Source organism: Pseudorasbora parva, chromosome 10, assembly GCF_024679245.1.
Source record: "Pseudorasbora parva isolate DD20220531a chromosome 10, ASM2467924v1, whole genome shotgun sequence".
NCBI classification, from domain to species: Eukaryota; Metazoa; Chordata; class Actinopteri; order Cypriniformes; family Gobionidae; genus Pseudorasbora; species Pseudorasbora parva.
In genome coordinates, this window is record NC_090181.1 from 24,732,069 (window position 1) to 24,853,964 (window position 121,896).

Sequence of the window (121,896 nt, forward strand, 5' to 3'; positions counted from 1 at the left end):
GATTGGATTAAAGTCCCATATACGCATTATCTATCGTTAATATACACACACAGATCAAGCTATTACTGAAGAAAATTTCAATTTACAACTTATATCTTTATGCCTGAAGCGCAAATGCTTGTCCGCAGTGACCAGAAGCTTATGATGAGCTGGAGATGTACAGTAAAACATCTGCTGGTTTCACATTCCTGACGGACAGAGTTAACTCCTGCATGGATCATAGCTCAGGAAAACACTGCAACATTACAATCATAGAAACGAGAACATTTGTCTCAACCTTTGAGGATGTGCTACCTCAGTTTTCCTAATATTAAAAATAATAACCCTAAAAAGTAGTTTGCCACACAAAACCCAGTTGACTTGTTAGCCGAGACTGTGAAGTCAAGTTTTTCATGGACTAATCATGGCTAGACTTCATGGCTAATATATATTAATGTTACAAAAGTACATTAAGGTTGTTTAGTTTAGAATTTTTTATGTTTTTTTAATGTCATATTTTACGTCAAAATAAAAGTGAAACTTCCTTGTAATATATGGTAGGTTATACAATGCTTTAAAGTTATAGTATATTCTATTACAATTTAAAAACAAACTTGTTTTATTACAAATCTGACATTATTAAGTAGGGCAAAGGAGCAATTGAAACAGTACCTTCATCTGTGCCATCCATGATTGACACACTGTCAGGTCTATAGAAGAACAAGGATTCGCTAAACACCTCCCTCACCTGCAGAAGAGAGGTTTTAGACGTAACATGACAAGACATGGTTAGGAAATACTGAGACTACATGCTGAACAAAAAATGCCTGAAGAAACAGCTCTAATCTATTAAAATTGTGTTGTAGTATTCCTTATTTGTAAGCAGCTTTGCCAAAAAAATCTGCTTAATTACTATGTTTGAAATTTTTATGATATAGTAACCGTATACATTTAGTTAACTTAAAGCACTAGCCACGAATACTAGCTGTAAGAGGGTATGGAGATTTTTCTAAGGGTTCAATTTAATAAAAACTGTTCAATTTATGAGTAAAATAAGATCCGATAGTTAAATGTTTTAACACTTCAAGTATACTAAGGCCTTGTCTAAACTAATATTTTATAAACCAAATTTTTTTGTAATCTTTGTCCTCCCGCCCACACTGAGACCGCTTTTTTAAATTTAAAAGAAAACAGAGCTTTTTAAAAAAGCTTTCCAAAGTGGATACATTTGCATGTATTTGAAATCGATAGCGCATGTTTAGTCAGGTGATAGATAGTGTATCGATAGATATTCATGTTTACTAGAGGTTTGGTATTGTGGTTTAGTATTGTGCCTTTATTGTGCTATACACTTTTACACAGTTGCTAAATTGTGTTACTTTGAGAGATGACAGAAAATGTACTCGCATTTGCTGTCCTGCAGCAAAACATAAGACCAGTTGTTGGCGCCAATACGATTCCCTAGGGGCTCAAGGTCCTTTGCCGATCCCGTACCCCTCTCTCTCCACCCCACTCTTTCCTGTCAAATTCTCTACTGATCTTTCCAATAAAAGCACGAAAAGGCAAAAAAAGAAGAAAAAAAGAAAGAGAGCAGCTGCGTTTTAGACCAAATATAATGGTGAGTGAGTGCGACCTTGACGCATCATTGAATGGTGATAAAATGATCCTGCCAGAACAAAATTGCATGATAACTTTATGACTTGTTGGTATCATCTAAGAGAGATTTTATGAGGGTTTACGCATGTGCAGTAAGGTCAATTTTGTCTTTTCCGGCATTTCAGTGTGGATGAGAAACTTTTGGAAAATACTAGTGTGAACGAGAGCATTCTGAAATGAAAACACAGTTTTCAAATGTATCCGGATTAATGTAGACGTAGCCTTATCTAGTGACTTATTAAAAACATGCCCACACTTATGAAACAGTATGTTTGTTTAAAAAAAAAAAACAGCTTCAAAATTCACGATATGGATGTGTGTAATTTACATTAGAGAGCAAAACATTCAAGTATCGTCATGTTATGTTTACCAAAGGCCTTAATATACTCATAAATTGAAAATCTTGAGGTAACCACTGGTGAATTAGGTCTTCTGGGTTTTGACATCATCCCTGCACCCCTCTATACAGGGAAAGTTTATTTGATGAATGTTGGTTCTCTGACCTTGTCCAGCAGGATGTTGGCCTTCTCACCAGGCAGCAGCCTGAGCCCTGCCGTGGCTCTGAGCATGAGAGGAGAAGAACCCCATAAGGTTTCAGGAACCGTGTCTTTAGCAGCCTTTAACAATTCCAAAAGTCCCTCCTTACTCTATAAAACAACAGCATCAGCTACATTAATATGACCATCAAACTGCAGATGGGAAAAATAAGACAACAAACCTTTTAAAACGGCATTCACAAAGGGTTTAAAATTATAAAACTTGATCACATTTCCTGGTTACCTTTTCTGGGTCATCAGCATATGCAGACAGTCCAGGTTTTATAGCTCTAAATGTCTCGTGAGCTAATTTTGGAGCTTCTGTTAACACATAAATGATATATAATTTAAACAATATCATAAAAACTGTTAAATATCATAAAATCAATTCATAAAAATATATTTACACACCTCCATTTTTGTTTTTTTTGTAAAGAATTTTACATTGTTACAAAAAATGTCAAGCTTTCTATTCAAAGAAGCCTGAAAAAAAAATCTATCACAATTTTTTATCTAAAATACTAATTCATAAGTGTTTCTTGAGGACCAAATCATCATATTAGAAGGATTTCTGAAGGATCATGTGACACTGATGATTGAAGTAATGATGCTGAAAATTCAGCTTTGCATTACAGGAATAAATTACATTTCAGAATATACCAAATACTCTATATATATACTCATATATAATAATATATACTCTTCTAATTGTTTTTACTGTATTTTTTTTATCAAATAAATGTAGTCTCTGCGAGCATTTCACCAACCCCAAACTTTTGAAGTATATGGAATAACATTCATTAAAGGCTATGTGTAACATTGATTAACTGCAGTATTAGGGTTCTACATGGCTTATATCAAAGTTTGCATAATAAACGACATAAACAAATGTTTCAGCCACTGATAATATCTAACCATAAGGTGCGACCTTTGACCCATCAGGCTTAGCTATGTACGTGCATGTGTGTGCGTGCCTGATAGCATAGACTACTTGATGTCCATTATAATATGACAATCATAGGTTTAACAATAAAGGCTAAAGCAGCACTTAACTGATTTAGCTCAGAATTGGGATGCAATAACTAAGCCATTGGGCGATCAGCGCTACGCTAGGCAGTAAACCTAATATCTATGGATAACACCCACACAGTCAACATGGTATTTTGGCAGTAAGTTTGTAGATTTAAAGTAAATAAATAATTAAGTAAGTGTGCAATACAGTGCACTAGTCAGGTAATAGTTTTCAAATATCACAATTTGTTTAATATAAATAGATAATTTGATCTTAAAAGATATTTCAACAAAACACCATAGCCATAATTATTGGTACTAATACAAAAATCATAATAATTTATTTAATCTGAATTAATATTTATGACTGTAATATATTTGAAATGTACATTTTACTTATAACCTTCTTAACTATGTTATTATCATGTGTGAAATATGTTCACCAATGTATTTTTAGTATTATAAACTATTTTAGTATTTAATTAGCTTTTATTTTTTAGCATCTTAATTGAGCTGTAATTTATTTTATTTCAGCTTTGTATTAATAGACGAAAACAACACTGCTTGCTATTGTACATAAAGATTTTAAGACTACATTTACAGAAAACATTTCTGAAGTCATTGTTATGAAAAAACATTTGTTATGTTGAATAGGCCGGAAATGTGGTCTTATTTGCAGTTTTATTTGTAGTCTTATTTGTTGCATTGACTCTTTTAGATACCCTTTATTTCCCTAATTTGAACGTTTTGATTATTAGTCTTTGAGTAGATTCAAATACCTCTTAAATTTTAACATACCATTTGGCTCCATCTGAAATTTGAAGATGTGAATCCTGGTTCCAGTGCTTCCAGCATCAAACATAATACCATACTGGAAATTTTCACTGACCACCTGGGCTGAGGTTGGATGTTTATGGGTATAAATCCTAAATTGGGGCAGTTGCTCAGATACCGGTGGCTTGGAGTCATCATAATGATGTTTGACGTAGGTGAGGTAGAGCACCAGGCATCCCACAAACATAAAGATGAAAGCTAGCTTTGGGAACTTCATAATGGCAGCCAGAGGTACATGATGTGGAGTCAATTTCCCAATGCAGCAGGCTCAACAGTTCTCTCCACTACCTACAGAAAAACACAAAAAACATAATATAAAAGGTTTTAATTTGCTATGAGATAAAGAAAAATATCACCAACCCCAAACTAATAAAACACTAACGAAGATTTACAAATTTAACAAAACCGAAAGATACAGTATTTATAATATGCCTGTTTTCACAACAAAAAATGTAATAAAATACAACAAATGTCCTATATTTCCTGCCACAGCTATGACGTCACACAATTACTACTAGCACTTAGTAACACCAACAACAACAAACAGCTGCAATTTTGTCAATATTGTAAGAATTCACTGACTGTGTAGCTAACAGTTATTCATTAAGTGAATTATTTTATTTGTCAGTATTAATAACAAATATTGACACATTATGTTTTGTATCTGTCATGTTGAACCCATAGGTTGAACCATGATTGGTGATAGGCAAAAATACACAATTTGGAAGAGCACATTCATCTAAAATAATAACTTTATATAAACACTTGTACTTTATTTTAATTGTGTGTTATGGCTCAAGAAAAACGTCAGAATAGAAAAATAAATCGTATTGTTATGACTCAACAATGTCATTTTCGGTGTTTATAATATTTAAGATCGTAATACCTAGTTCCCTGTAGCAAGATCATATTCCTTCAGATGCGAGTCGTGTTTTATTTATCGACGAATAGCCATGGTGAGGTGTTGACCTTATTCCTTTTGGAAAAATTCTCAAAACTCTTCTGGTCTCCTTTTGATTACGTCAGTAACGTGCAACGTGGAGATGACGTAGGCGAACAAGTACGTCACGCGGTCGAAACGGAAACTTTTACTGTCTATGGTCGAAAACACAGCTTCCTCGCACAACTCTACTTGCAGCAATTTTATAATAATAGATGCTACTGCTTAATAAAAAGGTAATAAATATTCCTCAGATATTTTTGTTGTTGTTATGTTCAAATCCTTTTGTTAGAGAAATCCATAATTAAATATTTTTGTTACTTTGCTTCATTTTCTATATTCATGATGACACGCATTAAACGAACACCGTTTAATCCCACCGGTCACAATTGTGACCGTAAATTTTCCACGCATATTTTAGTGTAGTTTTAAAAAGCAACTTCTATTATGAAGCAAATTTTCATTATAATGAATAATATAATAATCAATAATACACATTTAAGATGTCTACATGAATACTGGGCAGGTCTAACATTGTTGTGTAGTTTGGTCGTGTGACCACACTCACTTATTTCTTGGTACTGCCATCTTAACACAATGACAACGTGAAAGCACAGAAATGACTGGACAATTTAAATCATTAATCAAAGTTAATTTTTGAATAGCTCATTAATTTTGTTGCACACATCATCATGAAAGGGTTATCTATACATACATATTGAAATTATATTAATACCTAATATTAGTCAGGATCCAGATAAATGAAGACGGTCACAATTGTGACAGGTAGTATAACCATCCCTCCCTCCCTCCCTCCCTCCCTCCATCCATCGTACTTATGTCTGTACTTCTGTCTGTCTATACCTTTGTCTAGCTATACTTCTTTCTGTCTGTCTGTCTGTCTATCTATACTTCTGTCTGTCTGTCTAACTATACTTCTGTCTGTCTAACTATACTTCTGTCTGTCTAACTATACTTCTGTCTGTCTGTCTATCTATACTTCTGTCTGTATAACTATACTTCTGTCTGTCTGTCTAACTATACTCCTGTCTGTCTGTCTAACTATACTTCTGTCTGTCTGTCTAACTATACTTCTGTCTGTCTGTCTAACTATACTTCTGTCTGTCTGTCTAACTATACTTCTGTCTGTCTGTCTATCTATACTTATGTCTGTCTAACTATACTTCTGTCTGTCTGTCTAACTATACTCCTGTCTGTCTAACTATACTTCTGTCTGTCTGTCTAACTATACTTCTGTCTGTCTGTCTAACTATACTTCTGTCTGTCTGTCTATCTATACTTATGTCTGTCTAACTATACTTCTGTCTGTCTGTATAACTATACTTCTGTCTGTCTGTCTAACTATACTCCTGTCTGTCTGTCTAACTACACTTCTGTCTGTCTGTCTAACTATACTTCTGTCTGTCTGTCTAACTATACTTCTGTCTGTCTGTCTATCTATACTTATGTCTGTCTGTCTAACTATACTTCTGTCTGTCTGTCTAACTATACTTCTGTCTAACTATACTTCTGTCTGTCTGTCTAACTATACTTCTGTCTGTCTGTCTATCTATACTTATGTCTGTCTAACTATACTTCTGTCTGTCTGTCTAACTATACGTCTGTCTATCTATACTTCTGTCTCTCTGTCTATACTTCTCTCTGTCTGTCTATCTATCTATACTTCTGTCTGTCTGTCTATCAGTCTATACTTCTGTCTGTCAATCAATCTGTCTATCTATATCTATGAGATATACCTTATAAACCTTATAAGATATACCTTATAAACTTCCCAATTTCTGATTTACCAATTGGTGCTTCAATGTTTAAAGTAGCTCTTCCTAATATTTAGGAGTAATAACTCATGTAAGTGCCTAGATCTTTTCAAGGTTTGTTGGTCACCTCTTCCCCTCTCTTTGGCCAAACACATTAGTTCAGTGAAGATGAACTAGATTTTTGTATTTATTTCAATGGGTTGCGATTTTCATACCCCCTTTTTTTTTATTGTGTATCATGAACAATAGAAATAGTTTTGAAGTAAATTCTAATCATATCTCATTCTTATATGTTGGATATGTTCTTGTTATTTTAAGTTTTAAACATGTAAATAGGTCTAATTGAAGAATTTGTATGAATTCTGTCTATACTGTTTCCCACAGTAAAACCTAATATTGTGAGTATAAAACCTAATATTTCACTAACTTAACCAACATAAAATCAAAGAAGGCATAATGTTTGTGTGTTAGGGAGGTCTAAGGAGTAAATTGCATGTACTCACATTGCAGGAAAAAAATTGGGATTAAACAGGTTAATAGGCTCATGTTGGTTGTGATGATTTAGATTAAATTGTAAGCAAATAAATTGTTTACTTTTTTCTTTTTGATTCCCATTTGAGCCCATTTGTTTTATTTAAGGGAATTACATGATGGAATTTACTGAAATTAAATCCCAAGGAAAGTAATTGGTTCTGAAATGCAGTATCCCCAAATTTTCCACTCACATATAGTGGTTTTGCCTAAAATTTTAATCCTTTGATTCATTTCATTTAAACTGATTCCATCTGAATCAAGTTAAGTAGACATAGGGTGGGCCAACCCACTTAATAAGCTTTAATTAATAAGCAAATAAGCTTTTGGGCACTTAAGACACATTTAAAGTGTATGAATTTTCATTGCATTAGAAAACAAAATATCAAACCAAGTGGGCATCATAACTGCAAAAAATGTATGCCATTAAATACATATCCAGTCTAATCCTCATTTTGTACAGTATACATTGTTTTGTGATTGACAACCAATCAATCTTCTATATGAAATGTGTGCTTGTTTTTTGTGTTTGTGTGTTTATAAGAGCAACAGTTTCAGCACAAGTTCTACTGTTTAATGCTTCTCTCTTAACCTCCTTAGACCCAGAGAGCCAATTACACTTTCATTGTGCTGTTTTCAATATGGCACCAGCTGGTCTCTCTACGAGGCCCTGTGAGTTTTGTTAAAATTTACCAGGCTGTGGCAGCAATACATGACCTGTGGCACATCTCCATTCATTACCTTAATTAACCATCATTAGGCTTGCTATATGGGCCAATCTGTGGCTCCCTCCTACACTTTCACATGCAACATGCGACACCCCCATCTGAGCGTGAATTTCAGCCAATGAGTGACCTATAATGAGAGGTCCCTCTGAGGGGGATGGAGATGATTTTGATGATATTCATTTGACGCTTTCCATTGAGTGTGTCTGCGAGCACAGTGCGTGCTTGAAAGGACCATATGCTCTCATTTTACATGCGTGTATGTGTGTGAGCGCATCTATCTAGGACACAAGGTCCAGCAGGGGGTGAGGGGCAACGGACCGCCTAATATAAGACCATTCTCACTTATCAAAAATCAATGAGGGCGGACTTCTTGAGGGGGAAGGGGACGGTGGCCATCCCTCCAAACTGTTGCACTCTGACCGCCCCCTTAAAGAGCAATGCATACATGACTTCCCCCATTATATTTTAAGCAGTCATTACAGACGTACCTCAACAGCAGAAAGCAAAACGCCCCCTCCTCGCCCTCCCTCAGCCCTTAATAAATGACCCAATCTCTGTCTTTTTACTCACCAATAATGGGCTGAATGGCAGTTTGCATACTTCACAGGGATTGTGAAGAGAAATGAGAGGGTAGATCAACAAATGTATTAGTAATAAAAGGTGTTTTCCCAGAGCTCCCGCTGTTCATTTTCTTCATTTAGCTAAAGAGCAATTTAGCTGCATATTCTCCACCACAAGATTTATTAATTAATCTTTTAATAACAGTGTTTGTTAAGCCTGTTAAATGTCAGTGTCCTGGTATAGCAACTTAAATTTGGAACACAACTTGGTTAGACATTTGACTTTGAAATTATATGGCTGTTTATAGTAGGCCTACTTATAAAAGCACATATTAATGCTGTATTATGCATGACCATATTCTATATCCCTTAATTCATACCCAATATCTAAACTTAATAACTACATTAGTAACTATTAATAAGCCAACACGATCTCATGGTAATGCATATCAATAGTACGAGTGTGAAATCTCGTGGAATGTATACGCCAAAATGAGTTTTCGCGTGCATGCTACGCAGTTTTTCACGTGCATATGATACGCACTTTATGGCGTGCATATGACACGCTCTTGGGTAGGATTAGGGTGGTGAGGTGGGGGGTTCGTACATATAATAGACGATAAAAGGCATATCATATCATATGCACACGAAAAAACGCATACCATATGCATCCCAAAACTAATTTTGGCGTATACATTCCATGAGATCGGTAATTAGGTGTTTACTGAGTCAAAAGTCAGTTAATTGTGAGAATTTGACCCTTACTGTGACCAATATATATATATATATATATATATATATATATATATATATATATATATATATATATATATATATATATATATATATATATATATATATATATATATATTGTATAATTATAAATGTTAATTCAGTACATTTGCTTTACAGTTAACTTTTATAACTTTTTTACACTTTCATTTTTGCTTCCATTTCTTTAAACCTTACACTCTTAGAACCTTAAATGGTTTTAGCCACATCATTGACCTTTTAAAGGTTTCCATGATGGGATCTTTTTATGTATTTAGTTTAAAATATGTTTTATTTTAGTTCAGTTTAATGAATTAAACAGCTTGTAAACAGGTAAACGTGTTATGCAATCATTTAAGATGTTTCTCTTTATGTTTGGTATAAATGACTCTTTATTGAGTCAAGAGCAATGGGTTCTATTATAGAACCCAATTAAACTTTTCTTCTGAGAGTAGATCTGTATTTCAAAGCATTTATTTCCAACCCCAAATCAAAAAAAGTTGGGACAGTTTGGAAAACGCAAATAAAAAAAGAAAGTAGTGATTTCTAAATTTACTTTGACTTGTATTTCATTGCAGACAATGTTTATGAACACAAAATATTTCATGTTTTGTCTGGTCAACTTCATTTCATTTGTAAATATGCATCCTTTCCTGTCATTCAGACCTGCAACACATTTAAAAAAAAGTTGGGACAGGAGCAATTTAGGGCTAGTAGTAATGAGGTAAAATGGTTAAATAATGATGTGATTTTTTTGAAACAGGTGATGTCAACAGGTAATTATGATTTGGTACAAAAGCAGCATCCAAGAAAGGTCTAATCCGTTAGGAGCAAAGATGGGCCGAGGATCGCCAGTTTGCCAACAAATACGTGAGAAAATTATTGAAATGTTTAAAAACAATGTTCCTCAAAGAAAGCTAGGAAGAGATTTGGATATTTCACATTCAACAGTGCATAACATAATTAAAAGATTCAAGGAATCTGGAGGAATTTAGTGCATAAAGGACAAGGCCACAAGCCTAAGCTGAACAACCGTGATCTCCGATCCCTCAGGCGGCACTGCATCAAGAATCGTCATTCATCTATAAGCGATATCACCACATGGGCTCAGGACTAGTAGTGGGAAGTTCCGATCATTTTACTGACTCGGATCTTTGAGTCTCGTTCAGCAAAATGAACGAATCTTTTTTCGAGTCATTTCGTTCATTTCACCAAAATGACATGTTAAATAGCCCAACACATCTAGTACTTATGAAAATGTTGATTACATTTTAAAACTACATAAAAATAAACTATAGGGTACTGCAACCAAAGCCAAATTATAAGAAACTGAAATGTTTAATTAATTGATTAGTTGTTGGATCAGGCTATTGCAGTCTCTCTGTTTGTTCACCTCACCTCCTGATCCAAAACATTCTTTCTCTTGCAACTTCATATTTATCACGTTTGTTCTCCGCCTCTCGTGTCTTTGAGCTCCTCGAGACGTTAGCTGTGGACTCGTCTGTGTCTGACTCTGATCAGATCTGAGGGCTGGGTAGCCCGGACCGTGCGTGACAGGTCCGGAAACAAAAATGATTAGTTCTTACGAGTCTTTCGGGTTTGAGTCTTTCGTTCTTCCTGTTAGTCCCATAGAGTCTATGCTTTCAATAACGGAAACAGAAAAGATTAGTTCTTACGAGTCTTTCGGGTTTGAGTCTTTCGTTCTTCCTGTTAGTCCCATAGAGTCTATGCTTTTAATAACGGAAACAGAAAAGATTAGTTCTTACGAGTCTTTCGGGTTTGAGTCTTTCGTTCTTCCTGTTAGTCCCATAGAGTCCATGCTGTCAATAAAGGAAACAGAAAAGATTAGTTCTTTTGATCGAGTCTCGGGTTTGAGTCGTTCGTTCTTTTGTCACGTGACTTGTCGCCGTATAGAACACTAGTTCACAACCTTTTTAGTAAAAAGCACGTAGTTATTATTTTATTTTATTTTATACTATTCTCAGTTAATATCAGACATACAAATATGGGAAATATATTGACTATTCAAGTCTAACATCACAAATTCAATTAGACTAATTTTGAATCAACTGTGTATATATATATATATATACACACACACAGCATGGGACTGACAGCAAGAACGAAAGACTCAAACTCGAGACTCAAAAGAACTAATCTTTTCTGTTTCCGTTACTGACAGCATAGACTCTGGGACTAACAGGAAGAACAAAAGACTCAAACTCGAGACTCAAAAGAACTAATCTTTTCTGTTTCCGTTACTGACAGCATAGACTCCACTGGACTAACAGGAAGAACAAAAGACTCAAACTCGAGACTCAAAAGAACTAATCTTTTCTGTTTCCGTTACTGACAGCATAGACTCTACGGGACTAACAGGAAGAACGAAAGACTCAAACCCGAGACTCAAAAGAACTAATCATTCGGAGATTCAGAGCTGATTCAGAGGCCATATGTTTCGTAATGCGCATGCGCGGTCAACACAAAATGACAACAACAACGTTCAAAATGAACGAATCGTTCATGAACGACACATCAGGACTACTTTGGCACACCTTTGTCAAGTACCACAATACGTAGTTACATCCACGAATGCCAGTTACGTAAAACTGTATTGTGCCAAAAGGAAGCCCTATGTTAACAGTGTCCAGAAGCGCCATCAACTTTTCTGGGCTCGGAGGCATCTGGGATGGACCATCACACAGTGGAAATGTGTACTGTGGTCAGATGAATCAGTATTTCAGGTATTTTTTTGGGAGGAATGGACGCTGTGTTCTCCGGACCCAAGAAGAGAAGGATCATCCAGACTGTTACCAGCAACAAGTCCAAAAGCCAGGGTCTGTCTGTCATGGTATGGGGTTGTGTCAGTGCCCTTGGCAAAGGTAACTTGCACTTCTGTGAAGGCACCATTAATGCCTTCAAGAAGAGATCTTTTCCAGGGACGTCCATGCATATTTCAATAAGTCAATGCAAAACCACATTCTGCACACATTACAAAGTCCTGTCTGCGGAGGAAGAGGGTACGGGTACTTGACTGGCCTGCCTGCAGTCCCGACCTGTCTCCAATAGAGAATGTGTGGCGCATTTTGAAGCGCAAAATGCGACAACAAAGACCCCGTACTGTTGCCCACCTTAAGACTTGTTTGCAGGAAGAATGGGACAAATTTACACCAGAAACGCTTCATCACTATTAAGTGCTGTGAAAAAGAATGGCAACATTACAAAGTGGTAAATGCTTTACTTTACCAACTTTTTTTGAAATGTGTTGCAGGTCTAAATGACAGGAAATGATGCATTTTTACAAATGACATGAAGTTGACCAGACAAAACATGAAATATTTTGTGTTCAAATTGTCTGCAATGAAATACAAGTCAAAGTAAATTTAGAAACCACTTCTTTTTTTCTTTTTCTTTTTTGCATTTTCCATACTGTCTTTTTCTGATTTGGTTAACCAGGGGGTGACAGTTAACAGGTTAAACAAACTACTCTTGCACACATACTCCAAAATTCCTCTATACAGCATTAGAGTGTATGTAATTTAACATGGCAGCTCTTAATAGCTTTCAGCAATTTAATGTTTAATGGTCCCTTAATCTCTCACTCAAATTTTTAACAATAATGATTAGACCATTAGCGATGTGGTCTGCCATTCAAAGTCAACTCATAGCAATTCCGTCACCATATTAAGTCACCATACCCGTCACCTTATTATAGTAAGACCACTAGTTCACTTGGACCCAACTGACATAAAATGAGTGGAATACACAGACATTCACTGATATACCGGCATACATTAATTTGCCTATAGCGAAAAGTTATTGAAAGTGAAACAGTGACTCTAACTATGAAGCTGTTTTATAATTTTAAAACAAGTAAACAAGTTCCCATAGATCATTTTCCACAAAAGTCTAAATTTGTTTAACAATTTAAATCAATTATTGCGCATGCTGCATATTTAAACGATGCTAAATTATTTTTCTCTTAATTAAATGGCAGTCAATATCATGTATGTAATGTGATCACCTCTGTGTAAACCTGTACTTTATCCTGATGTTTAAACCCCTTGTCCGTGTACAATCCTTTTGAATGCATTTCTATATTACAGGCTGTTTTGTTTTGTAATAGCTTAGATTACTTTTTTTCACAGCTTTAATGCACAAACACAAAGAATAAGACATTATCTAAGATCTTCCTAGAATGAAACTGTAGTCTAATCCTGCAGTCATTGGGTAATCTGTGAATACAAGACTCTGATGCCTCAGTGTGTGCCTGTTTGGAGGGGGGGCGGAATAACATTAGATCTGCTGTAACAGAATTAGTTATTGTTCCTTATTATCAGTGGGGTTTTTTCAAGCAATGTTTCTGGAAATTCCCAGAAAATCCCATTGAACACACATTTTAATTTCATTTTTGTAGTTTAATCGTGTAGAAGGCAGCGTAAATAATCCAATGGGATTAGGTCATTTTTTTGTTGTCTTTTCAAATACTTTCATTTTAGGCTCTTAAGAAACCGTCTAACACTGTTGGTCTCTATGTAACAGAACGAGCAGAGACGAATGACACACAAGCAATTACAACCAAACTGTACCACCACATATCTGAACATGAGAAACAGGCTTAGTCACATTTAATAATACTCTGTATGTGTCCTGCATGGTAAATGGACAACATATATAGAATAACTGGAGGATAAATTGAAGAAAATACAAATTTCTCGCTGTCCAGATGTTCTCCGGCTGAGGATTTAAAATATGTATAATAGGAATCATCGATTAACCATTATTCTACTTATTGTGAATGAAATCCTGCTCTAAATCCTTCCTAATAATCCTCCTTACAGCACCACGTGTATTACATGTACGTGAAAGAGTATACATGAAGAGAGTGTGTGTGTGTGTGTGTGTGGGGGGGGGGGGGGGGGTCTCACATGGTAAAGCCAGTCTTCCAGTATTTTCTGATTAAGGAAAAGTATTTATAGATGTATTTAAAGCAGCAGAGAGCTTTTTAGAGCGCATTCTGAAAGCATTTCAAAGGTTTCAACCACCATTAACCGTTATAACGTTAGATCATCCAAGCACCTATAATTCAAAGAAGGCTTGTAACATTTTTCGAAGGACCTTACAGAAGTCATACACTTGACCTTTAAAAATAAATGCAACAGTTTTCAGGGCTTTTTAAAATGTAACAGTGCTTGAAGTTGTCCGAAACTGAATTTAAAATATATAGCATTGATTTAAAATTTGTGAATAATAACATTACCAGTAAATAATACAAAATTGAAAACCATACATTTATCCAACCTTGCTTTGCATGTTAGAACTTTGCAGTAATCCAAACCCCAATAAGCAAGCACATTTTTATTTGCATTATTTACTTGACCAAATTATAATTTTTGGAGTATACCACCATGATATAGTTTTTGATCTAAAAAAACAAAACAAAAAAGATTTGTCCTGAAGGTAACAGCCCTGTGATTTCCCATGATGCTCTGCTGTATGTTAAAACCTCATCCAGACTCTCATTTGTTAAGGATGGCATTAGCCTGTTCAAATCCAATTCTCATCCACCAACATACTACCTTTTATAGATGGAAAATAAAAGGATAAAGCAGCTAATGCCTTTTTGATTCATTATATAATGTTTTTCTGAGGGCAGACAAGGGAAATTATAATAATAATAATGGAATAATTTAAATAAATTTACTTTAGTTAATGTGCTCTGCGTGGGCTGGCTAATCTGAAGGAAACGTTCCGTAAATCAAAAAAACAGGGAGAATCCCAACTAAAAGCAAATCCTCTCTGACTCTCTTTCCACCAATCACTTTAGTTCATTTGGACAAGACAAAACAACAACAACAACATCACCGAAACACAAAAGCCTGAAACACTGAAAGATGTGTTAAGTTTAGCGTGATAACACCGAAGAAACCAAAAATGAAGAATAGACTGAATTGTGCAGAGGTCAAAGGTGAATTTAGCCCACATTGGGTGCAATAGATCTTATGCCAACCATTGATAGGATCAAACAAAAACAGTATTCTTATTGGCAATGGAGTTTTTTATATACTTGGCAAATTTAAATAAAACAGAAATAGTATAATTAAAATGACTGTATTAGCTTTTGCCATAATTAATAAATATTTTATTTTTAATAGCATGTTGCTATGTAACAGGTAGTTATAAAGTATATATGATGGTCTGACCAATTGAACACCTCTTTCCCTACCAATTCCATGCTTTACAGGGGGGGGGGGGGGGGGGGGGGGGTCAATGCTTCGGTATTAGCAATAAAATGCACCAGGAAGCCAGCGGCAGACAAAGATAAGCGCTAATGCAGCAATCATATGACCTCAACTTTTTTGTAGGCCTGAAGAGTTAGTTTCTAACATTAATTAATCACCCTAATGTCATTCCCAACCCGTAAGACCTTTGTTCATCTTTGGAACACAAATTAAGATTTTTTTTTTTTAAATCTGAGAGCTCTTTGACCCCTCCACACTAAAAAACAACAACAAAAAAACAAAAAAAGTAGAGAAAACTTACAGGTTGCAAGGCAACCAGCTGCAGAACCTTCTCAACTTAGGGTCAATACTCTATCAATACTCAATAGTTGTACAAACTTTGTTTAAATTATCTCAACTTTTTTCATGTTAAATAATTGTATAAACTTTAAAAGCTGAATTTGTCATACAAAACATAAGTTGGATTTTTTACAGTGCATAGACAGCTATTTAATTAATACTTTCAGGTCCAGAAAGGTAAAGACATTTTTTAATAGTCCATGTGACTCCAGTGGTTCAACCTTAATTTTATGAAGCGACAAACACTTTATTCAGCAATCTCTTCTTGCCTGTGCCCGTCTCCTACGCTGTTAAATAATGCAGCACTTCCGAGTTCTACGGCAGAACAGCGACTCACCATTGGCTATGGCTAGCTCCTGAGTCGTGCTCATGTGAATAGTGTCAACAAATGGTAAGCCAGCGTTGACGAAGTGCTTCAAACATGCTGCTCTGTATTTACTACATCAACAGCGTAGGAGACTAGAAGAGATTGTTGAATAAAGGCTTTTTTAGTCTCATCACTTCATAAAATTGAGGTTGAACCACTGGAGTCACATGGACTACTTTAACAATGTCTTTTCTACCTTTTTGGGCCTTAAAAGTCAGAGAGCTGTCGGATTTCATCAAAAATATCTTAATTTGTGTTCCGAATATGAACAAAGTTCGTATGGGTTTGGAACTTCCTGAAGTGGGAGTAATTAAAGGGTTACTTCAGCGATTAAGCTAGGCTTTGTATCAAGAAACCCTGGGGTATATTCAAATGATCGTGCTTCACTCCCCCCATATCCCGCTGAGACGAGAGATTTATGTATTTTATTTCTGGGAAAAATCCTCCGATGAGGCAAATATTGCCATTTTGTGTCATCGGAGGATTTTTGGGGCCAGAGGCTAAATAGAGAGGTTAAAGACTAGCTAAAGGCTGTTTCTGCATGTTTTCAACTCGGCTCGGGCAGCTGCAGGGATTCATGTAAGCGGAGCAAAGTGAGCATTTCAACTTTTCTAATTAATTCCTATGAAAGTTAAGCTTATACTTTGGGAGTGGCCTTGTAGGCAGTGAAGCAAATGCATTGTGGGAGTTGGTGTCTTTCATCCACACGAGCCAAAAATACTATTCGAGCCAAAGTCTAGAATAGCCTGGATGCCAGCCGAATTTAGCCCGGCCCACAACATTTTTAGGTCGGGCAGTTCGGTCTGGCCTCGATCCATAGAGGAGTAATTATCTCCTCACAGAAACTGTTCGGACCAATGAAATCATCAGGGCGGGCTTTAGACGATGATAGACAGATGATCAACAGAAACCATGCACATCATCAAAGGGGCTTGGATTATATTTGTTTGAATCCTAAACGGAGAGCTTGTTTGTATATGCATTCACCTTCACCATTTCTCTCAAAAATGATGATCATGTTGGGTAAGTACTTCTGTGTATCATTAAATTATTTATTTATTTTTTAACACCGGCAAAGATCGTTTATTCCAGCGTGCGTGCAGACAGGGTTGCCAGGTTTTTACGACAAACCCCGCCAACTACTAGTCCAAAACAATAGCTTAAAAAAAAGGTGTTTGGGGGGTAAAATGTGTGTTATTTTGGCAAGGTTGCCTGCTAAAATTCGCACTCATGGGTCTATATATCACATAATAGTCGCTTCAACCCGCGGACATAGAAAACAACTCGCGGGAAAAAACAAGGACTTGGCAACACGGTGCAGTTGAGCTCTGTTGACATTTTGACAATGCGTCGCTTCGTTGCTCTGATTGGTTGTATGTCTATCCAATTGATGTCTTTCCTGGTTCGGTTGAAACACGCCTCATAATCACAGCCCAATGGACAGTTTCAGACTCATATTCTGACTAGAATTGAGTATGACCACGTCAGGCTAAGTCTAGAAGGACCCCGTTTAAAAACAAAGCTTAATGCTAAATCACTGAAGTAACCCTTTAATGACAGAATTTTCTTTTTTGGGTGAACTAACCCTTTAAATAAGGATACCTAACCATATAGCCTGTCACAATGGGTTTTTTTTTTTATATTAAGAGCAACAGGAGGAGATTTCACTGGAAAAGCTGTTTCAATCAGATTTTAGATAAATTCTATTTAGAGCTTGTTAAAGACATTAGTTTAACTGACATTTCCTGCAGTGGAATGAGACCTTCTGTTTTGAATGAAGTTTGCTCTTCCCTGCCAGCCCCCCGCCTTTTTTTTCTCCCAAATCTTTTAAAATAAATTGTATTGCTATTCAAAGTCAATAAATATGAAATAATATCAAGCAGCTCAAAGAGTACTCAACCTCTAAATCTTATAGCCCTCTACCTAAGTCTTTATTCTTTTGTTCAGATGGCTTTGCAACCCTATTGTCATTAACCCTGATTGAGCTCTGAACAGGAACAGTTTAACATCCGGATAACCTTGTCATTTCATTGTTAAGTCCTAACAGGGCTTTATTACAGTAATGAGAGCAAAATCAAATCACTTAATGCGTTACAGAGTGGGGCAGGCTCTCAGCAAGCCAGCCAAATCACTCTTCACATTTGCTTTTAATTTAAGCAATCCAGTAGAAGACTCATTAGTGGGTGAGAAGATTAACTCATAGAGATGTCTGCCTCCTGATGTCTTTCCTGTGACATTTTAATCCGTGTTAACTTGGATTTCTGGCCTGCAATGAGATATAAAAATTAAGTGATATTCCATCAATAAGATACTCTTTATCGTTGCCATTAAATTATATAAATATCTCTGGCATTTCAGCTTTTCGAGCATCTGATGCACCCAGTGAAAGAATATGCTGAGGCACAAGCTTTAGTCTATCAAATGGAAGTGCTCATTTATAGTCAGTTGAAAACATTTTTTTTGAACAAAACTGGCATATTACAGATTGCTGGTGCGTCAGTGTCACATGATCTTTTAAAAATCATAATCAATGTTAAGACAGTTGTACAATGTTCTGAACATTTTTTTGTTTTTGGTGGAAACGATACTTTTTTCCCAGAATGCTTAGATGAACAGAAAGTTGAATGAATAAGCATTTATTTGAAATAACAGTGTAACATTCTTTACTGTCACTTCTGTTCAATTGAGTCCACGTTAAACAAAAAAAAGGTAATTTCTAATTTCAAGGGCTGCAACAACTAGGCCTATTGATCAAATCGAAAATTATTGATTAATAATCAAACGAATTCTATGATCGATTAGTCGTGTCTGCGCGTCGCAGGTTGTCAGGAACCATCATCATTTTCTATAGACAAAAGGCAAATGGAAAATAGTGGAGAGTGAGCTGCTGCGGTAAAGGTAGCCTACATGATCCAAGTTGACCGAAATATGAGAATGTGTTATATTTATAAGCGCTCTTCAAACAAAAGCATAAGCTTTTACTGCGTCGTGCCCGCTTTGACAGATTGACAGAACATGTGCTGTATGCCTCTGCGCCGACACGTGATTTTTTTTCCAAGTGCATAGCTTACATTTTATGGTTGTAGCCTTTTCTGTAAATGTTAGAAAGTTAGAAATGTTAGAAGGAATATTTCCATTTTTGCATATTCTGACACCAAGCAAAGTCTTGCTAAACTTCACAGACTTAATTGAGCGCATCCATGTTAACAGGGACGCTGTAAAATGCAAATAATTCTGACTAAAATGCTCAAATATTTGTTGGAAATTAAGTATAGGTTTAAAAATACACGTTACACAAGTACCGTAATCATATTTATGAGAGCAGTAACTTAGTCGTGTGCTCCTCAAATTGCTTGTGTTAACATTTTGAGCTGTTGTTTATGTTTATCATTCATTCAGTCGTTTTGTATGCCTTAAAATAGTAATCAATTAGTGATTTTTAGGTGTAGAATGTAATATTTGCATCTTAACTCTTTTTTGCTTAATGTACAGCATAGCCTTCATACATTCACTATAGGCCTGGTTTTTTTCATAGGCTTGATATTATACATTGTTTGGAGTACAGAATTAGGCGGGATGTGAAATAACATGATATACAATAATGGATTTAAATAAATTTTTAATGAAAAAAAAAATGTTCATCCAAATAATTTATTAATCAGAAAAACAGATTAATCAATTATCAAAATAAGCATTAGTTGCATTCCTACTAATATCTTTCAAAAACGTTTGAATGGTAGCACAAGAAAACGTTTTGTAAACCACCTAGCCTAAGTGTGCTTCTTTTGTTTTGAAGCCATCTTGCATGGCCTATTTCAGATCAATTATATTTACAGCATAATAAGAATAATTACAGCAGAATGTCCTTCAAGAAAAAAAAAGAAGTCATAAATTGCCTGATCAACATCTCTCTATCCTGGCAGCTGCATAGGATGCCGGCTGCTTGTCATCGAGCATATGTGCAAAATTAGCCACAGAGTGCCTATCTTACCCCAGGGAGGGTGACAGACGGGTCTCTAACGCTGCCATAACTGCATGCCCCACTGCATCCTCATGGCAACCCTGCAGACCGCACTACAGACATGCAGTCTGACCAGTGTCACAACTAGTGCTGCCTCACTGGAAACATGAAGAGGAACCAGATCTATTCTCCCTTCACTTTTACTTCAGATTTTTTCCCCTTAATATTTTAATTAGAGCAGTCACAATTTGGGCACTGACACAAGTGATTAATTTTATGTGTATATTGATTGACTTTGATGCATTTAGCAATTTTGATATTAAATTAATTTTATTCATCAGTGTTATTTCTAAACACTGGTTGTCGGAACTTGAGCTGTGTCCAGAATCGCATACTCTCTTGAGTAGGTATTCATTTTGAATAAGTAATTACTTCATAACCACTAAAAAAAAGTATGTTCTAAATAGTGTGAATATAATCTGGATGTCCATTCACCATATTGTCATTATCATGTGACCTACTAGCGTCAGTTACATCGCTTCTCTGTCATTCACAAATCCACTTCTGTGGCCTCTTGGGATAGTCAAGTGTCCACTGTATCTCGCTTCTCTGAAGTAGTAGGTTTTTGCTTTTTACCTACTGTTTGATGAGTACTTAGAATTCAGACACACTTCTTTTGTAACATAATGTTTTTCGCCTACTAGTAGTGATGCAATTTTGGATGCAGCCATGGTTCATAATGATATACACACTACATAAACACATACACATATAAGCACCTCAAACACACGACAACAGCAACGATTTCGAGTCAGTGATTGAGTGACGGGAGAAGGACCATTTAATGCTAGATTTTTTTTATAACTAATAAAATACTTTGCAGTCTTTATAAGAAAAATATAATATATTTTCACCACAAAAGCAAAATCAGAATATTCTAATTGAATATTAAAATCTTTTATTTGTAAACAGTATATAAAACTATTTTAAGATGTAATTTTTCAACTCTGATCATAAATATAGCAGGAAATAGAGCAACTTTTCCTGCTTCTCCTTGTAATGTTTTCTGCAGACTTCATTTGACCTTGACAAAACAACTTTAAGCCTTCTTGTACAAATTAAGCTAAACAACTAAATGTAGTTTGAAGTCTGTTGAATAAGCAATATGTCTTAATTTTCACCTAAACTTGTGTTTGTTTATTGTACGCTGAACTTTTGATCACTAAATAATTCACTCGTCATCCATTGTGAATCAGTGTTTGCATTTTTAAAACCGATTTTCTTCTTATTTTCCTTTTCCTCCTTTTTTTCAATCTGTTCTTAGCCTCATTTGGCCTAATCCTGCCACCACAGAGGGTGGGGTGGCTGCAACGGGTGAGTGGATGGTGGTAAAGCAGGGTGAGATGGACTCAGAGGGCCGTGGCGACAGGCGCTCTCCAGTGCTTATGGTGGATTATGGGTAATGGCACTTAGCTGAAAAAATGAGCTGAATGTATCATACATGCCCTCATACGTAGAGGTTGTAGTTGGTTTAAATGCAATAATTCACTTGCAACTCACCTTCAGATGAGGTGACCCATAGTTAGATAATATCTATTTTAAAAGTATCATTGCTCTAAGGCCCTTCCATATTCATTCAATGATTTTGGCCTGGATTGAGGTTCTACACCCTCAAAATTCACTTAAGATGCTTAAGTGAATTGAGGGTTTAGAGCCTCAGTCCAGAGTCCAAAATCATTTATTTACCGGTATTTATTTTGTCATTCTTAGAGAAAAGATGCTTTTGTATGAGAATGAGGTGGATGGGATGGCCTTGGGGAAAGGGAAGCCTGTGCACTCATGGAAGCCCACTGTGACAGATTGGAGCCAGATTGGGAGATGTTCTGACAAGGGATAGGAACTTGCAAGGCTGTCTCACTCCTCAAGGTTAGTTATTGAATGTTAGCACATGACATCTGCCACTCAGCACCAAACGCCAGAGGGTTTAGGGCACTTCATCAAGTGCCATGTTCCCCTGATGAATGGAGTTAATGTGAATGTGTTTAATTTAACTCTACTTTCATTTTATTTTATTATTTGAAAAAATATATTATCTATTTATAAATATAAATAGGAAAATATATTTCTTCATTCTCCGTATGAGATTAAAATATTTACATAGTTTGTGGATGTTGGAAATATAATCACATTGTTGCGAGAAAAGATACTTGCAGATATAAGTTTGTAATCCATGTTCTAGATTGCTCTTTCCTTTCCCCTTCACCCAGATATGAACCATATGCCTCATAACATATGTGATTATTTTTTTAAGATGGACGACATAAAAAAGGACAATAGTCGCTCTTTTAATAATCCCTTCGTCCAATTTAATATCACAACTATTATTCAAATCAAAGGCAGATTTTGTTTTCATTGTTCTTTTATAATACTCTTATGATTTCTCCGTATCACTTTCAGAAAAGTCCTCTGCCAGTTAAAGCTAAACCCCTCCTCTCCTCCCAATCGAGGACAGGGGTGCGCTGGGTCAGATTAAGTTCAGCTTTTCAAAATTTCTAATATGCCAAAAAAGTGTACCCGTACTATTTCAGTCTACATCTATCTTCGCTATCTTTAGTTCATCTGGTCTTGCATTGCAAAATGTGAAGCCATATACCAAAAGTCTTTTTGTTTCAAGTTTATGCCTCTAAAATATACAAAATACTGTTACTCTTGAAGAGCAAAAGTATGTTTATTTGAGAAATGTATAAAGTTTATGTGTATATTAAGTATATATGCAAGTACCTTTGAATAATTACTCAAAATTGTCCACTGTACCACTCAAAAGTTTGCATTTATTTGTTACAAATATACAGTAAAAAGCAAAACTATTGTGAAATATTATTACAAATTTAAATAACTATATTCTATTCTAATATATTTTTAAAATGTAATTTATGATGGCAAAGCAGAATTTTCAGCATCAATACTCCAGTCTTCAGTCACATGATCATTCAGAAATCATGATGATGATTTGGTGCCAAAGTTTTTTTATTATAATCTATTGAGAACAGTTGTGCTGCTTAATATTTATATGAAACACAATAATTTTTTTCAGGATTCATTGATGAATACAAAGTTTAAAAAAAAGCATTTATTTGAAATGGAAATATTATTTTGTAACATTATAAATCTACTCTCTCTCTTTTGTGTCTTTCTTGAATAAAAGTTTTTTTTTCTTCTAGCATATGAATGAAAGATTTGTCTTCACTTGGTGTAAGGATACGTAAGGAATACTGTTGATATTAAATACTGTTGAATACTGAGTTGATATACATTTTTTTTTGAGTTGATGTTATGATTTTAGAGATAGTTGACACAGAAGCTCTTTTTATGCCTCATTTAGAGTGCATTGGCTCTTTTTCTCCATGGTGCGGCACAGTGACGGTTGGTTGTCTGGACAGCACAATGTGTCCCTCATCACGGCCTCATGATGAGTCCCTAGCTTATAATTGACCTGATTCCTTCTAATTAGCACACTTTAAGGAAGTGGGGAAAGAAAAGAGAAAGAAAAGAAAGAGAGAGCGAGATAGAAGTGGGGGGAGAGGGAAGGAGTGTGTGAAAGAAAAAGAGAGTGATCACTGTCTAATAGGTTAAGTGAGTCAGACAGGCCTGTGATGGCGTGTGAATAGTGTCTTTGTTAGCATGGCTAACTGAACAGGACGTACAAAGGTCATTAGTAGACTGGCTTACTCGTTGCACAAACCAGTGCTCAACTGGTAGTTATGACATCCTAATTCCTACTGTTTCCATTATCTCTTCCCTGCTGTCGTACCTTTTCTTGTTTTCCTCCCATACACATCCAGCTTTTTCTACTTTTTTCTGTCTTGGACTTGCATTCTTGTGCATTTTAATTGTTATTAACTTAAAATATTTAAGTAGGCTAACTCAAGTCTAATACATTTCACTTAAAATTATCATGTAATATCAACTTATATTTTTAGCAGTGGAAAAGTGGCTAGCTTTATTCAATAAATGCTAACTTACCAATTGGTAACAATGCTTTGATAGCATCAGCAGAGCATAACAGTTGTTGAATGAGTACTGCATTCATTGTACAGCAGAACATTTGACATACCTGTTATCAAATTAAGCTCATGCTCAACTTGTTACCATGATTGGTTACCATCATCCACTTCATCCGCAATCAATCAACCCATCTGACCTGGGTAAGTATCAAACTCTGCTCTCCTCCTTCTCAAATGATGTCCATGCGGCTAGATCCTCATATTTCCACAAGTTTTCACCTCCACACACATGATTTCAGATCAGCCACATCCACAGCCAAACATATTCTCACCTCCCTCTACATTCACTGAGGCAGAATAATCTAAACTTCTCCTCTCCAGCCATCCCACTACCTGCCCTCTTGATCCCCCTCACACTTTCTACAAGCATCTCCCATACACACCTACCAACACTCACACACACCATCAGCACATCTCTGCACCAGCATCTTCCCTACCACATTTAAGGGACGGGTAACCCCACTACCTAAAAAAACCCCAAATTAGACACATCCCTGTAGATAACTACAGACCTGTTTCTCTCCTGCCATACATAGCGAAAACACTCAAACTTAGCTGTTTTCCACCAGGTTTCCTCTCACAGTTTAATCAGGACGTTAACCAGTCAGGTTTTTAAAAAGGGCCACTCAACAGAGACTGCATTATTGTCGGACACTGAAGCTCTGCGGGTGGCAAAAACTGCTTCCAAATCATCAGTCCTCATCCTCCTCAATCTATCTGCTGCTTTTGACACTGTGAATCATCAGATTCTTCTGCCCACCTCCTTAACACTGGGCATCACAGAGTCCTATCTCACAGGTAGGTATTTTAAGGTTGCCTGGAGAGGGGAGGTATCCAAAGCACATCAACTGACCACGGGCGTTCCTCAGGGCTCATTGCTTGGACCTCCTCTTCTCTATTTACACTACATCAATGGGATCCATCATACAGGCACATGGCCTCTCATACCATTGCTATGCTGATGACACACAGCTCTACCTCTCATTTAAACCAGATGATCCCATAGTACATGCACAAATCTCAAGCTGTCTGGCGGATATCTCGGCATGGATGAAAGAACATCACCTGCAGATCAACTTGGCAAAGACTGATTTTCTCGTCTTCCCTGCTAATCCAACCCTACAACACGATTTTACCATCCAGTTAGGTTCATCTTTGATTACCAATTCAGGGTCGGTCAGAAATATTGGAGTAATCTTTGATGGCCAGCTGTCCTTTAAAGACCACATTTCTTGTTCAAGCCTTGGTCATTTCTAGGCTTGACTACTGCAATGCGCTTCTGGCTGGACTTCCATTGTGTGCAATCAAAATGCTTCAAATGATTCAGAACGCTGCGGCACGTCTTGTCTTCAACAAGCCCAAAAGGGCACATGTCACACCCCTCTTCATCTCTGCACTGGCTACCACTCATTGCCCGCATCAAATTCAAAGCTTTGACTCTTGCTTATGGATCCACCACAAGCTCAGCCGCATACTTTGACTCGTTCCTATGAGTCTACATCCCTGCCAGAAGCCTTCGCTCAGCTAAGGAGCGGAGGCTTGTGGTACCATCACAGAGAGGAATGAAATCCCTCTCCAGAACTTTTTCATTCACTGTTCCCGGTTGGTGGAATGATCTTTCTACCTCCATCTGCATGGCAGAATCATTGACTTCATTCAAAAGGCAGGTAAAAATTCAACACAACAACAACAACAAAACATTTTAGCATTTAATCTCCCTTTCAAGTGCCATGGCAAAGCATGGTGGCAAATAGAAATCCCAGCCCAGTTTCAGATAAATTTAAGTTTGTCTAAATGAAAAGAAACTCAAAACAATGAAACAATGCAGATTACTTCAGGTGTGTAATTTTTGTTTTATTTAAGTTTACCCTACTCAAACCAATGAATTATTTTGAACATTAGGGTTAACAGGGAATTAACAACTAAACTTTGACTTTTATCTTTATATTTTCCAATAACAATTTTTTTCCCTGCAAATACTGATTATTGCAAACAGCCTATCATCCCTAAATACACTACAGTTCAAAATGTTCTGGTCAGCATTATCAAAAGTTCCATAGCCTTATATCGTTGCCTTATAATGACTTTGCAGGCAGCGTTTGCGCAGGAAGGTACCTCACAGACTTCTGAGGATCATTTATGATCTACAGCAAAATAGAGAGAGAGAGCTTTGGTGAGAACTAAACAAATATTTAATTGCTAAAGTAGTAATTTCTTGCATAAAATTACATCAGAAGGGGAAAACTTTGGTCAAAAACGTACATTTACACAAACTGACCACCATCCACAACTTTCAGATGGCATTTTTCTTTTTCTAGCTTATCTGTCACCAAATGGAGCAGATAGAATTATGGGATATAAAATGTATCGAATGATACATCTATGCTGCCTTCAAAAATGGATCCGGTGAAGGTATCTCAGGAGACGGTATCATAAGTGAAGATGACTGGATTTGGATGTGCCTTGTTCTCCGCAGGCATAATTTTGGTTTTCAGATGCAAACTCAGTGTTGTTAGGTCCTTTTTGTTTGTAGTTTCTTCAGTAAATAAATAAATTCTTCAATAGGGTATAGTTAAACTGCAATGAACCATTTTCAATTAAGATTAGTTTGTAGCTTAATTAAAGGCTAAAGCAAGTTGCAATACTTACTATAAAAAATGCAGACATTGGCCCTCATTTATCAAAAGTGCGTACACCAAATTTCCAGCGTACACCTTGCGTACACCCAAACCCACGGTGACTTTGAGATTTATTAATATGGACGTTGGCGTACGGCACGCTCAAATCCTACGCCAGCTCAGGAGGTGGTGTACGCACGTTTGAGTTAGTGGGAAAATGCGCAGAAAAGCAATTCCTAACACCACAAAACGCACTGACAAGATATGCTATATTATGACCCACTGTTAAAAACCACAACAACAACATTTAGTGTTTATTTTTGTGCAACATGAACGTCAATGTTTCATTTGTGTGACTTTACCAAGTGTTTGATCTGTAGGCATATGTATTCCTCCAGTCGCGAGCCTGTGCGCTTTATCTGACGGTTCAGGCCCGCCTGGCCCGACAGCTGCGCACGGACTTTGACTAAAATAATTCAGACTGACAAAATAATAAAAATGGCCTTCTTCTTTTAAATAATAATAAAATCAATAAAAACGGCATTCTTCTTCTAAATAACAAGCGTCATTAAGAATAATAATCATAATAAGAAGAAGAATCTTACAAATGGTCATGTAATTATTAATGTGAATGAATGGTAGGCTACTCCACATCACATCATCATCACTATTGTACACCCCAATACATGTGCCGTGATACGAAATTAAATGCTAATTGTTTCAAAACGTGCTGTAAAATAATGCATTGTGATGGTAATTTATCATCCAAACAGCCATTTAAACTGCTGGAGTGCGCTTCTCAACCTCCACACTAACAGTAGCTACTCGTAATTTGGTCCATATTTTGTTTTTGTGAGCGCCTTTAATCCCACTCTTTAAACTCCCAAATAAAACAATTTCGGGTTTTTTTCCACTTCCCTGGTGATGGTCTCGATGGGCGCGTCTCAATCATCTCAATAGTTCAGTAGTCAGAGCACTGATCAGGGAGTCAGCCCGTTGACTTATGTCCTAATCAGTGCCCTGACTAGTGGACTAGTCAGATGATTGAGCGCGCCCGATCTCCACGTCGGAGAAGTTTCGTTTCTTTGCCGTCTTCTGTTTGTCCATGGCGTAAAATGAGGGCGTGCGGGAGGCAGAGACTTGAATATATAGGGGCGTGTTATTCTAATGACGATCGTTTTCAGCCGCGGGATTTATCAAGGGCAAGTATTGCGTACACCTGAATTGCAGAGGTGCGCACAGTTTCATAAATCAGGCGGTGAGAGGAGTGTAAGCATAATCTTACGCCAACATATACACCCGTTTCTACGCAAGATTGATAAATGAGGGCCATTGTGTCAAACCACTAGCCTGACAAGCCAGACCCACATCAAGATGTTTGGTCTGGAAACTCACCATTGACAGGGCTCAATCCCAGGGGCGGGATAAACGGTTGTCTTTCAAACTCCCTCTGCATGCGATAGGATAGTGCTACAACCAACCAGAGCAACGAAGGTGAAGCAGAGCTCGTTGATAGATTAAACATTTGCTGTATCCGGTCTGCCAAACTCTGAACACATCTTTCCTTTTTAAGAATGACTTCAGTGCCGTTCTTTGTTCTTTTCTAAGCGAAAAGCTTAACTCCATGTCTTCCAGAGTCGCGGTCAAAGCTGATTCGAATGACCGCCATTCGCCAGCTTCTGTGTTGACTAGAAGCACACAAGCGTAACTCAGCGTCATTATGTTAAGCCCCGTCCACCGACTCTATACGCGATGTGATTGGCCCGTCAAGAGCTTTGTGTTTACAGCTCAGAAGGGTATTGAGAGTTGCTAGACGACACTCGCGGGAAGATTAGATTCGCTGCCGCTAGGGTGCGTCTAGATTTCTAGGCTATCAAACCACTATTTCAGCCTTTATTTGGTGAATATAAATATTTGCAGAAAACAAGCTTCCCATTATTGATTGTGTGCATTCATTATATCAGGTCACAAAGCTTTGCTAATCATGTGTGACTCAGGATGACCCAGGCTGTGATGGGCAAAAGTGTTGAAGACGGGTTACTTAAGCAATGCACCACAGGATCAAAGATGCAATCAGAACTACTCCTTGATCAACCCTTGAGTCTGACTTATCATGTTTTAATATGCTGCAAAAAATGTATATATTTGTCATATACTGATAATTCAAATATTATATATATACAGGTCCTTCTAAAAAAAATAGCATATGTGATAAAAGTTCATTATTTTCCATAATGTAATGATAAAAATTAAACTTTCATATATTTTAGATTCATTGCACACCAACTGAAATATTTCAGGTCTTTTATTGTTTTAATACTGATGATTTTGGCATACAGCTCATGAAAACCCAAAATTCCTAACTCAAAAAATTAGCATGTTTCATCCGACCAATAAAAGAAAAGTGTTTTTAATGCAAAAAAAAGTCAACCTTCAAATAATTATGTTCAGTTATGCACTCAATACTTGGTCGGGAATCCTTTTGCAGAAATGACTGCTTCAGTGCGGCGTGGCATGAGGGAATCAGCCTGTGGCACTGCTGAGGTGTTATGGAGGCCCAGGATGCTTCGATAGCGGCCATAAGCTCATCCAGAGTGTTGGGTCTTGCGTCTCTCAACTTTCTCTTCACAATATCCCACAGATTCTCTATGGGGTTCAGGTCAGGAGAGTTGGCAGGCCAATTGAGCAAAGTTATACCATGGTCAGTAAACCATTTACCAGTGGTTTTGGCACAGTGGCACTGTGAGCAGGTGCCAGGTCGTGCTGAAAAATGAAATCTTCATCTCCATAAAGCTTTTCAGCAGATGGAAGCATGAAGTGCTCCAAAATCTCCTGATAGCTAGCTGCATTGACCTTGCCCTTGATAAAACACAGTGGACCAACACCAGCACCAGACCATCACTGACTGTGGGTACTTGACACTGGACTTCAGGCATTTTGGCATTTCCTTCTCCCCAGTCTTCCTCCAGACTCTGGCACCTTGATATTCCCGAATGACATGCAAAATTTGCTTTCATCCGAAAAAAGTACTTTGAACCACTGAGCAACAGTCCAGTGCTGCTTCTCTGTAGCCCTAAGTGGCTTGACCTGGGGAATGCGGCACCTGTAGCCCATTTCCTGCACACGCCTGTGCACGGTGGCTCTGGATGTTTCTACTCCAGACTCAGTCCACTGCTTCCGCAGGTCCCCCAAGGTCTGGAATCGGTCCTTCTCCACAATCTTCCTCAGGGTCCGGTCACCTCTTCTCATTGTGCAGCGTTTTTTGTCACACTTTTTCCTTCCCACAGACTTCCCACTGAGGTGCCTTGATACAGCACTCTGGGAACAGCCTATTCATTCATAAATGTCTTTCTGTGTCTTACCCTCTCGCTTGAGGGTGTCAATGATGGCCTTCTGGACAGGGTTGGGTCGGCAGTCTTACCCATAATTTCGGTTTTGAGTAATGAACCAGGCTGGGAGTTTTTAAAAGCCTCAGGAATCTTTTGCAGGTGTTTAGAGTTAATTAGTTGATACAGATGATTAGGTTAATAGCTCGTTTAGAGAACCTTTTCATGATATGCTAATTTTTTGAGATAGGAATTTTGGGTTTTCATGAGCTGTATGCCAAAATCATCAGTATTAAAACAAAAGACCTGAAATATTTCAGTTGGTGTGCAATGAATCTAAAATATATGAAAGTTTAATTTTTATCATTACATTATGGAAAATAATGAACTTTATCACATATGCAGATTTTTTTGAGAAGGACCTGTATATGTATATGTATATATATATATATATATATATATATATATATATATATATATATATATATATATATATATATATATATATATATATATAATATATACACACAGAAGAAAAGTTACAGGTCATACACGTTTGGAACAATATCATAAGATAATGATGCGCCTTGTTTGAATCTAGCTTTGTTCAGATGGCACGTGGCTTATTTGCATATTGCACATAATTACAATGGAAGGCTAATAGAGGACTAACAATGTTTATAAAATGTCCCTGACCCTATGCATCCTTCAGTAATCTTTAATCCTGAACTGTTACGCATAACGGCAAGTGCATTTACATTGTTTATGTTTGTGACAGATTTATAACGTGTCTTGCGTGCTGTGTGGCGTGGCCTCACTTTGGATGTGAGATTACCACAAGACTATAAAGCTCTAAGAAGACCAAAACCCCAGACTCACAGACATCAGAGATCATTAGTGGCCTTGACTAATTTACACAACTTTAATCCCACGACTACCCGTTGTTTACATCACTGAATTAGGTTAATCTACAAGGAGGGCTATTTGCATAAATGTGCATTTTTGAATAATTAGTGGGCCAGAGGCAGTGAATGGGGTGTGATCGGCAGGGGGGTGACGCGTGGCCAGACTATTGTTGCCCCTTTATCAAGCATAAACAATGGACCAGCTAAACAATTAAAAAACAAACTCAATCGGGTCTGGTGTTTATAGGGCATTGTTGAAGATGACCCAGGACATAATCACTGTCTGGATATAGAATTATAGCAATTACTGCTATCGTTTACAATGTGCCACACAAACATGCAAGATCCAAATTATGAAACAGTTCCTTTTCCATCTGCTAAATTGCCTAAAAGCTTTTGTTGATGCTGTTGATGGATATTTTAATAAATGTAATTATAAATTATCTTGCTAGTCCAAACAGAAATTTAAATTCTGTCATTATTTGCTCACCCTTGAGTCGTTCCAAACCTGTATGATTTTCTTTCTTCTGTCCAACATACTTTTAAAAAAACATGCTTGTCCATGTGTCCAAGGAACAGGGACCTGTGAAGAATGAAACATAAAATAATAAAAAAGGACGGGGAACAAAACCTCAGTAGTCCTCAGATGGCATGTTCGTTACATGTTAGAAAAATTATGTTGTAGACAAAACTTCTGACTGAATGAACTGCATTCATATGGGAGTAAAGTGCAGGGGATCTGTTACTACAACTTAAATGGTAAGTTCACACAAAAATGAGTTTTATGTCATTAATGACTCACCCTAATGTCGTTCCACACCCGTAAGACCTCTGTTCATCTTCGGAATTCAATTTAAGATATTTTATATTTAGTCTGAGGGCGGATGCAAGTGTATGTACACTATACTGTCCATGTCCATGAAAGGGAATAAAAACATAATCAAAGTAGTCCATATGTGACATCAGTGGGTTAATTAGAATCTCTTGAAGCATCGAATACATTTTGGTCCAAAAATCACAAAAACTGCAACTTTGTTCAGCATTGTCTTCCCTGTTTGTTTTCAATCCTCAAATAAAGATTAGAACAGTTATGACTCAGATTCTAATTAACCAACTGATACCACATATGGACTACTTTGATGATGTTTTTTATTCCCTTTCTGGACATCGACAGAATAGTGTGCATACACTCTCGGACTAAATATAAAATATCTTAAACTTTGTTCCGGAGATGAACGGAGGTCTTACAGGTGTGGAACGACATTAGGGTGAGTCATTAATTACATAAATGTCATTTTTGGGTGAACTAACCCTTTAAATAAATGCATAGTTGCAAGTTAAAAATTCCAATTTATTGTTTTAATTAATCCTTTTAAGTTACAAACATTAGTTTGTAGAGTTCTGTTGACATAATGTTGATTGTTACATCAACTTAATATTGTCTGTAATTTAAACTCAAATTTCTGTGTTAAATGGCTTTTTTATAGCCTTGATGCCAGCCGAACTTAGCCCCGCCCACAACATTTTTAGGTCCGGCTGTTCGGTCTGGCCTCGATCCATAGAGGAGTGATTATGCCCGAACAGAAACTGTTTGAACCAATGAAATCACCAGGGATGGCTTTAGACGATGACGGACAAGATGATTAACAGTAACGTAATCATGCACGTCATTGATTATATTTGTTCGAATCCTAAACGGAGAGCTTGTTTGTATATGCATTCACCTTCACCATTTCTCTCAAAAATGATGATCATGTTGGGTAAGTACTCTGCGTATCATTCAATTATTTTATTTTTTTACAATACCAGCAAAGACCGTTTATTCCAGTGCGCGTGCAGACAGGGTTGCCAAGTTTTTACAACAAAACCCACCAACTACTAGCCCAAAACAATAGCTTAAAAAAAAGGTGTTTGGGGGGTAAAATGTGTGTTATTTTGGATAGGTTGCCTTGCTAAATTCTCATTCATGGGTCTATATATCACATAATAGTCGCTTCAACCCGCGAACATAGAAAATAACCAGCAGGAAAAACGAGGACTTGGCAACACGGTTAGCTCTGTTGACATTTGACAATGCGTCGCTTCGTTGCTCTGATTGGTTGTATGTCTATCCAATTGAGGTCTTTCCTGGTTTCGGTTGAAACACACCCCATAATCACAGCCCAATGGAGCAGTTTCAGACTCATATTCTGACTAGAACTGAGTATGACCACATCAGGCTAGCTTTTTTAATTAGGTCATAGTAACTTCATGAAATTGTCTTGATAACTTCTGAAATCATGCAGTGGATTTCTAGTTTCCAGCATGCTTTGCATAGGACTTGATAAGGAGAATAAATGTTTACATTAAGGGCCCTATCATACACCTAGTGCAATGCAAAGACAGGTGCGATGCAAGTGTTTTTTGCTAGTTTTAGCCCGACACAGTTCTTTTCACGTTAGCACGTTAACTAGCAAATGCGTTTACTAGCAAATGCACTCATGCCCATCTGTTCGCTCATGGGCGTGCTGGTCTTAAAATGAGGTGTTCAGGCATATTGTTGGCACATTGCTATTTTGAGGCAACTGAAAACGAGTATTTTTTTGTGTTATTTAAAGGGCTCTTTAGTAATATGCCAGGTTCACACTCTGCTTATTACACACACAGTGATGCACAACAGCACACAAACATTTTTAAATGTTAAAAATAAAACAATTCCTCTATAAGGAAACGTTCAGTCTTTCCGTTCGTAAATTCCATGATGTAAATAGCGAATCTGCCATAGTGTTTAAAAGCAACTGGCTTTTAAAGGGAATGGGAGATGAGAGACTGATTGGTTAATGGTAGACCCTTGACTCATGACATTTAGACCATGATCCTGGCACGCTGATCGATTTTTCGGAGGATTCGGGGACACCCCACTAGTATTTTTTAGTGAAGGGAAAGACCTGTTAGTGCTGTTATGTTTGACATTTAACATTTTTGTGGTTAGCACTGTGCTGAAGAGCAGATACACACTACATTGACTATAAGCAATCATTGTGCTAATGCCAGTGACAAGTAATATCCTGCTTATTAATTATACATGTTAAATAAGTTATGTTAGCAAGTGCTATGGTAGCTGTTCATTTGAACTGAAATAGATAAGATTGATTGGTTCCAGGGCTACAACTCTTGTTGGACCAACTTTTTTTTTGTAACTGATGCACTGTTGTGTAAAAAAAAAAATGTGTTGCTTGTATAGCGGTAAGCCAAATACTGAATGTTAACATGATTAAAAAGACAGTTTTTAATGATATCAAATCTATTAATTAGCATGAGTTATTTTTACGCCTCCACCTGCAGTCCCATTGTTGAACTAGCGTGGATCAAGTGACAGGGGTATGACTGATTTCGGGAAACAATTGTGACTAGCTAGTTAATTTCTACAACAATGCATGATGGTTAAACAATGAGTTATGTTGTTGTACAGAAGGATAGTTTTAAAAGGATAGTTCACCAAAAATAATAATTTGCTCACCCTTGTGTTGTTCCAACCATGTACGCATTTCTTTCTTCTGTGGAACAAACTAAACAGGCACTTAATAGTTTATAAAACAGTTTACTAAAACCCTAAAGTCTGCAGCTTGCTCTAAAACAAGTTCCAAGACATTACTAACCCACGTTGTATTATTCTCCGTGCAGCATGGGTGCACAAAAATCCATTTTAAAGCAGCATCTCAGCTTAATTTGGAGTGTCTTCCCAAGGGGCAGATTCACAACATAAGTGATTCACAGCTCTAACTGACTGGCCAATTTCTCTTTGCTTTTGTGTGTAACTGATCAGATGACCTCTGATATCCTTCTGTCCGCATGTGAATATGAGTGTGTGGGTGCGGAAGGTTTTTAATTAACCCGGCTCTCTTAGTCCCAGGTGGGCTCTTCCGCCCTTTTGTACTTATTCCCCAGAGATGGAGAAAACCGCGTCCCAACGCCTCACACGCTCTCAGCACACGTCCTCACACAATGTGTCTATTTGAGAGTGTGGGTGTGCTCTTTTTTTGGTGCCCTTTTTTTGCTCTCAGTGGTTGGTAACAGATTGTAAATGTGTTTGTCTAACACATTTAACAGTGATCAACAAGTCATCAAGTATTCAGTACCCCACAACCCGGTCTCATGTATTAACATGTAGGCTAATACAGATCTAAAGTGAGATCACCTAAAAATTCTGTCATCATTTACTAACCCTCATGTTGTTCTAAACCTGTATGACAGCTTTTATTCCTGTGGAATTAAAATAAATATTTTGAAAATATAAATATTTCGTTTTTTGGTGATTAGTGTTCAATGATGTTTAAATATCTTTTGGGTTCTGCAGGGTGGAAAGTCAACACGAAGGTAAGTCAATTAATGATGGCTGAATGTTTTAATTAAACCTGGACTTTTGTGGACTTTTTTCACCTGTATAGAGATTTTATATTTCTGAACTTTCGAAAGATCCAATGGAAATAAACGTCAGAGTAAATGTAGGGATAGTGAGGCAACAAAAGGCAAACCAATTTTGAAAACAGAGAAAATGAATTACTAAACCTCATAGATTTGTGTGTCAACAGATAAGCTGCCGCCAGAGCTAAGAATGCAAAAACCTAATCTCAACATAAATTATTTACCACTCGAGGATGAATACTTCACTGGTGTGATTACAATTCACGGCATTAATGTGGCATACGTTCCAAAAAAGCTTACAAAATATTACCCCGTCAAAAAGCAAATCGGTTGCGCTCAGCAAGTTCGAAATTTTGTGCACAAATGCTGTTAAGCCTGTTTTCCTCTAATACAGCAAAATGATTATCTGGCTGGTCTCCCTTTGCATGTTTGAAAGCAGCCGAATGGACATCTGCATCGGTTTTTCATTATTGTTATATAAAAGATTATATAGGGTTGGGATGAGGGCATTTCATTTTGCTTACAATTAATATACGCTTTATTTTGTCCTGATTTGGGACAAATAGGATGCAGGGATGCTTGTTTGCTATTTCAGGATGAAGCTTATGTTCAACAGACAGCAGCTGACCTTGACGGTGCAGCTTTCTTCTGACTGAATTTCTTAGACTACCAAGTTATCCTCGCGACGCATTTGTGGAACATTAAACGTTATCTGGGGGGATCATCCAGTGTTGTTGAAAAGCAGTGAGCGATGGGAAGTCGCTGTGATGTGCTCAGTTTAAATGGTGGTGTGTTGTGATGATTACAAATCAGCTGGGATCTTAATAGATAGTGAAACATCTGGAGATCTAAGGGCCCAGATGTTTGCACAACAAACGCATAAGGCCTCCGACCCTTAAGCACAGACACGCACAGCTACCCGGATTGAGGTTTAGATTTGAACATCTGCCCGATGTTGTAAAGTGACAAAAGCGACCAGGGGAATCCATGATTACGTTTTTGAGGGATCTCGTTCCCTCAAAGCCATTAAAGATACGTTTGACGGTTGTGTGGTTTCTTATTATAAGCTAAAACATTTGTTCTCCAACCTTTTTGACTTATAAAATCTAAAAGTTGCCCGTCATATATCACATTTAAAGTCTGCATGAAGTCCATGCTGGCAGCCAGTGGACAGTTTCTCGGAGGTGGGTGATGCTTGCGCGTGCGGGGCTCCAGTGGCGGGATCCTGCTCAGAATTAGGGCACGTGGCATGTCTATTAGTCAAACGACCTCCATGTGCCGTGCGCCACGGCCAGAGGAAATTAGAGCAAAGAGCGATTTTTTGATGTTACGCTCTTTAAGAGATTAATAATCTTGGCGGTGGAGAATCGGTTGGAAATCTTCTCTGGAAAATAATGAGCGGAGAAACATTTACTGATTAGTTTAATCCAGGATTATCCTATCTGATGACACCATGAAACCCAGCCTTGTAATCTGGCCCTTAAAATAACATAATTTATTTCCTCGCTTTACAGCGAGCGCAGTTTAAGCGTGTTGTTCGATTCAGTTATTTAGCGCCATTAATTGTAAGGGTTTGTTTTATCTGTCCGTTTCCATTGAGTTGTTTGTTTCAGATTGCTTAGAAACAAACAACAGAAGGACCAAAAATCAACGGTCAGGTTTTGGGTTTAGCGTGTTCTCTGAAGTGAATTGTTCTCAGAATTATTTAACGAAAAGTGTTAATTGACTATTTTGCTTGACAATTTCAAACGCTGTTTATGCAATGTTAAAATGCAAAAATGTTTGTAGGGTATTGTAGGCTATTAGTAATGTAACGTTAGGCTATTACTGATATAACCAACAGGCTAAATAAATAAATGAAAAAGATTTGCGAAATCATCCTTGAATTGTCGTGATGGCAATTTTCGTTATTTTATAATGTGTGAAATAATTTCTACAAACAAACTAACATTTTGGAATGTTGTTGATCTAAGAAATAATAAGATTAAATAATAAATTATTCGTCATGTGTTCGTAATTCCTTGTAGCCAGTTCTTATAAAGTTAAAGGCTAGGCTACAACACGGCTAGCCTATATAGCATATATTAATAATAGCCTAATTATTTAATAATATTATGATATGCTAAATTATTTTTCTTTGATAGGCTATTGTTGCTGTTGCACTATAGTCTATTAAATAATAATAATAATAATAATAATAATAATAATAATAATAATAATAATAATAACAATGTAGGCTAATAGCCAGAGATTATTCTCCAGCATGATCACTAATGATCTCTCGTATGATCGCATTGAGTTTTAGTTAACGTTGTTTTATGAGGATTACTGCAGCAGCTCTCTTAAATGCCAGTTAAAATACTGGAGGTCGTCCTGGTGGAAACGGGCCCTAAAAGCAGATTTTGCAGAGTCGAGCTCTTTATATGACAGATTAATGTTGTAAACGAATTTAATGGACTTCATTTAATTATCTTGTGTAAGACGATTTCTCTAATTGCTTCTTTTTGAAACAGACTGGCTGAGATGTTGCATGCTGTTATTGAAACATCTGGGATGGCCTGTGCTGCATCAGCTCGACCTGACAGCAGCATTACCGTAACTTTGACCCCATTCCCCAAAAATCTCACCTAGCCTACTGACAGGGAGCTTCGTTTTTCTTCATTGCTGACGCAATAATTCAATGAACGAAATAAAGCAGATTCTGTGATCACACATAGCCTAATTACTTTTAAATAAAATATATAAATGCACATTAGAACTTGTTTTTAGATGTTGTTTTAATCTTGTATAACTAAATATAATTAAAATTGATCCATTAATATTGATTCACTGATTCATATTGGCCTAGTTTAATTGAATAATGATCAAAATAGTAATAATAATGCTTTATTATTATTAGGCTATTATTCAACAAAAAATCTTGGTAATGTTGCCATTTTTGTTATTGTTAGTCTGAGGCATATTCTTTTGGAAAGTATGATTCCTTGGATTCGTTGCATATGGCGAATGCAGTGTGGGGACAAATAGGATGAGAACATTTTATTTCAACAAAAAAAAATACTTAACATGGTTTAAACTTAAAAAGTTTTAAGACAGTTATATGCTAGGCTACTAGCTACTATTATAAGAGAGAGTTATAAGATATTAAATAGTCAAATAAGTATGGTTAGGCTTTCTGAGTAATATTAATTAACAACTTAGCTTATAGGCTATAGTTAGATACCATTAGGTTTTGGTTTACGTTTAGAATTTGTAATTATGCATAGGTTACTTTAGGCTTTATATTAATAGGCTATGTAATATGTTATTAGCCTATTAATAGGCCTATGTGCAACTAGTCACCTTAAAATAAAATGTTGCCTTTTTTATTTATTAGCATAGGTTTTTTTCTGTCACCAAAGTAATTTAGCAATTATTAGCAATTATTTGAAATTAGATAACGATTATCGAACGATAAATAAACCACTAGACTGGCTATAACATCTCTAAATTTTACTAAATTGTAGGCTATAGTTCTACTAAAATTATGAATATTGTTCTAGTTTCTCATTTTTTTTTATAATTTTACTTTCTGATTCCATCTGAAATGCCATATATTTAACAGTCAAATTCAATAACAAGAGGCTGCGCACATGAGTGAAATCTTCCATTTAAAGGGAAAAACTACTTAGGACCAATTCAGAGAGCGGAGGAAAATCCTTATCGGATTAAAGGGAAAATTGGTGGCAATTAATCCTTTGTGATTGAAAAAGGGAAACGCCTCCTCGTGGAAGACATATCTGACGTTGGATCTGATTGGACAGTGCGATGATCTGCTGGATTGCACAGAAGGATAAATTGTCCCGCCAGAGCGCTTAACTGTCCCACTAGCCTGACCTCCGCAGAGAGAAAGTGAGTTAAACAAACTGCCACCATGACAGGAAGAGAAGACGCTATAGACGAAAAACCTAAGGTTAAACTGTATCCCTCATTCGGAATCGACAAATCACGCCTCAATGGTTCTGGATTTAGGTCCAAAGGTTTCGCAATCACAGACCTGCTCGGTCTGGAGTCGGAGCTTCAGCCGCATCAGTCCGGTCCTGGCGCAGGGGTGAATGGAGAGGGACAGAGCGCGGCGGTCGGAGGATTTGCCTTCCCGGGAGGCTCTTTGCCGCTCGGCTTGGGTTTTCTCTGTAGTTTGGCAGCACAACAACCTCCCGGGGCTCCGTGTTTTCTCCCGAGCCACATCCCGCTCCTGCAGTCACGGACAGAGAACCACTTTATGCAGAATATGGAACAGCAACGGGACGCCTATTCCGGTACAAATCACTTTATTTGTTTATGAATGAGCCGAAGAGCTGTTCACAGAAGCTGGTGCTGAAACCAGCATTTTTTTTTCTGGCAATGGAAACTTCTTGATTAACAAATAATTTTGTTTACTAATTTGATAAAATAAATAAATGTATAATTTATATATATATATATATATATATATATATATATATATATATATATATATATATATATATATTGAAAACTAAACCTTTAACAGAATTCTGCTTGATATAACTCTTTAAAACTTATTTTGTTGATACATTTAGTCAGCTTGATTCAATCATATATATTTTTTTTATTTGAATAAAACCTATTAAAACACATTTGAACTTTTTAAAATGTATTTATTTGATGCATCTTTGTCTGCACTTTGCCCAACACATGTTTCTATGTTTATTTATTTTAATAACAAAAAGCTGATTTATTTACAGATGATGATTGTCTTTCTGGAGATCACAATGATGGAAAAAACTCAGGGAATTCTCAAAAGAGGAAGAAGCGAAGGCACAGGTATGTAATGAAATGAAATGTTACATTGATTAAACATTAATTCTGTAAGGATCTGGTGTTTCAGTGTTTCAACCACACATTTTTGTTTTGATTTTTTTAGGACAGTTTTCACCTCACATCAGCTTGAGGAGCTGGAGAAAGCCTTCCATGAAGCGCACTATCCAGATGTTTATGCAAGAGAAATGCTGGCCATGAAGACTGAGCTACCAGAGGACAGGATACAGGTAGATGATTTTCACAATTTTTAACAGTCATTCTCTCTCTCTCTCTCTCTCTCTCTCTCTCTCTCTCTCTCTCTCTCTCTCTCTCTCTCTCTCTCTCTCTCTCTCTCTCTCTCTCTCTCTCCCTCTCCCTCTCTCTCCCTCTCCCTCTCCCTCTCCCTCTCTCTCTATAATAGCTAATGCCCTAATTTGTTTTTACCCAGGTATGGTTTCAAAACCGCCGTGCTAAGTGGAGGAAAAGGGAGAAGTGCTGGGGCCGCAGCAGTGTCATGGCGGAATACGGGCTGTACGGTGCCATGGTCCGACACTCCATCCCACTTCCAGAATCCATCATCAACTCCGCCAAGAATGGAATGATGGGCTCATGCGCTCCCTGGCTTCTAGGTGAGCCAGCAGGTGGTTTTCCTATTTAGTACTCAAAGACTCAAATATGTATTTGATCACTTGAATACATAGCTGAGGTGTCTTGTGAATGTCTGTCTGATGTTGTATTTACTTGAATGTATAGACTTAAATACATAGACAGGCCCTTGGCCTGACCTCTTGTAATTGTAATTTAACTAAGCGCTATAAATAAGATACATTTTTAATTGTTTCTGCATTTTATTCTTTTAGGAATGCATAAAAAGTCTCTGGAAATAGCGAAAAAACCTCCCGGCACACCTGAATCGACACACTCAGATTCGTACTCAGAAGAACACAAGGGGAAAGACAGCGACATGACATGGTCAAGCGGAGGCAATGGAGCGGACGACTCAGAGGACATGGCAATAGACTTGTCCAGCACTTCCAAACAAGAAAGTAAAAGCACTTTGAAAAGATCACCGCCTCGCACAGAAGACAGCAGCGATTCTGAAAACGAGAGTTAAATATGCAAATGAATATGGACAATTTTGAAGAGCACAGACAAGGACTATCAGTTTACAATATTTCACCTTTTGGCAATGGTTTTGTTTGTCAGCATTCCTGTATTTTTTTTGTTTTTGTTTGTTTGTTTATCAAATATTTGATTACTAGAGACTGTTTTATTCTGAATAATTTTATCTTTGATGTGTAAAAATGATTAATGTAAAAAGTGTTAAATTACATGTGTATGTTACGTTCAAGGGCATTATTCATAACTTCATTACGTTTATTTCTTTTTCTGTAAAAAAAAACTCAGTCGCCTCAGGGTGACCACTTGTTCAGCATTACTATTGTGAATGTCATAATATTTCCCTGTTGTAATATGGCATGTGTCCGGGGAACAGAAAGTTCCCAGAAAGGATTCTAAAGCACTTTACCTGCTGTGATGATGAATGTTTTGCATCGATCAGTGTCATCAACAGAGCAATACCAGCAAAAACAAATCCACACCACGACAAAAAAATTAAACATTTTATGCTTTTGATTCCTGCTTTCTGTTTCTTTAATGGTTTGGTAGACCAAAAATAAAAAATGTTACACTGAATTACCTTGATTTGCCATTGGAAGGTATAAAGAAGGCTTCCAGTATGGACGCTGCTGACCCATTAGATGGTCTGTTAAACCCCTACCATCTGGGGGGAAAAATATGAAGGTACATTTAAGCCAAACAACAACTAGGTTAAGCAGTTTGTTTCCCAGAAACTGTCAGACTATTCAACCACACAATCATCTTTAATTTCTTTCAGCCTGCTTTTATGAGCTTTGTCCAGTTTTATTTAAACACACACATAAGGCTCTACACCACTACAGATGTGTTAAATGCACCTGTGCAAGAACATCACCTTGCAACAGAAGTGCAAATCCACTTCAATAAAATCATGTTAATTTTTTTAAAATATTTTTTTTTAATAATCTCTGAGGACCGATTTCACAGACATGGAAACTGATAAACACATTTTGTTATATTATCAAATGTAGTTTATCATTCATTACAAATATCATGTCATTATCCAATTGTTTAATGTAAAGGCTTAGCTCTATCATAATCATCATAATTCATATACTCAGATCACTCAAATACTTAAATGTATGTGCTTAAAAACAATTCATTTAATAGTCTTCAATATAAACAAAAATAATAACATTCTTAATAATGATTATTAGCATTATTTTAACTGCCATGTTAGTAAAGTTTATATGAAATTTACTATAATTTATAATGGCTACATAAACAATTTGTTAGTATCTAATCTCAATAACGTGACATTATCAAAGTAATTGTTTTGTTAGGGCTTTGAAGAGAATAATAGAAAAACAGATTAACAGAGGAGAGGGCATGAAAACAGAGATTAAAAACACTTCAGCCTGAGACAAGCTCAGGACCTAGCTAGGAATTAAATCTATTAAAATATTATCAATCACTGCTGATCCCAATAATCTTCCGTGCCAACTGCCCTTAACAAAATAACAATTATAGATGATGGGTCCTTTTTAAACTATTATGTGCAGGGTTAGACAGGAAGATAATCCTGCCTATTGTTGGAAATGGCCATTAATGTAAAACAAAATTAAATAACCTGATTTTAGAGCGTAGCTACCAAAGACAAATTACATAAACACCTGTAAGCACAGTGTGACTTATAGCAAGGTTATTGTTTTCGTTTTCTGACCGTAGACCTGAAATTTCAGGCAGATGAATGTCGTGATTCAACAATCAGAATCAAGCAGGCCTATTCCAGAGAGCCGCGTGACTAAAAACATTCACGTTCTATAGTCCTAGCCAACAGTAAAAGATCCACACAAAACAAAATAATAACAATAAAAATATCCCAATAACATCTGTTCTGGTAATAGGCTTAACTTTAACCACAAACAGGAGATTTTCAGATGCCTCAGAGCCAAGCTAGTTGTAAAAATTAGCCATGCGTGTTGGAGGCTACTTTCTGTATGTGTGCGTGTGTGAGAGGGAGAGAGAACGCTGAAGGGATTGGCAGAGATCAAAGCTGGGATGTTTATGATAATGATGAATAGAAAATATTATGTTCACTGCTAATTTGTAAGTAGCTTAGTAGCGAAAAAAGCTCTGAACATACAGATGCGCATTTGGCACACAGCAGTCCTTTGGCAAGCCATGTGGAATCACATATCTGAACAAAGCTGATTTGGTTCAGCGTTTTCATGATAAAGTTGAAGAGGTTGTCTAAAGCGAGACCATTTGGCATTTTAATGCATAACTAAAGCACAGGCGTTAGCCATGTTTACATTTTTGCAGTTTAACCGCTAAACAGACACAATTTATATTTGTAAAATGTTTCACTTACTGTACAATATTTCAATGTCCAGATCAAAGCCAATGAGATGCATAATAATGCAATAACAGTGTTGTTTTGATCGTGTCATCGTTCACTGTCAGAAAAAAAGGTACATTTCTGTCACTGGGGCGGTACCCAAAGGTACAAAACCGAAAAGGTACTAATATGTGCCTGTAAAGTTCTACTATGTACCTTTAAAGTACTAATTTGCACTCTTAAAGTACTGATATGTACCTTTTAAGGTACTAATATGTACCTTTTAGGGGTATGTAAGGTACAAAGATGTACCTTTTCACTTTTGTACCTTAGGGTACCACCCCAGTGACAGCACTGTACCTTTTTTTCTGAGAGTGTTCTATCGTGGTCATATGAAAGAAGGCCACAAGTCTATCTGCAATAAATCAAATAAATCCGAGTTAAACCTTTTGCTTTATAATTGGACAATGTGTTAATATAGCCTACATTATAATATAATAATAACTTTATTACTGAGCCTATATTAATATACAATTTTAAAATTCTGGTTAAAATTCAAAAGAAAATATTTACTCCAAGGGAACAATGATCCTGTTTTAGTAACACATTGTACATGAAGTAGCTGAACAGTCATCACAAGCGTAATATAAAAGATATAGACACAAAACCACACAAACAAAAGCAGATTATTTTTGACCAGTAAACATGTAACTCACACACCACAGTGAAGCGGAGTCCACAGCAGAAGATGCAGGCAGTAATTCTGTCTGATATGTTGTTTATTGGGATTAGCTCTAATTTGCGATTAGCATACAGAACATCTGCATCCGGCATCAAAACTGAATTAGGCCTACAGTAATCCCATACCACCCATCCACTAAACACTCTGCCCTTCCTGTTCCCTTTCCTTCCCTTTTAGGCTTCACTTGGGGCTGCATCTATTATGCCAGATGATTTTACCTGAATCACGCTATAGCGTATTCAAGGTAGGCTACACAATTTATCATTACCTGCAAACACCCCTTTAAAAACACATGTAAAGATAAACCAGCATAAAGCATATATGTTCGCAAACCACTGTTACTTGTAACAGAAAAGCAAGCATATAGGCCAACTGTATGCAGGATTTGGCATGGCAGAAAATGTGCAAAGAGTAGGCTACTCCCTTTATAGCCACTGAAAAGCTGTCACTCATCTCACAAAGTTTATATTATAATCAATGAAGCGGAATGCACAACAAATCTCTTATTTACACAATTGTTATAATGAGAAGATTTGTGAGCATGCTGAAGTCAGAATCCAATCATCGCTCAAAACACTCACTCAAGTGCTTACTTTAAGGGATAGTTGACCCCAAAAAGAAAGTCTCTAGCCTTTACTCACCCTCTAGTTGTTCCAAACCTGTATACATTTCTTTATTCTGCTTAACACAAAATAAGAATAATGTAATTAACCTAACAATTGACCCTATTTGAATTACATAATATTTTTTCCCCCCAATACTATAGAAGTCAATGTCTGGTCCCATATTCTTCAAAATATCAGCAGAAGATAAACATTCATAGCCTGGATGCCAGCCGAACTTAAAGCTACACTGTGTAACTTTTTTTGTTTATTCTTAGCTAAAAACACTTAGTTTTTTCAAAAATATATGTGCTCATTAATGTATATTTACTTCTTTCAAGTAATAAAGTATTCTCGTAAGTTTATAATATGCCATTGACAGGGTTGCCAACTTTTAAGTTCAGGTTGGAGTGAGATTTTTTGGGGGCCGGGGGCCGGGGGGGGGGGGGGGATGCTTTTGATCTTGATTCAGTATCAGTTTATATCTAGTATATATACTGTACATAATAATATGTTTGTTTTGGCACTAGTTTAAAGATTTCTTGGGTCAAATTATATGTGCCATTCCTTAATATTCACTTGTGACTGCTTATATAAGTATCATTATTCATTAAAAAGATTAGGATGCAAGTTATTTAAGTTTTGAAATTTCACATTTAAAGAAATCTAGTGTTTGATCATCATATCTAAATATTTATTAGAATGCAAAGACTGCAATATATTTTTGAGCAACTAGATTAGATAGATGTATATTTATTAAAGAGCCATAAGGCACCTAATGGCGTTACAAATAAACATTAATATTTTTTAGCCACAAAATGACTCTAATTTGCCTCTTTGAATTGGAATTCTCTATTTTAATATTAATTACTACACTAATTGTAATATACATTTTAGAAGAAATACAAATATTAGAAGAAAAATATTTTAAGTGGTCATTTATTGAAAATAATTGTTGCACAAATAGTATTTAGTACCTAAAGATCTCCTCAAAATATTCCATAAATATAATTTAATGAGTATGAGTGTGACCTATTAGTAAGGAATACCTGAGGGCTAAATACAAGAATAACATTAATGTTAACAATGTTGAATCTCTATCACTCTCCATAATAAAACGATCCTGTAAATGTGGCTGACTTAATAATCAATACACACTAACACTATGCTGTACTGTTTACCAAAACTTGCAGCAAACATCTATATGGTGAAACTGTTGTGTATCCGCTTAAGCCATTTTAATGCATTGGCACAGCGCTAGAAGTATTGAGCGCTCATGGGCCACGTGACCAGCGCGCGCCGCAGGGAGAGGAGAGCATGCAACTCCGCTTTTCAACGCCTCTGGCTTTAACATTATGCCACATTAGCGCCAAAACGCTATTTATTGTTTGAATTTCATAAAAACACATTTAAAAAAATTAAAGCTTATAGCTTTGTTTAATATCAAAAGCAGGTTTGGCAATTTGGCGTGAGATTGAGTTGGGCGGAGTGAGAGCGTGAGACAGAGCCTGAAAGCGTGAGTATCACGCCAGATGCGTGAGAGTTGGCAACCCTGCATTGAAAATACATACGGGTCAGGGGTTCGAATGCGGGTGGCCATGTTGCCCCTCCATCTTGAAAGTACATTAGCCAAAGAGGGACACACCCATAAGTTCAAGCTTCGCCTTTCGCATTTTAACACTCGATGGCACCGTGTCGAATGTGAAGAGGGGGATTGCCATGTTAATCTTGGACTAAGTAGGCCACTGTATGAGTTAAAACTAAATCAGAATTGAGAGGAACAGAAACTATTATTCACTGGATGGTCATATACCTTTTCAACCGCTAGATGGGGGAAAATATCACACAGTAGCTTTAACCCAACATTTGAGGTCGGGAAGTTCTGTCTGGACTTGATCTGTTTTGGAGCAACTATGCTTGGAACCAAAATTGTTAGGACCAATCAAATTGTTAGGGCGGGTTTTATACTATGATGGACAGATGATTAACAGTAACATTATCATTGCCGTCACCAAATAGCATTTAGGTTGAACTCGTTCTAATCCTAAACGGAGAACATGTTCGTACATTCATTCACCTTTACCATTTCTCTCAAAAATGATGATTGTGTTGGTACATGTATCCTTAAATAATTTTACAACACCGGCAAAGATCATTTACGCCACTGGTCATCAGTATGAAACTAGTAAATGACATGCTAGTTTCAAGTCTGTGGCCTGAAGGAAGCCTCAGCCTTACAGACGCTCCACCTAATTTCTGAAGATAAATGGTGCTTCTCAATAGTGCTCGCTTCCTCGCTCCTCTGTTCTCTAGCTTGTGACCTGGAAACAGCGAGGAAGCTTTTTAGGAAGTCATGAGGTGTATCCTTCTCTTGCATTTTAAGAGAGTGAGCAAAGATGTGAAGAACAAAAGAAATTGCTCTCAATATTAAGTTTGCTAAATGACCATTGTAGGGTTAAAGCAGTCATATAGCAAAGTATTGTACAGTGTTAAGAGTGTTAACAATACAGTTTTATAACAATACAATTGTTATCATGGGACAGCTAATTTTTTTTTCTTCCAATGTTCAGGTGTGTACTACCCAAAATTACCACTAGCACTGCAGATAACCATCGTCATTGGCTTTATGAGACACCTGTTTGGCTCTAGAAAATGTTGTACAATGGTTGTCCTGTCTTGGTTAAGGGCTTTATATTTGAGATCAGGGAGGCTTTAGGCTGTGTTCACACTTGACTTCTTTTTTGACAAGAAAAAGTTGACAAGAGTGCTCTTTTAGTAAAAAAAAAAAACAGAAAAAAACAAAAGAACAGCTGGCAGCGTTTGGTTCCAAATAGCACCCGAGGCCATCTTCTGTTGCTATAACAACAGCTGCAACAAGAGTGCTGTGTGGTGCAGATACAAAATGTCAAGAAATATGGCTCTTGTGTTGGCTTTTGACGTTAACTGGGAGGTGAATGTCAGTTCACAACAACGTTTGTGGGTGCACAACATTATACGGGGGGAAACCAGTAAAGGAGCTTCGGTCAAATGATCAAGGTTTGTTTCTAGTCGGTTTTTTTTAAGGCCTCGATCGGTTTTGCCAAGAGTTTTTTAGGGAGCCATTTGTTAAACCTTTCAGTTCTCAGGCCACTGCCGCCTGCACTTTTGGATTTCTTCTTTGACTGTTGGCTGATTTGCACTTTCATATGGCTGTAAGAGTAATTTCCCAATGTAATCATACATGCTCTTAGGCAAAACTAAAAAAAAGTACCACAACTATCAGTGTAACAGGCCTCTTAATTGCACCAGCTTCTACCTGAACAGTACTTTGCCCATACAGGTCCTTGATAGATAGATAGAGGTCCTTCTCAAAAAAATAGCATATTGTGATAAAGTTCATTATTTTCCATAATGTAATGATAAAAATTAAACTTTAATGTATTTTAAATTCATTACACACTAACTGAAATATTTCAGGTCTTTTGTTTTAATACTGATGATTTTGGCATACAGCTCATGAAAACCCAAAATTCATATCTCAAAAAATTAGCATATCATGAAAAGGTTCTCTAAACGAGCTATTAACCTAATCATCTGAATCAACTAATTTACTCTAAACACCTGCAAAAGATTCCTGAGGCTTTTAAAAACTCCCAGAAAGACCGACTCCAGACCTTGGGGGACCTGCGGAAGCAGTGGACTGAGTCTGGAGTAGAAACATCCAGAGCCACCATGCCCAGGCGTGTGCAGGAAATGGGCTACAGGTGCCGCATTCCCCAGGTCAAGCCACTTTGGGCTACAGAGAAGCAGCACTGGACTGCTGCTCAGTGGTCCAAAGTACTTTTTTCAGATGAAAGCAAATTTTGTCATTCGGAAATCAAGGTGCCAGAGTCTGGAGGAAGACTGAGAGAAGGAAATGCCAAAATGCCTGAAGTCCAGTGTCAAGTACCCACAGTCAGGGATGGTCTGGGGTGCCATGTCAGCTGCTGGTGTTGGTCCACTGTGTTTTATCAAGGGCAGGGTCAATGCAGCTAGCTATCAGGAGATTTTGGAGCACTTCATGCTTCCATCTGCTGAAAAGCTTTATGGAGATGAAGATTTCGTTTTTTTAACACGACCTGGCACCTGCTCACAGTGCCACTGTGCCAAAACCACTGGTAAATGGTTTACTGACCATGGTATTACTGTGCTCAATTGGCCTGCCAACTCTCCTGACCTGAACCCCAATAGAGAATCTGTGGGATATTGTGAAGAGAAAGTTGAGAGACGCAAGACCCAACACTCTGGATGAGCTTAATGCCGCTATCGAAGCATCCTGGGCCTCCATAACACCTCAGCAGTGCCACAGGCTGATCGCCTCCATGCCACGCCGCATTGAAGCAGTCATTTCTGCAAAAGGATTCCCGACCAAGTATTGAGTGCCTAACTGAACATAATTATTTGAAGGTTGACTTTTTTGTATTAAAAATACTTTTATTTTATTGGTCGGATGAAATATGCTAATTTTTTGAGATTTAAATTTTGGGTTTTCATGAGCTGTATCCCAAAATCATCAGTATTTAAACAATAAAAGACCTGAAATATTTCAGTTAGTGTGCAATGAATCTAAAATATATGAACGTTTAATTTTTATCATTACATTATGGAAAATACTATCACAATATGCTATTTTTTTGAGAAGGACATATATGTCATATATGTTTCGTATAAGGCAATACATTATTAGCACATATATACAGTCTCACGATTTATGAAGATATAGGTTTATACCATGTAGGAAATACCCATAGAAGCATTATTATATATACATATATTAAAATTATTTATATGATGACTTTTTTATATGGTACTGTATGTTAATGCCATATATGTAAACAATGTCGAATTTATATATGTAAGTTTATTTAAACATAATATATGCAAACATTCAGTAGGCCTATGCTTGTATAGGATTTTATATGGAATTATATAGCAGTGTTTTAATCCTGGTGTAACGATGTTCGTGGATGGAAGGAAGGAGGCGGGAACCGGCGAACGTTTAACAACTTTTAATGTAAAAATAAATAAACAAAACGAAAGTAAAACCGCAGGCAGCCCCTCACGGACGACTGCCCCCAAACACATAATAAAACGTGGGCAGCCCCTCACGGACGGTTGTTTGTTTAGCATGAGGCTTGTGCTCATCATTAGCCATGGCGTGTACTTTCATGTTTTGTTCTGTGTAGCATGTAACGGTTACCCTGGTAAATGGGTGACATTTTTCATCCTGTCCTCTAGAGGGCAACAAAGGGAGGAAGTTGTTTAAGGTTATGAGTAGCATAGAGGAGCGGCATGGCAATGGAGCATGGGTGAAAATGCCTGGAATCACATTGTGTTTGAGAATTAAGTGAATTGTACATTCTAATGCTTCACAATCTTATTCAAATGCAAATTTTTATGTACCCATAAAAATGTTAATTCATAGTGTTTGGAAGTTTGCAGAGAAGCTCGCAGAGGACTCTGTTATGGGGCTTGAGTGCACTGATACCTACTTACCTGTGTTGGATTGTGCCAGTGCCTAATCTAGGATTTAGGATTGTATATCTTCATTACCTGCTGGGACTGGGACTTCTACAACAATCATATAAGAGACTTGCATTGCAGACTGTATCCTTTTCCCTCTACAGAATTTTTAATTGTTTGGTAACTGTTTTTTGTTTGTGTATCACTAGTATTTTGGGTTTGGAATTGATTTACTGTTTATTTGTTAACTTATAGTGTTGAGCTTTGATATTCACAATTCTGTCTTGGATTTCCATCTATGTGCTAATTGTTACTGTTATCTAATTCAGTGGTTAAATAGATACAATTTATTTTCACTCCCTCATTGAGAATCTTACAGTTAGTTTGAACACAAACTTTTTGAGGCTTTCTTATTGTATAAAAACTAAGGCGAGCCAGTTACAAGCATGAAGGGGTTTGTTTGTTTCGATTGTTTATTTTTGAAGTCTAATAAAAAGCCCATTAACCTCTGCACCCTTGAGTCCTTCATCTCTGGCCTCACCTGACAATAAGTAACATTATTAAAACTAAAGATATATGTCAATATGGAATTTCTAATCCTGTGCATATATGTGCATTTATGTTTTTACTCTAAATGAGCATATTAGGATATTTCATATATGAGACCTATATGTCAAAATATGTATTATACATACATAAACATATATAATATATGGGATACATTTATATGTCAATATATGGAATTGTTCCAATTTCTAATATGTTTCATATATGTTTTTACTTTATATATCACATATATCGCATATATTGATATTTCATATATACACATATATTACATTTCCGTATGGGTGGAGTTAAGTGCTTACATCATTATCTTGAAGTACATTTACTCTGGCATAACTACTTAATGCATTGTATGATTTTGCGTCAGTCTACTACATACATGAGCAAAAGATCTTTTTTTGAATGTGCAATTTTTATACAGGTTACGCTGTCGGACATTCTACCACATTTTCAAGATGTTTATCCGATCTGTAGCAAAATCAGATAAGTTTAGCTGGTCACAGTCAATTTGGTGTAAATGAAGCAGTCCAGCAACATTCTATCTTTAGCTTCCCCAGTTGCATTCGAATAGCTTATACATTCATGGTTCTTTGCACACACAGTCTGTACCGAAAAGTTCTGTGAGTTTGTCATTACTTTTGCATGCTCTGAAGTAGATTCAACTTGTTCAATTGTGACAGCATCCGCAAGTCTCTCTCGTATAGCCGAATTAGTAACGTTTTCCACCAGCTGATCACAAATCATATCATCTCAAATATTGCATTTGAAAACTCACAGGTAGACTAAAGTTCTCAGCGCAGCAATATAAGTTACTGGATTACAGACAGAATAGCTTTCTGAGTTATTGTCTGAAGTGTGTATTGCTCTCCAACCATGTTCAACTTAGTTGTATCCGTTTCAAGCAATGTGTAGACTATTCTCCACTCTGTGCCCAGGCAATTTAAACAGAAGAGCTCTTTTCAAGCTTCCGACCATTCCTGTCCTCCAACATTGATCTCTAGAAGGTAACACTAGTTTCTTCTATGTTTTGAAGGGAATCGCAGGGTCACATATAGCAAGTAAGATAACGTTTGTAAATGGTGCAGACGATATCATCTTTTACAGCAATTGTTAGTGGTTTGCCTCGTTGCTAATCTGTTGTTTCCAGGTATCAAGAAGAAGCAGAGCCTAGTGATGGGCACTTTCAAAACACTGCTTTATGAAGCTTTGAAACCTTTACAAATCTTTTGTTTCGAATCAGTGGTTCAGTGCATGTATCAAAGGGCCAGTCACGTGATTTTAGTAAACGAAATTCCTTTCGATCATGATTGTTACAAACAGGTTATGAAACGTTTTGAAATTTCACATTACAATGCTAGCTTACATGGTTGTAAATGACTGACAGTGTCCCTAAATACCCATTATATTCACCTACAGACGTTGCATCCATTGATTCTGCCATGTTTCTCACTAAAAAACCCTCAACTCGTACATCAGGGCTTAAAGAAAGTCATGAACTTCCCAATGGCATTTACGACTTAGTGGCATATGAACCATGTGGATTCAGCAGCGAACCATTGAACACGAGTCTATGGATTAACCCTTTTTAATTTGTATACAGTCTATAGTTTCACCAGATCTCTGATTAGTTTTATACATTTTAGATGTTTTAATGAGATATTAGTAAAAGGAATAATAATTGCCTCTTGAGCTGTTTAGCTGAGCCATTGAACAAACAAGCCCTGATAAAATAACACATATACAGATACTTGATATTTAATCTTATTAGATGATTAGTCAATTGCATTTAATATATTTTACTTTCAATAAAATATTTGCAAAATACAATGTGTTGTATGTGTTGTTGAGTTTTGGTTGTATTTACACTGCCTAGAAATCTATATGCACCCTAGCGGCAGCAAATCCAATCTGCCGAGTGCAGCTCTCTAGCAACTCTTCTGAGCTGTAAACATAGACAGTAAAAGAAATGGACCGAGCGATCCCACTGACTTCTACGGCGTTAAGTGATGTCAGTATAGGAGCACTTACTTCCTGATGGCTGAGCGAACTGCGCAGGCTCAGACTGAGCTTGACGACGTAGATGTGACGTGAGCCTCCTGTCTGACAGCTGTAGGTCTTCTAGTAGTTGTGGAAAGTGAAAGCTGAATCACGTTGTTTAAATATTTTCTCCCGTTGCTTTTGGCTCACTATGGGCTTCTCCCCATTCTTCTCCCTTGACTTTATCAGACTTTATGTCTCCACGTCCCCCCGACTGTCTCATAGACAGTAAAAGATTGCCTGCGAGCGACTCCTCAGGTCTATACGGTAATTTCTCAACTGTGCGACAGAGTCGCGTTGGTTATGACGCAATAGTTAGCCTATTTTTACAAAAACAGCTTCTACGGGGCGATAGTGTAAGATACAAGGTAACGGAGCCTTTTATGCATTGTTGTGTTTCTTTAGAAATAAACAATGGACAAATGGAGTCTTTAAACGTCTCAGATGTAAAGTTATTCACTGTCAAAGTGACTCAAAAATGAATGGGAGTCAATGGGATGCTAACAGCAGGTGATGGCTTGGTTAGCAATGGCAGCCCCTAGGGGTGGAACGCTTTCCGAGCGCTAGATTACCCCCTTGGCTGTAAACGCCAAACTCTGGTCAGGCCAATCACATTGTGTATAGAATCGGTGGGCGGGGCTTAACATAATGACTGCAGAATTGTTTGTGTGCTTCTATTAAACGCAGAAACTGTCCAAGGGCGGTATTTCGAATCGCGCCTGATCGCGACTCTGGAAGTCTTGGAGTTAACAAGAACAAAGAACGGCACTGAAGAAGTCAATTTTACAAAGGGAAGATGTGTTCTGAGTTTTGCCGACCGAATACAGCAAAAGTTTAATCTGTCAACTAGCTCTGCTTCACCTTCGTTGCTCTGGTTGGTTGTAGCGCTATCCAATTGCGTGCACACCAAGAGGGAGTTTGAAAGACAACCGTTTATTCCGCCGAGCTGTCAGTGGGGAGAGTTTCCAGACCAAACATCTTGATGTGACTCCCAACAGTATGAAGCTGCAGACTCGGAGCCTGCATCCACAGTCCCGCACTCAGAGTCCCGCATTCTCAGACCCCTATTATTATTTTTATTTTTTTTAGAATAAAAAATTATATTAAAATTCTAAAATTCTATCGCCCCCTGCTGTTCTGAAGATCTTATAACACCCTTATCCAAATATGATGCAATATTACGGGTCGTTTCATTTAAAGTTTTCCAAAAAAATGTTTACACAAAATAACGATTTTGCAAATGTAGCCTATTTGCATTCCCCAAAAATATCAATGTGTTTTCTGACTAACATTACCCAGAGGTTTTTTTGTTTTTGTTTTTTGAGTGTGGGATTGGCTAATTGAAAGAAAATTACTGATGGAAGAGATACAATTACAGATTGAACTATCTTCTGAAAAATATTATGTGATATTATATTTCTAAATTGTTTTTAATTCCAATTCCAATGTTTCTCTCAGGTCAACCTGTGCTAATGATCTAATTTACATATTATACCTTGCTAACATTACAAAACCTGTTTTTTGATATCTGGAATGCAAAGCAAAACTCAAACAAGAATAGACAAAACACCAATAACAAACAAGTCTGTACTTTAACCATCTTGCTGTAAAAAGGACAAAGCAAAGAAAAAAGGAAGAAAGAATTTTGTTAGTAACTTTACTTTTCATCTTCAATTGCATAAGGTTAAATAATAACTGTAATGTAAACAGTTTACAATTAGTAACAATATTTTAATACCTCAAAGCTCTGCTGGACAAATCAAAAATTCAACTCAACTTCACAGATGGCGAGGAGTTAATTTGTATTTTTCTTTTTCCAGCAGGCCCAAACATGTTTGTCAATTGGATTGTTTATGTTATTGACATATATGCAATGTTTTATATGTTAATTAATGAATTTATTTATTTATTTATACAGACAGGCCATCATTCATGGCCTATGTGAGATATAGGCGTACTTATCACCCTATGTTTGTAATTTGCATTTGCAAAAATATATAATTTATTATTACACATTATTTTTGACCATGGCATTCATCGTTTTTATTTTAGTGAAGTCGAGGAATTTGACAGAGTGATTGCCAAACAAATGAAAAAAAGAAGAAACAGTTCCCTACCAGATAAGTACAGTTATTATTTAACCTTATGCAATTGAAGATGAAAAGTAAAGTCACTAACACAATTCTGTCTTCCTTTTTTCTTTGCTTTGTCCTGTTTACAGCAAAAGGGTAAAAGTACAGACTTGTTTGTTATTGGTGTTTTGTCTATTCTTGTTTGAGTTTTGCTTTGCATTCCAGATATTAAAAAAAACAGGTTTTGTAATGTTAGCAGGGTATATATGTTAATAAAACCATTAGCATAGGTTGAGACTATAATATCGTATAATATTTTTCAGAAGATAGTTCAATCTGAAATTTGATCTCTTCTATCAGTAATTTTCTTTGAATTACCCACACTCAAAAAACAAAACAAAAACCTGGGTAATTTGTTAGTCAGAGAATACATATTTGCAAATGCAAATAGGCTACGTTTGCAAAATTGCTATTTTGTGTAAATTTATTTCAAAAACTTTAAATGAAACGACACCGTATGCATCCTATTTGGATAAGGGTGTTATACGATCTTCAGAACAACAGGAGGCGCTGTTTCTAAAAAACGAGGGGTCTGAGAATGCGGGACTCTGATGTCCGAGTCTGGCTTGTCAGGCTAGTGTTTTCTCTGAACAGCAGGGGTCACCGGTGTGTGATGTTTTGAACGCTTCAAAACAGTGACTCGTTTTGCGAAGCAATTGATTCAATAGATTCAAAGCTTTAAAAAGCTTCGTTTCTCCCATCACTAGCGCGATCATAGTAGCCTAACGTTACATATCTATGAGAGCGACAGCGACGTGTTACATATTTATATATTTTATTATAACCCCTAAGTAACACACTCACAAACTCGTGCTCAAAATTCTCTCATATATCTATTCGTATAGTACTACTTCCCCCTAGCGGTCTCAGTAACATTGAATAGGACGAGACATGTATATTTTTTTGTTGTTTGTTCGTTTTAAAATGAGAAAACAAAGTCTTTGTTCAGTGCTAACTTAAACACCACTGATTAGACATTTCGTTCAAGAAATCAACAGATATGTTTATCGTTTTCCAAATATGCTTCCCTAATATGCTATTATTATGGAGAAAATTGATCCTTGACCAGCAGTTATGGAACGCTTTTCTCTCTGAAACAATCCTTCGTCATAACAGGGTACAAGGACTTTTATTTTGAATTAAACACCTCTCATGTCCGCCTTCTTATTATCGTTCTCTTCACATCCTCAGGCGGAGAAAAGAAGCGGAGATCTGATGGCTTTGAAAAGGATCCAGAAGGTAATATATTTATTTCTTAATATAATAAATGTCTTAAAAGTAGACTAGCTTTACGGCGATCCAAGAGATCTACAAATGACTGTTACGGTGAACTATCTCTCTGTCCACATTACTATGTTGTAAGAAGATCAGAAGAATTTCTTTTTCGGCCAGATGAAAAGATCTTGATGTCGAAAACAAAGCGAACTCAAGTCTTAACACACCAGTAAATTATTATATTATAACTGTGATAAGTATACCATTGCATTGATGAAGATCGACGAGGGATGTTTAAGCAGCTGTAGTTAAACAAGGTTAGCCTTTTTTTTAAATAGGAAGGAAACAGTCAGTTTACAGTCATAATAGACAGCGAGTACATTAAAATAATGTAACATTATTATAATGTTACATTATAATAATATAACTTGTCATATTTAAAATAAATAAAATCAGAAAGTCTTCACAACATTATGTAATGTGTGTGAATATATACTTATGTTGTTAAATTATTAAATACCATTTAGAAAATGTGCCTTGGAAGCTAACTGAAATAAAATAAGTTGAAGTACTACATTTACTAAAACAGAAATAAGCATAAATTAAAACTCTATAGAAAATGTTGTTGTATTTACAACTACTGATTTAATACTACTTAAATATTAATACTTTAATAATATATAATAATAATAATAATAATAGTACAGATTATATATAAATACATAGTTTAAAGATAAAAAAGAACAACAAATGTCTTCATTATAAAAATTGCATTTTTAGACTAGGTTTCATGGATATTAAAGTGATAGTTCACCCAAAAGTGAAAATTAGCCCATGATTTACTCACCCTCAAGCCATCCTAGGTGTATATGACATTCTTTTTTTCAGACAAATAAAATCGTAAATTTGTTTAAATACAAAATGTTATATTAAAAATATCCTGGCTCTTCCAAGCTTTATAATGGCAGTGAATTATTGCATCGTTTTAAAGTCCATAATATTGCATTTATACTTCATAAAACTGTTCCACAGGGTTCCACTTCGCTACAGAAGGCCTTTAATAACCCCCTATAAAGCTTGAAAGAGCCAGGACATTTTTAATATAACTCTAATATAAGATTGTATTTGTCTGAAAGAAGAATGTCATATACACCTAGGATGACTTGAGGGTGAGTAAATCATGGGCTAATTTTCAGTTTTGGGTGAACTATGACGTTAATATGAATATATCAACTTGATTTCACTTGAGCTCTCAGAAACTCTTTAGCCTTGTTTTGCTTCTTACATCTGTTTTTGAAGCATAGACATTTTATTATCCATTCCTACTGTATTTGTAGGAGCTACAGGACTTGCAACGGGATCCACCCTCGCAGTGCTCAGCTGGACCACTCGGAGAGGACTGTAAGTGTGTCCCACAACTACATGCACAATTCTTGAATTTGATTTTCATACTTTCATACTTTAATTTGTTTGCTCAATATAATTTATTTGCTCTTTCAGTGTTTCACTGGCAGGCGACAATAATGGGCCCAGTAAGTATACATGAATAATTTTAGGTCAATGTTTATTTTGTGAAATTAGTAATTGGGTCATTAAAAAATTAGCTTCGATCGTACACAACCTCATTCTTTATCACCCCCCTAGGGTGATAGTCCATATCAAGGAGGGGTTTTCTTCCTCACAATCCATTTCCCAACTGATTATCCCTTTAAACCACCAAAGGTGAGAATTACATCTGTTTTTACCTCATCCATAAATTATTTGTTCTTTAGATATTTGACATTATGTTTCTCTGTCAGGTTGCCTTCACAACAAAAATCTACCACCCAAATATCAACAGTAATGGAAGCATCTGTTTGGACATTCTTCGCTCCCAGTGGTCACCTGCCCTCACGGTATCCAAAGGTTAGCAAACACTAATCCAGGGGTCTCAAACGCGCGGCCAGCTGGCCACTTGCGTGCGGCCCCGCGGGATGATATTTTGTGGCCCCCTGCTTGATATCAAAGTTTGGTGTAAATGTGGCCCACGCGTTGTTTTTAAAAACTGCTTTTTCCTGAGTGGCTGAGTGTGACGCGCTTGCCACGCTTGCTGCCTCCGTACATGTGTGTGTGTGTGTGTATGTGTGAGATGTGTTCTGCTCTCCCTCATGCAGTATAATTGGTTAACACCGCCTGATTGACAGGAACAGAATTTGAGGCTGATTAGACAGTCGAAAAGATGTGGTCACACACACATCCTTATTCCAAAATTGATTAAATTCTTTATTCCCCTCAAAATTCTACAAACAATACCCCACAATGACAACATGGAGAAAAAAAGAAAAGAAAAAAATCACTTGAACATAAGTATTTGCTGCCTTTGCCATGACACTCAAAATAGAGCTCAGGTGCATCCTGTTTCCACTGATCATCCTTGAGATGTTTCTACAACTTTATTAAAGTCCACCTGTGGTAAATTCAGTTGATTGGACATGATTTGGAAAGGCACACACCTGTCTAAATAAGGTCCAACAGTTAACGGTGCATGTCGGAGCACAAACTAAGCCATTAAGTCCAAGGAATTGTCTGTAGACCTCAGAGACAGTATCGAGGCACAGATCTGGGGAACGGTACAGTAAAATGTCTGCAGCATTGAAGTTCAATGGCGGGTCTCCATCATCCATAAATGGAAGAAGTTTGGAACTACCAGGATCCTTCCTAAAGCTGAAAATGATTGATCAGGGGAGAAGGGCCTTAGTCAGGGAGGTGACTAAGAACCCAATGGTCACTCTGACAGAGCTCCAGTGTTTCTCTGTGGAGAGGAGAACCTTCCAGAAGAACAACCATCTCTGCAGTACTCCACCAATCAGGCCTAAAAGGACTCTCAGACCACGAGAAACCAAATTCTCTGGTCTGATGAAACAAAGATTGAACTCTTTGGCCTAAATGGCAAGTGTCATGTCTGGAGGAAACCAGGCACTGCTCATCACCAGGCCAATACCGTCCCTACAGTGAAGAATGGTGGTGGCAGCATCATGCTGTGGGGATGTTTTTCAGTGGCAGGGACAGCAATGTACAGAGACATCCTTGATGAAAACCTGCTCCAGAGCTCTTTGGACCTCAGATTGGGGCGAAGGTTCATCTTCCAGCAGGACAACAACCCTAAGCACACAGCCAAGATATCAATGGGGTGGCTATGGGACAACTTTGTGAATGTCCTTGGGTGGGCCAGCCAGAGCCCAGACATGAATCCGATTGAACACCTCTTGAGAGATCTGAAAATGGCTGTGCACCAACACTCCCCATCTAAGCTATTGAAGCTTGAGAGGTCCTGCAAAGAAGAATGGAAGAAACTGCCCAAAAATAGGTGTGCCAAGCTTTTAGCATCATACTCAAAAAGATTTGAGGCTGTAATTGGTGCCAAAGGTGCTTTAACAAAGTATTGAGCAAATTCACAATTTCTTTAAAAAAAATCATACACTTTTTTTATATACTTTGTGTGGTATTATTTGTTGAATTGAGGAAAATAATTAATTTAATCCATTTTGAAATAAGGCTATATAAAATATGAGCTATATTCAGGTTACTTTTATTAACATAACTTAAACGATTCTTCTGTTTTCTGTTGTTGTTTTTCCAGTTTTATTATCCATATGCTCACTACTTTGTGACCCAAATCCAGATGACCCTTTAGTTCCAGATATTGCCCACATCTACAAATCTGACAAAGATAAGTAAGTGACCTTGTGTGGGTGGCTCTCTTTCACTGTATTATTGCTAAAATAAGTACATCTGCATGAACCATCTTCTCCTGTGTGGTGCAGTCTTAGCACACTTTTGTATCTTTTCTACAATTTCTTTTATTACTATTAAGCCATATGTACAATTATTAAGTACCAAATTACTCAGCTATTTTCAGCTAAAACTGACTCTTCATCAAGTCAAATTTTAAATCAGCTGAGTGCTGTTCTTTTGAATAAAGTTGTTGACTATTCCTGTCTTTTAGGTATAACAGACTGGCAAGGGAATGGACTCAGAAGTATGCAATGTAACTGGACGGCAAGATGTTGAAATGGTTGCACATGGACACTTACTGCACACAACTCTACAACGCACCTGTACAGAAACGAGATGTTTACCAACAGATGAACCTCCCCTACCACGAGAACACACACACACACACACCCTTATTCAAGAGGCCGAGTCACTTGCTCCTGTTCACAGAGGCTTCCTGAAACAACCCGTCAGTTGACACATAAAAATATTGTTTTATTTTCAAATGGATTAGCTACATTTTAGTAATTTTATTGTATAGAAATAAATACAATACTGGATCATTTTTATTGTTTTTTGAATTAAAAGGTGTTATTATAAAATATGTTTCTGACCGCAGCTTTTTTGTGATGATTCTACTATATTGTTTGAAAGAAAGGGAGAATGAGATGTTTCCATATGTTGGAATTGGTTCACATCAGAGATCAAACTACACAATCTGCTCACATTTATTCAAATTCTGCGTGGTAGATTTGCGCCATAAGATGGCGATGTTACGTCGTTGTATTCTCACTAAGGATTTCATGCAGAGGCTTACAAATGCGTTTTATAAAGGCTTCAAAGTATAAGTCCACAAAAGTTCCAGTGATGTCAGTCTAATTAAATCTTATTTTTTTAAATACATGTGATTATATATATATATATATATATATATATATATATATATATATATATATATATATATATATATATACACACACACACACACATGCCTGTCACATGATATGCTAGGCCTCTTAAAAACTATACAACTGCCTTTTTTCTTTCTTTTTTTAAGAATGTTACTCACAGAAGAGGTGCATGTAAAGTGGTTTTGTAAGAATTGCTTTTCCAATAAATTGAAATATAAAAAATATACCAATATATAAATACCGATATATAAATATATATAGGTCAGAATGTTTTATTTTCCGCGCATGCAGGAGAAGCTAAACTCGCCAACTGGATATGATGATGAGAAAGTTTGGGAGGAGAGTGGGCGGTTATCCTGACACGTGAATGCTCCCATAGGAGCATAATCCATCCATGCATCCATGTCCTCCAACTATAGTGTGTTCTGGTCCTGGAGCCAGAGGAAAAGTGGAGGGGAGAGGAATTAAGGGGCAGATTGATTTTCTCGGGGGCAGTAACTGGCCAAAGGGGCTTTCAGGAACTTCAGAGGCAGGATAGGAAAAACTTGCCTGGAAAACGGAATGTTTTTCTCCTAAGGTTGACTTGCCGTTTGCCTCTTTTACATATTAACCCCGTTTAGTAAGTTTGAAACACTTTAAAGCGCAATGGCTGAGCCGCTGAGTTTCATGCATCATGATCATGGCTCCAGCAGCGAGCGGAGTGACGACTCACCGTCTGCCGTGTCTGAGGATGACTCTAGCGGCCACTGCGGTCACATCTCCCCGCCTGATCCAGACTGGACCGAGGAAAGGTTTCGAGTTGACCGCAAGAAACTAGAAAATATGTTACTGGGTATGTTAACTTTTTAAAAATTCCCTAAAAGAACTGGGAAAACAGTTGGCTGTATTGAAAATACGTTTAGCTATCATTGCAGTGTTGCTTAGCGTCAAGTCACAAATAGTTCTGTCCAAAAATATTCTCTCAGCGTTTCCTCGAAGTAGACTACATCTTCAAAGAGATGTGTTGACTATGCTGCTTGTTGTGTAGAGCATGTAGACTAGTTGGGATGTTATATTGTTTTATTTAGTAGCCAAGCACGACAGACATTCACATGAACTAACAATTTTTGGGTAACTTTGCATTTGAACTTAGGCTGTTGCATGCACTATAAATAGAATCCTATTACATTCGTTTAGTACAAATATGTTGTTAGTCTTTGATAACTGATCATGGTTAAGAAAGAAGTTCAGGCATTTAATTTATTTTAGTTTCAAAATGTTTACATGAATACTTGCTCATTTTCAGTCATTTAGCAGTAGGCTATCACAATACAATTCAAATATTGCAAGTTAAGATGCATATGAGATCAATACTGATCACTGTCCTAGTGTTTTAACAGGTTCTATCCCAGTGAGATCTTATTCTATCCCATAACACTATCCCAGTGAGATCTCAGACACAATGTTACAGAGGTGATCATATATTTGCTATACCCAAAAATGTAAATTCTGTCATCATTTAATACTTACTTGTCATTCCCAGCCTGTTTTGTTTTGGTTGCCATTGGCTTAAATTTTACAGGTAAAACATACAGGGACATTTCTCAAAATATCTTCTTTTATCTTTCACAGAATAATTCATACAGGTTTTTTAAAGGACATGAGGGTGAATAAATGATCAAATGTTTTAATTTTGATCATTATTTTCCTGTTTTCACCATACAGCTGCTTCTGTATTGTATAGGGTGCTATATAAATAAATGTGACTTGACTTGGCTTAACTTCTGGTTGAGCTATCCCTCATAAAAACCTGCTTATGTAGATTTAAACCAAAACATGATTTGGTTGATTTACTATCTGTCTGTCAAATATTTAGGCCCCCTAAAAATGTTACACACAAATTCATTTTTTGTAACAGGCTTCACTATGTTTGTGATAATATTTTCAAACATTTAGGCCTCACTAATTTATGCTTAGAAACAGGGGGCTCAGTGTTTTTATACTAGGATAATATCTACTATATGCTAACCCTAAACCAAACCTGTAATAATGTCAACGGGTTTGTGTGAAGTAAAATTTGGCTGATTTATAATTCTTTTCATATAGTGAGGACCACTTCATAAGTCACTTAACTATATATATTTTCACAAAGTGACCTTCAGAAGTACAGCCAAACCTGTACACACTAGCAAATGTTTAAAGCTCAATTCAACACTTGCATCATATTGTACAGTCAGTCTGTCAGCAATGGACAGTTTACTTCACTGCAGAATTATGCTCAGTTTCTTTAGTTTTTTTTTAATTTTGTCGTAACTTCAGCAGAGTAGAATTTTAAAATTACAAGTTGAGGTCAGTGGTTTGATATTGGCCTATTCTAAACATGTACAACAGTTCTGTAGTTCCTCTAGTTTACAAAGACTGCATTTGTTAACATGCATTAAAACCAGCCAGTTATGTAGTTATGGCCACAGACAGCATTCATTTATGTGTATGTGCATTTTTTGCAATTATTTATTTGAAGTAGTTGTGTATTGAGTGTGTTCATGCGTGAGTGAATGCTTCCCTGACATTTGGACCCCAGGTCAAAGGTGAGTTCAGCATGAGGGAGCTCAAGAGCACAAGGCAAACCTGCATAGCAAGGCTCCCACATTTCCGAGACGTTCAACAACAACTTCCATATCACACAAACTCATATATTTACTCTGCAATCATTGTTGTAGTGACGTGGAGATTTTTCCCACACCTATGATTCAGTGACTCATAATCATCCCTTTGCTCCGGATGATGCGCAACATCTGGAGGTGTTTGAACGGTTGTTTTGATTGGTCGGATGAGCAGTAGGCGTGATCATAAATCCGGTGATGCATGTTTTTTGTGTGAAGGTTTATTGTGTGGCACAGTTTTGCTCCCCTTTTCTGGGAAATGGGAGAGAGACTAAGAGAAACAAGATAGAGAGGGTTACAATTAAAATAATTCCTCTTAAAAATACATTGCCGAACAGAAATAGAGGGTACAAGACCCATTCTTGTACTTTTCCCCTTCGGCCAGACCACAACTACATCAGCTCATTTTTATAGACTTATTCAGAAAGTCTAATGGAGAGAAGTGGATCACCAATGATTCATGTTCACGTAAGGGAATCTGAGAAGCTTTAGGGTTTTGTCGGAAAGCACCAAAGTAAGATATAAACATAAGTCATACTATTACATCAAATGATCACTCGCACAAAAGAAAATTAGGAGGGGAAAACATTTCCACACACTTTTAATGACTGTTTTTTTCTTTCTCACTAACCTTTATGGGAATAGTTTGTATATTAGGATATAGTTTTCTCTTTAACCCAGTGGCTGTTACATCAGATGTCTGGTTTTGATTAAAAACAGAGGAATGTGTGTTGGCCTGAACTTTTATTCCTTGTGATAAGGAATTCTAAAAAGAATGTAGTGTTTGTTTAGAAGAGTTTATTCCAGCACTTTATGGAAATCATAATGTGATCATAAAGTGTGTTGGGTGGGTTTCTTTCTGTCACCATAGGATGTGCAACCTCATTTTAAGCTCTAAATGTCAATCCATCTCACACCTGCCAGTTAAATCCTTGTTTCTGTGTGTGAATGTGCGTGTGGGTCGGGTTTGTTACCACCACCAAAAGTTGGCTACTAATTTAATAATTTGCTTATGCATGCAGTGTGTTTTCTGACATGTGGGTTTTATTTATTGAGTTTAATTTCGTCTGGGTGCATGTTCAGTGCATCATTCTTAACATGCTGCATGTGTCTGGCATGTTGAGTGAAGCAACAGGAAGTGCGTTGGGTTTTGGGAATGTGCTCATGGCTCAATGGCTGTTGCCAGGGAAACACAAGTCTGTTGCCTTGGATTTTGATTTCTTTATATGCAATTATGCATACATGTGCTATTTGAATATTAAAGGCACATTTATGTCTTAATTTAGATGTTTAAGCAATAAAACAATATAAATCAAACATTGATGTTAATTTATGAATTATTAATCACTTGTTGTAGTATTAGAATTTTGAAGTAGTGTTGTCTTAACACATTTTTACTGGTGCAGTTTTTATATAAAACAAATGTAAATCCATCTCTTGGGGTTAATACATCAGTTTTTACTTTGTTTTTTTTTAAAGAAATGTAACACTTGAGAGATAAATCTTAAAGAACTGATGTATTGGATTACTAAGACTTGTGTTTGGCAGAAATACTGTAAATCTGGTGTGGGAGAGAGTATTAGTTTGGCTGCAAACTCATCTATGTTCTTAACCTGTCATACAAGGATACAGTTTCATTCTTGACACAGAGAGATGAGATGTTAACATTATTTAATTCACGTTATAACCTAATCCTTTTCAGTCAACAATTTCAGAGAGGCCTTGAATGTGTTTTCAGCACATCTGTAGTTTATAAACTTTTTTTTTTTTTGCTGTTTATATTGCCAGATTATTGTGCTATTTTCCATCTTAAATGGAATATTTTCACAGTCTTGTCTTTTAGTGGTCACATTGTTTCTGAGGCATTTGGCCCTGAGTGTTTGACTTGAGCTCTAGAGTATAAGTTTAGTTTCATGCAGACTGCTTGCTTTCAGAAGTTGCAAAAGAAAAGGTTGAAAATTGTACAACCACTCTGCAATAGATGTGCTGTCAGTGGCATGTGTAATCTCAAGTTATGACATGGCGCATAAATTGTTTGAAAAGATAAAAGCTCAGCCACTTTTGCAAAAGATTCAGAGTGCTTTACTTTGGGCATTGACAGGGCTGTGTGTATATGTAGCGTGATTTATGTTTCCTGTTGTGAGAGGTTTTGCCATAAACGATCAGATTATACTCCACACTATTTTACACTACTGTTTAAAAAGTTTTGAGTTGGTCTGTAAGATTTATGAAGCCTCTACTTCTCTGTAATATTCTAAAATATTATTCCAAAAAAATAACTATGTATGTGTATATATATATATATATATATATATATATATATATATATATATATATATATATATATATATATATATATATATATATATATATATATATATATATATATATATAAAATGCACATATATATTATCATTGTCATGTTCAAGAAACCAGTTTGAAATGATTCGAGCTTTGAGGCGGACACAACCTTGAGGCGGATGGGCTACAACAGCAGAAGACCCCACCGGGTACCACTGATCTCCACTACAAATAGGAAAAAGATGCTACAATTTGCACGAGCTCACCAAAATTGGACAACTGAAGACTGGAAAGACTGGATGTTGCCTGGTCTGATGAGTCTTGATTTCTGTTGAGACATTCAGATGGTAGAGTCAGAATTTGGCGTAAACAGAATGAGAACATGGATCCATCATGCCTTGTTACCACAGGCTGGTGGTGGTGGTGGTATAATGATGTGGGGGATGTTTTCTTGGCACACTTTAGGCCCCTTAGTGCCAATTGGACATCGTTTAAATGCCACGGCCTACCTGAGCATTGTTTCTGACAATGTCCATCCCTTTATGGCCACCATGTACCCAGCAGGATAATGCACCATGTCACAAAGCTCTAATAATTTCAAATTGGTTTCTTGAACATGACAATTAGTGTACTGTACTAAAATGACCTCTACAGTCACCAGATCTCAACCCAATAGAGCATCTTTGGGATGTGGTGGAACAGGAGCTTCGTGCCCTGGATGTTCATCCCACAAATCTCCATCAAATGCAAGATGCTATCCTATCAATATGGGCCAGCATTTCTAAAGAATGCTTTCAGCACCTTGTTGAATCAATGCCATGTAGAATTAAGGTAGTTCTGAAGTTGAAAGAGGGTCAAACACAGTATTAGTATGGTGTTCCTAATAATCCTTTAGGTCATCGATAATATATAGTACTGTGCAAAAGTCTTAGGCACATTAGTATTTTCACCCCCCAAAATGTTTTTAATCCAGTTATTTATATATTTTGCAATAGTGTGTCAATAGGTAATATCAGTTTACATTTTCAAACATTTATTTTGCCGTTAATTGTAATAATCCATACCAGTGAGATTTTTGTATAATGTATAATAAAGTATACATTTTTGTATAATAATTTGACAAAAAAAAATGTAAAACTGATATTACCTACTGACACACTATTGCAAAATATATTAATAACTGGCTTAAAAACAATTTGGGGGGTGAAAATACTAACATGCCTTAGACTGCACAGTACTATATCTTCTTCGGCGGTCACTCGAAACGAGTATGACTGTCCTCTCTGTTGGGTCGTCTTATTTGTGACTCATCAGGTGGCTGTAAAGGCCGATCTGTGATCCACAGATTCTGCTGCAATGTTGGCAACTGAAGGTTGAGGTGGTGTATAGTGTTGGAGCCCTTCTCTGTTTGTCCTTGGAGTGTTCCCACCTTGCATCTGCGGCACAGCAGAGTTCCTGCACTGCCTTTCTCCAGTAGTCCCTAGATTCTCACTAGATTCTCCCAGTCACTGGATGTTATGTTTTTTTAACTTTTTCAGGCTGGTCTTGATATTGTCCTTAAAGCGTTTCTTTGGTCCCCCAGGGGCTCACTGTCCTTGCTTTAGCTGGGAGTACAGGATCTGCTTTGGGAGATGGTTATTGGGCATTCGGATGACATGTCCTATCCATCGGAGTTGGTTCTACATTATGATGGTAGTAATGCTCGTCATGTTCGTTTCCTCCAGAATACTGGAATGTGTATGTCTGTCTTCCCAGTTGATCATCAGGATTTTTCTTAAGGTTCTTTGATGGAATAGTTCTAGTGCTCTCATATGTCTGCTGTAGGTTGTCCAGGATTCCGATCCATACAGCAGAGTTGGGAGAATCACAGCTCTGTAAACCAGCACCTTGGTTTGAGCCCTCAGGTCTCGGTCATCAAAGACTCTTGCCCTAAGTTTGGCATAGGCTCCGCTGGCAGAGCTCAGGCAATGTTTAACTTCATAGTCTATATCAGCTTTGGAAGAGAGAATGCTACCAAGGGAGGTGAAGTGGTCCACACTTTCCAGAGTGGTGTTATCTACTTTAATTATGGGCTGGAGTGATGGCTGGTTGGGTGGTGATTGATACAGAACCAGAGTATTCTTGATGTTCAAGGCCAGACCCAGGGCTCTGTATGCCTTTGCAAAGTCTTCAGGGGAAAGTGCCAAAATAGAGTTATCATCAGCGTATTGCAGCTCCATGATAGGGATATTCCTCACTTTACTCTTGGCTTTAAACCTGTTAAGGTTAAAGAGCCTACCATCAGTCCTATAAAGGATTGGGATCACCTGTGGCAACAATAAGGTTAAGTATGGCTGCAATGAAGATGGCAAATAGGGTGGGTGCAATGATACATCCCTGTTTGACCCCAGTTTCTACAGTGAATGGCTCGGATTCAGAGCCACTGTTGAGCACTGTGGCTGACATGCCATCATGTAATAGCCTCAGTACACGGATGTATTTGGGGTGACATCCATACTTTGATAGTATGCTCCACAGTGCCTGCTGATCCACAGAGTCAAAGGTGTTTGCCAAGTCTATAAAGACCATGTACAGAGGCAGTCCTTGTTCCCGACAGTTTTCTTGTAGTTGGCGAGCAGAAAAGATCATGTCACTTGTTCCCCTGGATGGACGGAAACTGTACTGTGATTCAGGGAGTATCTCCTCAGATAGTGGTAGCAGGTGGCTGACGAGGACACAAGCAAGGACTTTGCCAGTTGTTGATGAGAGCGAAATGCCTCTGTAGTTTCCGCATTCAGCCTTGTCCCCTTTCTTAAATATGGTAACAATTTGGGCATCCCGGAGCTCTGAGGGGAGCTCTTCCCTTTCGCAGATCTTGATGAGTAGATGGTGGATGTGGTGCCAGAGCCTTGGTCCTCCTTCCTTTAAAATCTCTGCGGGGATCCCATCAGGACCAGTAGCCTTGTTGTTCCTGAGACTTTTGAGGGCATTGTGAACCATTTCTTCTCTGATGGGACTCTGTGGGATATGGTTGGCGATGTCTGGCTTGGCTGAACTATCACGGTTCAGGAGATCTTGAAAGTGCTCCTTCAACCGTACGTTGATGAAGGCATTGTCTTTCGGAAGAGTCTGTCCATCTTTTGGGCACAGGGGATTTAAAAATTGGTTTTCTGTCAATAGAGAGTATTGGTAATGACGAGATTGTGCTGAGCACACTTACTCAGAAGTAGCACTCCGTTGGCGTTGATGTTACCGATGCCCTCCTTGCCAATAGTGCCCTTCCAGAGGCGTTGGTCCCGGCCTACCCTAGTATTAAAGTCTCCAAGGAGGATTATCTTATCCTCCCTGGGGATTTTTGGCAGGGTTTCTTTCAGGCAGGCGTAAAAAGCTTCCTTTTCTTCAACGTCGGAGTCTAGGGTAGGGGCATAGGCGCTCACTACTGACGCTGTCGGGTTGTTGGCCAACACCAGGTGGATTGTCATGAGGCGCTCGCTGATTCCCACAGGAAGTTCGGAGAGGTGGTTGACAAGCTGGTTTTTGATAGCAATCCAACTCCATGGTTTCTAGCCTGATCGGCTGACTTTCCTTTCCAGAAGAAAGTGTAAACACCTTTCTCCTCCTTAAGGTGTCCCTCACCTGCCCGTCGTGTTTCGGAGAGAGCAGCTATATCAATCTGGCATCTCTGCAGTTCACTGGCTATGATAGCACACTATATAAACACACATACACACACACACACACACACACACACACACACACACACACACACACATCAGGCATAAAATTATGACCACTGACAGGTGAAGTGAATAACACTTATTATCTCTTAATCACAGCACCTGTTAGTGAGTGGGATATATTAGGTAGCATTTTGCCCTCAAAATTGATCTGTTACAAGGAGGATAAATGGGCAAGTGAAGGATATGGGCGAGTTTGACAAGGGCCACGTAGTGATGGCTAGATGACTGGGTCAGAGCATCTCCAAAGCAAATACCACAGCACACCTTCAGGGGTCTAGTGGAGTCCACGCCTCAATGGGTCAGGGCTGTTTTGGCAGCAAAAGTGATAATGTTATGCGTAAAATACAAAAATGCCACTGTTTACTGTCACTTTTGATCAATTTAATGTATCCTTGCTGAATTTTAGTATTATTTTTTGTTCAAAAAAAAAATCTTACTTGCCACAAACATTTGAATGGTGGGATAGGCCGTGACATCTCAGACTGCTGAACAAATGGCATAAAATCTTAATAGTTAAGATTTGAATCCAGATGCTGATCATGGGTCTGTTTCTCTGATCTCTCGCCCACCTTCTGAGCTCTGGGGTTGAAGGGAAGTTCCAGGATTATCAAGCAGAAATACACTCAAATTATACAGTTTTGTTCTTACATTCTTCATCACATTCCGAACACACACATAGTTTACAGGAGCTGTGCTATAATCAATCACGACTCAAACAATGTATGTTTCATTAGAGCAGAGACTCAAACGCTGTGGAGTTTTTGTGACCCATATCCTATATAGAGCACAAGAAAGAGCTGAAATCAACACACTGCATTTAATATCTCTGTCTGGTTTAAGGCTTGCTATTTTCATATTTTTCTCGCTCTGCCTCAGTAGTCAGTACATATTTTTAATTGGATGTGGGTGTCATGGATGAATGTGGGTGAATGTGAGTATAACATCTGAGAGAATCAGCTGTGTGATATTAGAGTAATATTCTAGTGCTTGTATATAAAAATATATATATTGTTGAACACAGTGTTGTTTATTAGTCTGTCAGCAGTAGGGACAGGTTCATTTCAGAGGTGTTAATCTGTTACATGCTGTACTCATTACAGATGAGTGACCATATGGACAGATACAACATTGTCCAAACATCTCATGAAACTGTTGATTTTAAAATTTACTGTTCAGTTTACAGCTTCTAAAAGGAGAGATGTGAACTGGACTTTCTCAGATTTCACAACATTAGAGAGTCAACTCTTTGTCCTCACTTTACCCTGAGCCAAAATTGGGATCAGACTTGTGTGAGCTTCTATCTATCTATCTATCTATCTATCTATCTATCTATCTATCTATCTATCTATCTATCTATCTATCTATCTATCTATCTATCTATCTATCTATCTATCTATCTATCTATCTATCTATCTGTCTATCTGTCTATCTGTCTGTCTGTCTTTCTTTCTTTGCGTCCGTCCGTCCCTCCGTCCGTCCTTGAAGTAGGAATCAATTAAGTAAGTTAAGTTAAGTAGAATCAATGAATGAAAATATTTAAATAGATTTTGTTTGGGAATGCAGGGGTTTGGAAGATTAAACCCATTTCTGTCTACTTCTCTGTCTATCACTGTTGTTTACATCTCTCTTTCTTTCTCTCTGCTACATGCCAGATCTTACTATTGAGAAATTGTGATGATACCATTTCTTTGTTTTACAAAAGAATCTCAAAATTGGATAATTGCCGCATAACTCCCAGCATTGCTTTTAGCCTGTGCAATGAGGAGGGTTTAACAAACTTGGGTTAAATGACATGGGAACTTGTAATTGTAACTCTTTCTATCCTTGTTTGATCTGGAAATGTAGTGAATTTCATGGAGAAATGGGTGGATGTGCTTTTGCTTGTGATTTTAGGGTCATGTAAAGGTTTAGATGACAAGATTGTCTCATTTCTAACCCTTTTATTTCCTCCCATTTGGGGTTTGTTGTTCTGAACTCTCCATGAAATCCATATTTCAATGTTATAGGTAAAGTAAAGTGCAGGAAAGGGCTTGGTGCTATTAGATAAATCGCTCTCTATGCAGACACATACACATGAATGTGTAATTTCATATGATAGGACAATCTAAACCAAACATCTGGAGACCCAGTGTCCCACCAAAGCAAACAAATTATCACATTTTCCTGTGATCCCAATGTTTTTATTGCACCTGACTTTGTCATTACACATTTTAGTTTTTTAAAATCAAACTTTAATTATATTACATATTTAAGTGATCATTATAGTAGTTAGATTAAATGTACTTTTTTCTAGTGTCAAATATCAGTTTCAACACATGCTTTGCATGTATAAGTCATATGCAAGCCCTGTGTGGGATTCTACAAGTGTGTGTTTATGAAGATTTATGAAGTGTTTTTCTTGTCAGCTATAACTCATGATAGTGTGAGCTTGCATACAGCTGCTTGTGTGTGCGTGTGTAAAAGACAAACAGGCGTGTGACATGTGAAATGCATTTAGTTTCAGAAGACTGTGAGAATGCTCCTGCCTGATTCTTGTATGTGTGTGTTTTGTGGTTGTGTTTGAATACATCGTGTAAGTATGTGAATTTGGGATTGAAACTTGTTTGCTTTTCACATCGTGTCTAACAGCACCTAAAACTAATTCACAAAATAGCATGGCTTATCATTCCTTATTGCTTTTAATAAAATGTACAATTTTCAACAATTTAGTAACAGAAATAATTGTGGAATAAAATTATCTTGCTCTTGGTAATGTAAACATCTCTCTTTTTTTCTCACACAGCAGCCAGTGAGGGAAGGATAAATGGAGGAGAGGATTTTTTTCAGAAGGTGAGAATCCATTTGTTTATTTTTGTTTATTTCCATAAATTCTCATGAGTAAAAACTCGATCCAAAGAGCAAAGGTTATAGCAATTATATAAGCCTCAAAGTCTTTTCATTTGCTCTTTTGATCTATACCATTCAAAAGTTTGGGGTCAGTGAAAAAAATAAAAGAATGAAAAGAAATTAATACTTTTATTTTGCTTGCACAAATTAAATGAAGTGACAGTACATTAAAGGGTACATAACATGCAGTTTCTGCCAATCTCATGTTAATTTTCAGTACCCACGTATAATATCGCATCCTTCATATCTTTGAAGAGTGTTTAGTTTTATCAGATTTATAAAATACAGGTACTCTATATCACACACACACACACACACACACACACACACACACACACACACACACACACACACACACAAAATACATCATGGCATTATCCCTGGATAACTTTCTATTCATTATATGTTTGGGTTGTTTACATTATATGTACTTACACATCGATTGCCAACTAAACAAAGACATTTGATGCAGTTTCCCTCACTACCTGTGGTTTCGACTCATGACCGGGAACAAACAAACACACTTGCAGAATTGCTGCTCTGAAAAAACAAACTGCATCCATTGTTTCCTTAATGCTGGGTTATTTGGGAAGCTGAACAAGGTTAACTTTCCCTCACAACCAGAAACTCACTTCTTTAGTGACATTGTTGATTTCGTGGTCTAAAAACAAAATGACAACGCTGTCGACGGCTCCCGTAATGTGAACGAAGCTCGTTGTTGACACTCTGGCACTAGAGATAGTTGTTGTGCGCACACGCTCATTAGGGAGAAGTGCCCATGTATACAAGGAATTCCTCCATTTATGACGTCTTCAACCGTGTAAATTGAGTCAGAATGCATGAAATAGCATTAGACCCCCCTTAAGTATGTTTGTACATGTTGAGATGATTAAAGGGATAGTTCACCCCAAAATGTTTAATTACATGAATTACTCACCCTCATGTTGTTCCAAACCCATAAGAACTTCATTCATCTTTCTAACACAAATCAAAATATTTTGGTCTTATGGGTTTGGTAAGACACAAGTAATTCATTATTACAGAATCTTCAACATTTTCAAACTTAAGTGTCCCACTTCACCTTATTCACCCAGTTTAGTGTGCCAACGCTATTAGCTTAACTTCATTATGTTCAAATAGGACGTTGTTGTTATCAAGTTCAGCATTTGTTTCAAAGCAGGACGGAAGTAAATCTCACAGGCTGTAGCTGTTTAACACAAACTCTATCACAACTATCATCCTTGTTTCAGTACCATGCTGGTGTTTCTAGCATGTTTTTGTATTTGAGAGAGCTTGCGGTAATGGTTCTTCAAACACACAATAAACCTGACCAAAGATGCTCGATGAAGGGGCCAATTCAGAATGATGATTGATTTGGTCCAAATGATCCCTGCTTAGGTTTCTAATAAACAGAGATAACAAGGGCCAATGAAATTGTCAAAATATTCTTGGTTTGGCTTAGATGTTTGAGGTTTTCATATAGTCTATGAACAGCACTACTCTGGTTGCAGTATTGATATGATTATTGGTTTCTGTCCTTACTTGCACTTTTGCTGTCTTTCCACGGTTGATCCAGAAAACCTCTGTGGTTATCTTTTCTTTGTAATTGCCAGTTCTCAGGCAGTATACAATGGTACTTGTATCTGTATATATATATTTTCTCATATTTTCTTTATATTTCATCATTATATACTTCATCATCTTTGCAATGATGTCTAGCAGAGAAATAAACTTTGTTAGAGATCAAATATCAGCAGACTTGATGATTCTGTTCTTCATTGATGATGTGTAAACAATGCAGGCACTAGGATCAATTTATTGTCAGTTTGTGATTTGGTCTGTATGTGACTGTGGATCTATGGACTATGTCAATGTGGAGTGGCAACTTTGTTCTGTCCACCGGTTGTCACTATTTTGTCTTGTCAGATGGTGTCTGTGCTTTGGTTTTCTGAGAATCAGACACAAGCAAAGATAATTGGAGGAAACACACAAATATCTGATGATTTTGATAGTGGTGTTTTTGGGGAGGCAGGCAGTTGAGAGGAATCATTTCAGTGATTAAACCTTTTGTTGAGTTTCCCTTCCCTGCAGCGCAAGGGTTGGAATTATGCCTGTTGTTCATTTTTGCTTTTCAGCCATTCTCTGTGTCTCTTTGCCTATCTTTGTCTCCATCATAATCATTATCTCAAACATCACCACAACGGTAGTCTCTGCCAATCTCTTCACTGTTGTTTTATACAATTATTCTGCATATTTACTCAATTCGCACAAAAAAAGCTTTGTTTAAATATATAAAAAAAAGCCTGTTATGTTCATCAATTACATACAGTAAAACAATATATTTTTTAATGTTTTTCTTTTTATAAATGTATTTAATTTTTATGCATTTTTATTAGAAATATTTAAAATAACTTCTTTTTTAAATATATATACTTTTAATTGTATTTTGTCAATTATTTTCGGTTTCTTTGATGAATAGAAAGTTCAAGACTTAATGTTAAATAATTAATTTAATTTGCTAAATAAAAGTATTAATTACTTAAAATAAAATGGTGGTTTATATAATTATAATAATAATAATAAGAATAAGAAGAAGAATTCTAAGTCAGTCTGTCAAACTAAAGACCACACATGTATGTTAACCTAAAAATGTAACTCAGAGTCATTATGTTAAGCCCCGCCCACCGACTCTATACACGATGTGATTGGCCCATCAAGAGCTTGGCATTTACAGCTCAGAAGGTTATTGAGAGTTACTCGCGGGCAGATTAGATTTGCTGCCCGCTAGGGTGCGTCTAGATTTCTAGGCTAGGTCCAGCCCTAGTTATAGCAACATGCGTGTTGCAAATTTGTCCTTGCTTGCTGCGGATTGGGGTGATGCTTCCCTCATAAGATTGGAAAAAAAGGGCATTCAGATTTTGTTTGTTGGATGTCGGCATTGGTTTTGTTTTGGGAAGGTTACTGCTGCTCTCCCTGCTTTGATCCATGCTAGACTGCATGGATGCGCAGGTAGTTCTTTCCCAGAACAGAACCCTACCACCAATCCAAACTGTATGCTAATAGTCAATCAATCATCTTTTACGATAGTGGTCCTGACAGAAATGTTGTTTGGGAGGAGTATCCTTTTACTTCTTAATGTGCCACTAAAGCCGGATTGACACTGCACGAATTTGACTGCAGTGTGGTCATCTGAGACAAATTTTGTGGATCCTAAAAGATTCCTCTCATCCCATTCCAAAATCGTTTGACATGTTCACAGACAACCAATTAATGACCATTGCGATCAAATTTCTTGCAGTGTCAGACTCAGAAAATTTGATGCACACTTCTACTAAGTGTTGAATCGAAAACCAACAGGAGTGCCCAACCTGATGATGCAATTACTGTGACAAAAACAAACCATCACTTGCTCCACAGTTTTCTTTCAAGATGATTGAAATGAACACATTTGTTCCCTAACACTGTATGTAATACAGCATACACCATGCATGTATAAAAGCTGCTCACATCACTGTGACCGTGTCACGAATTGATGCTGTAAAACTACGGCTAAATCATCTTCTTCTAAGTCTTCATTGTTAATGCGTCTTGACTGCCGTACACAGTAGTCTGACGTTAAAGACAACTGAGATCCCACAGTGTGACATGGCTTACAGCGGGAATCATGTTCGTAAACAGTCTGACATGCGGCAGTCGTAAAGGACACGGCTTAAGAGCCCATCTTACAGATAAGTAAATGTACTGTAATGGATTTGTGTTAGTGTTAGTGTTTTTTTTTTTTTTTTTTTTGAGTACACACCTGTGTAGTTTAGCCTCAAGTGAAAATAAAGGCTTTCCCAACCCTTCCCTTGTTCCTTTCCCCTCCTTTTCTTCTCCTCACACCTCTTTTCTTTGCTTATTCTTCTGAGTGCTCCTCAGCTGAATCAACAAAGGAAACAGGAAGCAGATCTCGGTACACATGCTCTTGGACATGCACTCTCTCATACACATCATTTGTCAAATATAAACACTCTGCTCTCCATCACTGTGCCCATTTTTAATGACTTAATGAAGATCAGAGTTTATGTGACTCTGGTACTTTGAAGTCACTTCCGTTTGAAACTCTTTCTCCTGAGTGTATACATTCCTGTGACAGGATGATATTGGGTGTGGGGGAATAGGAAAGTAACTTTTTTAAATGTAGTGTTAACCCAAATTTTTCTGAATTCGTCTGACCCATTTGAGAGGTATGTGCTGGTCCGTCACAAAAATAAACCGCAAACCCAAAAACTGCTGTGTGGTCTGTCAGAAATCTCCCTCATCTGCTGATCAGAGCCAAAGAAAGCAGTCGAGAGAGAAAGTGAGAGCAGGTCGAGAATAAAGACCTATAGAATGCACAGCAGCGTGGCAGCACAACACAAACACACAGAATGGAAATGGGATCTGGCTCTCTGCCTGTATAAACTTTAAGCACCGTTCACCTTCTCATCCCATCTGAAATGTTCAGGTTTCCTTCAGGCATGTTTGATTGTGTCTCCGTTTGGTTTCAAGGTCATTAGCAGTGTAGCGAATTCTGACATTGTTGCGTTGCTTAACGGAAACGCCATGTTTACTTTAAACTTAACTGAAAAGTACAATGTTGCAAATATCACAGAATGGATTTTCTACTGCTGCAGCCATAAAGTAGCTATGTTTTTAACTTACAAGTTTCTACAAGTGACTTTGGATATAATTAGTAATATAGTAATTTTATAAAAAGAATATCACCAGTGCTAAATTTATTCAAAAAGATGTTTTTCAAAAACATAAAAAGATCTTACCAACACCAAACGTTTGAATGGTAGTGTATCTAACATACATCAAATATATAATTATAATAATTATATTTGGTATTATTGTATATTTTTATTTTTTCTTGCAGTTAGCTTGTTATATATTAGCCTGGATGCAAGCCGAACTTAGCCCCGCCCACAACATTAGAGCTCGGGCAGTTTGCTCTGGACTTGATCCATAGAGGAGTGATTATGCCTGAACAGAAGCTGTTCGAACCAATGAAATTGTCAGGGCGGGCTTTAGACGATGACGGACAGATGATAAACAGTAACGTAATCATACACGTCATCAAAGGCGTTTGGGTTGAATTTGTTCTAATCCTAAACGGCGTACTTGTTTGTATATGCATTCACCTTCACTATTTCTCTCAGAAATGATGATCATGTTGGTAAGTAACTGTATCTTTAAATTCTTTCTTTTTTTTACAACACCGGCAAAGATCGTTTACACTCATCTTTTTCTTCAAACGTTAAAGGGTTACTTCAGCGATTAGCATATGGCTTTGTATCAGTAGAAACCCTTGAGTATATTCAAATGATTGTGCTTCTCCCCCCTCATATCCCCCTGAGACAAGAGATTTATGCATTTTATTAAAAATCCGGGTTCTCCAGAAGAAGAAAAAAAGACGTTTGGGGGTAACCACAAAAGAACCCCCGGGAAAACCGCAGACTTGGCAACACAGTGCAGTTGAGTTCTGTTGACATTTAACAACTAATGTTATGCGTCGCTCCGTTGCTCTGATTGGTTGTAGATTTATCCAATTGAAGTCTTTTCTGGTTCGGTTGAAACATGCCCCATAATCACAGCCCAATGGAGCAGTTCAGACTCATATTCTGACTAGAATTGAGTATGACGACATCAGGCTAGTTATGTATTGTTACATTGGTGACATTCAAATCAGCAACATTTTCAACATTGTACAATGCATTCGAAAAATGAGTGATTCTTTGCAGGACATAAAAACACATGAACAAATATAAAAGATGTTGATAATTTCACAAATGCAGAATGATTTGGAATCAAGCATTATAGAAGTTATTTTGGACACTTTGAAAAGGCTTGTAATTTAGAACATTTAAAAATATTTGATGGCTTGATAGTCAGAATTGTATTACAGTAAAGTTATGATTTTTTTTGCTTGTTGTAACATGGAAGGAAATGCTGCCTCATTCAAGAACACTGTAAAAAGGGTGTGTGGATTGCTGTTTTATTGTAGCTTTGCTGAACTTTGCTGTTTCAAGCCATAATTTCACAACTCTAAATCACAGGATGTGTCACAGCTGTGCGTGCAATTTACAGACTTATGAAGATCTGGAGAGATTAATAAACTTGTTCCCCTAAGTTTCAAAAAAAACATTCTCATGTTCTTTTGTCCTTTTGGGTGTCAAAACAAAATAAAAACTGAAGCCTGCTGTTGAACCACAGGTCCAAGACTAATGAAACCTGGAAAAGTATGGGCCATAAATTTTAGAATAGCATGCGGGACTGAATGTTCCTAGATTATGCGTGAGCATGTGCAGGCTGGGGTGTAAACATGAAATAAGTACAATACTGAAGTATTTACTCTGCATGATAGTAAAAGTTTTATGACATCACTCACTGCTGCCAGACATTTCTAGGGTCCATTGTTGAGATTATACTGTATGGCTTGAGACTACTGCAGGCAAACGTGGCCCAAAATTTTTGTTATGTTTTGTTGCTCATGTGGTGTGTGTGTGTGTGTGTGTGTGTGTGTGTGTGTGTGTGTGTCCGTGTGTGTGTGTGTCCGTGTGTGTGTGTGTCCGTGTGTGTGTGTGTCCGTGTGTGTGTGTGTGTACTGTATGGCTTGAGACTACTGCAGGCAAACGTGGCCCAAAATTTTTGTTATGTTTTGTTGCTCATGTGATGTGTGTGTGTGTGTGTGTGTGTGTGTCTGTGTGTGTGTGTGTCCGTGTGTGTGTGTGTCCGTGTGTGTGTGTGTCCGTGTGTGTGTGTGTACTGTATGGCTTGAGACTACTGCAGGCAAACGTGGCCCAAAATTTTTTTTGTTATGTTTTGTTGCTCATGTGATGTGTGTGTGTGTGTGTGTGTGTGTCCGTGTGTGTGTGTGTCCGTGTGTGTGTGTGTCCGTGTGTGTGTGTCCGTGTGTTTATATAACAGTATGAACAGCACAAACCAATTGGAATCGAATCTTTCTATTCTGATTTGGGCTACTTCCATTTGTGGTCCGAATACAGGTACAGGTCGGATGTTTTGCAATGTGGCCTCAGTCTGCTCTGAATAGTCATATTGGAATTCATGAAACTTGTTCTTCGGTCAATTCCGTCACAATTCTGCACTAATGGGAGTCACTTTAAACATTTTACATACCATAACTTTGGTCACTAAGGAGGGCAGGGAAGTTAGTCAGTGGAGGGACAGTGAGCTGTTATACATACTCATCCATATTATGGTGACTCTAAACCCTAATGCTCAAAATAATTAATTGGTTTGTTGAGTAGAGTTAACTCAAATCAAATCAGTTCAGTAAAATTAACTTGTATGAGTAGTCAAAACTGACACATTTAAGTAATCTGATTTGTTTCATTGTTTTGAGCTTTATGAACTCCTTTACATTTTTAACTTGTTTATTTTAGTTTAGACAAACTTAAATTTAACTGAAATGGGCTGGAATTTCTATTTCCTTGCATGCTTTGCCATGACACATGAAAGCAAGAGTAAATGCTAAATTTAAGTGTTATATAGTATTTTTCTGTGTGCAAGATTAATGTTAAGTGGGAGATTTTTGTAGTTGTTTTATGATAGTTTAGAATAGTTTCTGTTATTTTATGGGGGTGTGGGGTATCATCATGGTGACAAGTGAAGCATGAGCTTAGTTTGAGAACAGATGTTAAATGTTTTATATTGCTGTACTCATTCAGCAAGTGCTATGCTAATGTTATCAAAGCAATGTGTTACCAATTAGCAAGGTATCATTTATTGAATTAGCTAGTTAAAGCTAGCCAAGTTTTCACAACTAAATATTTAACTTGAGATAACATGGTCATTTTGTTAAATGTATGTAAGCTTACTCAAATATTTAAATTAAGATTAATTAAAATGTATAAATACAAAATAAAAATCTGCAAGATCTGTTTACTTAAACTTTATATTTCTTAACTTAAAAAAATAGATGTAACTGATTACCTTATTATAACTTAATCTGGAAAACTATACAAGAAAAACTTTTCTCTCTTTGTCCTCTTCCTTGGCTGCATCTTTTTTTAATCATCTGTGCACAAATCCACTAGTTTCTTCAGCACACCACCTTAGAAATGCATACTGTATGCGTAAGTGTTGACTTCAGTTGCCTGTATGTTTACTTCCTTATACCGTCTTTTTTAGTCTTTTGTTCATACGGGTCAGTTCAGTTCCATGACCTATTCACAATAAATGAGCAATAAATCAGTAGCCTAAATGATTGCTTATCTGTCCGTTGAGCAGGTGCACATCTATGCTGCATGTATATAAAATTTATTTAATTCTAGTTAGTGTTAGCCCAGAGGATGAGATTCTCCTAAAGCTCCTCTGGAAAACTACACTTAAGTTTTTTTTTGTTTTGTTAATTGCTGCAGTTCCATGCTCAGGTTTTTTTCCTGAAAGAAATAGGGTTTGTAGCCAAAACTTCTCATGAGAACTGCTGTACAGTAAAGCCTTGCTGACCATGAAAGCCAAGAGGTTTTTACAGACAGGAAGATAGAGAGTGCGCCACAAAATGGGTACAGAAATGTGTTCTCTATAGAGACAAAGGATTGTGTTGCCAAAGTTGCGGTTTAGTCTAAAAAATGAATTTACATGAAAGACAAAACCACTAAAAATAGTGAAGCGCTCTGCCTTCTTCCAAAGGAGGATTGAGCTCCAGGCAAAATCGTGGCAGAGTTTTCTAAAACCTTGAACCTGTATTTTCATGTAGCTGCAAATTACCATACGTTTTTCTTTTGTGTATTTTATATGGACACAAAACACATTACCATTCTTGCATTCTCTCTATTTTCCTTCACATATGCTACTTGTTAGCACACTAGGCCTGTCAAAGACTCGCTGCCAACTGGCTGTTACATGTTTCACAGGTTTTTGAGCCAGCTGTGTGTATATGTGTGTGAAACCGAGAAAGTGGGGCATGTTTTAGGCAGAAAGAGCGATGATTGTAAGACATCTATTGAAACAGCCTGAACATTTCTGTCAGTGTGAATATTTTAGCATAACTGAAAATGTTCTTGTGTGTTTGTTTGAGAATGACAAAACATGGATGGACTAAACATGTGTTTTAATGCATAGTTGAGTGTTTTAAATTGCATTTGCATCCACTTATGTTTAGTTTTTTTGTTTAAGGTCATGAATGAAACGAACACTCAGATTGCCTGGCCATCCAAACTGAAGATTGGAGCAAAGTCCAAAAAAGGTATACACACACAAACACACAGACAGACAGTAGTTATGGCAAAAGTAGCTGCGCTAGTCACATGGCATAAACCTACAATCTGTTCACAGCAGCCAACCCGTGTCTAACAGAGAATGTGGTTATATTTATTTGGTATCCTGCTGTCTTTCTCAGCATCACGATCGTGTTTTGTGTTGTTATTGTCATTTGTAGCCTGTCCTTTGGCTGTTTGTTGGAATATCTTACAGCTTTAAAAGGGTAGTTCACCCAAAAATGACAATTTTCATAATTTACTCAGCCTAATTCCAGTCCAAACCTGTACGACTTTCTTTCCTTTGTGGAAAAGAGATTTTGACAAATGGCTTAGTTTTTAATGACTTTCATTATATAGACATGGGAGGACATGAGGGCGAATAAATGATGACAGTTTACATTTTTTGGTGAACCTATTCTTTTAAGATTCTCAATAGATACACAACATTGATTTCCCGAATGGGAACTGCACGATGTTCTATGATCTCTGATCAAAGATACATAACCGTTAGTAATTTTATTCAGTAAGGACATATTAAACTTGTATACGTTTATACTTTAAAGGGTTCAGATAATGGTACATGGACTTTTACAAGTTGATTGTATGGAAATGTTTGTTGGCAGTGCCTGTACACAACCATCCTATAATGATAAAAATCCATCCAGTGTTTTTTTAAAAATCTCCTTATGTTTTCTCCTGTCTCGAATCAAGCCGTTTGACCGTTTGACGTCACACGCTCAGACACCCCTCCCACGATAGTTGATTGACAGCAGCGTTTCAACACAGACCCGCCCTGAGCGAGCTGTCATCACAGTCCGCCATTGTTGATACACTGTAGCAGAATGGCGTCTAAGCGATTGTGGTGTTCTGTTCTTGGGTGTAATAATGAACACAGCAGTCATTCTAATGTTCCTAAATCCGAACCGCTGGAGACGCAGTGGCTGAGTTTTGTTTTCGAAGGGAATATTCTCCCTGATCAACATCATTGCTGTCATGTTTGCGCAAATCATTTCTCACTAGACTGCTTTTTAACCGAGGGTCAGTATAAAACAGGTTTTGCTAAGAAGCTGCTCCTGAAAAAAGGATCATTTACCAACTATTCATGTTCCTGCTGCACCTCCAGAAGAAGTGAGTGTAGTTTGAACAGACCTACATTAACAGATAAAAAGTTTTTATTGGCATTAGCTGTAACATCAATCTGACAATGAACTAACATATACATCAGTAAACACATCACATTCGTATCTCACTATGCTAACGTTACCCTGCCAGTACATATACAAAGATAGATCAAAGTGACATGTTAACCAACGATTCAGAAACGTCCTGTTCGAGCCTTAATTGTCGAATTTCGTTGGGGCTGTCACCTTGTTCCGGGTCCGACTCTGGTTTAAATTGATACAGTTGCACAGATGTGTCCTCACTCAGGGACTCTGTTGTCAAGGCAACCCTCCACGTGTGTTGTGTCAAACCACCTCCCAGAACAGAGAGGTGGAGTGAGCAAAGCTCAGTATCATTTAAAGTTGAATGCACTGAAATTGCTTACTGAAAACAGAGCTGTTTTTGACCAGGTAAAATGTTTTCTTACAATACTAAGGAGAATTTTTAATAAAAGTATATTACAAATTTTTAATTTAGACACTAAAGAAACATACTAACTTGTACAAAAATGGCATTATATGACCCCTTTAAAAATATTTATATTCCAAATGAATGTTCTTTTGATCAGAAAATCCTAAAAATATATCATGGTTTGTACATTAATATTAAGCTATTCACAGTCAGTCATCACAGTCTGTAAAAATGGTTCATTAAAATGTTTTTGTAGGATCATGTGACACTGAAGACAACAGCTTTGACAACATAGGAATAAATGAAAATGCTAGTGTGGATGTTTTGAAACGAAAATCATTTTCAAATGTATCTGGATTAATGTAGATGTATTTTGATATAAAATGGAAATGGTAACTAACATCTGCTTGTGTATAAGAGATTAGTTTTAGCTAGTCTGCGAGTTCGCTAATTTTCTGTGGCAACAGTTCATACCGAAATGTTGGCTTTAAAAAGCCATAGAAAGTAATCGGCCACAGAATCAGTCCCTTAAGGGTTTTTCTGAATGATTAATGCGAGCGGATCTGGCAACACTAGGTAAAACCGAATCTTGTGTGGGTGAGGAGTGACATGGAGCTGGATGGATTAGTTCTCTCAAAAGAAGTTAGTGTTCTTTGCTACCTTCAATGTTTAAAAGACAGAGGCCAGTTTGCATTAATTCTCGTAAGTCTTATTCAAAAGATTACAAGTATTTTAATTTGCGCCATATAACTGATGACATATGAATGTACTTTTGGAGCTAATATTTTGTAAAGCTGTTTTTGTGTTTATCTGTCTGCCCGTGTACATGTTTGCACACATTTTTTGTCTATGTGGCTCATTGTCACATGGCTAAAATACATTTTGAAGGTTCATATCACCTTGCACTCGGTAAATTTTCTATTTAAAACGCCCAAATAAATGAATAATAATAATCCTGCAAAATCAATAACCTAGTAAATGCTGATTTATTTTGCATGGTGTAGGTCACCTCATGGGAGCTATAATTTTTCTAAAATTATATTGCTAACTTTTACTTTTGCGTTCACGTCGCTAGGCCTCAGTATAAGTCCAAGATTGCTGCCATATTGCCTAGTGCCAAAAAAAGTGTTAAAACGTTCAATTTGTTGGTAATTTGTTGTAAATTAAAATAACTTTTTTCTGACCTTAAGGTATCACATTGACTCTTCAGAATCAGTCATTTTCCCTTAATATTTTCTTTGTCGATGTGCCCCAGATCTCTCTTTATTTGCACATTTTGCCTCCTTTTTTCAGTATTTCTGTAAAGTCCCCTCATCCTTTTGTTGTAAATAATGGTCACTGTTAGGGTTAACAGTTAGACTCGCATCGCATGCTAAACTATGCTTTACTTTCCCAGGTCTCAAACTGTTTTCTCATTTTCTCTCTCACTTTTCCTTCTTATATTTTTCGGCTGCTGTAACAGATGTTATCAATCTGAGAGATGTCTGTTTCACTCTGACCTGAGTCAGTAAAGCACTTTTAAATGAGGCTGTCGGACAAAACAAAATCACTCTCAACTGGGGTGAAGAGAGACCAGACAGTTTGGTTGACAACAGGAATAAATGACTTGATTGAAGCCATGTTCAGCCACCATGTCTATGTTTGTTTCGGTGTATGAATATGTAAACTACCATTCAAAAGTTTGGACTTAGTAAGATTTATTTATTTATGAAAGAAATTAATACACTTATTCAATAAGGACACAGTAAAGTGATCAAAAGTGACAGTAAAGACTTATAATGTTGAAAAAGATTTTTGTGTCAAATAAATGTTCTTTTGAACTTACTATTCATCAAAGAATCCATGGAAATGGATCATGGTTTAAATATTCAATAGCACAACTGTTTTCAACATTGATAATACCGGTAATAAGAAATGTTTCTTAAGCAATAAATCAGCATATTAAAATGATTTCTGAAAACCCAGCTTTGCCATCACAGAAATACATTAAGTTTTAAGATATAGTAAAATCGAAAACAGTTTTTATTTTCAAAATATTAGTGTTTTACTGGAGTGTGTGTGTAATATATAATATACATACCTTTTATATTGAGCACTTCAAATGAAAGACAGACATTGGCATTGATTTAATAACCTTGTATATGCACGCATGAACTATTCGATTCTTCACAGACATGCATAGACATTTCTCCATTCATAACACATGCCACACATGCAACCCCACACAAACACACACACACACACGCTGGAGTTGATGACTACCACATGGCAGGAAGAGGATTGTGTGGTGGGCTGGACAAGGAGACCCCTACTGGTGTTACTATAATACCTCCCCCAATAACAGTGGTGTGTGTGTGTGTGTGTGTGTGTGTGTGTGTGTGTGTGTGTGTGTGTGTGTGTGTGTGTGTGTGTGTGTGTGTGTGTGTGTGTGTGTGTGTGTAAGACAGTGATCCTTCCTGTTTCATTCCCCCCCTGCTCTTCTAGGCCCAAATCCTGACATCTGTGGGAGCGTTTTAGGGCAAGTGAGCAAGTCAGAGAATGTGTGTAGAGAAAAACTGAATTCCAACAAGTTACACTACAGGAGCTATTTTTAGAGAGCGGCAGTAAAGTAGCTATTTCTCATGATGTATGTAGGAAGTGTCTGTGTGGAAAGCTGAAAAAGAAAAGTGTTAACTCTTGAGAAGACTGGTTTTGAAACCAATTGTGATTTTTATATTTATTGTAAATGTGTTGGAGATTCTTTATTAATGGATGACATTGTTCTTGTATCCTGTGCTCTCTTCCTCTCCTCCTCATCACAGATCCACATATTAAGGTCAGCGGAAAGAGGGAAGATGTGCGAGAGGCCAAAGAGAAAATAATGTCTGTTCTTGACACAAAGGTAACTACTAAGCATTTGACTGTCATGGTAACTGCAGATAAAATGTGGTCTTTATGGGTTCACTATTAAAAAAAAACAATTTTATAAATCGGTAATTATAAGTATGTTAATATATAAACATCTTTAAAAGCTAAATCGCATATAAGGAGAGAATGTTTATTTTTCTTACTCCATAGAGAAATATTTTTTTCTTGTTTTAAGCATAAATATTTCTTGTAGCAAAGCCTCTATGAAATGTTACACCAATCAGAAGTTATTTGACATTTAATCTAGTTTTGTGGAGAGAGATGTTGGGTTAATAAGATTTAACCATGTGTGGCTCAACCCAGACAGTAGAAATAGGTTTATTATATCAATCTAAAGTTACTGAAAGACAGACGTATACTATTGTTTAAAAGTTTGTGGTCGGTTTTTAGTTAATGTTTTTGAAAGAGATCTCTTATACTCACCAAGACTGCATTTATTTGTTTAAAAATACAGTAAAACAGTAATATTGCTTAATTTTACAATTTAAAATGATGTCTTTCTATTGAAATAAATAATTTTAAAATGTAATTTATTCATGTGAATGCAAAGAATTTTCAGTATCATTACTCCAGTCGTCAGTGTCACATGATTTTTTAGAAATCATTCTAATATGCTGATTGAATGCTTAAAAAACATTTCTTATTACTATCAGTGTTGAAAATAGTAAAATAGTGCTTCTTAATATGTTTGTGTGATGCATTTTTTTCAGGATTCGTTGATGAATAGTCTCTGTGGATCTATTTAATGCCTTCTGGCTGAGTAAAAATATGAATTCTTTAAAAAATAAAGCATTTACTGACCATTTTTAAATGTTTTGGAAAAACTTTTGAATGTTAGTATATCTGAATGCAGTTAATAAGAGTTATGAAAAGGGTTCAAATATTTTCATTCAGCTATGAAAGGTTTCCATGAATGGTGTGTGGTCTAAGTTACAAACTTTGACACCAACAGAGTAATCGTGTGACCCTGAAGATGGACGTATCGCACACAGAACACTCGCATGTTATTGGGAAAGGAGGCAATAACATCAAACGAGTTATGGAAGAGACAGGCTGTCACATACACTTCCCAGACTCCAACAGGCACAGCCAGGGGGAAAAGAGCAACCAGGTACACACACACACAAAACACTACACACTCAGTCAAGACCAGCAACTACTCATACATTTTTTTTTTTTTGAGTAAAAGTTCACCATAAAATGATAATTCTCTGTTGTTCGTGTTGTACAAACCTACTACAGCAGAGGGAAGATTACTTATTACTGATTACTTAATTACTTACATTTTGGTCTTTTCTTCACAAAAATATTAAATGAAGCGTGAATACATGAAGGTAAAAACGTGATGACAGAAAATTAGTTTTTTTGTGAATTATCCCTGCTATGAGAATGTCTTTTATGCTAATTAAGCAGCAAATCTTTTCCATCCAGACAACTTTATCCAGCAGTGGCTGAACTCTAGCTGAATCATTTTATTGGCTAAGGGACATGAGGTAGTTTGTATTGGCTAGAGGATGAGAACGGTTTGGAGTATGATGAATCTGATTGGCTGTTGGACGGCTCTCAGGTTTAAATAGACTGCTGAGTGGTCTGACGAGGCGTGCAGACAGTTTGGAATGTTAGTAGCGTATACAAGCACACGCATGCACAAACACAGACTTCAGAGCCAAACCAGATGGACTCTCTGAACTGGGCCGAATCACCTGGTTCCAAACCGGGATTAATTCGCACAGGCCTTGATTAAACGCGACGTCGCCGGGATGAAATTATGAGGGGGGGAACTAGCAAGACCTTTAATTAAGGTTTTTTAGACTGGCGCACTGCCACACATACTCCCATTTAATGTTTCGATGGGTAATAAATCAGTTTTCTGGACGTGACACTGCATCCTATTTAAGCTTAACAAAAAATTCTTACAAGATGAGAGAAAGGAATAAACAGCTGCACATATTACGAAGAAAGATCATGAAGAACAATCATTTCTTTGTCCCCTTCTTTTTCTGTCAGGTGTCGATTGCGGGGCAGCTGACTGGTGTAGAGGCAGCGCGAGTTAAAATACGGGTGAGACCTTTTTCGAGCTTGCTTTCTTCTTTCCTTTCATAGTTACTTGTCACTGTTTGCAGGCCAGGGATTTTAAAACTTTTTGATGTCAAAGAACCCCATATATGATGATCCCCCGGGGAAGAACCAACCATTTGGGCAGCTATACTGTATATTGTCACATATAAAGGTAGCCTGACACGCCAGACCCACATCAAGATGTTTGGTCTGGAAACTCACCCTTGACAGGGCTCAATCTGAGGGGCGGGATAAACGGTTGTCTTTCAAACTCCCTCTGCACGCGATAGGATAGCGCTACAACCAACCAAAACAACGAAAGTGAAGCTTAGCTGAAAGATCAAACTTTCGCCGTATCCGGTCGGCAAAACTCTGAACACATCTTCCCTTTTTAAGAATGACTTCAGTGCCGTTCTTTGTTCTTTTCTCAGAGAAAAGCTTAACTCCAAGTCTTCCAGAGTCGCGGTCAAAGCTGATTCGAAAGACCACCGTTCGCCAGTTTCTGTGATTACTAGAAACACGCAAGCGAAACTCGGACATCATTATGTTAAGCCCCGCCCACCGACTCTATACACGATGTGATTAGCTCCCGACCAGAGTTTGGCGTTTACAGTTCAGAAGTGTATTGAGAGTTGCTAGACGACACTCGCTGCAGATTAAAATTGGTGTCGCTAGGGTGCGTCTAGATTTCTAGGCTAATATAAAAGGCCCATTACATTATAGAAAAATGATGTCTCACACACAAAAAAATGTTTTTTTTATTTGTGATTGCATGAAATCAAGAATGTAAAATATAATCTTTTAAATATTCACTTATATATTCACAATTAAAACTACACTATGTAACTTTTCCCATCCACTAGAGGGCGTCTATTCAAAACAATGTTTTCACCTCACAGGCAGTAGAAAAGAATCGGGATAGGACTCGGGCAGAGATCATGTTCATGGATGCAGTTATTATTGTTATTGTAGTATGAAGCAGAGCAGGACCGAGTGTTGAGGGAGCTGAGCAAGGCCGCTGGAGCGATTGTTATGCAAACATACGGCTTGTGAGCAGGGGCGTGGGACTGGGGGGATAAAGGGTACTGAGTAACCAGGGCCCGAGGCAGGGAAGTCCGTTTTCTATACATACACATACATTGGTACGGGGGCCCAGCAAGATGGTTTGTACCCAGGGCCCAAAATTTGGTGCTACGCCACTGCTTGTGAGCATCGGGACTTTCATTATGAAGGGGCACATTTGCTGGTGCTATTTCCATTTTTCCAGTCAGGAGTATGAGGTAACGCAGCTCTGTTTATCATATTAGATACATTTAAGTGTGTTTAAAATTCTGTTATGACGTTACTCTGCCGGTGCGTTCGCTCGGTGGCTGCTGTTGTACAGTGCTAAGAGTAAAGCATTTAAAACCGGAAAGTGAGGGTGACGCAGATATTTGACAGGTGACTCCCTCAGACGTCCCGGCTCCTTGGTTAAAATAGCAATTTCCTAACAATTTACAAATAGCTGGAAATATTTGGGATATTGTAAGAACTCAAGTGAACAAAATATATAACACTGGCCTGGTGGTTTTAGAATATTTTACTGCAAAAAATCTATATATTGAACCTTTAAATTTGACAGCATTTCTTTTTTTCTGCCCACTATTAGATGTATAAACCTAAAGGGAAACCCTTTTAGTAAAATTTTAATGTATTTTTAAGTGCTTATAACAGGATTTTTGCAGAGAATTTTGCCTTAAAGCTCATATTTTCTCAAACTCATATCAATATATTACTACATCAGTATACAAAGCTATCCAATTAATAACTTGAGTTAACACATTAAGCCCTAAATACACTGTTTTTCCTTTCAAATGATCTGTTGGCCCCCCTACGCCTCCTTGTGGCCCACTTTGAAAGGTCAATCCTAGATTAGGGCTTTATGTACTGCACCCTAGTGGTTAAAAATGTCATAACTTCTGTGTTGTCTTCAAGCCGTCTGCTATTTTCTACTCAAAAGCATCACTCTTCCCCATCCCTTTTGTAGGAGCTGCTGCCATTGATGTTGATGTTTGAATGCAGTGGGGTGGTACAGCATGTGGACTGTAGCTCTCCTGTAGTTCAGCATATCTCCCACACTTACAATGTCTCCATCTCCTTCAAACCACCCTCCCGTCTCTATGGCAACACTGCCATCGTCCGTGGCAACCAGAACAATGCCAGTGGCGTTAAGGTGAGGCAAAAAGTGATAGGCAAATTAATCAATGCTGATGTTAAAAGATATGGGGACCGTTTTTATTATTATGCTTGTATTATTTAAGCAATGAACTCTAATATCGTGTCTCTCTCTCTCTCTCTCTCTCTCTCTCTCTCTCTCTCTCTCTCTCTCTCTCTCTCTCTCTCTCTCTCTCTATATATATATATATATATATATATATATATAATATAAAAATTATTTATATATATATATATATATATATATATATATATATATATATATATATAAAATTATTATTTTTTTTTTGAAAGAAGTTTCTTATGCTCACCAAGGCTGTGTTTGTTTAATCCAAAAATACAGTAAAAGCACTAAGAATGTGCAATATAATTACAATTTAAAATGACTTATGACAATTATAATTTACTCCTGTGATGTGATGACACAACTGAATTTTCAGTATCATTACTCCAGTCTTCAGTGTCACATAATCCTTCAGAAATTATTCTAATATGATAATTTAGTGCTCACGAAAGATTTCTTATTATTATTATCAAGGTTGAAAACAGTTGAGATGCTTAACATGCGGAAACTGATACTTATTTTTCAGAATTCTTTGAAGAATAAACACTTTGGTAGCAGCGTAGAAGTAGAATGTTTGATCAGTTTAATGCGTTCTTGTTGCCTTTAAATATTCATTTCTTTTTTTAAATCTTAGTGACCCCAAATATTTGAACGATAGTGTTAAAACTATTTTTAATATGATCTTCCTATATAAAAAAATTAAATGGTCAAATCTGAATTTGTCAGTGAAAGTCAACCCTTAAAAGTGCACCCAAAAACAGTCAAAACTTCTAAGTGTAGTGGCATTCATTAGCAGATATGAAATGAGCAGAGCTCTTGAGTAGAAGGAATGAAACTAGGTCATTTCATGAAATGGAGAAATTTAGTTTTCGAGTAGAGCTGCCAGAAATTAAACTGAAAACAGCAGCCTCCACCACATAATATAAGACATTACAAGAGATGGCCGATGGTTTTATTAGTGTGTGTCTGTGTAAGCTCATATGGTGGCATCCTTGTGTGTGTTTGTGCAACTGCAGATCCATATCAAGTGTGTGTTGCTAACATATTTGTGTGTTTCAGCGCGGTACGGCTTTGTTATTAGAACACCTCGCTGGGTCTTTGGCCGGTTCAGTGCTGGTCAGCACACAACTGGACATTGCACCCCAGCACCACCACTTCCTTTTGGGCCGAAACGGAGCCAACGTCAAGCACATATCCCAGCGCACTGGAGCCAATATACACTTCCCCGAGCTCAACGCTCACAACACTAGCCGCTCTGCTGTCTACATACAGGGCAGCATTGATGGTGTATGTGCGGCTAGACAGCAGCTAATGGTATGACAACAGTTAGTTTTTTTTTCTATTCTGTCTCATGCTCTTTAATTTAATATCTCCCTCCATATTTGTGGCCAATCTGCGAAACAGAACACGTTATGTTGAAAGAGATGATATTGAGAGATGTTTGGATGAGAGTCACTATAAGTAGTGACAGATGATGAGACTCATGCCGGGCTGGATGAAGACCTTGAGGTTTTAGCAACGTGCCCTACCCAGATGGATTTTAATACTCTTGCCAGATTTATTATTCTGCTCTTATTTATTTTTTTCTAAAACAGGACACTGCTTTTTACAGTTTTAGCCACACTGCCATTTCAGACTGTATTTTAATCTTAGAGGTCTCATTATAAAACATGTGCAATTGTGGAGCGATTGTTGAGCAACACGCAGCTCGTGGCAGTCGGCGGCACCATTTCCGCTTTTCCAGTAATGAGTAGAGGTAACGCAGCTCTGTTTATCATATTAGATATGCTCTGTTTATGCATATTAGATACGGCTGCTGTGACACTTCATGAGTAAAACGCTTCTGCAGAATAAAACCGGACGCAATTGACAGGCGACTCCCTCAGACGCAATGCTCAGACGTCCCGGTTCCTTGGTTAAAATAGCAATTTTCTCACAACTTACAAATAGTTGGAAACATTTGGGATATTGTAAGTACTAAACTTAACAAAATATTTAACACTGGCCTGGTGGTTTTTGGATATTTACTGCAAAAATTAGGGCTGTCAAAGTTAACATGTTAACGCAAATTCATTTTAACGGCACTAAATGTATTAACGCGCATTAACGCAGCGCATTTTCCATTTGATCCGTGGTCCGTAGTTGGAGATCAAAATAAGCCATAGACGTAAAGGATGTAGCAGCAAACATTAAAAGGGAAAGAAAATGGTTAACATTAATATTCTAAACCAAAAGTGCAGTTATTGCCTAAAAGCTACCATATTTTCTGTTTAACCATATTAGACACCAGGTCGAAAGAAAAGTCTATTACATTGAGCACATTCTCTGCAGTCCGAGCGCGATGTGTGAATGCACTGAAGCTCACTCCCACTTATGTCTGAGGTAAATCATGGACACATCACCACTTACAGTACATGTGTTATATTGAACTAAATGCATTACAATCGTCTAAAACGAATGCACAGGTTACTTTTCTGAACAGGAGCGCTCCCGAATCTTGCACTGTTTACGTGAATTGCGGCACAGTTCGGCGCGCACACACAAAATACCCAAGGGGGTAATCTAGCACTCGGAAAGCGTTCCACCCATAGGGGCTGCCATTGTTAACCAAGCCATCACCTGCTGTTAGCATCCCATTGACTCCCATTCATTTTTGAGTCACTTTGACAGTGAATAACTTTACATCTGAGGCGTTTAAAGACTCCATTTGTCCATTGTTTATTTATAAAGAAACACAACAATGCATAAAAGTCTCCATTACCTTGCATCTTACACTATTGCCCTGTAGAAGCTGTTTTTGTAAAAATAGGCTAACGATTGCGTCATAACCAACTGACTCTGTCGCACAGTTGAGAAATTACCGTATAGACAGGAGGAGACGCTCAGAACAATCTTTTACTGTCTATGAGACAGTCAGGGGGACGTGGAAACATAAAGTCAAGGGAGAAGAATGGGGAGAAGCCCCTAGTGAGCCAAAAGCAACAGGAGAAAATATTTAAACAACGTGATTCAGATTTCACTTTCCACAACTACTAGAAGACCTACAACTGTCAGACAGGTTGCTCACTTCACATCTACGTCGTCAAGCTCAGTCTGAGCCTGCGCAGTTCGCTCAGCCATCAGGAAGTGAGTGCCTCTGATTGGCCTCATTTTTCCGCCGTTGAAGTCGATGGGATAGCTCTGTCCATTTCTTTTACTGTCTAGGAAAATACCGGCAGTTCAATAGCGCGTCTCTTAAAGGGGCCGCACTATATTCCTACTCGTGGAATATGGACCTCCTCCAGTATGGTGTGGTTCTGCTGCGCTCACAGGTCCACATGACAGCTTTCACATTACCAGTTTGTCATACAAATTGTTCCCTGTTCTGAACTAAACTGCCAGTAATACTACCTTTATTTATATTCTTAAAATGAGAGAAATCCCTGCTTATTCTAAATTTTTAAGCTTAGGCTTAAGAGATATGAACAAGTTCTTTGATAAACGTCTGTGACCTTTGATACATATCTAGTCTTCATGCTGTATTATTGATTATTATATGGTTATGGTTATATGGATTAAGTATGGTTTCACTAATAATAAACATACATTTGCATAAAGCATGCATATTTGTCCATATACCTATGGTATTAAAAATCTAATTCAAACTTAATTTAAGATACATTTACAACATATAAAAATCTGCGATTAAATTGCGATTAATCGCAAGTTAACTCATGACAATCATGTGATTAATCGCGATTAAATATTTTAATCGTTTGACAGCCCTAGCAAAAATACAACATAGTGCACCTTTTATTTTTATACTTTGTTTTCATTTTTAGTTTTGTTTGAATTTAAATTGTATTATGTGCTTGTCATTTTTATTAGTTTACAATTACATTTATCTTAAATGTATTCTAATTCTTAATGTAATTTAAATTTAGGAATTTAACGAACTCTTATTTTATTTCAGACAACAGTTCTTGTTTCCATTTTAAGTTAAAGTTTTTCATCTAATATCTATATTTTATTTCAGTTTAACAAAAATATTTGTAATTGTGTTGTTTATGTAACAATAGCTTAAAAAAGTGGATAGAGTGAGGTACTTATAATGGAAGTCAATGGTGGCCAGTCATAAGCGTTAAAATACTCACTGCTTAATAGTACAGCCACAAGACTTGAACAATATGAATATTTACATGATTTTACTTGGATAAAATCACATAACCATTTCTGTGTAAAGTTATATCCACTTTTTGGAAATCCACCATACAATTTTGTTGCCGTGACAATATATCAGCTAAATCACTGAAATAACCATAAAAATGACAAGAGGTTTACAAATGTACTGCTCAAATAATACGCAAGTTATTCATTGTAAGTTGTTCACCACGTTGATTTTTGCCTTTTTAAACTGAATTTCAAAATAATCATTCCTTTAAGGAAGCACATTATAATCAAGCTATTTTTAGGTTCATAAGGTAAAAGGTTGTGATTTTTCAGGATTTATTTGTATGTGTGTTTGAATGCATGTATATTTTAGGGCTGTCTGCCATTGGTGCTGCTGTTTGACATTAAGGAGGAGATGGAGGTGGCATCTCAGGTCATCACTACACTTATGGAGCAGCTAGACGTCTTCATCAGTATTAAACCCAAACCGAAACAACCCAGCAAGGTAACAAAAGCCCACTTATTTTGTGTGTATGTGGTAAATTTAACCTCTGTCACTGACTGTATGTTTTCCTCACAGTCTGTGATAGTGAAGAGCGTGGAAAGGAATGCTAGGTGTATGTATGAGGTACGCAGGATCCTATTAGGGCTAGAGTCCAGCAGTTTGCCCTCTTCTATCAACCACATCACTGTTAATGGACATGCTTCATCCTCCCCTCCCCTGATTGGCTCCATTGGACTGGACACCCTAGCTTCCGCTGAACTGAGGCTAAGAACTCTGGGTAATGTAGTGTGTGTGTGTGTGTGTGTGTGTGTGTGTGTGTGTGTGTGTGTGTGTGTGTGTGTGTAAAGTAACCACAGTGTAAGGTACATTTATGATCTAAAAGTAATTCCTTGAATGTGTATTCTAAGCAAGGCCTGTTTGTATCAGTACAACATACACAGTCCTGCTTTAGCTCTGCAGTCACTATAATTACTACTGTCTGTGTTTGCAGATTACAGCTCATGCTGCCAAACAGCTCCATAATTAGCTACAGCTGTGTGTGTATGTGTGTATATTTGCATTTGCCTGTGTTACACATTCACTCACACACTATTAGTGTGACTTAAAACAATCCCCTCGGTTGTCAAGACTCTGACTTGTGCATGTTTAAAGTACAGTTACATTAAGGATCAGTAAAATAATAGTAATTAAAAGTTAACAATCATGCTGGATTGGTAACTGGAGCTTTGTTTCAAAACCCAACAAGTAGTCTACCTAGATAACTTTTATAATTATGATTATAATTTTAAATTATGTTGCCGTGTAAGATATCTATTTTTGACAAAATCAAGGCAACATCATATTTATGGATAAGACAGTGGCAGAATATATTATTACAACAAACATGATCAAAGATTAAAAGTAAAATGGGTTGTGGGAAATTTTGAAAATGATAAAATAAAGTATATTGTTTTTTTTAAAGAATGTAATTTATTTATGTATAATAAATATAGAATATGTTTTTTTTCCTTATTTAAAATGTACTATATCACATTTACTATATCACAAACATTTGTGTGTTTTAAAATGATTAGCTTATCAACGTAATAATATTTGAAGATTGTTCATAAAATCTGAAAACAATGGTATTGTGAATTTAGAGTCTTTATTTAAATGTAGCCAAATCATGCTAAAAACTGTTTTTCAGGCAGGTCCAACAGTATTCTAATAGATAGATCAGTTATTTTGTCCTCAGAGAGGAAATTTGTTATCACCCTCTCTGCATAGAAAGCTGCAAACACAACAACACCATACACATTAACAATCAAAACAATCACAGACATATAAAAAAAAAAAAAAATCAAGATCATACATCAAATTTGACAGATATCAAACTACAGGCTAATATCTAATCTACCTTTTTTTGGCGTCGGTTCTGAATGTGTTGTTGTGTCACAACTTCATTCTCACCTGTCCCTGAACAAGCTTTTAGAACCTTTTTAGTTTCAATCAGGTCATAGTACTGAGACTACATGGTTCGAGTTATGAACGATCTCCTTGTCTATGCTGACTCTGGTGCCGTTACTGTTGGTGCCCTTACTGGTGCTGTTAGATTTGAGTGCAGCCTTAGATATGGTGTGCCACTCTATATTGATTGAGAGAGACTGGAGACTTGGCTTGGTATTTCCAGTACAGTGTTGGAGTCGTTAAAATCTTACCTTATGATTGTACCCAGTTTGTTGTTTTAGGTAACAATAAATCTAAAGTTGGTATTCCTCATGGGTCTGTCTTTGGCCCCATACATTTTAGTTTTTAAATGCTTCTTCTAGGGCAGATTATTCGAAAGCATGGTTTGCGGTTCCACTTTTATGCTGATGATACCCAAATTTATATTAGCATGAAAACTAATATCACAGGTATCTCTGCAAAACTATTGCAGTGTGTCTGCAGGAAAGTAAATTATGGATGTACCACAATTTTCTTAAAGGGGGTACTGCAGCGCTGGGAAGATGAACCTGTATTTAAACTGGGTCATCATTGTAGTAGAAATGTGAAATTATTTTAGAATTTGGTGCCTTCTAGACTGAGAAAAGACAGAAAATGTATTTTTGTCTCATGGGGATGAAAGACTACAATTCCCAGAATGCTTCGCTGCCCTTTGAGGCCATTTCCAAAGCCACCAACTTGTTTACTGTGACTGAGTTGGAGAAGACACTACAATTAAAAACTGAACGTGTCTGTTCAATATAATGAGTGAGTCACCGCGCGAGTATCACAGCACTGAGCACTAACTGCAGGAGTGAGATTAATGAGCTCTCATGATGAGAGCTGAGGCATACATTCACAACGCGAGTTCAGTCTGGCGCGTTTCAGTTCATGCCTTTGCAAGCTTAACTTTCATAGAAATTAATTTGAGAAGTTAAAAGACTTACATTGCTCACCATAGCTCCGTTTAAATGAGTGCCTGTAGCTGCGAGCTGAGCTCTGAGTGTGATCTCCCATCCCCCATGCGAGGGTTCAAAACATGTGGAAATGGCTCCCTCTGCTGGCTGTAGTCTTTAGCCTTTGGACAAACATTCTTCCTATGATGCAAATATCGTCAATTTGCATCATAGGAGGAATTTTTCCAGAAATAAAATGCATAAATCTCTTGTCTCAGGGGGATATATGGGGGGAAAAGCACAATCATTTGAATATACTCCAGGGTTTCTACTGATACAAAGCCATATGCTAATCGCTGAAGTAACCCTTTAAATTGAATTGTACAAAGTCAGAGGTCCTTTGAGTCCTTTGACAACAGTGTAGTATTTCCATGTTCTCAAATTCTTAATCTTGGTGTTCTTTTTGATTCTCAATTGACATCAGATGCACATGTCAGGAGCATTCTGAAATCTGCATTTTTTTGTTATCACAGGAATATTGCCAGGATCAGGATGCAGAAATGCCTCTGATGCAGAAAGCCTCGTCCATGCATTTGTTACTTCCAGTGTTGACAGCTTTCTTGCAGATTAAAAACTATGGGCGAAAGAGCTTTCTCTGTTGCAGCGCCTAGGTTATGGAATGCACTTCCTTTAAATGTTTGAAATGCCCCCACATTAGGTAGTTTTAAGAAACAGTTAAAAAACCCATCTTTTTGAGATGGTGTTTGTCTTAACTGGAGACTCTGGACACTGGATGTATATTGTACTGTACTAGGGCTTTGTCTTTGTTCTTTTTTATGGATGTATTTTATACTGTACTAGTTGTAGCACTTTGGGTTTAAGATAATGGGTTTTATTATTATAAAATGACACTTCGATGGCTAATTTCTTATGTATTTAAAGCTTGTATAGCTATAGGAACAAAACTCTTACTATAAGCTGGGCTTTCTGCACATGAGGAGCCTATACCTGATTCCTGCAGCCACAAAGAAGGGGGAATAAAATACTGATAAAGTGGGTGGTCTGGATCATTTAAAATGTTGTCTTCCGGGGCAATTGTGTGCCTGGTGAGCTATTGTCTCTTGAAATTGCTTGTGCTGTCCCTCATTTTAAAGTTGCATTGGTGCTATATAAATAATAATTAAAATGTTAAATATATACGTTGTAAAAATTGTTATCACTAATACTTTTTTATTTACGTTGCGCTCTCTCTTCTGTCTCTATTTCTTCAGCTGGTATTCTAAGGTCTGTCAGCCCCATTCCTAATGGTTCCCCAAACCCAAACTGTGTTCTGAATGGACACAGCTCTATGTTGAGCATTCAGAAAGGAGCGGTGAACAACATGCAACACATTCATACACCTGCTCACATGCACTCACACACATCACATTCACATGCTCCTGGTCACGCTGCTTCACTCTGGGCCAGTGCGCTTAGTTCAACAACTAACACATCAGGTGAGTGCAGGCTCTTGTAAACCTCATAGATTATTAATGATTATTATATAACCCACGCTCTCTGTCCCTGCCTCAGGGTTTTCCACAGATCTGATGTTGCAGTCAGTGTCTCAGACGACTCTCAGTGGTCTTCTGCTCTCTGGGGTCCAGAGTCAAGCACACACTCACACACCGTCCCCTCCACCTGGACTCGCACCGATACACAAACCAGCCAGTGCAGATCATCTCAATGGACATGTGAGGAACTTCTCTTTACTAAAGTTACATTGTTTTGTTTTGCTTTAAACTCAATATGCTTTCTGTGTATGTTTCTGCTGGATGCTGGACGCTGCAGCTCGCAAATTCTGTGTACAGCCGAATCTCCTCTGTATCACTGGACACAGCCCAGGAAGTCATAGGACACTCCCAATCAGAATCCAATAAATCTACAGATGAAGGTTCAGAACGCAATCTATCTATCTATCTATCTATCTATCTATCTATCTATCTATCTATCTATCTATCTATCCATCTATCCATCCATCCATCCATCCATCCATCCATCCATCCATCCATCCATCCATCCATCCATCCATCCATCCATCCATCCATCCATCCATCCATCCATCCATCCATCCATCCATCCACCCACCCACCCATCCATCTGCCTTGATTCACTGTGTACAGTATTGATTAATTATAAATAGACTCATTGATTCATTATAAATAGACATATTAAATGTACTAATTTTGTGTGTGTTTAAATCAGGCTCAGATACGTTTGTTGAAGTGGGCATGCCCAGAAGTCCGTCTCACTCAGCCAATGCGAATGAGCTGAAGCAGATGCTGGCCTCTTGCACGGTGTCGTCAGGGAAACGACAAACGGTGGAACTTCTGCAGAGAACCAAGAACTCACTTCTTCAGTATGTTCAGTCCTAAAAGGACCTTACATAATAATGACAGTTGTCTTTATATAAAAAGTTACTCTGCAGCTATGAAGTGCAGCTTAAATTCTGTTTGTGTGTGCAGTGTTGAGTGTGTGTTGGCCGATTCTGATTGTGAGGATCCTATGGCTGATAAAAGGGCACCAGGAAGTGAGAGAGCTGCAGAAAGACGACTTGGACCACATATGCAGGTTTAAATCCACATAAACACACTGTACTCATATACAAGTGTTAAAAAACAAAACGTATTCACATGGTTCTTGTGCTTGAATGTGTTTCAGGCTATTGACTATGAGAAAAAGAAGCTACTAGCTACTAAAGGTGAGCAAAAACTTGATCTCTTCATTTAACATCTTAATGTGAAAATGTACATAAATAACATCCTAATATGAGATCACTGGTTAGGTTGTTGATAAACCGTTGTGCTGTTTTGTTATAGCCATGCTGAAGAAGCCAGTTGTGACAGAAATTCGGACTCCCACAAATACCTGGAGTGGATTGGGCTTCTCTAAATCAATGCCAGCGGAGGGCATGAAAGAGCTGCGCAGGGCACACCATGTGCCATATAAACCCAGCATGAGCACAACTTATGAGGTACAAACTCACCGGTGCACAGTCACATGCAGCCACAATTCAGTTCAGCTTAAATTAAGCTACATCTAAAGGTTTTTGATAATGATCCTAAAAGCTGGGTTTCAAAGATGCTTTTTTGTGTTTTCCAGAACTCTCATCTCTCTGTGTCACACTCTGGGAGCCCGGAGGGTTTGGGCAATGACACCACATCCGATAATTGGGGGGATTTTAATGGGAATGTTAATATCAATGGGAACGGACTGTCAGGAAATTCTGAATTTTCCCCTGCTGTCAGCAGCCCAAAGAGAATCAAGAACAAATCTTGTAAGACTCAAGATTTTGTACCCATTGAACTTTCTTCTAAACTACTTCTGCCCTACTCACTAGTTCTGTCTTTCTCTTTATCTGTGTGTTTGGGTCAGTAGGTGAGCAGTATCTCAGCAGCAGTAATTATATGGACAGTATATCTATGCCTGGCAGAAATGGCTGCTCTCTCAGCTCCTCTCTCAAAGGAACAGATCTCCCGGAGCTCTTCAGCAAACTCGGTCTCGGCAAATATATAGACATCTTCCAGCAGCAGGAGGTAATTCTGCATACCTGCTATATATGTGCTTTTCAGCTAAATTCGCCATTTGAATCAAAATATGTAACGCATCAAAAATGGGCTAATTTCTCATAGGCTGGAGTGAGTCCATAGACATCTCTCTTGCTGCCGCAATCTTTTGTGGTGTGACAGATCACACGTGAAACAATACACGTGAACCGATTATTGACCAACCAATTATTTTCCACTTAACTAGTTACAACACAAAATAAACATGAATGAACATCAGAAGGTATGTTGCAAGATACCATAGAACTTTTCATGAAATCATGTCACATGTAATCGTTCTATCAGAGTTTGAACCGCGTCAATAAAACAGCTTGTAAGCAATGTCATATAAAAGACATTCAATGTTTAAAGAAAAAATGAACTTAGGAGTATTGTGCTAAATATATGCACTATATTGCATATTCATTGTATTTTACCTGTTTTACAATTAGAGCTACACTGTGATATTTTCCCCCATCTAGCGGTGAAAAGGTATATGACCATCCAGTGAATATTAGTTTCTTTTCCTCTCAATTCTGATTTAGTCCAAGATTAATATGGCTTCCAGTTCGACCTCGTGTCGAATGTTCCTTCAAGTGATGTTACTTTAGAAAACTATTATAATTTGCAGTTATTTAATTTGTAAGTTAACATGTAGGATATGACATCTATGTAAAATAAATAATAATTTTACGTTTTCGTAATTTTTTTACCATTTCATTGCTAACATCAGCTGTCAGGTTCCCAGACGAATGCAAGCTAATCTTAATATAGTACCTTTAATCAGTGCTATCGTTATTCTGTATATTGTACGACATCACTAGCGTAAGGCTAAGTTTAAATTGTAGGATGTAGCATATTATAAATTACAAGAATACTTTATTACTTGAAAGAAGTAAATATACATTAATGAGCACATATATATTTTGAAAGAATTTAGTGTTTTTAGCTAAGAATAAACAAAAAAAGTTACACATCTGCCCGCGAGCGTCGTCTAGCAACCTTCTGAGCTGTAAACGCCAAACTCTGGTCAGGCCAATCACATCGTGTATAGAGTCGGTGGGCGGGGCCATAATGACGACGGCCGAGTTGCGTTTGTGTGCTACTAGTAAACATAGAAACTGGTGAACGGCGGTCTTTCGAATCAGCTTTGACCGCGACTCTGGAAGACTTGGAGTTAAGCTTTTCTCTGAGAAAAGAACAAAGAACGGCACTGAAGTCATTCTTAAAAAGGGAAGATGTGTTCGGAGTTTTGCTGACCGGATAAGGCGAATGTTTAATCTATCAACGAGCTCCGTTTCACCTTCGTTGCTCTGGTTGGTGGTAGCACTATTCTATCGATTTCGATTCACATGCTTGCAATTCGAAATCAAATCTAATTGTGAAATTTGTGTCAGTGCCCAGACCTATTGTCAATAAAAATATTACTATTATTATTATTTTTTACTTGAAGCAAATGTTGTCTTTACCATTTATTTTCTTGTCAGAGTGTTCCAGAAGGCCTAGTTTAGAAGTTAAAATCATAAAAATTCTCTCCTGGGGGACGATGCCCCCAGACCCCCCAACAAAAATATACTTCTTAAACATGTCTCCTTTTTCACCTCTTCTGAGTTTGCAGGTCTGATGTAGATTTGCATGTACAAAAGGAAATACTAGTGTTTGCAATGCAACAAAAAATCATTACTCAAACTATATTATTATTTATATTCAAATGTTAAGTAAAAACATTTGAATGTAAATTATATTTTGTGTTTATTTAGTGAAAAGTTGCCTTCATTTTTTGTTTTTGATTTTACTTCTTCCACTAAACATTTAGAATCTAATTGGAATTAAAGTTCTCCTTGCACGCGCAATAATAATGAACAAATATGGATTAGTAGATATTTGTCTCTGCCTTTTGTAAATGTGCATTTATATGTGCATTTCTGTATTAGATTGATCTGCAAACATTTGTTACACTAACGGATCCAGACCTGAAGGAACTGGGAATCACAACATTTGGGGCTCGCAGGAAAATGTTACTGGCGATCTCAGGTCAGTCAACTTTGTGTTTGTGTCTAAGCTACAGATCAAAAGGGGAAAAAAGATTGATGAAGGATGTGGAAAGAATAGATTGACTAAAATACAATAATTTAAATGATAATCATTTAATATCATCTTCTCTATTTAGATCATCTTGTGTGATCTGTTTGTATTATATATACACTCAGCATAAAATTAAATCTCTACTCACTTTCAATTGTGAATTATCCATTGTTATTTCAGTATGGCTGTAAAGCTCATGCAAAACGTTATTCAAACTTATGTTAGACGCTTTTAACATTAAATAAATGGTACCTGAGATTGTCAATGTCATATTTTGCATGTTGTTGTTCCAGCCACAGGTTTGCAGAAACTGTTTATTAACGGGTGATCAGGGACCCTTGGCATCTTTCGGTTGATGTTTTTAGAGTAAAAACTGTCTAATAGGATAAAAAGTTAAATCCTTTCCAATAAAGATCTCTAAAGCTTATTTGAATTATAAAGAAAAAAAGCTATTGACTATTAAATAACTATATAACTGTGTCACATCGTGAGCTACCTACCTAGACAGCATTTGAAAGAAAATTTTATTATATATATATATATATATATATATATATATATATATATATATATATATATATAATAAAATTTTCTTTCAAATGCTGTCTAGGTAGGTAGCTCACGATGTAACATATATACACACACACACACTCACCCCGATCAGGCAAAAACATTATGACCACCTCGGCACCTCCCTAATATTGTGTAATTTGGTATCTGGCACCAAGATGTTAGCAGCAGATCCTTTAAGTCCCTTAAGTTGTGAGGTGGGGCCTCCATGGATTGGACTTGTTTGTGGAGTACATCCCACAGATGCTCGATTGGATTGAGATCTGGGGAATTTCTCAACACCTCAAAATCGTTGTTGTGCTCCTGAAACCATTCCTGGACCATTTTTGCTTTGTGGCAGGACACATTATCCTGCTGAAAAAGGCCACAGCCACCAGGGAACCGTTTCCATGAAAGGGTGTACATGGTCTGACAGTGCTTAGGTAGGTGGTACGTGTCAGAATAACATCCACATGGATGGCATTTTCCCAGCAGAATATTGCCAAAAGCATCACACTTCCTCCACCAGCTTGCCTTCTTCCCATAGTGCATTCTGGTGCTATGTGTTCCCTAGGTAAGCAAAGCACCGGCACCAGGCCATCCACATGATGTAAAAGGAAATGTGATTCATCAGACCAAGCCACCTTTTTCCATTGCTCCGTGGTCCAGTTCTAAAGCTCACATGCCAACTGTTGGTGCTTTTGGCATTGGACAGGGGTCAGCATGGGCACCCTGACTGGTCAGTGGCTATGTAGCCCCATAGGCAACAACCTGGATGCAATGTGTATTCTGACACCTTTCTATCAGAACCAGCATTAACTCATTGAGCAGTTTGAGCTACAGTTGCTCATCGGTTTGATCAGACCACACAGCCAGCCTTTGCTCCCCACGTGCATCAAGAGTCTTTGCTGTCCATGACCGTGTCGCCGGTTCACCACTGTTCCTTCCTTGGACCACATTTGATAGATACTGACCACTGCTGACCAGGAAGAGACCCCACAAGAGCTACAGTTTTGGCGATGCTCTGACCCAGTTTTCTAGCCATGCCAATTAGGCCCTGGTCAGACTCGCTCAAATCCTTACGCTTGCCCATTTTTCAACTTTAAGGGACAAAATGTTCCCTTGCTGCCTAATATATCCCACCCACTAACAGGTACCATGAAGAAGAGATAATCAGTGTTATTCACTTCACCTGTCAGTGGTCATAACGTTATGCCTGATCGATGTGTGTCATCATTTAGTTCTTGGTGTGATATTTGTTAGTTACTGTCCTTCCATTTGAGTTAGAATCTGTGTTACTGATCATATTTGAATGTCTCCTCAGAGCTGAGTAAGAGCAGGAGGAAGCTTTTTGACACGCCCAACATTCGCTCCTCCTTCCTAGAAGGAGGTGCCAGCGGTCGCCTGTCACGGCAATTCCACTCAGACATGGCGAGTATCAGTGGTCGCTGGTGATCTCTGGTAGGCTTCTGGACCACAAACCACTTCAAACTGGACTCTGGTTGATCTAGAAAGCCAAAAAGTGAGGCAGATTCTTTCACATCTAAAAATGTGTTGGGATGTTATTAAGGATGCTTTTTGTTAGTGCCTAAAAATATATGAAGGGAATTTATTCAATATTGTTAAGATAATGTACCATTAATATGGTCTTGCATTTACTCTGGGAGAACAGGCAAAGCACAGAGTTTAAAACTAACCATACTGTCAGCAAGAGCGCTTCGGTATTGGTGTCTAGCACTTTAATCTGTAAACTCTGCTGTTTTTGCTGATAGGTTGTATGCAACGTCTGTCTTTTATAACGTCCGACTGTCCAGTTTCAAAGCCAAACGTATGCACTTATTTAGCAGGTAATTCCAAATCACACGCAAAGATTATCTACCTGGTAATCACAACCAGCTGACTCTTATGTTGTTTACCAGACTGTTATATTCATGTTTAGTGTTAAATTACTCATTGGTCATTGTGGTAACATTGTATTTTAATACACTTTATTTTATAGTTTTGTTTAAGTTTTTATGTTAATCTTTTTAAAAGGCATTATCAGTTTACTTTATGATTTTGACATTGTTTAGTGTGTGGTCTGATTATACAGAATGTCTCATAGTCATCTCAGACAGATGTCATTCTTTTTTCTTTTCTTTTTGGTGTAAATGAAGTCTCTGGTTTTCTGAAGAATAGCAGGATGCCATAAAATGCCAGTGATTTGTTTAAGAAAATCTGTTTAATCATTATTTACATTTACTTGCAGCACAAACATCAAGTTTAATCTGCATTAGGTACTTTTCAAGTCATTTCATGTCTTGATGTTTGTATGCATAATGGACACGTGTGTGTGTGTGTATGTGGATGTGCGTGTGCATGTGCGTGTGTGTGTACTTGTCCCTTAGCTCAAAGCCATAAATGAAACTCAAGGGCTACTGTTGGTAAATTTGATTATTCAAATCCTTAACCACATACAACATTGTTTCATTTATTCAACTTTTGTTTTGTTCTTTTCCAGCCAGATTGTGTATATCAATAGAAGTATTCACAGTAAATCAGTGTTACACATTTTTTTTGTTCTTGTTTTGTTTACATTTGTATGAGGTCCGCAGTACATTCACGGTACAGCCTACAAAGATGAATGTATAACACACAGAAAGAGCTTTTTGAAATACAGCTATTTGAAACCATATGTTGTTAAATACTTCATAAGAAACCATGCTAATCTGTTTTATATGCTTTTGTTTTTTGTAAGGAAAATAATGACAGTATCTAAAATATTGCACAAATCGCTTGTGGTTCTTTTGTATTATTGCTAAAACCACTTGTGGTACTCTTGTATTATTGCTCAGTGATATTATTAATTGCTTGATTGTAGATCCAAAGTGAAAATCTCATAAGATTCATGTGCAAATTATGGACTTGTAGAGATTACATTTCTACCATAGTGGAACCAGTGTATATGGTTACTGAGCAGGGTTTGTGATCAAGGTTCATTATATTATTTTTTTTTTTATTATTTGTTTTGCATCTGACAAATCATGTTCATTCAGTTATATTCCACTTGTCACCTGAAATAACTTCACTGTTTTAACAGTGTCATTAATTTGTTTTCTTCTTCTTTCTTCTTCTTCTGAGGGAACAACTGTGTTGTTCTGTTTATTTGGTTGTGCTACCTTCCTCCTGGAGTGGAGCATTATGGGAAGACTATTTTTTCATCTTCTTTTGGATGTGACATAGGCATTTGTATCACATTTAAGCCTTTGACAAAGGGAACAATGTTCATGTTTTTGCCTTATAAGAATGTTCTTTAAATCCAAATCAGTGTCTCCTAAAGTGTTGCCAGAGTATTTCTCTCTCTGAAAGTAACAGAAAAAAAATGGATTTAAAACAAAAGCGAAAGAACAAAAATATTTGAAATGTTCTTTGTGGTTTTGTTCTAGAAAATAAAAATGTTTGCAAGCCAAATCAAGTTTGTTTTTTATTTCATTTGAAATCTATAGTAGTTCAGTGGGTAAAGCTATACAATTTATTTAAGAATGCAAAGTTATGAATGTGTAGCTATCTGTTGAATGCAAATTAAATGAGAACAGGCCTAGTTGAGACCGTAAAGAGAACATTTAGGGTCGACAATAACAATATACAGTGACACTTAAAAGTCTCAAAATCACGGTTCACACATTTCTAAGGACAAAGACAGCCACTTCTCTTTTGAAAGAGCAAAGGCATGGGTAATTATTTATGCTGTTTTGTATATTGTACATCTGCCTGTAAATAAGAAAAACTGCTGGAACTGTGTGAGTAGAGAGAGCCCAGGGAGGGTGAAGTTGTCCACATAATGTGAAAGTGCAACGCAAAAATAAAACTGAGTAATTAATAACAGGCTAAAGCAGGCTTTACTATTTTGGAATTAGCTAGCTAAACATGCTAAATGATGCATGAAGGGAAAACTGCTATATTATGTTGGTGTAGATTTCTAGTGTAGACTTTTCTGTTCAGAAAGGCTATTGATTGTTTGTATTAATCTATATTTGTACTTTTTATTCATTTTTTAATTTCTATTGTTGCACTTTGAGATTCTTTGTAAAAGTGCGTTATAAATAAAAAATATTATTATTATTTCTCAAGAATAGAATGGCATACTGCCTCCTAATTTAGTGTGCATTTGTGCAATCATTAAATGACAGCATTTTGGTCAAATGTTTGACTATATTTGGATTTGTACACAGTAGAGGGCGCCAATGTTATGCCAGTTGGGGGGGAGTTAACAATGTATGTAATACAAGTATGGGGCCTGAGCCACAGTAAAGCTTTATGACTAGCAACGCCCCTGGTTCAGTTTATGTACATACATAAAATGTAACCTGTGTTAATACATTTTAACCAATTGTATCTAAATCTTATTCCATGCCAAAGACTAGGCCTAATCATTACTTAATTTCGTGCCTGTAGGACTATTAATGGCAAACGTAGGCTACCCACCCAGGAAAAACTCGTTGAAAAGACGTCTGGTGCTTGGTGTGCCTATTTATTAGCATATAATATTCAATGCCCTAATATCGCGTGTGATTTATCTGAATAAATTATAGGGCTGACTCTCTCTCTCTCTCTCTCTCTCTCTCTCTCTCTCTCTCTCTCTCTCTCTCTCTCTCTCTCTCTCTCTCTCTCTCTCTCTCTCTCTCTCTCTCTCTCTCTTCCCCCCCCCCCCCCAAATGACTTATGATCATGAACAAATGTCGGTCGTGATTTTTATTATTTTTATTTTTTTTACCATTAATTCATAACACATCTATCGCTTACTGTGATACATATTATGCTGGACGAACCAGTTGAGGAATCTGAATGAATCTTTTTTACTAAAAGGTTTCAAAAGATTCGAGTCACTGGGATGAATCGATATCCCCACCCTGTTCATGCAGGGGCCGATTCGGTACCAAATAAGGACATGAGCTCGAGCGCTTGAAGTGACGTCAGTGAGATGGATGGATGGATGGAGAAAGGCGTCTTTTCGCTCAAAGGCAGGAGCAAATGTGCAGGGGGTAACGTTATAGAGTGTGCTGAAATTGAGAATTATCGTTAGTGTTGACCATAATCTCGTTACATAACCCTTCATTAAATTCGCCGTTTATTCGCGTTAATCCGTTATTCAAAACCTTATTCCTGTATTCCGCAAACACTTGTGGCGTTCGTCAGCGCGAGAGAACTTGAAAACATTTGTTTCTCGAGATGAGGAGAACTAAGTTCATTTTATCAAGTCACTAGAAGAAAATACTCTTCCTTATAGCGTAGCCATATATGCTTCTTTCTGCTTCTGTATCTATGTCTAGTGGTGACGACCCGCTGACGCGGTTTCCACCACAACACCGGGGAAAAGAAGAGAGAGAAAGAGAGGAATCAAGGCGATAGAGCACTAGACTCACCCTATCTGCTTTTCTGAGCCGAAGATAAATACTATTTCCACAGATATCCACACGCCTCTGCAGACATGGAGGCGGCGAGTTTGGCACACGGGGTCGCGAGCCCGCTAAACCCGCGTGAGGGAATGATCAAGAACGTGAGCCTGGAGTCGCTCCAGCTGTGTGAAAGAGACGGTAAGAACCCGCTGGAACACACACTGAGTGATTGTAAACTTGACAGTTTTATTAACGTCTGTTTCCCTTTAAAACAAATATTTTTTAAAGGGACATGTTTATTTTGTAATTTATTGAGCGCTTAAAAGACTATAGTAATACAGAATTATACATGTAGACAATCGTGTTAAATCCATGAAAAGATGAATAGTGAGACATGGCAGGCTTTGTGTGTGCTGGGCTGGCTTTGGTATCTCAGAGTGAAATCTCCAATGCCTGTGTGAGGGTTTCATTTCAGCACCATGGACACTACCCTCTCAGATACACCTTTTCCCTTTTAATCTCGTTTTATTGTAAGTCAGCCAAGCTGAAACCAAGAAACCGATATTGTAAACATAATATTAAAAAAAATATCATATCCATAAACTATTTATGAATGTTGATCTGGCAGGGTGTGAAGGTTTTTAACGGTCTGGATTTTAACGCACAAATAACAAATGCACTGGTCTTAACGGTTTTAGACTTCATGGCAGAAGGTGAAGCAACTCAAGCAAGTGCTTGTACACACACACACACACACACACACACACACACACACACACACACACACTGAGCAAGACACATTGGCAGGAACCTGCTGTGGCCTTCAAAGGTAGGCCAGCCTACTATATGCTTGATGTAGAGGCTTACATGAGGATGTAGTATTTGCATTCATCTGATCCCTGCTTGTATGCCTCCATCCCCTTTTGTTAGTGTGGAATTTCGAGCTTATGAATATAAAGCCATTTTAACAGAAGGTAGCACCTTTGTTTTTTTTCATAAGCGTTACAAACATCAGTGTTTCAATTGTGAGCTTGTGTTTGAAAATGCCAAAATGTGTCAATCCTCTTTAAGAATGACTGAAGCAACAACCTGCAGATACACAATTTGGCAGCCTTCAGAAGAATGCAGCGTTCCTTCCTCTAAGGGTAGCACAATGACTCACCAGGTTTTTGAGAGGGAGGTAATGTTTTTCATCCTCCCTGCATGAATGTATTTGAATCAGCATTAATTAGCCTGAATGGATTGCTGTGCTGGCAGCTCAGTGCCTCTTATCTCTTTGAGTTACCACATGTACACATCAGCGCTTGCTTCATTTTGTGTAAGTGCAACAAACTGAGGAAGTGCATAATGCATTGTGTTTTTCAGGTACTAACTGACTCTCTAATTAGCTAACGTGAGTGTTTCTCAGACATAAAAGGAAACATTCCCTTTAAACATCGTCCAGGCTGCTCACCTGTTTGGCTGTCCTAACCAAAGACAGCTGTATCTGAGCTTAAGCATCATTAAGATCTTTACAAGATGATGTTTTGGATGTTTGAAAATTAAGACGATTTTAGCTAACACATGCATTCAGATGAACTGGCTAATGCTAACCCATCAGCTGACTGCGCAGTGTAAATATCTAAATCAGATTAGCTAGATGCCTGAATCTGTGCCATGCAGGACTTTGAACACCACTGGAAATTCCTTTGTAACACATGAACAAATATATCTAAGGCCAATCTAAGGACTAATGACAATTTCACTTTTTTCACCATTGTGCCCTTGAGCAAGGGATATGAGTATACGTGATGCATTGTATGTTTAATATGAGGCCAGGCTATGATGTGTGCAATATAAGATGAGTGAAATATAAGATACTTAAATAACACTACAGTCTCTGAACATATCACAACTGTTTAAAAGGAAAGAAACATCACATTCCCAGCTAAGGAAAGACATTTGTTTTTAATTGAAATGGAATTACAGATATACATTCTTAATTAATAGGAAGACTGCTTGTAAAATCATTTTCTAATTAAATACAAAGATTTCATTCTGCATGATTAAGTGCTGTAATGATTATATGTTGCTTGTGGCTTATCTTGAGTTCATTTTCTCTACCCTAGAGATGCTCATATACTAGAAAACAGCAGCCTACACTATTATATTATGTGCACAGCGCTCCTTGTGAGTCATCTCCACAAAAGTTAATTGCAAAGTAAATGTGTTTGTCTTTATTGCTGGCGGAGAGAAACAGATTGTGTTCAGAGAAAAATTTCCCACGCATAATTGAAAAAGTATTAAAAGCTAGTAAAAGTAAAGTATGTTCTAAATAGTATGAATGTGTAGTGTGTTATTATGAACGTATACATTTGCCAAGTTGTCATTTTAATGTGATCTACCAGCGTCATTTACAAATCATATTTCGTGCTCACATGCCCACTGTTGGCACTTTCAATGGTGGACGGGGGTCAGCATTCCTGCTTTTAACACATCAACTTTGAGGACGAAATTTTAATTTGTTGCCTAATATATCCCACCCAATAACAGGTGCCATGATTATTCACTTCACCTGTCATATATATATATATATAGTCATAATGTTATACCTAGCTTTTTTTTTTACAGAAAGCTTTGCAGGGCAGCACTGCAAATGATAAATGTGGATATTAATGTTATACAGTTAAATGTGCATTTTGGAGTGTGTCCATAGCTCATTGAACAAACCATAAACCTTGATAACCTAGCATTCTTCCACAATAAAGAGACAATTGCAGCTTGAAGGTGAATGTGAGTGTGTGGTTTTTGCCTTTACAGTATACTGCCATTTTCTGTGTATAAGCTGCTAACACAAGCTGCTCTCCTGATGGATATTCTTGGGTATTTTGTTGTTTCTGAAGGATGTATTTATGTGGTTCGGCAATACTTAGATTTATTTGATATTTATGATGTTTTAGTACTCTATGTTCTTTTATGTGTCGATGGCTTTAAATAGACTATGATACTACAGAAGACATTAAGCCCTTACTATAGTCAGAACCAGATCCTCCATGTTTTTCCTTCATCTAATCCTCTCTCATGATTCAGTAGGTTCTGCCTATACTGTCCCACATGTATTGGAGTTTCACTTTGTTGTGTGTATATATATATATATATATATATATATATATATATATATATATATATATATATATATATATATATATATATATATATATATATATATATATATATATATATGTATATATATGTATATGTGTGTGTGTGTGTGTGTGTGTGTGTGTGTGTGTGTGTGTGTTTAACGTTAATAGAGCTTTATTTAACAAATACATTTCTTGTAACATTAAAAAGGTCTTTCCTGTCACTTTCGATCAATTTATTGCATCCTTGCTGAATAAAAGTATTAATCTTACTCCACATTTTTTAATGGTAGTGCATGATATATAAATTCTGTCAGCTGTTTGGGAAAAAAATCTAGAAGCTTTCTATTTGAATGTTCTAAATATGTCTATAAATATTTATCTTCTCTCAATTCCTGATCTGACGTTTGTTTTACGATCTTACGAGCCCAAAACTTGAGTGCTGATCATGGTGCATGTAAAGGTTCTGCCCATCTTCCTCTTTAAATTATGGTACATTGATTAATGGCCTTGATTTGTTTCCATGGAAACTGCAGTCTTTGTTAAAGCTTGTCATAAGACCTGTGGGTGTGTTTTGAAGCTGGCACAGAGATGTTATATGAAGTTATATGATTTTATTGTGAGTTATTTTAACCACTGTTTGACTAAAGCTTCAATAATATTGCATTAATATTTGAGGAAAATAGGAGAGTCTGTTTATGGTGAACATATGTCACATCAAACCAGGGAAAGCAGATTCTGTAGTGAGAAGATGTCTGATGAACACACGTGTTGTTTGTGTAAGGGAGGCTGTTGGCAGAGGCGGGGTTTGGAGGGGTAGTTCTGGCAGGGCCAGTGTTGGTAATTGGTATAGTGCAGAAACATATCTGAAATTTAGCTTAATCTTGTGAGTACCAGTATTTTCATGTAAGACTTTTCACTGTTTTATTTGTACATTTGTCTTCTTGGAAGACCCGTCTTTCTTTTGCTTTATATCTCGTTCGTGCAACTTTAACAACTCTGGGTGACAGAGCATTTTCTTTTTTTGCGCCAAAACTGAAACTCCCTTTCTTCTGAGATTAGACATGCAAAATCCTTTAGTGTCTTTACATCTGCTCTTAAATCATTTTTTTAGGGTTGTATGTGTTATAATGTTATTATTCCATACTATTATTCTTACATTGATGTGATAGCATGATTTCACTCTGTATATTGTATTATTTGTATTTTTGTCTTATTTTTGTAAACCGCTTTGAGATTCAACTTTTATTTATTATTATTACTATTGACTTTACTTTCTTTAATTGCATCTTCTCATCTCACAAATATGGCTTTTTATCTCACAGTGTGACTTTATTTAACCCAATTTTGACTTTATCGCTTATTTTGAGCTTTTTCAGATAATGACATGTTTATCTTTGAATTTATTTTAGATTTTATCTCACAATGAAAGTTTCTACTTTTTACTCAAAGACAGACACAGGCTTTCAGATGATTACGCTGTGGTAAATAAAACAGATTTTTGTGACAATTTTCATAACATAAGCAGAGGTGCATGAAATAAATACTACCATTCAGAAGTTTGAGGTTGATAAGATTTTCTTAATTCCCAATTTTTTTTTAAAGTTAGTGTTCCCTAATTCATTTAGCGAATAAGCATCTGCTCATGAAACCTGCAATATGCAGGATAATTTGTGATTATTATAATCTTTAAGTTCACATTAAAGTAATTTCTTTGCAGAGGAATGTGTCAGCAGTAGTAAAGAAATCAGGAGAGAAAAGGCTCAGTGTTTAGTTAACAGTGGACTGAGGGTGCTTATTGTACAGTGCAGTGAAGCGTTATCATGACCCCATTCATGGTTTTAAGAGGCGAATCAATTCTCACTATGGTTTGTTTAGTGTGTGTATCATTCTGGAATCCCACATTCCTGTTGTGCATCTCTGGACTCTGAGATAAGACAGTGCCCACACTGTAGCCATGCCAATACAACACAGCACATGTCTCACCCTCTGTGTGATTGTGTATGTGGGTTGGCGAGTATAGTCATGTGTAACAGTATTACACATCAGAAATACTATCAATATTTTATTTCGGTCAATACCCTTTCTTTCTGTTAGGTAAAGCTGAAGACACTGGAGTGGTAGGAATGGAGGAGTTGCCTGTTGCTCGCAACATCAAGATCAGTAACATCACCTGTGACTCCTTTAAGATCTGCTGGGATATGGATCCCCACACCACAGAGAAGATCACACATTACTTCATTGACCTTAACAAGAAAGAGACCAAGAATTCTAACAAATTCAAACACAAGGTATTCAGTTCACAACACAAATTATTTTCATTCATTGACATTTCTCAACAGAACTTTGCCTGGAGTTTTAAAGTTTTTAAAAGTTGTTTTATAATTTGCTTTGTTTATGAGCACGTTTTAGCATCGATTTGCTCTGTTTTTCATCATAACTAAAAATATATATATAACATTTACTAAATATTAAGTTATTTCCTTGTTCACTCTTGCTCTCTGTCTTTAGGATGTGCCTACAAAGCTTGTTGCTAAGGCAGTCCCATTGCCCATGACAGTGCGAGGCCATTGGTTCCTGAGTCCACGGACAGAATACACTGTTGCCGTGCAAACAGCTTCCAAACAGACCGATGGAGACTATGCCGTATCAGAATGGAGTGACATTGTTGAGTTTTGTACAGCAGGTTAATCAGCCAAGCACACATTTAAATATAAAAGACAAAGTAATACAAGGCTAGTTTGTTTATATACAGTCATGTGAAAAAGAAAGGACACCGTCAAATTCTATAGTTTTATGTATCATGACATAATGCAAATCATCTGGTTGTCAGCAGGTCTTAGAATTAGTTAAATACAACCTCAGATGAACAACAACACATGACATATTACACCATGTCATGTCATGGTTTATTTTTTTAAAAAAAACTAGGCAAAAATTGAAAAGCCATGGGTGACAAAATGTGGGTGTTTTCAATTTTTGCCTAGTTTTTTACTGCTTCTATAGGAATTCAGAAGGTAAGTTGCAGTCAGGCACTGCTAATCAAATGCCTTTGATTTAATCGTTCATCAGAAAGTGTGGCCAACTCTATAAAAGCAGAAGTTTTGACAGTTTGGTCTGGACATTCAGGTTAACACAATCCCAAGGAGGAAAGATATCAGCAATGATTTAGAGAATAAATTGTTGCTCCCATCAATCTGGGAAGGGTTATACAGCCATTTCCAAACAATTAAAAGTCCATCATTCTACAGTGAGGATGATTAATCGCAAATGGAAATCATTCAAGACAGTTGCCAATCTTACTCAGATTATACAGGCCTCGGTTAACATGTTAAATGTTAAATTTCATGACAGTACAATAAGAAAAAGACAACTGAATATGGCATGTATGGAAGGGTTGCCAGGAGAAACCAATGAACAAACCACTAGACTTCAGGAAAAATGTCCTTTGGACAGAGGAGACCAACGTGGAGATGTTTGGCCTGATACACAGCACCACATTTGGTGAAGACCAAGCACAGCAAATCAGCACAAACATCTCATACCATCTTTCATGCACAGTGGTGGAGGGGTGATGATTTGGGCTTGTTTTGCAGCCACAGTACATGGGCACCTTGCAGTCATTGAGTCAACCATGAGTCAAATGTGAGGCCATCACCTAAAAGTTAGCCAAAATTGGGTCACAGAGTTGCAATAGCCCAGTCAAAGTCCAGACCTCACCCTGATTGAAATTCTGTGGCAGGACCTTAAGAGAGCTGTGCATAAACAAATGCCCACAAACACAGAAAATGATTCTGTTAAATTTATTGTTGCTAAAGGTGTTTCTACAAGCAATTGAATCATAGGGTGTACTTTGTCACACATGAGGTTGTATTTATCCAATTTTAAGACCTGCTAAAAAACAGATTTTTATTGTTAAAACCATAGAATTCAAAAGGGTGTCCTTTCTTTTTCACAAGACTGTAGCTCATTTAATAATACACAATGGCAATTCAAATGCTGTAGATTGACATAATAAGATATAAATAATAAAATATAACAATTAAATTAATACTCAACACCAAAATAACTGACTATAAGAGAAAAAAGATAAGAAAACACGTAATGCAACTGTTTAGATTTTTAGGAAGAGATCATTGATCAAATTGCGACTACTAATGAAAATGTATGATAAATAAAAATAATTCCCTTCATTTTTCTAGATTATTCCTCTGTGCATTTGACGCAGCTGTTGCAGAAGGCTGAAGTCATTGCTGGCAGGATGCTCAAGTTCTCTGTCTTTTACCGGAATCAGCATGAGGAATACTTCCAACACTGCAGGTGATTCAGGAAAAAAATACCTCAGTGAAAATGCTGATATGAAAGAGGGAGGGAAAAGAAATGAAGTAATGCAGCTGAAGTAAGACAATCACAATCTTTCTGTGCTTTTGAGATTTTGCTCATCGTTAGGAAGCAAACAGCTCCCTCTGGTGGAATAATGTCCTCATTAATTCGCCAGGTTTATGTTTTTTGTTAACCACATTATTGATTTCACTTACTACCATTCAAATGTGTGGGGGCAGAAGTTGATCAAAAGTGACAGTAAAAACATTTTCAATGTTACAAAACATTTCCATTTCAAATTTTAAATTTTTTATTTTTATTTATATTCTGAAAAACGTGGCTTCTACAAAAATATTAAGCAGCAGAACATTAGAATAATTAGAAATGTTTTTGAGCACCAAATTATATTACATTTTACAATATTGCTGCTTTCACTGTATTTTTCATAAAATAATTGCAGACTTGGTGAGCAAGACACTTCCAAAAACATTTAAAAAAAATCTTACCCCAAACCTTTAATGGTGTAATGAAACAATTTAACAATTTAAGTGTAATGAAAAAAAATCAAGTAATTAAGAAGTGTCTCTCTTTTTCTCACAGAGATGTTCTTGGCGGTCGAATGATGCCTTCAGTAAAGGATAACAGCGGTAGTCACGGTTCACCTCTTAGCGGTAAACTGGAGGGGATCGTCTTCAGCTGCAACACAGAGTTTAACACAGGTCAGCCTCCGCAGGATTCCCCGTATGGCCGTGTCCGCTTCCAGGTGCCTGCCGAGGTTCTGTTCACCCCTGACACGCGCCTCTACTTCGGGGATTTCTACTGCATGTATACTGCCTATCATTATGTCATCCTCGTCCTTGCTCCTCGGGGCTCAAGCGGAGACCTTTACTGCAGCGATCGCCTCCCAGAGCTGGATGTGACGAACAACCGCTTTCTGACACGAGTATGCGGGGAGGATGGGCGGGTGGTGTTTCAGCATGCGCAGGATGTGATTCTGGAGCTGATTTATACTGAGCCGGTTCCTCTGGCACAGGGGACTGTCTCTCAGATCAGCGGCCACCAGTTGATGAGCCTGTCAACCATCAATGCCAAGAAAGACCCCAGCTGCAAGACCTGCAACATCAGCGTTGGCCGCTAACTTTGCCACACACTCGCACACAGGCCCGATTGTGCAGAGGCTTTAACAAAAATATGAAGACCTACTGAACAAATCAGACCCCTCAACATGGTATGTTACAGAACTAGATACAGATGAACCCCAAGAAAAATAGCCCAACAATGTGTCCATGTGGTGCTCAAACCCCTTGGGGGCTTCCCAGAATCCCAGCTTATGCTAGAAAATTCTGTGCTATGAAAATTATTATTGTGTAAACAGAAGAAGAAAAAAAGAGTAAGACAAAAAAACTGATTCAAGGTTTTAAAAAAGATAGAAAAGAAAGAAAAAAAGATAGTATATTAAGACAAAAAAAAAAAAAAAACAAGATCAAGAGTAAATGCTACTTTTCCAAAAAAACTTGAATCCCACTGTGAATCTTTAATGTGTTCTTGGTGCTTTTTCTGCTCGATAATTAGACTCCAGCCCTGTTCATCCTCAAACCATTTGTGACCATTTTTGAACACACAAGGATGTCTTGCCCAGTTTCTGCAAAGGTCGTCAAACCGCCTGTGTTTCTAATGTCAGACTTAACTGCATGAAGTCTGATCCTTTTAGCATCTCCAGTACATGCCTCAGCCTTTAAACTTTATATATGGGGATTTTCTTCTCTCTCACAGATCATTTCCCCTATGGCTACTTGCACTTCTTTGTGCCCGCCGAGTTTCTATTCCCCCTTGACATGCGCCTCTGAGGACTTCTGCTGCATGTGCAGTATACTACCTATCATTACATTATCCAAATGGAAACTGCTTTAAGAGTTTTATGCCAACCAGTCCTTTAAGCACCTGCCTTTAAACCTCTTTTACCCTCTTTTCATTTTCTACTCTGATCGCAGTTCTCCTTTAACCTTTCTTACTCATTGAACATGGTATATTGATGATCTTGTTTCATGATGTTTGGTTTTTAGAGAATGTGTGTTGCAGTAGTAATGGTGTATGTTGATTCCTGATAGAACATCAAGCAGTCAGTAGAACTGATTTGTCTAAAACATATCCTAAACAAATCCATTGCAGGACACAGCTCTGTCCAGGTCCTTGATGGTTTGCACTGGCCTATTAGAGGCCCTCTGGTGGCGAAAAAGATCACAGACGCATGCCGAACATTTTGTGCTGTACTGTATCTGAACTTGTTACTTGTTCCTTAAGGTCGAAAAATAGAAGCCAGTCACAATTTCTGAAAACTCTTATCTGTCAGAAACCTAAAAATGAGCCAGGTAGTCAACATGTAGCTTTTGCTCAAAACAAAATATTTTATTTTTTATCCACTATAATCAATTAAACTATATTCTCACACACTACTGTTCAAAAGTTTGGGGTCAATACGATTTTTCTGAAAGAAAACAATGTTTCTGAAAGAAATCTGTTATGCTCACCAAGGCTGCATTTAATTGTTGTAAAATATTTTTTAAATGTAATTTATCGCTGTGATGGCAAAGCTGAATATTCAGCATCATTACTCCAGTCTTCAGTGTCACATGATCTTTCAGAAATTATTCTGATATGCTGATTTGGTGCTCAAGAAACATTTGTAATTATTATAAATGTTGAAAACAGTTGTGCTGCTTATATTTTGGTGAAAAACAGTGATCAATTTTTCAAACAAAATTGTCAAATAAATAGATAAATGTCTTTACTCTCACCTTTGGTCAGTTTAATGCATACTTGCTAAATAAAAGTATTCATTTCTTAATATTAATTACTACATACAAACTTTTGAACAGTAGTGAGTGTGTTTTGTGTTTTCTGGGAGTTCTTTGTGTGTGTGTGTGTGTGTGTGTGTGTGTGTGTGTGTGTGTGTGTGTGTGTGTGTGTGTGTGTGTGTGTGTGTGTGTGTGTGTGCATGTGTGCATGTTTTGTTTATATACTGTTTGTGTATGTAAGTCTGTGATCTGATTAGACTTGAGTGTGCTGTGTCACCTAGAGATGTGAGCGTTTGACTGATAAGCAGCTCCTATTTACTTAGCTCAAGAATTTGAAATGCTCTTGTCTTTTGGCAGAGGAAGAAGTCTGTCATCTCTGTGAACTTCAATAGAAAAGGGATGAAGTTGAAACAAAAAAAGTTATGACTCTTGTTTATCCCCTTTCAACAGTCTTACTCTAAAGAAAACAATAGTTCAACTTCGGACTCATCACAGGTCAAGCAATTTGTCACCCAAATCAAGTTCCCGCCGTGTGAATGTGCCTCAAACTGACAGACATGTTCAGTAAATATATTTTTGTTTTTCTTGTTGCCATGTTTATGAATTACCAAAATGTCACTGTTCAATAAAGATCATCCTTCAGAATGAGACTATACTGTGTGTGTTTATATGCAGGCTAATATACCCACCAATTTTTGAGATAATTTTTCTCCAACAATCACCTTTTCCAGTCATCCTCTAATAATTTTTCTACCTTACATATTTACAGAGTTTATAGATTTCTACTTTTATTCAGTTATCCAAATATAAACTTGTAGGCATGTTGTAAAAAGCAATAGGCTTGTGTACAGTACAAATATACAACATATATAAAAGATATATTTATTATAAGCATCTTTCTTTTCTTTTTTTTTATCCCCCGGATGTTCTAAAATAGAATACAAATTATAATAATAAATAAACATACATATTAACAAACCATACCAATACCAAGGAAAAATTATTTTTCTTATAACCTTGCCTTGCAAAAGTATTTATACTCAATAAACTTTTCCACATTTTGACATTACAACCACAAACAAAAAAATATTTTATTGGGATTTTATGTGATAGACCAACACAAAGTGGCACATAATTGTGAAGTGGAAAGAAAATTATAAATGCTGTCCAAACATTTTTTTACAAATAAATATCTTAAAAGTGTGGGGTGCATTTATATTCAGCCCTCTTTACTCTGATACCTCTAACTAAAATCCAGTGGAACTTAATTGCCTTCAGATGTCACCTAATTATTAAATAAAGTCTACCTGTGTGTAATTTAATCTCAGTATAAATACAGCTGTTCTGTGAAGCCCTCAGAGATTTGTCAGAGAACATTAGTGAAAAAACAGCACCATGAAGACCAAAGAACACACCAGACAGGTCAGTGATAAAGTTGTGTAGAAGTTTAAAGCAGGGTTAGGTTAGAAATCAATATCCCAAGCCTTAAACATCTCACGGAGCACTGTACAATCCATCATCCGAAAATGGAAAGAGTATGGCACAACTGCAAACCTACCAAGACATGGCCGTCCAACTAAACTGACAGGCCGGGCAAGGAGATTATTAATCAGAGAAGCACTCTGGAGGAGCTGCAGAGATCCACAGCTCAGGTGGGAGAATCTGTCCACACACTGTAAAAAATTATTTAGAAAAAGTTACCTGGTTGCCTTAAAATTGAGTTCATTGATATTAAAATTGAGTCAGTACAATGAAATTTTGAGATTCGAATTTGAGATTTAAAGGTTGTCGAATCTCAAAAAATGTTCATTGTATTAACTCAAAATTTTAATTTCAATGAACTCAAAATTTTAAGGCAACCAGGTAACTTTTTTTCTAAATAATTTTTTACAGTGCACAAATCTGGCCTTTATGGAAGAATGGCAAGAAAAAGGCCATTGTTTAAAGATAGTTGCAGGAGCAGAGCGATCGTTTCAGCGTCGAGTCTATTTTGGCGCTGCTCACGTTGAATTAAAGCCACAGTGTGTAGTTCTTGATAAAGTTGACCTGGTTAACATGGAAAAAAAAAATTCACCATAAAATCGTTAAGTGAAGTGTTCCGTGAGTTTCATTATCACCACATGACATCCTGTACTGTGAATTTTTTTTTATGAAATGCATGAAAACATCACTGCCAAAAGCTTCTGCCCAAACTTCAATGGGCTGTATGTTTAAACCC

General features: G+C 37.1%; 5 protein-coding genes across 10 annotated transcripts in view; 4 read left to right on the plus strand and 1 right to left on the minus strand.

The window, feature by feature from the left end:
• The window catches only part of entpd6 (ectonucleoside triphosphate diphosphohydrolase 6), a 15,506-nt gene extending 10,448 nt beyond the window's left edge, over window positions 1-5,058 (minus strand). For both annotated transcript variants that reach the window (XM_067454622.1, XM_067454621.1), the window contains exons 1-5: window positions 4,903-5,058; window positions 3,981-4,304; window positions 2,416-2,492; window positions 2,139-2,282; window positions 652-727 (exon numbers count right to left, since the gene is read on the minus strand). In XM_067454622.1, the coding sequence (XP_067310723.1) occupies window positions 652-727; window positions 2,139-2,282; window positions 2,416-2,492; window positions 3,981-4,233 (550 nt within the window). In that variant the 5' untranslated portion in view covers window positions 4,234-4,304; window positions 4,903-5,058. The remainder of the gene's footprint in view (window positions 1-651; window positions 728-2,138; window positions 2,283-2,415; window positions 2,493-3,980; window positions 4,305-4,902) is intronic.
• Window positions 5,059-19,083: 14,025 nt separating this feature from the next.
• vsx1 (visual system homeobox 1 homolog, chx10-like) lies at window positions 19,084-41,940 on the plus strand. Of its 3 annotated transcripts, none has more exons than XM_067454623.1 (8): window positions 19,084-19,167; window positions 21,555-21,689; window positions 22,001-22,156; window positions 39,300-39,845; window positions 40,293-40,371; window positions 40,472-40,595; window positions 40,796-40,988; window positions 41,208-41,940. In XM_067454623.1, the coding sequence occupies exons 4-8, from the start codon at window positions 39,461-39,463 to the stop codon at window positions 41,459-41,461; spliced, it is 1,035 nt and encodes a 344-aa protein (XP_067310724.1). In that variant the 5' UTR covers window positions 19,084-19,167; window positions 21,555-21,689; window positions 22,001-22,156; window positions 39,300-39,460; the 3' UTR covers window positions 41,462-41,940. The 3 variants fall into 3 exon arrangements, with proteins under 3 accessions (XP_067310724.1, XP_067310726.1, XP_067310725.1); XM_067454625.1 differs by having other exon boundaries at window positions 40,796-40,976; XM_067454624.1 differs by lacking the exons at window positions 19,084-19,167; window positions 21,555-21,689; window positions 22,001-22,156 and having other exon boundaries at window positions 39,093-39,845.
• Window positions 41,941-56,436: 14,496 nt separating this feature from the next.
• Window positions 56,437-60,930, plus strand: ube2d1a (ubiquitin-conjugating enzyme E2D 1a). Its single transcript, XM_067454626.1, has 7 exons — window positions 56,437-56,583; window positions 57,897-57,960; window positions 58,060-58,091; window positions 58,204-58,281; window positions 58,359-58,464; window positions 60,179-60,272; window positions 60,545-60,930. Exons 1-7 carry the CDS (start codon window positions 56,497-56,499, stop codon window positions 60,588-60,590), a joined length of 507 nt encoding a protein of 168 aa, XP_067310727.1. The 5' UTR covers window positions 56,437-56,496; the 3' UTR covers window positions 60,591-60,930.
• A 665-nt stretch (window positions 60,931-61,595) lies between these two features.
• Window positions 61,596-106,279, plus strand: bicc1a (BicC family RNA binding protein 1a). Of its 2 annotated transcripts, none has more exons than XM_067455643.1 (21): window positions 61,596-62,055; window positions 72,668-72,714; window positions 81,934-82,003; window positions 86,390-86,469; window positions 87,448-87,606; window positions 88,503-88,556; window positions 90,580-90,765; window positions 91,891-92,145; window positions 95,354-95,485; window positions 95,561-95,762; window positions 99,117-99,341; window positions 99,418-99,578; window positions 99,676-99,778; window positions 100,090-100,243; window positions 100,350-100,455; window positions 100,546-100,585; window positions 100,704-100,858; window positions 100,987-101,161; window positions 101,260-101,420; window positions 103,364-103,463; window positions 105,388-106,279. In XM_067455643.1, exons 1-21 carry the CDS (start codon window positions 61,869-61,871, stop codon window positions 105,516-105,518), a joined length of 2,883 nt encoding a protein of 960 aa, XP_067311744.1. In that variant the 5' UTR covers window positions 61,596-61,868; the 3' UTR covers window positions 105,519-106,279. The 2 variants fall into 2 exon arrangements, with proteins under 2 accessions (XP_067311744.1, XP_067311746.1); XM_067455645.1 differs by having other exon boundaries at window positions 101,263-101,420.
• Window positions 106,280-108,966: 2,687 nt separating this feature from the next.
• phyhipla (phytanoyl-CoA 2-hydroxylase interacting protein-like a) lies at window positions 108,967-120,328 on the plus strand. 2 transcript variants are annotated; one of them, XM_067455647.1, is made up of 6 exons: window positions 108,967-109,084; window positions 109,373-109,636; window positions 114,658-114,851; window positions 115,072-115,246; window positions 116,763-116,880; window positions 117,484-120,328. In XM_067455647.1, exons 2-6 carry the CDS (start codon window positions 109,531-109,533, stop codon window positions 118,019-118,021), a joined length of 1,131 nt encoding a protein of 376 aa, XP_067311748.1. In that variant the 5' UTR covers window positions 108,967-109,084; window positions 109,373-109,530; the 3' UTR covers window positions 118,022-120,328. The 2 variants fall into 2 exon arrangements, with proteins under 2 accessions (XP_067311748.1, XP_067311747.1); XM_067455646.1 differs by having other exon boundaries at window positions 108,995-109,636.
• Window positions 120,329-121,896: the final 1,568 nt, after the last annotated feature.

What these genes read in the sequence shown, in the direction of transcription:
- vsx1 (XM_067454623.1), top strand. Translation starts at nt 39,461, where the DNA reads ATGACAGGAAGAGAAGACGCTATAGACGAAAAACCTAAGGTTAAACTG. An exon ending in AGGAAGAAGCGAAGGCACAG is followed by an intron (nt 40,372 to 40,471) that starts GTATGTAATGAA and finishes TGATTTTTTTAG; the next exon opens with GACAGTTTTCACCTCACATC. An exon ending in GCTTCTAGGTGAGCCAGCAG is followed by an intron (nt 40,989 to 41,207) that starts GTGGTTTTCCTA and finishes TTATTCTTTTAG; the next exon opens with GAATGCATAAAAAGTCTCTG.
- ube2d1a (XM_067454626.1), top strand. Translation starts at nt 56,497, where the DNA reads ATGTCCGCCTTCTTATTATCGTTCTCTTCACATCCTCAGGCGGAGAAA. An exon ending in TGGACCACTCGGAGAGGACT is followed by an intron (nt 57,961 to 58,059) that starts GTAAGTGTGTCC and finishes TTGCTCTTTCAG; the next exon opens with TGTTTCACTGGCAGGCGACA. An exon ending in ATCCCTTTAAACCACCAAAG is followed by an intron (nt 58,282 to 58,358) that starts GTGAGAATTACA and finishes TTTCTCTGTCAG; the next exon opens with GTTGCCTTCACAACAAAAAT.
- bicc1a (XM_067455643.1), top strand. Translation starts at nt 61,869, where the DNA reads ATGGCTGAGCCGCTGAGTTTCATGCATCATGATCATGGCTCCAGCAGC. An exon ending in CAATAAATCTACAGATGAAG is followed by an intron (nt 99,779 to 100,089) that starts GTTCAGAACGCA and finishes TGTTTAAATCAG; the next exon opens with GCTCAGATACGTTTGTTGAA. An exon ending in AATGTTACTGGCGATCTCAG is followed by an intron (nt 103,464 to 105,387) that starts GTCAGTCAACTT and finishes ATGTCTCCTCAG; the next exon opens with AGCTGAGTAAGAGCAGGAGG.
- phyhipla (XM_067455647.1), top strand. Translation starts at nt 109,531, where the DNA reads ATGGAGGCGGCGAGTTTGGCACACGGGGTCGCGAGCCCGCTAAACCCG. An exon ending in CCAGCTGTGTGAAAGAGACG is followed by an intron (nt 109,637 to 114,657) that starts GTAAGAACCCGC and finishes TCTTTCTGTTAG; the next exon opens with GTAAAGCTGAAGACACTGGA. An exon ending in GAATACTTCCAACACTGCAG is followed by an intron (nt 116,881 to 117,483) that starts GTGATTCAGGAA and finishes TTTTTCTCACAG; the next exon opens with AGATGTTCTTGGCGGTCGAA.